This window comes from Amyelois transitella, chromosome 4 (genome assembly GCF_032362555.1).
Source record: "Amyelois transitella isolate CPQ chromosome 4, ilAmyTran1.1, whole genome shotgun sequence".
Classification (NCBI taxonomy): Eukaryota; Metazoa; Arthropoda; class Insecta; order Lepidoptera; family Pyralidae; genus Amyelois; species Amyelois transitella.
This window is the reverse complement of record NC_083507.1, coordinates 12,786,592-12,908,487: the sequence shown is the minus strand read 5'-3', so window position 1 is coordinate 12,908,487 and position 121,896 is coordinate 12,786,592. Positions and strand designations below refer to the sequence as shown.

The 121,896-nt window shown below is 35.2% G+C and overlaps 1 protein-coding gene and 1 non-coding gene across 2 annotated transcripts; one reads left to right on the top strand and one right to left on the bottom strand.

Annotated features, from left to right (window-relative positions):
- Positions 1-1,089: 1,089 nt before the first annotated feature.
- LOC106138999 (uncharacterized) lies at positions 1,090-67,444 on the top strand. The gene is made up of 2 exons (XM_013340327.2): positions 1,090-2,267; positions 65,191-67,444. The coding sequence occupies exons 1-2, from the start codon at positions 1,529-1,531 to the stop codon at positions 66,579-66,581; spliced, it is 2,130 nt and encodes a 709-aa protein (XP_013195781.2). The 5' UTR covers positions 1,090-1,528; the 3' UTR covers positions 66,582-67,444.
- Positions 67,445-70,408: 2,964 nt separating this feature from the next.
- Trnag-ucc (transfer RNA glycine (anticodon UCC)) lies at positions 70,409-70,480 on the bottom strand. Its single transcript has one exon. It is a non-coding gene; the product is annotated as a tRNA-Gly (tRNA).
- Between the last annotated feature and the right edge of the window lie 51,416 nt (positions 70,481-121,896).

Genomic DNA, 121,896 nt, shown 5'->3' with positions numbered 1-121,896 from the left:
AGTTAAAAAATGCAACTTGAAAAAAAAAATTGAAATCAATTTTTGCTACGATTTTTTTGTGAATCGATACATACGATTAGGATCGATTTTAAAAAATCTTTATTTTTCGTAAAGAACGCCGTCCCCAGTGGTACGACGTATTGTTAATTTACTTTATTATTTTACGTTTTTTTGGAAGTCCGTTTTATTTTTGTCTCATCTCTCTGGTAGCCACTGAGTAACAGAGGAGATATTATGAAACTAGTAAGCGCCCGCGACTATGCTCATGTAAACCGAGAAATTACACTAACATCCGTTCATACATAGTGAATTTCAGAATGGAGGAGGTTGAAAGAAGCCAATACCGGTTGAATATGGCTTATGTTGATGACATTTTAGGTACAGGTATTGAATAATTCCCGATATTCCCACGGGTACAAGCGTATCCGACTAAGTCATTGCGCCACAGTCACAGAAGTATTGCGCAGCGAATCGGCAATTGAATGGCTATCGAGTTACGTGCGTGTGCGCAGTAACATTTCGGACAGGCATTGTGTTACAGACAGGTGCTATTGTCTGTCTGTTCTGATGATATCGAGTTGTATATTAATATTTATTATGTATACTGTATTAGTTCCTGCCTTTATATGTTTTGAAAGATTAAAGTACTCGACTATAATGCGCGCTACACTGGTTTATGGCAATCACGTTACTATTACTTTTTACTAAGTTTAAAGTTGTTTTAAAAAAATTGTCTTAGCTTACAAAATAAGAGAAATGTATGAACCAAATCCCGTATTCTGGTAATTTTTACTTTTTCAAAGAAAAACAAAAAAATATTATACATAGGCAATTAAAAAAATTGTTGATAAAATATTTAGTTAAGCAATTGGAATAGTAAGATAATTCTTATTTCTTTGGGTACCTATGTTAACTTATTGAGATATTCTGCGACCATCGCTATTTATAAAGAGGCTTTGTTTATTTACCTAATTGAAGCTTTGTTGTTTCAGAGTGGTCTGCTAACCGTGCCGACATCATCATAAGTTGTATTGGATCATTATATAAATCAAAGCCTGGATCAAGCGGCCTGCTGCGCCCGCGCACGCCGCGCCTCGCCTTGCCGCCATTCCTACGCCGCGAGTCGCCACGAACGCACGCGTCGCGTCTCTCACGACTCTATAAACTAGTTTCGAAAGTATCTTGTATACAAGTGTGAAACAATCAGTTTGTTTAGTGATAACTATTAAAACTCAGTTATTCATTGGATGATTAAATATTATTTTCTTAAAGTTTTCTCCAACTGGACAAGTGCATTGAGTAAGTGTGGAGAAGGCTACATTCCAAACCGGTGTCGTTCTTTAATGGACGAGGTGTGTACTACTCTGTGTGTGTTACAACTAGCCAGGGAAGTGACTGCAGTGTAGTGTTTCAAAACAGTTTCCGTGAACGTACGGCCTCCTTGGAACTGATAGCGAATAAATTTACTAAGGAGCTCGCGAGCCAGAATGTAATAAGTCGACAAAAAGTAGAGTCTATTCAGAGAAAAATGGCTCGCGGAACACTGAGTGAAAACGAGCGCCAGTGCCTAGACACTAATGCAAAAAGTCAATCGGAGCGTCTGCAAGACGCGGAAAAAACAGGTGACTGCAAGACGAACGGACTGCGAGTTCGTTTCCTGGATGAAGAAGGAAAAACTGAAAGAACCGTTAGTACGGACGAAGTCGACTTTTCTGTATCACGAGTTAAGAAAATACATATTCTAAAGAACAGGAGCTCGAGCGAGACGAGCATACTGTTGAGGAACCCCTCGCTTATGAAGCGTCATTCCAGCTCTGAAAGACGTTTTAGCGACGGAAACACCGACAACCTGAATAATAATTCTCTGAACGAGAATCTTAATGGCAGATTGTCTGTCTTAAAGAATTGTGACAAGACTGACGAGACAGATCCAACCAAAGATGGAAACCATTTCAAGAAGCACAGCAATGTTTACAGTGTGAACCAGGCCAAGACCCTGACGCCTGAACGAAAAAGAAATCCCTTGGCAATGCCGAGGTTAGTTGGCCATAAAATGTACGAGAATGGTCAGGGCAGGTCTATACTACCAGCTGAAGTTAGCCTTGCGGACGGAATCAGCGGGAAAGACTTCACAGCCCGCGCGATCGGGCGGCTGTCCAGAGGCATCGGGAAGCTGCTGCGAAGGACCAACAGCGTCCGCATTAGCGATCCAGACCCGGTCTACAAGGTGGCTTACCTTGGCAACGTGCTCACCGGCTGGGCGAGAGGTGAGTCAACTCGGTTACAAAATACTAGTATTATCAAACCATTTAATGGTTGGTAACTACAGATAATATCTGCAAACACAATTATCGTAACTATCTGAATCATAATCATTTAGGAATCTTGGAATTGTCAGATGCGGTTACAATAAGATAAAAAAAAACTGTTATCACTGCTTTTAGGTCATAAAGATACGCCTGCACGATGACCTAAAAGTCAAATAGTGAACAAACTGTCTCTTACCCAACTGGCAAGCTCTTATCGCCGTCATTACGTGAAAATGAACTGCGAGTGTGACTCTTGGCAGTTTTAATGGAGTGGTTTGCTGTTACCTAAATACTTAATTACGACTACTTATTGCAAGTGGTGCTTGCTGTTGCTGCATGACAAGTAATCGAAGAAAAAAATGTCAGAACATGCAATTTGATTTACTTAATTGTTACTCGGTTATTCTTTTGCGATTATAATAGTGAAACCATCATTGAGAAATCATCTTGATTATGAAATCTTGAAGTTGCTTCTACACTACACTGGGTGAAAAAGTTTCAACAAATTAAAATGTTTTCTGTTGTTTTAGATCAACATTAACAATTAAACGTAGTTCTATAATAATGATTTTATTAGTATGTCGAAGATTATAATAGAGAAACTTCTTTTGCTTATAAATTTAATTTATTTTTGACGTCAATAGAATTATAAAAAAAATTACTCCTAAAATGCCACATAATAATAATTAAGCATTACAATTATTCAAGGTAACGTTTTAAACTGATTATGAATTCAATTGTCAACTTCTTTCAATTGTTTCATTATTATTACTGTTTGTCCACAAATTCTTATACAAATATTCATAACCATGGTTAAAAAGTAATTTTCAATCCATTACATTTTAAATATTCTGTATAGATATAATGTCGAGAATCTGATACCAATTTCTGGCGTAGGTGCTTTTAGTATTTGTCTTCTAATTAGTAAATAATTTGAGTAAATTAATGTTTTTGTATTCTTATCTGTAGATAAATAATTGAGTGTAGGTTAAGCTATAAATATTTCGCATTATTATTGCAGTTTTATCAAATCACAGTAATGCTATCATTAATTCATATCACCTTCAGACATCAATATACATAGTTACCTACGTAGTGCGTTATTTCACGATCTTTGGAAATTCGCCAGACTTCATACAGAATTAATCAACATTCCAGCATTGCCGAAACTTTCATTCTGCAATTTTCTCGCTATCGGAATGGACTGAATGTACATTTGTGGAATTGGAGCCATTTATCTTCGGGACAGTTTCTAGACTTTCATGTCTGATGCAGTTCTAGCATTCACGTGTTTTACTCTGCAGTTTTTACACAACTGTTTGTAATCTTATATTTATGTGCTTTTACAATTGCTTATTTTTTATTTATTTTTTCTTCGAAGTCTCATTTTATTTGTGTCTATTTGAAGTGCAATCTCACTTTTCATTCATACATTAACTTTATATTTTCGTCCCATTAAACACAAATCTCTAATATTCTTTAGAGCTAGCTCAATGTTTGATTTGTCACGTTTATATTTATTTTTATTAATTTCTTCTACAAAAATATTATAATATCATAATTTCATTTATAACAAAGTCAATTTGAAACAACGTGAAATGCCACAACAATTAATGCAAGAAAATAGGTCGTGAAATTTAAGGGCTTAGGTCAATATAATGCGATCCTTGCTCTCATGAATATTAACTATGGAAAACTAGATGTTTATCATTTGTACACTGATCTTCGAACCTGCGACCGGCAGGTCGACGGAGTTATTTGAATATAAACACAGACATAACATTAAATCATTAAGTTGTTTTAAATCTAACTTGTCAAGCAATTAGTGACGCATTTAACTTAATAGTGTTTATACAAACGTTTTTGTGTCTAACACGAGTTTAACTCCGGTTTATTTACTAGTTCTTGCCTGGGGCTTCGCCTTTGCGATAATCTTTAATAATCTTTAGCTTTACGTCATTATTACGAGTATAATGGCAAATTTCAACTAAATTTGTTCAACAGTTTCGACTATACTTTTATAGATAAAGTATCATTTTTTCCTTTACTATTTATGAAATTGAAATAAAATTTGTAGTCTGTTATCAGAGTCCGTTGTTTTGAAGGTAATAATATTTCAATAACAATCGACACAAGAACTCTAAAAAGTCTTTAATACAATTACTACTTAATATTGCCGGTTAAATTGCAATAACTATATTTTCAAATTCAATAACGCTCAGTAGTGTCTATCGTACGAGCTATAATGTCGTCGGGCCTCAGCTCGCTTTAATATAGATTCGAAACTTATATACCAACGAAAGTCTCATCATCATCTAAAGCTGTACAAATATTAATAAAGTCAAGTGAATTCGGTAGAAAATACCAGCAGGTAAATTCCCAAGGAGTGGTCCTTCGCAATGCAATAAGCAATTTAATCTCAATTGATGTCAAGCCGGGGTCTGACGTGGCTCGTCTTCGCGAGAGGGAAAGTTGGTGCTGAGCTCTGTGTCGGAATCCTCGAGTACTTTTACTGGTGCCTTGAGGCTTTCTTTGGGTTACATGTAAACAGATACTCTTAATATCATCTCAATGTTAATGTGATTATTATTGATAAAAAGAAGTTTATTTCAATAGAGCTATTGTTTGTCAAATGGGGATGGCATGACTTAGTAAAAAAGTTGTTTACAAAACAATGTTTAAATAAAAAAAATTCTACGTCATTTCATGAGAAACCTGAATTAAAAAAATATTAATTGTATTAACATATTACATATTGTTGTAATATTTGTAATAATTATAACAGTACCATTGTTGAACCAGCTGTGTAAATTCGTAAATTTAAATACGATCATAACCTAACACAACATTTTAATGCGAAATCGATACAAACAGGTAGTGCCGTTAATTTTTTTCAAAAAGAACTATTATGGAAAGGTACAATATAAGAATACACAATGGTGACCGTAGACACTTACCATTAAGAGATACGCCAAGTGTATCTGATAGTATGTAATGTAAAAGTGATTCTAAAGTTACACCAAAAATACTGGCGAAACTAAATAAACAAAAACAAAAGCTAGATGATCATAATCATGATTATAATCATTTATTCCTTGAATATGGTTACAATATAGCTCTTACATATAAATAGATATATATTTGGGTACAATCCTAATAGGAAGCAGTGTAAGTTTATAATTTTATCAATTAAAAAACTATTATTTATCAGATATAAAAGCTTATGACTCGGCGTGTTTCAAATGTGCGGATCATCTCTGACGCGGAGATAAAGTAAGTAATGCACACATTGTTAAGATCAAGGATCATATGCAGTTAGTTGTTTGAGGATTAGCAGATTAATAACGTCAATTTGTTCTCTTAGATAATTATAATTAAGCTTGCTTTTAATTTTGAGTAGGTACGTCAAAACCAGTTTGAAGGTCAAGTTTTAATGGTTGCAAAAAAGTCCCACTAATTGAACGCAGAATACGGTGCGGAAACTGGTATAAATTAACTTTGACGCGGATGGAATTAATGTAGTACTGACGCCGGTCATCGTGTCATGAATTGATTATTTATTCTCTGATTAATATATGTATGTAAGATTATGGTATCAACTTGTAGGTAAGTCATCTTTGGCGCCAATGTTAGGATAAAATACTTACAACAGGATTATGGTCAAAATTTGCACCGTGGACCCCTCTCGTCTCTTCCTTCAGAGAGGTGAGGATGTAAACTGAATTTACGCTAAGAGGAGAAGGGTGTATAAAATTCTTTCAATGTAAATAGTAAAATAGGCTTTGAAGCAGGTGATTTTGAAGTCCAGTAATGTAGTGGATGATTTAAAGATACAGAAACAAAAATTCTGAACAACGTGAGCAGTAGATTATAAATATTGAAAAACATTAACATATCATGAATAAATTATAATGATATTTGCTTTTCTGTAACATATTTTGATAAAATTTTGTTTGTTTGTTTGTAATATCTTTATCGCACAGAAATTTACACAGTTACAAGTAATAGTACATACATACATAGTTATAAAAGAAATAAATCACGGGCAATGGTGGACTTATCCCATGAAGGGATCTCTACCAGTCAACCGGTAAACAATAAACGAAGTAGATAATTAAGTAAGTTGTAAGAGAACGCGGCAAGTCGTTGTTTATTTCTATACGTATAGTCTATTGATTCTCGATAGTATTATAGATTACTCATTAGAAAGACTTATCCCAAATTTTGCATAACAGCAAAGCTCAAGACGAAATCATTATGATAGTAAAATTAGACGTGATCTCGTAAATTTCGGATGGATGATATGACTTAACAACCGTTAGACAGGCCGACTGTTTGCTTGTTCACTCATGTCATAAACTAAAAGAATGTGTAATAAATCCAAAGAAATGTCTGATGTCGTAAACTAAGGTAATCAAACTCCTACTCTTGCAAACAGCGGGCATGACGGCAATGTGATGATTATTATTACATTATTACACAACTGTTATTTTCAACAACCAAATAAAGGTATGTCTTAAAATCTCTTAGTTTTTAATTGCTGTAAGTACTTGGAAAAAAAGCATAAATCAATAAATGACATTAACAACTTTTCGTAGGGGTATATTAGAATAAATGGCTATCTCTTGGATTGACATGTTGACATCTCTTCTTCTTTATCGTCATTTAACGTCAGGTAAGATGGAAGATAAATGCTTTATTCAATATTGAATAAAAGAAAAAGATTTTATGTTTATGAGATAATATTACTCGAATAAAGATGTTTTGTAACTCCGCGATATGACACACATAATTGAAAACACACTATAATTTAGATTTTATGTAAAAGCAAGTCTTCAGAAACATATATTTTAAGTTTGCTTACACAAGTTAGTACAAAAAATTCAAAACCTGTGTTGATTTTATAAGTATGATAATACTTCAACGTTTCCACAGTAATATCAAAGAGAGCCACATAAATTCTTTAACTTTGTACGTTATTTGGTGTGAGTGTCCATTCAAATCACCTGTGTGAACCCTCACCGCCGCGGCGGAAGCGCGCTGGCTGATCAAGCTCTTCCGTCTCCCTCGCACCTACCACCTCTTTAATCGCATTCCGAGCATTGTCTGCTCTCCCTCTCCCATGAACGGTTTCGTTGATCACTAGATAAAGCACTCTATCACCACTGATAACAGTCCTATTTGAGTTCCTTCGCGATTATGATCAGTAAACACGTACATATAGGACTAATTTGTTTATTCCCAATTCCTTTTTGAAATAGAATAGTGTTGATGGTGTTTGGAAATAATTAGGTTCTGTCATATCATTGCTTTATGAAAGAATAAATATAATTAAAAGGTCAGGTCTCTTTGTTTTCAAATAGTAACTTTTACTTGGATAAAATTTTTCTTAAGTTCAAGTTTTTTAACAAGAAAGTTTTAAGTTTGCTAGCCACGTTTTGTTGCTATTATTAACTTTTTCAGACGTTTGAATGACATTGGACATAAGTTCTTGGAGGACTTTAATATGTGTCACGATCATTTCAGTCTATTCTCATATCGTCCTGGTGAAGGGTCAGGTCAAAAGTGCCCGAAACCGCCGAGCTCGCATGAAGAGAGTTATGAATGTGGATGAAGCAAAGGAAGTATGCAGGGATCGTGGCAAGTGGAAAGAGGTAGTCTCTGCCTACCCCTCCGGGAAAGAGGCGTGAGTTTATGTATGTATGTATGTATTCTCATATCAGCCACAAAACTAGAAACTAAAATGAAACTTAATCTTTAACAGCGAACCCAAGTGGAGTAACGTTCATGGTATTGATTCCAGATCGAATATTAACTAGAGTAGCTTTCGTAACGTAATTACAGGTGTCTGCCCGACGGAACGGAACCACGCGCATTTCAAAATTAAAAAAAAAGAAACGATTGCAAAATTTATTCAGAACTGTCCAAATTGGGAATATATGGGCTGGTTTGGAAAGTTGGTATATGAGATTTTTGATCTGTGAAGGTAAATCAGATTTTCAAGTAATATTGGAATAGCGGAAAACAATTATGTAGGTCGCTGGATTTTTGGTAAAGAGAATATTGTGAAAGGAAGAAGCGGGAAGCGGGAGTGCACAACACGTACCTTAATTTCTCGTATATTGGCTTCTTGGGCCCTGGCCAGGGTTCTTCTTGTTTCAAAGATGCGCACTTTTTCTATTTTTATTATATGAGCGGAGCGGTCAATTTGCGGCCATATTTTTTCTTCAATCACTAGTTTTCAAATTTAAATTGAAATGTTCTATGGCTCCATTCGTAAGCCGTCGAGTGTTTTCGAGCTCCGAAGTAACCACATATGCTGTCACGGTCGTATTGTGCGGAATGAAAAGGGATAGGAACAGTAAAATAAAGCGGCGCGTTCATCCTCCGGCGCCTTGAGAAACATCGCTTTCTCAAAAGAAAAATAAAAGGAAATCACTCATAGAGTAGCGTAAATAGTAGTGGATTTTAATATTAACTAAAGCGGAAAAAATAATATAATAACATTCATAAAATAAGAAATTATTAAGAAAATGCGGTATTGTTATTGCGACGGCAATGGACTTAATTTAACGATTGGTCTTTTAAGAAAACCATTTTGAGTTTTAACTAAAGCTACTCTCACAGTACCGTCTGCACCTGGATAAGTCTTTTCAATGATTCCCAATGGCCATCGTAATGGGGGAACATTATCTTCATGTATCAACACTACAGTACCAATTTTGACGTTCGTTACATCTTTCAACCATTTCTGACGAACCTGTAAATTATTCAAGTACTCTAAATGCCATCTTTTCCAATATGAGCGAATCATTTGATCGAGTAGCGATTTACGTGTAACTAGCGGCGTAGAAGAAACAGGTGCGAGTGGCAAGTACTGTAGTGGAGAAGCCATAATAAAGTGCGCGGGAGTTAAAGGCTCAAGATGCGGTTCTTCCTGTAGTACGCAGAGTGGTCGTGAATTCATTATTGTTTCAATCTGTGTTAATACTGTTAAAAGCTCTTCATATGTAAGTAATTGATTGCCAATAATGCGGTACAAATGAGTCTTCAGACTTTTTATATTTGACTCCCAAATTCCTCCAAAATGCGGAGCGCGGGGAGGAGACATATGCCATTCTATGCGGTGATTTACAAGCTCGCTTGAGAGTAAATCATTATAATCTGAAGAAAGTAAAAAATTATAAAGCTCATTCAAATGAGACTTAGCGCCAACGAAATTAGTTCCATTATCGGAATATAGATGAGAAACTGGACCCCTACGGGATATAAATCTCTTAAACGCAGAAAGAAATGTAATAGAAGATAAATCTGAGGCAAGTTCAATATGAACTGCTTTCGTCACTAAACAAATAAATAGGCAAATATATGCCTTTTGACTTCGCTGACCACGACGTCTACAAATAGTGATGTTAATAGGCCCAGCGTAATCCACGCCAGTATGAACGAAAGCCTTTGTCTCTTGAACACGAAATGCGGGTAAATTCGCCATCTTAGGAGTTGGATGCGAAGGAGAATTTTTAAAACAAAAATTACAATTATGTACTCGTTGCCGTATAACAGATCGAGATGATATTATCCAATATTTTTGGCGAATCAAAGAGCTAAGAAGAGCGGCACCAGTATGACAATGTACGCGGTGAAAATAGTCTATAATCAAGTAAGTAACATTATCATGTTTAGGAAGTAAAATAGGATGTTTCGCTTCGAACGGTAAGTTTGAATTAGCTAATCGACCTCCTATTCTGATTAATTTATCTTCCGATATAAATAAGTCTAATTTATTAAGCGGGGCAGAAGGTATATTACCCTTTTTCAAATCATTTATGACATGTGTAAAATGAGCGATTTGAACTGATCGAAGCAAATAGTTTTCAGCGGTAATTATATGAGAGGTCTCTAACCTTTTAGAGCGGGGCAATAATCTTACAAAGCGTAAAATATATACAATTATTCTTAATAGTTTATTCCATGAAGAAACTTTGCACGATAAAGAACAAAGACGAGACAATTCTATACCACGAGAAGCGGTTGCGACAAGCGTTTTACTGTTAAATTCTGGCAAGTCTTCACATTTTTCAGGCTGAAAAGATTCTATCGGCCACTGAGGTACAGGCGTAATTAACCATTCAGGACCGTTCCACCATAATTTGTGCGTAAGTAATTGTTCAGGTAATAAACCTCTCGACAGACAGTCTGCGGGATTTTGAACTCCGGCGACGTGGTAGAAGTTTTTAGGCTCTAGATTCTCGTGACATTTGGCAACACGATTGCTGACAAAAATATTCCACCGATGTGGAGAAGAATGAATCCACGAAAGAGCTATTTTTGAGTCTGAAAAAGCATAAACATTATCTATAGGCGTGCGCGCTGAATAAGTATCGTAGAGTAATTTGGTTAGTTTAGACATTATGACGGCAGCACAGAGCTCCAAGCGGGCAAGTGAAACTACTTTGACTGGCGCAACCTTTGACTTTGCACAAACCAAGCGGACACATATGTTACCAGTAGGATCGGTAACATGTAAGAAAACAACACAGCCATACGCTTTCATACTAGCGTCAGCGAAAGCAACTATATTAACCTTAGAACCCTGAGCTACAGCCAGATGGCGCGGAATTTTTAAATTAGCAAGAAGTGGCAATTGTTCTCTAAATTTAATAAACATAGCGGATATATTTGTCGGAGGTGCTTCATCCCATCCAACCTTCTGAAGCCAAAGTTCTTTAATTAGAAGTTTAGCATAAACAATTACAGGCGCGGCAAAACCTAACACGTCCCATAAGCGGGCGATTGAAGAAAGTATAGAACGTTTGGTACAAGAGCGATCATCGTTATTTATTTTAAAAACAAATGTGTCACTCTCCGGCTGCCATTCCAGCCCTAATATTTTAAGAGAAGCGGATTTATCAAATTCTACTTGTTGTGAAAGTCTTAGCGGTAGCGGAATATTATCAAGTACCATTTTAGAGTTACTCGACCATTTAACTAAATCAAAACCACCTGATTTAAACATTTTAATCAACTGCGTGGAAGCTTCGACAGCATCTGATTCATTTAAAATTGAACTAGTTAATCATCCATATAGAGCTCCTTTTCAGCTATAGCTGCTGCTACAGGAAAATTAGAACGTTCATCATTACAAAGTTGACGTACTGTGCGCATTGCAACAAATGGGCTCGACCTAAGTCCAAACGTCACTCTGTTGAACTTGAACATACGAATCGGTTCAGAAGGGTCAAATCGAAAGAGTATTTTTTGATATTTTTGATGTTCCTCAGTTACAAGTATCTGAAGATACATCTGCCTTATATCTGCAGTTAAAGCTACTGGAAATAAACGAAAATTAAGTAATAATAAAAATAAATCAGCTTGAAGATTGGGTCCAGTGTGTAAAATATCATTGAGAGATACACCATTATGACATTGAGCACTTGCGTCCAAAACAACCCTGACTTTAGTAGTCTGTTTGTCCAATCTGACAACTGGGTGGTGAGGAATTATATAACCTCCATCAGACTCGTCCGATGGTAACACTGGATCTAAGTATTTGTTATTTATGTAATCCATGATAGCGGCGTTATAGCTCACACGTAAATCTGTGTCGCTTAGTCTGCGTTCCAGTGCCAATAAACGGCGATGAGCAACAGTGTACGAGTTCCCTAAGCTACTGGGATCCTTAGCAAATGGTAACACGGTGCAATAGCGACCAGATGAGTCGCGAGAGACTGTAGAAGAGTATATTTGTTCACATTCTTCATCAGTACGACTAAGAAATTTATTCACAGGAACTTCCTCTAATTCCCAGAATTTAGAAAGAGAGGCATCTATACCTTTTTCAAAAGAAGTAAGAAATGAAGCGGAAGATGAAGATGGAATTGCGGTTATATCGCCAATGACTGACGAAGCGGTATTAGCAGCGGCGTCACCCATGAAAACAAATCCAAAAACAGTTTCAATAGCGGGCGGAGCTGGCGGTGCAATGACTTTTCCACTAAGAAGTAAGAATGGGAATAACTTTGCTCCTAGGACAATTTCGATTTCACCAGGAATATGCCAGAATGGATCTGCAAGCGGTATGTTTACCAGATGCCTAACAATAGATGTGTCAATATAATCTATAGGAAGACGATCGGTAATACAATCTATGACTAATGCGGTTAAGTTAAATGTTTGTTTATTATTTTTTGCAGAAATCGTGAAATTAGCATACCCTATAACAGGCCGGGAAGTCAAACCAACACCCTTTAAAGTCGAATTTGACAGCGGAATAATTTTCAAATTAAGTTTTTTGCAACAGTTTAGAGTAATTAAATTATTCTGTGAAGCATTATCAATAAGACATCGAACAGTTTCTTTTATATTCTTATCATTATTATACGCGTAAATACTGGCGGTAGAAAGAAGCACTTCAGATCGGTTATGACAAGTTAACGTGGTACAGGGAAGAACATTCGTTAGGTCAGGTGAGCGAGCGCAAAGCGATACGTGCTCGCGATCTTTGCTAATAACGGGCATCGATGCCGCGGAGGTGGTGGCGCAATTCTCTGTACCAGTTTCAGCCGAAGCAGCGCTGTCTTGTATGGTTGTCCTAGTGAACGAATCTCGAAATGACGCAGAAGGTGAGTTTTTATTTGAGGATGAATCTAAATGTAACAAAGAATGATGACTTTTTCCACATTGTCTACATTTATACTTCGAATTACATTTTGACACGGAATGTGTCAAGCTAAGGCAGTTTACACACCCTACTTTCGATTTAATAAATTCAAGGCGATTTTTCGGTGACAAAGATTGAAATGCGGGGCAAGTATAAAGCTGAAAGTGTTCAGACGTATTACACATTGAACATACAGAGCGGTTGTCGATATTATTATTATTGCGTGTTACGAACGAATGGACTGTATGGCGGGAGCGGTTTAAATTATTAATAATAGCATTGTTATTTTGATTAATGCGGTTGAATGAATTATTATTAGTAGTACGATCTAATATTTTTACTTGACTTTTAATGAATTCAACTAAATCTGAATAACTCGGAATCATTTTATCTCTAGCAGTCATTTCAAACGCCTGAGCGGTACTTGAATCTAATTTGCGGAATGCTAAATTAAATAAAATAAAATCATAAGTATCTTCAATTTTTAATTGATTTAGTGCAGCGGCGGCAGCGTCAAATGTATCTATGAAATTATTTAATGCGACAGAGTTGTTTGAAGCGGCTTTAATATTAAGCAACGTGGAAACATAGTACGAACCTAGGGCTCTCTTATCCTGATATTTCTTTGTCAAACTGTCCCAAATGGACTTATAGTTTTCGCCAGAAGGAATCACGCCTGCTATAATTTTTAATGCATTTCCGGTGAGCCTTCCAACTAAATATTGAATTCTATGAGAATCTGTTAAATCTGGATTACAATGTATATTAGCTTTAAAAGATTCATAGAAAACGGGCCAATTTTCAATTTTTCCGTCAAAGCTAGGAATATTAAGCGGAGCTAGTTTGAAGGGAGCCTTATTCGTTGTTTGCGGAACTGCACTCGAAGAAACGGATTTACCTTTTAGATTTACACGAAACCTTACAACACGAGCATAAATATCTTCAAATGATGAAAGTGACTTATAACTTGGTTGGAATTTGGGATCTAATTCCATGTGTAATAGGTTAATTTCATCCAAAGTTTGCATGAAATCATTACGCAATATGTCTACAGTTTGACTATCGGACATAAAAGTCTCAATCGAGCGCAATTCGGTAGTAGATTGAGACAAATGTTTGCCTACCTCGTATAATTTTGTAAGACGTTCAAATCTTACCTTATTTTTCTCTTGTAACAACTTGAGTTTAGATTCCATGGTAAAAGATGGCGGATAGAGGTATTTTACGAAATAAAACACTTAATACCAAAATCTTATTCAAAATAAGCGGTGAGCGGTGTGAGAGTACTGTGAGCGGACGTTTTTATTTAATTGTGTAGGTAGATTCTACACAGAAGCCGGCCGAATGTCGGCGCAATGCGGTTATGATTTTCTACAGAAAATCGCGGTTTTAAACAAATCTCGTCAATAACAATATGCATGAAGCGGGTTTGAAGCGGGTTTTATCCGGCTCGAAGGACCACAAAATGGAATAGCGGAAAACAATTATGTAGGTCGCTGGATTTTTGGTAAAGAGAATATTGTGAAAGGAAGAAGCGGGAAGCGGGAGTGCACAACACGTACCTTAATTTCTCGTATATTGGCTTCTTGGGCCCTGGCCAGGGTTCTTCTTGTTTCAAAGATGCGCACTTTTTCTATTTTTATTATATGAGCGGAGCGGTCAATTTGCGGCCATATTTTTTCTTCAATCACTAGTTTTCAAATTTAAATTGAAATGTTCTATGGCTCCATTCGTAAGCCGTCGAGTGTTTTCGAGCTCCGAAGTAACCACATATGCTGTCACGGTCGTATTGTGCGGAATGAAAAGGGATAGGAACAGTAAAATAAAGCGGCGCGTTCAAATATCAATATACAGACATGCGAGTATAATTACGTCTTCATCACTTTGGAGGCGTAGACAGAGCCAGCAGTCTTGTAAAGACTGAAAGGCCACGTTCAGATGGATGATGATATTGAGATTCAAATAGTGACAAGTTGCTAGACCATCGCCTAAAAGACGATTCACAAGTTTAATAAGCCTTATGATTTCAATATCTCTATCCGAATTGATATTTTTCTTCTTAATTTAAATAAATAATTCAATATTAATTATGATCAGCTTGTTATTTTTGACTTTGCCATTATTATTTTTATGTGGGATCAGCGGTTTATTATCAATCTATAAGAGTTTTATCCGATCACTAGTCAATAACATTGCTTATCGACACACGTGGATTACATTGTTTATAATATGGATAAGCTATTATCTATTAGTGCATTTTGTTATCACACACACGTGCTTATGTTTAGAATTTCTCAACCAGTTAATTTAGCTTTCAAAACTATCTCATTTAATTCTTTAACGCTGCTCAAGGTAAACGCATCGCCTTGAAATAACTGTGTATACATTTTTTTTTTATTTTAAGTTCTTTTGTAATTAGGCAAATGATGGATGGATGTCGTAATAGGCGACTAGGCGATAGGCTGATGGGCTGATACTATTTGATATCTGATACTATTTGAATTACCTGTTACTATTTGAATCTAAATACCTACTATCATTAAGCCTAACAGCTGAACACCTATCGGTCTTTCAAGACTGCTGGCTCTGTCTACCTCGCAAGGGACTATAACACGTGACTATATATTGTATATATGTATGTAATTAGAACAGCAAATTTTTCAAACCCATCTTGTTTTTATTTATTCATGTTTATATCAATTTATCTTAGCCAGAACTAAACAGTTTGAGTTCATACGAATACACAGAACTTTAAGAATTGAATCTGAACAAATTTCTATTCTAAGAAGCAGTTATCATACATTTTCTTTTGATGAAGGTCGTGAAGGGAATTTCGATTAAGTAAAGTAGTAAATAATGCCCAAACATGAGGCGCCTGCCCTCGAATAATGTCAACAAACCCATTACATTATCTACTTCGTTTTGTGATGTGTACGTTATGAGTGAAGAAAAGATTTACCCGTAACTTTGTTTTGAGATTGATAAAATATACTTGGTAGTACCGGCTGCTTTTTTATAAACCCAGATGTGAATCCATCTCGTTCCTATGGATGTCCTAAAAGGCGACTAAGGGATAGGCTAGCATACTTACATACATATGGTCACGTTTATATCCCTTGCGGGGTAGACAGAGCCAACAGTCTTGAAAAGACTGAATGGCCACGTTCAGCTATTTGGCTTAATGTTAGAATTGAGATTCAAATAGTGACATTGCATCATTGAGCCGGAGAGCCTAACGTGGCCTTTCAGTCTTTGTAAGACTGCATGCTTCTGTCTATCTGGCAAGGGATATATATATGGACTATATGTATGTATTATTATTAATTTATTGTTTACTATTAATTTTCTACACAGATTTTAAGATCAGGTAACAAAAAAGAACAAAAGGTTAAATCTGAGGTCCTATCAAGTGTGTAAGTCTTTTTTTATTATCTATATCTCTTATAGAGCCAACAGTCTCGAAAAGACTGACAGGCCACGTTCAGCTATAACAGCTATATGACTTTATGATGGAAATGAGATTCAAATAGTGACTGTTTGCCAGCCAATCGCCTACAAGAGAAATCCCAAGTTTATAAGCTTGTTTTCCTTATTATTATACCTATGGAATCTGTACTGCGGGTCTATCGTCTCAGTGATCTATGCAGAGACAGTAATTATGATAGCTGACGATGACCTCCGCCCTGCGCTATCTGCAGGTTGATGTGGGGTCGACGCTATCTATTGAAATAAACACACATTTAATGTTAGTGTGTTTGTTGTTGCTGTTCGTTTTACTGTCATATTGTTGTTTGAAGTATTGGAATGTGCAATGCCGGATCCGATGAGTTCAGTTAGATCTTTTGTATTATGTTTATTGTATGTGATTTTACGAAAATGTAAAATGTGTATAGATTCGAAATTTTAAACATACATACATACATATGGTCACGTCTATATCCCTTGCGGGGTAGACAGAGCTAAAAGTCTTGAAAAGGCTGAATGGCCACGTTCAGCTATTTGGCTTAACGATAGAAATTTTAAACTATAAGAATAATCCCTTTTTCTTCGTGAGATGTAAATGAAAAAAGAAAACATTAAATGTATCTAAGTAGTTTTTACTTGAATCATTTTGAATTACATTGATTTCATTTCAAAATCATCTAAGTATGTATATATTATGTATATATGTTAAGGAAAACATAAACATATGAACAAATTCTAAGACAGCCTTTCAACAACACAGCCTTTGACATCACAAAAAGCTTTTCCTAAGCTATCCCAACTTGTAATAACCCAGCACACAGGTTTATATCTCGAACGAAGAAAGTTGAGGTATAATCAGAATCTGATTTCTGAGATTGCGCCGCACGAACACACATGCACGCACCGCGGTCCGCTGCGCCTGCGCCGGGAAAGTGGCGCGAAGGTCGGCCTGACTCGAGATGATAGATAAAGGATTATAGTTGGTACGCCCTAGGTGTTACAGACTAGATTCATTTGCCATTCATTTGCAGTGAACTGTCTGTATTGGATTTAGTCTCTGTTGGGTTAATTTGGAATAAATATGTTTTTATTAGTTGCGTCCCGAGGGAATTCCGGGATACAAGCCTATACCTTGCATATGGGTACCTCACATGTTATTCCAGGTTATATGTCGATCGTGATCTTAAACTAAAAATTTCATCAAAATCCGTCCAGTAGATTTTGCGTGAAAGGGAACCTAAAAACACACATCCTTACAAACTTTCGCATTTGTAATATATGAAGGATAGTACATCAGATATATAGTAATATTGCATTACTAATACATACATACATACATACATAATTTAAAGAAAATCTAATCCCTTTCAGTCAATCTGCATTCAAAAACACATCGCAAAGAAAGTGCTTTTTTATTTTCCTAATTCACGTTTTTTTTCCTTGTATATAAACTAAAGAAATGTCAAACCAATAAGTTAACAAACTTAAGTTCAATTAAGATAGAAAGTAATCTTTTGATGTGTTAAATTATTCAAGGTTTAGTTGTGACATCTACACACCTCAGTATAGCAGTTTAACGCAACATGTTACAGAAATAGTGGAAGATCATGTTAATATGATGACATTTACAGTAACTCCAATCTTTGACGGCTGCTCCGGCACTGCGGTAGTAACTCGTCGTTCAATCATAAAGATACCCGATTCGTTTATTATCAGGACGTCTCGGTCAAATCAAAATTAAACTTTTTCTGATTGGTCTGGATCTAAATTGTTTAAATTTATTAAGTAAAAACTTACTTCTATAATTTTGGGGTTAATCAATCTATGTCATTTACCTCGTACTAGCGACCCGCGCGGCTTCGCACAGGTTGAATTTATAGATATAAACATTCCTCAGAAAACCCTCTTTCCGACATTTCAAACAGGAACAAAATTCGTCCACAACTTTCTGAGATTAACGCAAACATACAGGCAGAGAAATGATAACCTACCCGCCGTTCCATATTATTTTAAAATTGCGATGTCCCATATTGTACCTATGTATAAGCAGTAACTGAAATTCAACTGATGTACTTTATGACATGCAATAAAGATTTTGAATTGAATTGAAAATAGGGTGACTTTTTAATATGTAGGTATGATATATTTATTATATTCATTTTATCAGGATCTAGTCAAAAGGAGAAGTTAATCACGTTAAATTACAGTTCGGTCATGTTACATAAAAAAATAAAGTACAACAGCTTTCTAGGACTTTGATATTTGTAAATGCACCGTGCTAAATGTTATCGATAAAATGGCAATAAAATTTTAAAAAAAGTCACCACCCAGATAACAGTCGACCTTTTGTCTGGGGCAGATAACGTGTTAGACATGAAACGTGTTTTGGTAAGAACACGATTTTTTAAAGTAATAATAATATAAAACAATAGAAAGAATGAACATGCAAGAGTATGTTTGTTCGAAATATCGTTATCGTCGTCATATTTTAATAAACCACATTGTACCACTAGGTGTCCAAAATTATATACGGAATAGTAAGGCTTTTATTTCACATTATTCTAAAACTGTGTGACCACAGAAATCAGACTTATATATTTTTGATAACTTTGTTCACAATTGGATACTCGTATGAGAGTTTGTTTTTAAAACAACTTAAACATTAAATTATAAGAAGATGATTTATTACACTTGTAAAAGAGTCGTCTTAAATTTATGTAAAGTCGTTTATACCAAGGTCGACGACTGGTAAAAGTAGCCCGCACTGAACTGGGCAAAAATTGACCATACCGTGGCCGTATGATACTATATCTAGTAACATACACGCTATAATGTCCAGACGATGTCTAAATAAGGACATGTAGATAATTTCTTGATAAATATGGTGTTGTGTAGATTTTTGGTATTTTCTACTTAATTTTTAATGTACAGATTTAAGTAAATGAATTAAATTTTAATGAAAAAGGTGATTTTTTTTATCATACTGTACTGCAAAAAAGATTGAGCGAGCCCCAAAGTGAGTTTGAAACTTGTGTTACAGAATACTAACACAACGATACTATATTAAATCAAAGACACATGCCTGATAGAAAGAAAACATTGTTTCTCATCATGACTTGACCGGGAATCGAACCCGGGACCTTGTGTCTCAGACAAAGGAAACCCACTACGGTAAAGTAGGTTTTTGTAGGCTTTCCCTTACCGTTTACACTCACCTAGAATATTTGCTTACTTAACCCGCTTACATAAAACCTCTGTACAAAAGGAAATCATCTAAGCATCCATTTTCCAATAATATTACATATATACGTATAATCTATCAACGTCTTTATCCCTTGCGCGGTAGATAGAGCCAACAGTATTGAAAAGACTGATAGGCAACATTCAGCTGTTTGGCTTAATGATAGAATTAAGATTCAAATAGTAACAAGTGAAGTGACAAGTTTATAATATCCCTTACTTGCCTTTTACGACACCCATGGGAATGAGACAGAGTGGTCCTATTCTTTTCTTTTATTGGTGCCGAGAACCTCACGGCACTAATATTAATTAATTTATTTACCAATATAATAAAATATCTTCTCTCATCACAAACAATCCAAAAATACCTCTTTTTATAATACAGGTTGGCGTCACACAATGTGTGGGTGAAAAATATTCTTACAATCGCAGTAATGTGTCTGTCAAAACAACGTCCATAGGAATCACTTACATTTTGCGTCATCTGACGACTACCAGTATTTAAATTAGGTAGGTTTCGTGCCTATTGAAAAATAAACGAAAATTTTTATTTATTTATTTAAATAGAAATATATTATCGTTTTAGTTTACGAAAAAATGGAAATTGGAAAGAACAAATTTTACTCTTGAATGTTGAATATTTTGCAAAATGGATCCTTTAATTGTGAAATGTATACACATTTTGAAATGACAACTGTTATTTAAAAGTTATTTCATATCCCAGTCCTTAATATCTAATTAAGCATGTCATTCGTTCAACAACAGTTTCCAAAGGTCAATAACACTAATTAGTGCTAATTACCATAAAAGTGCCAAGTGCGCGCCGGCATTGAACTTCGGACAATGAAGAAAACTCATTGTTGGCGGGAAAATCCGTGTGAACGTCTGTTTTCACATACCTACTTAACATATGCTTCTTATCGGCTTGATGTATGTTTCCCTGTTTGTTCAGATTTTTTCTTTTTGGATCAGACATTTGGGAATTGATAAATTTTTGATATTTATTTGCCACTAGCTTTTACCTGGTAATTTCTCTCGTAAATTTACAGAAATAAAGGCTATCTTGAAGATTTATTTCTGTGTTTAAATTCAGCAACATAATACTCTTGCAGTTTGGCAAGGCACAAGGCACTTAATTACCTAAAATAAAAAAATCGGTTCCAAAAAACAACTGGAAGGTAAAAAAAAAAATCAAACGAGTCAAAGTATTTGACCTTTTGCCAATAAAAGGAAGACCTCCTTAGTTCAAGCACTCCTCAATACAAAGGTAAAACAGAGGTTATATTTTTTTTGGGATACGTATATCAAACATATTAAAGAGTCACCTGCCAAGAAAAATATTGTAGGTATATGATTTCTATATAAAAACGACAAAATGCCATGAAATTCTTATAATTCGTTTGACATTATAGATACTATTTGCATTAAAATTTTGTAACTACAAAATATACCAATATGTATATTTCTTTTCCAGATTTCGTTTACTACAGTAATAGTATACTGCGAAAGTGCGCCTGTACTCGTATGTCACACAGTCCCGGGTTAGAATCCCGTATTATGCATAATGAACTTTTTCTGATTGGCCTGGATCTTGAATGTTTATTAAAAAATATATTATCGTTGCGTTAGTATCTCGTAACACAAGTTTCGAACTTACTTCAAGGCCAACTCAATCTGTGTAATTTGTCCCGTATATATTTAATTAATTCTGTGAGTTTTCTCGATGTTGAGTTTATGTTTTCATTTTACCTGATCTCTTGCTGTTTAAAATCAGTCAAATATTTTGCAAATGTTATTGAAATTGTTTACCAAAATCAACTAAGAGGGGGAAACAGGAACAATTGGGGTCAAATTAAAGTGTTTTACCAGTAATGTATGTATGAAACCCCAGCCATTCTCGACCGTCGTCAGTTAAAGCCAATTAAGGTCATTTTCCGAGTCTCGGGCCTACATATTTATTTACTCGTATTATCCATTAGCGTGCTCCGACTTTCTACAAATTTGTTTATTATCCGTGGCTGTATACATCGTAAGTAAACGCCAAAAATTATTCATATCCATACATCAATCCATGCTAAAATTGCAAATTATGCAAGAATTAAAAAAAATCACACAAAGGCTGCCTTTGCCTAAAAATTCCAAGTTTAAAAAATAAGGCAAAATCGACACAGGGCTTATTTACAAGAACTCTTTTTGTGATTATATAGTTTAATTTAGTTGGCTTATATATAAATATATATATGCTATGACCATGCTTATACTGAAGGCTTCAAGGTTACACATTAAAAAATTTAAATCAAAGGTAACAAAAAATTATATATTACAAAAAATATTAACAACAACAACTTAATTAGTGGCTTGTGGCAGAATTTACAATAATAGCATTCACTAACGGTTGCATCCATTAAGACACGTTCATCTACTTATTTGACAAAAATCTACAAATTGTAAAACTTTTAGTATTATTTGCACATGTGATTCTATATACACATATTTTTAAATGACAAAAGAAAAAAAAACGAAATTTCTAAAATCGTGATGGCGTTTTCGTGTTGGTTAGTTTTTGTGGTCGGAATTTGGTGAAACCGGTATGTTTACCCAGAACCGGTCATAAAGAAATAAAAAAAAAACATTTTGAATCCGTTGAGATTGATTACAAAATATATTTTGTGTTCATAAAATATGTTCATCTTAAATTAAGTTCTTGAAAAATTTTGATACATATAGTCAGGACTTTATCACTCTCGGGGTAGACAGAGCCAAAAATCTTCAAAAGACTGACAGGCCACGTGCGGCTGTCTGGCTTAATGATAGAATTGAGATTCAAATAGTGACAAGTTGCTAGCTCATCGCTTAAGAAGAATCCCAAGTTTAAAAGCCAATACCTTAGTTGCCTTTTACGACATCCATGGGAAAGAGATAGAGTAGTCTCATTTAGGCGCCTTGTACTTCATCCATTGGGAAGAGAATGCGTGGTGGCGCGAAATGCTATTCTTTTTCTATTTGTGTCGGGAACCACACGGCATTGAAAAACTTACTTTAGAAATACATATATATTTTTATACTTATTTAATAACCTCTTTGGATTTTGTGGTAATTAGTAGACATTATTTGCAACTTTAGTTATCCTCCAAAAATTTACATAATACTTAGCTTGTATTTATCAACTGTAGGCAATACACTTATCTGTTTCTCTAAATATACGAACAATGTAACTATGCCACAATCACATACTGAATTCAGGATATTATCCTTATATTTCGTTGTAAAACAAATTCAACAGTTAGCCTGTCTGCTACTCTCTCATTACTAAACTTCTGACTTTTCGAGTTAAAGCTAGCATATTGACACATAACATAATTATAGCTTTATATAGATGAAATCATTATGTATTGCAATCGATTAACATACTTTTTGAATGTTATTAAACATAAGCCCACGTCCTCAGTCCTACGTGTCATAATCGTAACTGGAACTCTCAATCGGATTCCAATCCGACCACGAAACATTTCAACTCTAACAATTTTTTTAATGTGGTCGTCATCTTTTTGTTCATTTATTTCTAAATAAATATATAAATTTCATTTATTACTAAATATTTATAAATATATTGATATAAAAAAAATCATTCCTACACAACATATCAAGTCTTTATCACTTTATTATTTAACTTGATATATTTATAATATATTGATTAAATTCTAAAATAAACTCCTTTGGGTTTTAGACCTTGCGTCGTATTTTCCAATTTTTCAACAATAAGTAAGTAAATTAAAAGATAACACATTCGAATGTCAAATTGATTATCATTAATTTTTGACGCAGCATTAATTTCTTTTTCTAAAAACGTCAACATTACTCGTAATTAATAAATAAGCCGAAAAAAAAAAACAAAAGGCGCAAGTCCGCAGTGTCAGTGGTGGCAGTGCGGCGTCCTTGCCACGGTCGTCGACACACATGCGGCGCTAAGGCTGGCTAAAACATGCTTACCATCGAAGGCCTAGTTCCAATTACTTAGTAGGTACTCGTTTTTTGCAAATTATGCGCTTTTTTTCCAACGAACTGTTTACGAAGTTAAAGAATTTTCAAATCATATTTGTAGGAAGTGGAAGTTTATTGGCAACAATGGTACTATGGCTACCAATTGTAAATTTTGGGAGATTTTTAGATGATCAACTCTCAAATCATGCATTCTTCTGTAATACATTTAAGTGAGTCATAACATAAAGTGAGTGAGTAGATAACATAAAGAAAATAACTAAAAATGACCCACATTAAGTAGAGCTGTCGTCCTCGGTCCAATAAACAGTAATATACATAAGTATTTCATACCGTGTGGTTCCCGGCACCAATAGGACTACTCCACCTCGTTCCCATGGATGTCGTAAAAGGCGACTAAGGGATAGGCTTATAAACTTGAGATTCTTCTTTTAGGCGATGCGCTAGCAACCTTTCACTATTTGAATCTCAATTCTATCATTAAGCCAAAAAGCTGAATGTGGCCTATCAGACTGTTAGCGCTGTCTACCTCGTGAGGGATATAGACGTGATTATAGGTATGTATTCAATGCTATTCACAGACAAAGATAGATAGTCATAATTAGACTTAAAATCAGTAGTATTAAAGAATGACAAATGTTTTTTAAATAAGGTTAGTCACTTTTACCAACCTTTGTTCTTGTATCAAACATATTAAAAGCGTATCCCTATTATTCACTTACCAAAGTCCGTTTCATGACGTGCGAATGGTGCGGACATCCTTTAGAATTATCACTTTTTGTGCAACGCTTATCAGATGAGTAAGGATTGTTCTAATTCCGCATTCTATTCCTTTGTAGCAATATTTCACCATCATCACGTTAGTTATAATTTATTTGTTAAGGTACTAAAATGAAGGACGTGATTTCATGTTTATACATATAATCACGTCTATATCCCTTGCGAGGTAGACAGAGCCAACAGTTTTAAAAAGACTGATATACCACGTTCAGCTGTTTGGCTTAATGACAGAATTGAGATTCATAATATAGTGGCAGGTTGCTAGTCTGACACCTAAAAGAAGAATCCCAAGTTTATAAGCCTATCCCTTATTCAATCATTTAGCCATACATCTGAACGTTGCCTTTCAGTCTTTTCGAGACAATTTTTTGTCTATAAATTATTGAACATTAAAATATTATAATCATGAGAAGAAAAAAAGCAAAACACAAGACGATTTAATTAAACTTTATTTTAAAAAAAAAAATTAAAACGACATTTCAAGATTGTTTACAGTTACTTAAAAAAATTGGACTATCTATCGTCGTTAATGAAAACAAAAAACTGGAGTGCAGTTCAGTTTGTTCCGCTACTTCTACACATGCACTTAGGTAGCTGTATTAACTTAAGTTTGACGCCAGTAAGTGATACTTTTTATCCAATTCTTGTCCTGAATGTAGGCTTTTCTTCCCCTTATAAATCCAATAGCCGAGCTTGCATGAAGAGAGTTATGAATGTGGATGAAGCGAAGGAGGCATGCAGAGATCGTGGCAAGTGGAAAGATGTTGTCTCTGCCTACCCCTCCGGGAAATAGGCGTGATTTTATGTATGTATTAGACGTATGTTAAAAGCCAATAAGATTTTGCTACATACACCAATATATTATTGTACCTAGTACATACATACGAGTATATCACGTCTTAATTCCTTAAAGATACCTCAGTATTGAAAAGGATAAAAGGGCACATTCAACTGTTAGGCTTTGGAAGCGAGATTCACAAAGTGATCCACTCCAAAGAGTATGTAATCACTATGTGACCAACTGTTCTTGAATTTCCATTTAAAGTTCCATTAGAATAGATTAGATTTATTTTTCAAAATTGGACACTTATTCTCATCACTTAAATCTAATTGTAACTACTACCGCTTCCAAAGCGCATGTGTAGAAGAAGCGGCGGAACAAACTACACTGCAGCATTTTCATCGGACGTCATTTTGTTTAATGTGGTATTTACAGATCTTGCGATGTTTAAGAATGGCCTTAATTATATTCTCTCTTACGTTTGCGTGTTCACGGTTGCACTCTCTACTGCAATTTGAGGGTTAAATTCAACTATATAGCAATAAAAAAATATTATTATTTTACATTCTTTATTTATTTATAAACTAATTTATGTACACAGAAAACATCGCGAATGATAAACACAAGAAACAAAATTACAAAAGTTCTGCTTATCCGTAAAGAAATCTCTTCCAGCAGACCCGAGATAGGAGATTCTTTGCGCGTAAAATTTTATGGTCTTAACTCTTACTTCACTTTTAAAAGCATTACAACATTTTTTCTTATAGTAATTTTTTTTTGCGAATCATTTAGATATAGATACGATTTATCAATAATTTATTGCACGATCCATGATAATCATCGGCCTTGCATGCCCGTAATGATTTGTGTGACGCGTGTTGCTGATTTAGGTTGAGGAATGTGTTTCATTGATTATAATAGTGATTTCGTCATTAAAATATATATATATATATATATAAATGCCGTGTCATTCCCGGCCCAAAGGAATAGGTGGGCTGTATCACTTTTCCATGGACGCGTAAAAGATGACTAAAGGATAAGCTTCTTATTGTAGGCGATGGGCTAGCAACCTGTCACTATGTAGATCTCACTTCCATCTTTAAGCCATTCAACTGAATGAATATTAAAAAAAATATTGTTTATCTTAAAAATAACCGATAGATAGTTAACAATATGAAGGTACAATTATAACTCCTTTATTAATTAAGGAAGTTAAAACAAAATTAACAACAAGTCGTAATCTGCCGTTGAAAGACTTGAGGAAAATTTAACACAAACGCTAACTCCAAATAGTGTGGCTGTGAGAAGCGGAAAATTAACAATGCGCTATAAAATTATTGTAATTTTGATCACACACGTGATATAACATGGTACAGTTAAAAACATAATTAAGTATGCAGAGTTGTAGTGTACATATATTTTTCAGCGAATTAAATATAATATTAACATACAAAGCTAGTGTTTAAATAAGTAATATGTATTTGTATCTCAAATTTCATTGCTTTACAATTGTTAATTAATTTTCGAAAAACACCATATACTTATTTATATTATTGACTGTACCCACAGCGTAATACTTACTTAAAAAATCCTTTAATTAAGTAAGTTTATGTCAGTTAATTTAATGCGTTGGTTTCGGCCGGTTAATTTTATTAAAATAATACTATTGAAGTAGGCAGGTCTATATCACTTGCCGGGTAGACAGAGCCAACACTCTTGAAAATACTAACGGGCTACGTTCAGCTGTATGGCTGCTGTATGTAGGTATAATTAAATTCAAATAGTGACAGGTTGCTAGCCCATCGCCTAAAAGAAGTATACAAGTTTTAAGCCCATCCCTTAGTCGCCTTTTCTGACATCCATGGATACGAGATGGAGTGGTCATATTCTTCAATATAATATTATTTATTTACACGTTTTGGTACTTACTTAATATTATAATATTAAAAATGAGAAAGTTTAGGAGTATGTCAGTAAAGATGTTTCATGTAACTCTTTCACGCAAAAACTACTGAATCGATTACGATGAAAATTGGCATGTAAGTAACTGAAGACCCAGTACAACAAATAGGCTACTTTTTATCCCAGTGTTCCCTCGGGATTAATTGTGTTTCCATGCGGACGAAGTCGCGATCTCAAGTAAAACATAAAATACAGCGAGGACATTCACATTTTGTTATATTAGATAACACTATGTTAGCACTCGGTCACCACATGGCTGCGTTATACAACACACGACCCAATGCGGACAAATAACATAAATATTATATTGTTATGGCTGAACGTAAAAATCGACTGGACATTACGTAAATTGGTTAGATAAGTTGACTGTACGCCGTTGTACAGTTTTTTTTTTAAATTGCACAGTAGTACGTTTAAAATTTAAATTAAAAGAATCTCTTGCCTTTGTCATTTTTTTATGATAACATTTGTAAAAAAAAAGAATCGCTTTCAATCGGTATCCTCCTTTTTTGAAGTCGGTTAAATTCATAAAACCTTCTCCTAAGTGTAACAAACACTTTCCTGAAAACCGCACCAAAAACTGACAGACCACGCTCAGCTATTTGGCTTCATTGTAGAATTGAGATTCAGGTTGCTAGGCCATCGCCTAAAAAAAGAATGCCATGTTTGTAAGCCTATCCCTTAGTCGCCTTTAACGACATCCATAGGAAAGAGATGGAGTGGTCCTATTCTTTTTTGTACTGGTACCGGGAACCACACGGCACTTTCTGTTAAACACAGTTGAATCGACCCGAACCTCTGTCTATCACAGACGACCTCGTCCCTACAAGTTATATCGCCTGATGACCTCGAGTACTGCGAGTTGCGACATTGCATTGTCGATAATGTACCGACCAGCAAGTGGTGACAGGTGATTTGTACGTGATCTGTACCACTTAATGTTACAAATAAATTTTACATTACGATTTTGTTATCTCTGGTGGGTACAGTCAACAAAATAATCAACCTGTTAACTTAGGATTACAAACTCGGGATTCTTTTTTAGACGATGGGCTAGCAACCTGTCACTATTTGAATCTCAATTCTATCATTAAGCCAAAAAACTATAACACGCGGACGAAGTTGCGGGCACAGTTAGTATTAGATAAATTGTTTATAAGTAATGTAATGCAACTCGAAAGTTTATAATCAAGAAGATAAATAATGTACCTATCAGACCAACGAACAACCAAAATTCAACAATATAAACTAGACTCATAAACAAACATACATTTACTCATTGTTATGATTTAATTTCGAAACAATTACAGCTCGTTAGATAAACAAATAAGTTAAATCATAATGTATGTTAGTTATTAATAAATTTATGATAAGTGCTACGAGTATCTGTTATATTTATCTACTTAATACAAATTAAAACTTTTTGATTTCGTTTTTTTATAAAAAAACATTTCTATCGATGTCTTACATAAGAAACAGTTAAATAAAGTAGTCTTATATGTTATAAAGTATAAATTAACAATAATATCGGATTGCAAGAAATCTCTTCTAGATAAGTAATTGTACATATTTTTTAATCATTTATTCAATCTTCTTCCTGAAGTCCGCCTTTCATTATTTTAAACTAATTTGGCAAACCTTTTACTATGTTATCCTGTTATATTCAAAGTTTACAGAAAAATTTTTTTAGGTTTTAGGTTTAGAATAACTTTATTCTCATAAGATTTACATAAAATAAATCACTTACTGAGAAAACAATATTTATATAAAGTATGGGCATGCATTTTATACAAAATAAATATAAATATAAAAAAACCAATAGCCTCGACACAGAGGGTATAGAAGAAGCCTCTTGTTTTAGATTATGATTTATTTTTTTTAAATCATAATCTAAAACAAGAGGCTTCTTTTTAAACTTACACGTGGTCTCTCACAAACTTGTAGGTGGCTAAAGGTTGCTTTTTAAAGTATGTCTAAATGTGGATTACTGAATGAAGTCGATGTTCTGGGAAGACTTATAAATAGGGCCAGGAATGCTTTCCCGTTAGGTAACGGAGGACGCCCAGTATTAAGCGCTTAATCGCCGGGTCTAAAAATAATGAAGCTACAGATAAAAGCCTTGCTTGAACTTCTTGCATCATCGATATTTATTGTGAAATATGGTATATACACAATAAGTCATCCTTATTTGTGACTTTTTGTATGTATTTCTTTTATGTCATTTATATGTTTAATGTATTTTGTTTGTTATGTTTGTTTGTATTTTGCAGTATGCATGTGCACTTTATCGCACCACCAACTTAAAGTTTTTCTGTTTGGTCAGCTGGTAGACTGGCAGAGAATGCCAAACGGCATTAAGTCTGCGTTTTATAATTTTTTTTTGTGCAATAATGTTTTCAATAAATAAATAAGTACACATATACGATTCAAACTTCAATAAAGTTTTTTCAATAAAATCACGTGTTTTTTATCGAGTATAATTGATTGAGGTGAATGATGATTTCAAACTAGCCTTTAACTTTAAATAATGTCTCTTATAAACCCATCATTGAAAAACTTCTGCGTTTCAAATAAATGCGCTTGAGGGCAGGGAACGGACTGCCTACAAGCCTACAATGAGTATGTCTAATTTTATCATCTTGTTTAAAAGTATTCACGGGCAAAGAAAAAAAATTACATGACCTTATAGTTTTAGGAAGCTATATCTCTGGTCCATCGATGTAACCTGACTTCCACTTTTGAACGGAGCTTTAGAGGCAGTAAATGCTAGTAAGCTTGTAAGCTCGAGCTGTTGAAGCTTGTAAGCACACCGTGTTTTATAGTTTCTGCGTATACTTTACTACTTATGATAGGAACGTTGTCGAACATAAATCTTGTGAGATTTTCCACAAGTCATTTAACTAGATCTCTTGTTATAATCTGCTACATTCATTATAGATAGAACAGAAATCATAGAAATGTACAATCAGAAGGCATATTTCATTAAGGGATATCTTCCAATCAAGCGACTAATTGAAAACAAAGTAGGTAGGTACTTAACATTATATGCCATTCTGTATTTTATTTTATTTCATTTGAGAAATTTAGTGTTAGTGTTAATCGCAAAAAATAGCTAAAATTTCTTGGTAATAAATAACTATATTATTAAATTAAATTATTTTTTACAAATTTTATCCTTATTCTGTGTAAATGCGGTTCGCTCTTAAAAATCTTACATTAATATTCCTGTTATTGTTTCAGGTATGTACGAGTATTCGAACAACTTTACGTTATATATCTTTTTTAAGGTAGGAATATACAATAATATATAATCCTAGAACGTACATCGTATGCTTATATAAAAAGTATTAAATAAAAGGGCTTGAGTAGTATAGAATAATTTAGAATAAGACAAAAAAGTAGCAGGTTTTTTAATATTTTCATAATCTTTTCTTAATTCAGCATACATACATACTTATAATCACATCTTTATCCCCTGCGGGGTAGACAGAGACAACAATCTTGTTGTCGTACAGTTTAAGTCTTAATTCAATAAAGAAAACATAATTATATCAAATTGAATCCCTCAGGGCTGGCCACGGGAAGTATTGCAATAATTACTTTAACCCTTTCTTCACCAGTTGACCCCAAGTGAGTCACTTGACCCCAGCCTCATAACCGGTTGTAATTGGCAGGAATTGCAGACAAGGTCTCAATTGAGAGGTCACGGGGGAAATTCGCTCAACTACGCCATTTTGAAAGAGCACGATCAAGATTAAGGATTTCTTTTCCCTCCTTTGGTACGGTCAGCGATTCTAAAACAGTTAACAAGTTTTCAGTGTATAATATTTATGAATAAATCAGGTCATGAATAGGCACCCCAAATCGATTAAAGCGTGTAAAGGTTGAGAAGTCTCTGCTTACACCTTCGTCAAAATAATTTGATTATATGCATGTATTTAATAAATAATCGAATTTTAATATAGTTCGAAGTAATCGAAAATCTATGTCTTACACTTTAAAAAAGAACTTATTATCTTTTAAAATTTTAAAAGTTTATAATTATTAGTAGTGGATACACAAAGCATATTATACATAGAATTAATATTCCATGCTTCACTCCCAACCTGTCTCTACTCACAATATACCCATTGTCAATGCCAACAAAAGAAATCTAACCTACTTCTAAACAAATGAGGTGTGTGAAACGATCGTGTTCATCGTTACTACAAGACACGACATGCAACAGAGTGATAAATGCAGATTAAAATTGCATTTAATAATGAACTAAGTATTTGTATTTTGTTTCTTTTTATAATGTTGACTTTACAGTGTGCCAGTTTTAATGTAAATTGTAAACTCAAACAAAAAAGATTGTCACCTTAGAGGACTCTTCTTTTAGGAGATACGAATACTATTTATTTGAATCTCACTTCCATATCCATCTATTGCGTCTCGTGACTATTGACTCTGTCTACCTGGTAAGGAATAAAGACGTGTCTGTCACAATAAGCTTGGCTGATGTTGGGCATAGTCTACCAGTTTACACTATAAAAATTATAGGAAATTATGACAACAAAATTATTGAGAACTGTTTACATTTTTGTTCGCTTTTGTCACATCTCCTTCTTCGATCTTCCTTGGTCACTACTACGAACTTATAATTATGCCCTTTTGACATTATCACGGCATTAAACCCGCTCTGATTCTATGCGAGCACAGAGCACAGATCACTGTCCAAGCCTAGCCCTTCTTTTCTTTGCTCTGTAAATGACATTTCACTATTTGAATCTCAATTCCATCATTAAGCCATACAGCTGACTGTGGCCTTTCAGTCTTTTATGTCTGTTGGCTCTGTTTACAAGATAAAGACGTATACTTACACGCATGTTTTAAATGCTACAGAGCGCAGACCAACCTCCACGGCCTTCCCTTTTTTGCTCTGTGCACTTAGCACTTAAGCCTATTTTCTCCCGAGTAATGTGCTAAGAACCTCCAGTTCGAATCGTTACAAGGTAATCTCGGTTTGTAGATCATTACAGATCGGATGATAAATTAGTAGTTTCATGATTAGGAAATGTATAATTTTGTTATTAAAATGATGCGTTGCTTTTAGTTTTATTTAGTGTTATTTAGGTTTGATTTCCGTTCATGCGATGTAACTCATAATAAGTTGAATTACTCTTACCGTTTCAAATAATGTAACTTAGATTTTTTGGCCCGAATCTCAATTCTTACATCAAGCCAAAAAGCTGAACGTGGCCTTTCAGTCTTTTCGAGACTGTTGGCTCTGTCTACCCATAAGATATATAGACGTGACTATATGTAGCGTCCACAACTTTCCGAGATTAGCGCACATATACAGTCAGAGAAAATTGGAGGAATTTATACTTAATTATAAAGTGATAATTAGGAGATGAAGTGATATGGTATATTCTAAGCGCGTTGAATTCAGTCACTTATACATATTTAGTATGTTGTTTTAAAGCTTTTTAAAATTAACATATTTTCACACAATGTGACAAAAAAATTAACTTCCCTTACGCTTTATGTTACTAAGGATTCAAAGTTAAAACAGCGTTCTTCTTTAAACTAATTGTTCTCATTAATTCTAGTCAGGACTACACAGCAATTGAATGATCCTTGTAGCTTACAATTAGGCTACTTTTACTCATTAACACACATTATTGTGCAAATTGAAACTTTCTTAGAAAACGTCCTGAATGGCTTAACTTTGCCCTTGAGCTTAGAAAGCTGGCAAGAATCACTTGCTATGCCAAGATCGAATTACATACATATAGTCACGTCTATATCCCTTGTGGGGTAGACAGAGCCAACAGTCTTGAAAATACTTAAAAGCCACGGTCAGCTGTATGGCTAAATGATGGAATTTAAATATAAGTAGGTACTGACAAGTTTAAGAATTAACAGTTATTTAACTTGGAATCGTTCTTTTAGGCGGTGTGCTAGCGTCTGAATCTCAATGGCTTTACAGTCATTTCAAGACAATTGGCTCCGTCTACCCCGTAATGGATAAAGACGTGATTCTAAGTACCTATGTATTCCTCTATATTTTATTGTAATACTTCCTAGTGTATGTTAATTTGATCGATCATCCAGTTTCTTTGACCTGTAAGTTTTAATATGTTTTTAATACCAGCCCGTTGAATACATAAAGCGGTAGTCGACCTAGCACACTTAACTAGCACAGTTATCGATACTCGAAACATCGCGTGCAGCCTAGCAGCACAGAGGTGATCGGAACGGAGACAACGCTGCGATATATACATAGCTTGGAAAATGACTGAGTTTACCGCTAAAGATGAATCCGCGTAGAGCGGTAATGAGTTATATTTTTACTTGCTCTCATACATACATACATATAATCACGTCTATAGCCCTTGCGGGGTAGACAGAGCCAACAGTCTTGTAAAGACTGATAGGCCACGTTCTGATATTTGGCTTTAAGATAGTATTGAGATTCAAATAGTGACAGGTTGCTAGACCATCGCTTAAAAAAGAATCCCAAGTTTGTAAGCCTATTTCTTAATCGCCTTTTACGACATCCATGGGAAAGAGATGGAGTGGTCCTATTCTTTTTTGTATTGGTGCCGGGAACCACACGGCTCACGGCTTGCTCTCACCCGTTGCTTAACTCGCGTTAAATAAAATTCTCTGTTCACCCGTTCCCTCAGAAATTATTGCAAAAATAGGCCAAAAATCTGTTACCAAGGTATAAACTATATTTTTGTTAAGTTTCATCAAACTCGTGGGGTTTAACTGTGAATTGTTACAAACAAACAAACAAAACATACTTTCGCATTTATTAAAGGATTTGGGATGGGATCAGAATACGTTGTGTTAGTCTTAAATTTTTCAACGTTGTACATAGTATTTTAAATGCAGCTTTGGCTCTCTTTGTACCTGCTCTATGCTAGCACTGTAGCACACATTCCTACACAACCAGTATTTTATGCAGCTCCACTGCAGAATAGCAGTCCCAGTATTATCAATGACTTAAAATATCCGTACTCTTTAAACTGACGAGATTGCATGAAGACAGTTATGAATGTGGATAAAGCGAAAAAAGTATGCAGGGATCGTGGAAAGATGTTTCTGCTTACCCCGTAAAGAGGGGTGATTTTATTTATGTATTTAGATTTCGTAGAGAAGGTATCATTGAGCTTAGTATTATTACTTGAGATGTAAGATTCAGTAGGTCAGGTTCGAAACAAAAAAGATTTCTTTCCTCATTCCTAACTTAATCCACGACTAGATTAGGATTTCGGGTTAGGCTAGTAACAACTGCAGTGTAGTTTGTTCCGCCGCTTCTTCTACACATGCGCTTTGGAAGCGGTAGTAGTTATAATTAGATTTAAGCGATGTGACGTCAATAAGTGATAACTTGTATCTAATTTTGAAAATAAATCTATTCTATTGTAACAATTCCTTACTGAGCATTATTTAAGCTGTCAATCATAATTTGCGGTCCTGTCATACGTCACTGTCGTGAGAGAATGAAGTCAAGATATTAGGCTGAGTTCACACAATATAACACAGCTAACCAATTTCAGTTATATGTAAAAAAAATGTAACTAGTTTTCACCCGCGACTCCACCTGTGTAAAATATATCCTACATATATCCCTTTCACTATATGCATAATTTTATAAAGATCTTTTCAGTGGTTATAGCTGTGTAAGTCATTTATACATGAAAAGTAGACATTTTATAAATACAATGTGACCCCAATTTGCTTCTCATTCAGGGGTCACATATAACTTGTTGACATTACGAAGTCAATTAACCACTGTCAGTCATTTTGTCTGCCGGAAGTCACGTCTGAACAAGATGGCCGGCAACTTCCGGCGAGGTTACATTGTCACGATTATAAATCCAGATTTGGATAACTTAAATTTTAACTATTAAAGTAACATTAAAACATTATTTGTTTTGTATTTTGCCTTAGTTAACGAATAAAAAATCTTAAAGGAAACCTGTACTTTATGCAGACAAGATTTTTTTGTACTGACTCTGAACTGAAACGTTAGAAATCAAATCAAAACTTTATTCAGGGAAAATAAGTGATTTTACATATGTATGAGTATGTATATTGTATTTTATGGTTACCGAAATCACTGGTAGTGGATTATATTATCTATGTGATTCAACTGTTGTCTCGTGTAGGAGTGAAAAAGAGCACATGAGTGGGATGGACAATGTTTACAATACAAAGTGTTAATTTGACAAACTTGCTAATTTTGTCACTTTTGGGTTGTATTTACATACATAATTCATACATATAATCACTTCTACATCCCTCACAGGGTAGACAGAGCCAATAGTCTTGTAAAGACTGATAGGCCGCGTTCAGCTGTCTGGGTAAATGATAGAATCGAGATTCAAATACATAGTGTTTGCAAGCCTACAGCCTGAAAGAAGAATCTCAAGTTTGTAAGTCTAGTCTCTCAATCGGATTTTACGACATTCAAAAGAGATGGAATGGTCGTATTCTTCTTTTTTTTTATAAAAAGAACCACTTTACCATGTTGCAAGCAAATAAAGCATGTTTATTAGGTTTGCAATGAGCAACAGTGTTGACAAGGATGACATAATGGCCTGCCTATAAAAAGATGTAATATCCTAGAAGTATTAATGATCTAGCCTTTTAACATGCTTATATAATACAACGTGTCTCCAAATCTTTAAATTTGAAGTTTTTAAGCACCACATTTTTTTTTAAGATCCGTTTTAGCTAAAGATATACTTAGTTCCATATATTTTATATTAACATCCATATATTTGCGAAATATTGCATTTGAATATATTAATTCGAAGAGATTCATAAGATATCTTTTATATTTACAATATCATAACAGTCATCATAATTACGTTAACTATCTTAATCATCATTAGGTACACTAGCTAAAAGAGACCTTCGACTTTTGTGACTATGTCACCCCGTAAGGGATTGAGACGTATTGTGTGTGTGTGTATGAATGTTAGAAAAATGTACACGTATTCAAAGGAAACTATTTATATAAAAAATGTGTTGTTTATATGGGTTTTAGCATGTATTTCATAGCCTTCGTTGGCATGATGTAATGAAAATTGAGGAAATTGTTTGTTCCAAGTAGAAATTACGATGATTGGCCATATTTATAAGATATAAATAAAGTTGATTGGTCAAAATTGATTAAATTATTAGGGAAATAACTGTTTTTTTTTATTGATAACTTAACGAACGGCAACCTGCACTGATTTTTTTGGATCGAATTAAATTTCCAGGTCAACGGAATGCGTGTTGGATCAGCTTAATAATATTCATAACATCTTTAGACTCTTACTTAACATTAAAAAGTATTTATACACACTAATTCCTTACCTCGTTAGAATGTATGTAGGATTGACGTCTGCGCAGGCATCTTGATCGGCGGATCGCTTAATTAAATGGGTCAATTGTATCTTAACGATATCAATATTTACATTAAGAACAGAATTCTGTAGAATTGTATAATCTTTCTGGAATATTTTTTTAAATTTTGTAAGAAAATATTGGCACAACAAGATTTTTAGAAAAAAAATTGTACTGGAATAAACTTTGAATCTCAATTCTATCATCACCAAACAGGTGAAAGTGGCCTATCAGTCTTTTCAAAACTGCTGGCTCTGTCTACCCCGCAAGAGACATGGACATAATTATATGTATGTATACAAAAATAACGCTTAGTCCCCGTCATCTACATAATTTAAGAATCGTAGGTTATTTATTTTTGCTAATATTCCAAAACAAGATAAAAATTATAGTGATGTCATTAAAACGATTAATTCAGAGATACATAGGTATGATAAAATACTCGATCTGTATTCGTAAAACCAGATGAATCTAGTTTGACCAGGAATGTCTTCGACTCGACGTTTTGTGGAGTTCAAGGTGACAGAACTTTCTGGAAAATTTCTAGCAAACATTTTTCCGACTTCGTAGATTTAGTAAGACAAAAGACACAGTGTAGTTATGTTTAGCTGCAAACAGCACAGTTTAAAAACATTAGTTGTCATTTTTACACATTTGCTCTTTGATCCTTCTATTTTTCAGTTTCTTCAAGACTGTTGGCTCTGTCTACCCCGCAAGGGATATAGACTATATTAATGTTATCTAGTTTTAAACTAATCCTAATATTTGTTGCACAATATAATATCGTTATCTGTAACTTAATTATTTTGTACTTTATAATCTTCTACTTCCAATTCTAACAATTTTACTCTTGTGTTTAAAAATGAAAATCTTTTAATTTGTCTCTATGCAAAATTTCTGAAAAATCCCTTCGGTCGTGCGTTAAAAGCAAATGTAAAAATGGAATAATTTTTAAATTTTAACTTTATAGGAATTCAACATCGTGATCCTAAATATTTATTATTTAGTTACAAAAAAAGTCAATGTTTCTTTAAACTATTTTAATTTTGAGACAATCAGACCGACAGTTATATAAAATCTGCAATTTCAATTGGAACTATTGTACATTCTTGGACAGGAGCCAGTAGACAGCAACTGTCGGCGAACGCTTCAGAACTCCTCATCCGCATCGAGTGTTACCAACTCGGTTTCTGTAATTTTAGACGGAGAACAAATACATTTACCATTTGTTTTGTCTGGTTCATGTTTGTTGTGGCGTATTGTGTCTGTGCCGTGTGCCCGTGCTTGCTTAAGGTGTTATGGATAAATATATTAGTTATTTAGTGCCGTGTGGTTCCCGGCACCAATATATAGGAATAGGACCACTCCATCTCGTTCCCATGGATGACGTAAAAGGCGACTAAGGGATATGCTTATAAACTTGGGATTCTTCTTTTAGGCGATGGGCTAGCAACCCGTCACTATTTGAATCTCAATTCTATCATTAAGCCAAACAGCTGAACGTGGCCTATCAGTCTTTTCAAGACTGTTGGCTCTGTCTACCCCGCAAGGGATATAGACGTGATCATATGTATGTATGTATATTAGTTATTTTCGATATTTGATGTGCCACAAGGCCAAAACGCAATCGTAGGAATCTGCTTTTGTGTATATTATAATGCTGTTTTAAGTCTGTGATTACGAATTTTGCAAACCGATCTATACTAATATTATAAAGCTGAAGAGTTTGTTTGTTTGAACGCGCTAATCTCAGGAACAAGTGAAAAATTATTTTTGTGTTGAATAGACCATTTATCAAGGAAGTTTAAGTTTTATTCTTATTTTCCTTGATGTAAATAAATAAATATATTTCAATATTGGGGTCTGCCACCCATCTTGGGAAATTAAAATGACGCTTGACTCCTTCAATCCTACTGTTTTTGTTAATAACGCATAGAAGGAATAAGCATTGTTATCGGCAAGCGCATTTTGATTAGAAAACATCATTTTGATACTATGTTGTCGATGTTTTGTAACAAATTTCAAAACAAGGAAAATATATCTTGCTTTATAGTTGAGACTAGGGAAAACCTATACTGTTATCATAAAGGCTTGAAGCTGTAATAAGTAATGAAATATTTAGACGTTAGCCAGAGACAATATCTGCTTGAAAAATAATGGTATACCTATAGTCACAGACGACCATTTTATGGCTCTAGGTCAAAATCTAAAGAAAATCTAGGTCTAGTCTTTGGGTGTAATGGTTAGGGTGTAAGTTCAACCCTACTAGAACTCTGCGAAATGTTTTTGTATAATTTGGATTATATATGCTTGATTCGCCTTGATTGTGATATTATTGTTAATTTGAAAGTATGTAATCTTAAAATTACATACATAAATATTATCACGTCTATATCCTTTGCGGGGTAGACAGAGCCAACAGTCTTTGAAACACTGGTAGGCCGCATTCAGCTGTTTGGCTTAGTGATAGAATTGAGATTCAAATAATGACAAGTTGCTAGCCCATCGCCCGAAAAATAATCTCAAGTTTATAAGACTATCCCTTTCGCCTTCTACGATATCAATTCGAAAGAGATGGAGTGGTCTTATTCTTTTTGGATAATAGAGTGGTCGTCAAGTGGTGGTCGTCGAGATGGAGTGGTTGTATTGGTGCCGGGAACCACACGGCACAAATTCGTGTTGAAAACTTACCTAATTTAAGAGTTATATAGGTCTTTTCCACTGTAAATGCAATAAAGATTTCTTCAGCAAGGCAAAACCGAACGAATGTTATCATGTTTATTGTATTCTAAACACGCTATTTTCACGCTCGCCGGAACTTTTCCACTGTTTTCGATTCGTTTTCGAGCGGTCGGAATATTTTTCATGCAATTTCAATTTCCATGCGAAATTAACCAGACGTTTACCATAAGGTGAATCATAAGCGTTCAGTAATTTGGTGACTGAAGAAAGATTTATAGTTAAAGAAATTTATTGCCATAAATGAATCTACAAATTCACTTATAATGAGTACTTACTTACAAATCAAGGACGGACGCGTACATAAAATTTGGAAGGTAAACAATTTTAAACGATCAAAATAATACTTACTCATTATTTCAATATATATTTCAATATTTCATTATAAATGTCTTGTCGCAAATATTTGGTTACATAAACAAAGAGAGTGTGGATGGAGTGTGTGGAAAGGTCAAAGTGGGAAGGCCTAGACGAACGTACCTTGATCAAATTAAGGACTTGAAAGATGTAGTCTCTGCCTACCCCTCCGGGAAAAAGGCCTGTTTTTTGTATGTATTTATATGGTTACATTTATAAAAATGTATCTCCCATCACATGTTTTTGTAGTGTTAAAAAGAACACTTATAACATCGCATCCTAAATGCTTTTTATTAACGCTCCCTTTTGGAATTCCTATTTTAATTTAGTTGACTGGAAGATATCCCAATAATAGGAACAAATCTATCATTGTACATATATTTTTATTTTCCGTTTTTTGTACAAGAAAGAGTTTACATACAAACAAACTTCTGTCCCTCGTATATATCACCTTATTATGACAGTAAATACCTATACAAAAAAGACTATTCATAACTTCAATAAAGTATTGGCGATAAGTCTTATTCTCGAGTAAGTATATGTTTATATGTACTTTACAAAAAGCGGTGAAACAGCAAGCAACAGCTAGTATTGTATGTAAATGCCGCGCTTTACGAAATAATCCGGTGTGCGTGCGCGCATCGCGTGCCCGCGGTGGAAACCACGGATCTTGGCCAACAGGATGCGCTCGCGGCTGGAATACCGAATAGGGCTTCCAACTCTTGTATTATGACAACTTCCATACATACTTATCACGTCTTTATCACTCACGGGTGAGATAGAGCCTCGATAAGACTGAAAGACCATGCGCGTGGGTGTCGTGAACACACAAACTTGGGATTCTACTTTTGGGCGATGGGCTAGCAACCTGTCACTATTTGAATCTCAATTTAATCATTGGGCAATACAACTGAACGTGGCCTTTGAATTTTTTCGTGACTCTATCTACCCCGCAAGGGATTAGAAGTGACCGTATGTATGATGGAGAAGAAGCTAGTACGTTTATACTTGTAATATAAATACTAGCTGCTTCACATCCTGTGTAACTTCGCAATCAGCTTCTAAATGGACATATTACATTAAGCTTTGTCTAAACACCAGACTTAGAACACAATAAAATAAGTAAGTACATTTTAGATTCATTAAAAAGAGTACATAGTGCGTAAAAAGATTTATTTAAAAGAGTAGATATATAAATTTTACATATTTTAGACTTCAATTCTTGTTTATATTGTTTTTTTATAAAGATAAAGAAAAAAAAATTAAAGCTATAGTTCGCTGTTCAACAAATACTGGACTCATCCTCCATGTACGAGTAGTATTTACTACACTACCTCATGCCTATAAATAGTGCATTTATGACGAATCATGTCGCCCGCCGTACATCTGTTATCTGATGAATGCGACGTTAACGATGAATGTGGATTAAAAACATATTTTATTGACGTATAGGTACAGATATAGTTTACATTCTTGTGAAGTTATTTTGTTCTCGAAAATTCTTATACAATTGTTGATAATTTTCGAATACGCCGATATTATTTTGAATCTTCTATGAAATGGTATATTTCATAGCGAGCAATAAGGATAGAATAAAATTAACTTACTTTCCTTTCTCCTTAAATTGCCATTATTTTGTAAAATATTAGAATTAGAAATCATTTATGTTTAGTCAAATGCAATTTTCTGATGCCAAACAAGCATTACTATTGCAACATAAGAACATCTTAAACCAGACTTTATACCTATCCGCTAAAAATACTTTATAAATCCTAATAAATGCAAATAAATTATTAATATAATTACTATCGGTCAGACCTGCTCACCTGAGCAGACGATGAGTCCATGTAATTATGTGTATAAATATACATACATACATAAATACACATATAATTATAACATGGTCACGTGGTCAAAGGCGCGTGACTTCATTCACATGTCGAATGCAGTCGTGCACCGGACTACAACATACTATGTAGCTTGATAGCAGTTATTGTTTTAATATGTAATCGGCATGAGATTCCCTCGCGTTAAAATTTTTTCATAAAACGTATCTAGTTTCGCGTTTGTAAGTAAATTGTAGTTTAACAAATAGAATTTCAAGAAGAATTTATGTGTTTCACTTAAGAAACCTATATTTTTTATAGTTTTTTTTTAACTTAAAAAAAATTATTGAAATTAAAAGCACTTTCTTAATTAAAGAGAAGCTACATTACAAAAAATATAAAAAAAAACAAATAATAAGATCGACGACATACTTAAGAGATAACTCTTGAAACTATACCCAACCTTGACAATATACCTAAAGCTATTCCTCTACTTAGTAACCAAAACAAGTCCAGACCTTCCCATGACGTCATTACATTCTGGACAATTCTAAGAAGCACATCGCATGTGCCACATCTGTTATATAGGTACTGTCAGGTTGACTCACTGACGGGCGGAGCATTTGTACCAAGTAGTTGTTATGACTTGTGACTAACGGGTACCACTTTGTATTGTATTATTTACAGGTACATACATTATAATCACGTCTATATCTCTTGCGGGGAAGACAGAGTCAACAGTCTTGACTGATAGGCCACGGTTAGTTGTTTGGCTTAATGATATAATTGAGATTCATAAAGTGTCAGGTTGCTTTGTTGGCTCTGTCTACCCCGTACCCCGTGTGATCAAAGTTATGTTTGTATGTGTGTTCACAACAAACATATGTATGTACATACTCTATTTTGTGTAAAATAAAAGAATTTACTAACTAATACGCAGTTAGACCACATGCAAAAGAAAATGTTCATGACATATAAAATCTTTATAAACTAAAGAATACCAAAACTGTAACATTTATATCTGGACTTTTCAATAACGTGACTGAATCAAGGGCATTAAATGCCATAAAAGAGGCATTATCGCCTTAACAGCTTGCATAACATTCATAAAATTAGCCAAGTGGAGAAGCCTTTCTTAGCGGACGAGTCATTGACTTTTATAGGAAACTTGATTTGCCTCGACTTGCCACGGACTTAGCTCAGATCGTTATAAAAGATACAACATAGATTAAATAGAAGGCTATACCCGAAAATAGATTTCATACTTGCAAATAGTCACGTCTATATCCCTTGCAGAGCAGACAGAGCCAACAGTCTTGATAACTGAAGGGCCACGCTCAGCTGTTTCATAATGTTTTTTGAAACTTTTATACATTATAAAAATTACTTCTCTTTCCCTGAGGGATAGGTAAAGATCTACATTTTGTCACTTGCGACGATATTCTCATATACTTCTGTCACTTATTATGCAAACTCGCCGACTTAGGGTGCTTTTGGCCTGACTGACTGACTTTTCCCCCATTTGATCGAGGTAAGGTCTCCAAGGCATTCCCCATGCCTTTTCAATAGGTAAGAAACTTTGTTGGGATTATTTGAATACTGCATAATTTTTGGCTTAATTTCTTTTCTTATCGCATACATTTTTGAACCAGTGAAAAGTTGTCCAAACAAATATTATATTAGATTCAGAAATAATGACAATACCTAGTTTATAAGCCTTTTTCTATAACTTCTACAAATCTAAGCTGAATAAGAAGCAGCTGGCAGACGCACACAATTTTATTTATATTGAAGGCTCAAAGCTTAAGTTGTTACTAGAATGAAATAGCTAGGTCATACTCGTACAAATCTAACATGTATTTCCAAACAAGGTGCTTCAAAATGTGCGATAGGTAACTTGGAATCACCTATTTAGCCTAATTAGCTACATCGTGCTTGTGAAATCTGAAATCGCCGACTTACTGACTAATTACAAGCCCCGGCGACGCTTCCCTTAACAATTGTCCGTGCGATGCTTTGATTAAACGAGTACACACGACTTCACAACAACCCAGTTTCTATTTAATTATTTATTCTTCATTATAACAATTACAATTTGTACAATAGGCGGACTTGATGCTAATAGCATTAGGTATCTAACAGTCTACCGTTGGAGTTAAGCAGAGAACCTTTGTGTGGGTGATAACAATGTAAAATAAACACACTTTCTGTACTATATTTATTATAAACCTATACTAAATATAAACAAACCTATATATTATTCTAAATATATATTTGCAGCAGATTACATACAAAGACTATTTCCTCTCTCATGACGTGACTGAGTCAGAAATTCAGTCCACGTTTACTTAAAAAGAAACATCTAGACGACTTAAAATTAAGCCTTAAGACTTAGCTTTTCTACAAGACTACTGAATGAGAATTGTGTGGTTTGATCTGTTGTCGACTGTACTTGTTTAGTTAATTGAAGTCAAGTGTTTAATAACTTCAAACTAAATACTTGAAGTGATTTCTTCAGTTAGTCAGACGTTAATTTGTACAAGTAAATATTTCTTAGGAAGGTACCTAATAACAGATCATATGTAAGATATATACTATGTCTATATATGTATATATATATATATATATATATATATATATATATATGTATATATATATATATATATATATATATATATATATATATATATATATATATATATATATATATATATATATATATATATATACATATATAGACATATATATATATACATATATATATGTATATATTTCTTATCCTATTAATAATAATATGTATGTATGCATTACTCATACTTTTTATCCTGAAATTCCAATGGGAGCGAATCCCCGGGGCGCCGCTAGTAATTAATAAATATTGCCGTAAATAAAAATGGCGGATTAACCTGGTATATTCTTACGTCATATGTTGCTGGTCAGTTAATTTCATGGGTTATTTTATAACCGTGAACGGATTATTTTCTTTTGTCACCGTTTACTATGTCTTTTGGTTAACGACTTCGACGTCATAATTTTTTATTTTTTAAATGTATATTTTTGTTTGTTTGTTTGTTTTTCCTTCTATCAATCAGGCAACTGGACTTATCCTGATGCATTCTCATCATCATGGATATAGGCAGGTATACCTATGCAGGGGACCATTTTTTGTGCTCGAAGGGGAAATCCGTTTTACCCGTTTAGGCGGTGTGGTTTCCGGCGCCAATATTAAAAAGAATAGGACCACTCCCCCTCTTTCCCATGGATGTCGTACAAACTAAGGGTTAGGCTTATAAACTTGAGATTTTTCTTTTACACAATGTGCTAGCAATATCACTATTTGCATCTCATTTCTATCAGTAAGCCTATCAGCTCAAAGTGGCCTATCAAGATTGCTGGCTCTGTCTACCCCGCTAGGGATATATAATTAAACTGTTAACAATTAATCTGTATCAGTAAATAGTTACAGTATCTAATGTCCGTTAAGCGTATTTTTGTAACATTTCTTATTAGTAACATTTTTGTTTGAAAACTAATTTTCAATGTCTTTGTTCCAGGTAATTATCAATAAACTATCTACCCGCTTAATTTAAAAAAGTGTAAGTATTTCACAAATGATGTTTTGCTTTCATAAACAATTGAAATGACTGAATATTCTACTTTTTTTTTTAATTCACACTGGTAGGCAATAAATAGCAAACTAGATTTTTTTTAAAATAAATTTGATTTTTTCTCTTTTTCTATTGTTGATTAAAATGTTAATCGAGATGTAAAATCGCTCAAATTATTTTATTTACAAAGGTTACGTCTACCCGGTAAAATAAAAATGTAGGCGCCTACCGGATTCAAATTGGCAAACTTTTGATGACAAGTGAACTTTTGAAAACAGGAAGTGTTTCCGAAAATAAACTCACGTTTTTGAAACAAAAACCTTGATTTCTCCCAAACTGGAGGAAATCTCAAAAAAAAAAATATTTACTCTTAGTCTTAAATGTATCATATCACAAGGCCTGTTAACAATTATTCAACCTTTAATAGACCTTGTAATTGTTAGACTAAGATTTATTTTCGATGTACCTACAAGTAAATAAATCGGCTCCCTTGAAATTTCAGACTTATCACTGAGTAAATAAAGTATATTTTTAATACATTGTATTTTGTAAGCTATTATGTAGATTTATGTAGACTATACAGTGTCTAAATATGGATACCTCGATCGTAATGGCTTGAAAGACTTATGCAGAACCTCGAATGAATAAATTTCTACTAGCTTCCGCACGCGACTTCATATAATATTTTAACCTGTGTTATTCCATCCATCCATATAATCACGTCTACATCCCTTCTGGGGTAGATAGAGCCAGCAGACTTGAAAGACTGACAGGCCACGTATATATGTATACTAGCTGTGACCGCGACTTCGTCCGCGTGGAAGTCGGGGGGACGGTCAGGCGGTCACGCGTATTAGAAAGAACGCTGGTTCGCCGTATTAAATGTTTCGCTGCAAATTTCTTATAACGACTATATCTCAAAACCTATTCGTCTGATTTATATACTGTATTGGCAATTTTAGTCTACATGAAAAGCCGAAAGTAATAAACATATTTATTTGGATAAGGATTAATACTGAATTAAAAAAAATTGGTTTCAAAATAACTTATGTTTATAATGAAAAAATAATCTTAAAAAATGAACATAAAAGTGGTTATTGTAAGTAAACCTTAAGAGATAGATATATGCGCGGACTTTTTTGTGGCATAAAATGAGTACTTCACATCTTTAGTACATTGTTTTACTATATCTTTGTTGGTTTGCGCAGAGTTCGCGTGGAAAGCTCGCAGATGGCCGACTCATTCAACTTTCACCTGCATTGTTGATGTTTCCCGTAGGAATCCGGGATAAAATGTAGCCTATAGCCTTCCTCGATAAATAGACTATCTAACAGTGAAAGAATTATTCAAATCGGTTCAGCAGTTTCTGAGATTAGCGCGTTTAAACAAACAAACAAACAAACAAAACAAACTCTTCAGCTTTATAATATTAGTATAGATATAGATGTAGTATAACGTAGAATAATACGAGTAGTAAGATTTAATGCTTTGTCATTCTTCGAATCAGTATCAGTTCGCATCATGAAAGACTTGGCAAATGGAGAGGTATGGTGAAGTCGGGCCCCGGGCTCCTTTCCAGGGCTCCTTTCATTTTAAACGCTATAATTTCCGCGATAAACGCCAACAGAATAAATAATCTGTATTTTGCATTCAAGTTGAAAACTCGATAATGTCGTGCTAAAAATAAATCAAGTTAATCTTATCTCCGTTTACAATTTGTTATTTTGTGTCAGATAAACAGAAGCGTTGTTTGTTGTTAAGGAAATGTTAAAATCCCTAAAAAAATAAACAAATGTTCACTTCATTATTAGTGTGCCGTGTGGTTCCTCGAACTTTAGAGTAGGGCCACATCACATTTCACCATGAATAAAAGGCACTGTCAACAGCTCGAAAAAGTCGATCAATTTCATCGTTCGACTAAATATATTTTGATACATACATACAAATAGCCACGTCTATATCCCTTGCGGAGACGACAGAGCCAATAGTCTTGAAAAGACTGATAGACCACGTTCAGCTATTTGGCTAAATGATAGAATTGTGATTCAAATAGTGACATGTTGCTAGCCCATCTCCTAAAAAAAGAATCCCAAGTTTGAAAGCCTATCCTTTAGTGGTCCTATTAATTTTTTTGTATTGGTACCGGCATTACCACATGGCAATGGTGCCGGGAACCCCACGGCACATATTTTGATAATGCAAATAATGCAAATAAGTGCGATTAACTCGCTCCTCTCAAGGTTGTGTTATAAAATCACGAATTATCGAAATTGTTGACCAAAAATGAATATTTTTAAATGGCGTTGGACAGGAAGTAGGAAATTAATTTAAGATTAAAAATTTGAATAAAACCCACCTACTAAATGCGTAACAGACAAACGAGTTTACGAATATGCTTTGTTTGTTAGACAAGAAGAACATAAATCGAATACATTACTAACGAATTGACAAACAAAAATATTGAATGTTAACGTTTTGAATTTTTTTTTAATTTTAAGTAAAAAGTTATAAGGTAATTAACAATGAATGTAGTCGATATTTCTGACTGTATATCAGCGAAACATGCAGAATGTTATCAAAGTAACAACGTGAGAAGCTGTTAAATATAGTTGTCAGTAATCATTGACCTCTAGTCTATTATAATGTACTCTGGACTTCATATTATTATTGGTGATGTTTTAAAATTATTTAAGCTGTTTTGCCGCAGATCACGCTTAAATTGGCGAGATTGTGTTGTGAAAAATTATTCGGGCAACCTCCTTGATAGCGTATTTTAGAACATACAGATTTTCCATTGTAAAATATCATAAAAACAAAATTGAAATAAAAGTTTTTTTTTCAATCAACACAACATAACACGGCGGTTATCTGCATTTAATGTCGTTTAAAGTATCTAAAAAAGGGAGCGATTTAAATTAAGGCCAAATTCATTGTTTTTTTTTTTATACAAAATTGCTAATTAATTGAAATTTTCAAAACATAAGTCGCGTAACTGCTTTAGACTTTGTCTGTAACTCTGTAATATCATTCAAATCGGCTAATTCGTTTTAAGTTTACTTAACAACAAATACAATAAAAAAACAAATCTTTCCTCCTTATTTAATTTGAAACAAAAATACAAAAATGCTTCCTCTTTACAATATGAGTTATTTGGTCCAGTGTACTGGTATCATTGACGTCAGTGTCGGTAATGCATAAAATCGTCTCAGTACGAGTGTTACGTTTCGATTACGCAAGGAAACCCAAGTTCCGGCGGTTGTATTACGTAAATGACCACTTTTTGTCGTAACTGTATTGTTTCCGATTTTGATTATATCTCCATTTTAATTTTCACCTGTATTATACATTTATACCTGAATTTAAATAATGATTTAATCGCATTCCTTTATTTGGTGCATCTTATTATAATTAGATTAGGTTGAGAAACGATAACTTAAATACGTAGGACATAATCACAAAATACGAGTAAGATAAATGTGCTGCGAGCCTGGATGATAAAAAATAATGAATGTTGAAGATTATATACCTATCCTATAGTTGCCGTTTGAGACATTCATACATACATCCAATGTATGAATATCTCAAAAGGCGACTATTTGAATCGCAATTCCATTATCAAGCCACACAGCTGAACGTGGCCTTTAGGTCTTTTCAAGACTATGGCTCTGTCTACCCCGCAAAGAATAAAGACGTGGTAAAATGTATGTATTATATGTATAAAAAAAGGATGCAGGGATCATGGCAAGTGGAAAGACGTAGGTTTATCGTACCTTTTCCAAAAAATAACACTTTTAGTCTAAATATTTTATGTTACAATTCTCACGAGGGTAGAAGTGACAGTTCCATATATTAAAACGAAGGATAAAAAGCCATCTTATATTTATAACTAGTTTTTCCCCGGGATTTCGCTCGTGTGGAATTCCCAAAACCTGCACATTTTCCTAAACCAAATGAAGGCAGATTCTCTCATAGAGCCATCTCTTTGATCGTGACTTTCGAGTCTTGTGACTCTCTGTGGGTAGTTCTGTCTACCTTGTAAGGGATAAAGACGCGATAATTGTATGTGTGTATGCCACGGACGCCTACGCTTCTTATAATTATAATACTTACCCTACATCGCTCATTTTTGCATAAAGGAAGCTCAATCTGTATTATCAGTCTCGTTGGAATTTATTTTTATTAAAAATTAATAATTTTTAAATTTTAATAATTATTATTAAGCGTAAAATTGTGCATTCTGATTATGACTTTGATTTGTTGTTTATGCCAAACTAAATCATCTTTTCGTTTTATACTACTAATATACCGGTGACTATACTAGGCGGAAGTTAGGTATACATAGTGATCATATGACTTTATTATGACTTCCGTATTATATCGGTATTTGTTCGGAATAGGAATTGAATACAATAAAAATAATAAAGTACACGTGGAATTCGAATAACGAATCTGCGCGTGCGAGCAATTAATTATCTTGAACAAAGAACAAATAATTTGATAACATACCTACTTGGGAAATACAGGTTTTTAATTGTATGAAATGTTAAAACGTTTGCGGATTTTTTTTTATTCTCCTAAAAGTATTATGTTTGTTTGTTTGTAAACTTTTAATTGCACATGAAAAGAAATATAACAAATTATAATTACATATAACAAATTAAAATAACAGTCATTGGATAAAGAAGAATATGTAAGTAGGTACAATGACGGACTTATCCCAATCGGGATTGCTTCCAGTCTTTTATACTTAACGTGATTTCACGGTAGGATAAGTAGGCTACGTAAATACTTCGCTCGTGGCAATTTAAGACTATCTAAACCACAACTAGCTCTGTTTTGAGACTCCGCTCCAGTAAGAACTAATAATATTATGCTACATTACTATATACTATACTGCGATAGCAGTCATATTTTATAGTTAAATTTTAACTTTTAGAATCGAAAATGAAGTGAAAAGTCGCTCAAAATTTTAATATGCAAATCGCCTTGCCTATACCATAGTTTATAAATAGTAATTTCTCTTCTCGTCATTATTCAGATTACTATGAACAGTGTTAAAGATGACAATCATTTTGGTGTTATAACAGTTCCATTGTCGAACAAACCTGAGAATATTAGGAACGCCACTAAAACACTATTGTGCGAAGTGTTTCAACCTCATTATATTTCTACGCCCTATAATTTATACTATACCATTTACTTCCCTGTAATTTGGGACCACTATCTCTTTCCAACAATAGGTTGTCATAACTTGTCATCTCGCTCAGTTCATTTTTAAAAATGGATTTGTGGGGCGAATCGTGAGACGTATGAAAGTACTGCTATAATAATTGCTGTGTCTATCTATTGTGAAATTAAGTGTACAACACAATTGTGTAAGGTAATGACGATTTACTTTTAATCTCTTTTCTAAGTGGCCAGTTCTTCAAGAACAAGGGAAAACCGTGACTTACAGCTTATGTTTTGAAATTCGTTTGCCATATCACAAAGTTTTTTTTTTAATTTTGTAGGTTAAGATGTAATTTTGAAAGTTCTTATTATTAGTGAGGCTCAACATTAAGTCCCCTAATAATTCAGTATAATGTGATTACTAGTAAGTTGTTGTTACTAAAAACAATCCACATTTATTACTTTATTTATCTTCTTAGATAAGTAAAATACGGCGACCTAATAAATACACAAAAAATTGGATTCTGCGATAACGCGGAAGCCCACAGAGTGCCCTAATAGCGTAATCATCCCCGTGTTTATTTATAAATGAATGAACATTATATTCTAGGCAAGCACGTGTAAACTATATCAAATTTTACGCTTATTGAGTTGGTTTACTTATCATTTGAGTTGCTTCTCTATAACGGACAAAATTTCCGAACCACATACCACAATGAAAAACAAATAACATACATATAATCACGTCTATATCCCTTGAGGGGTAGACAGAGCCAACAGTCTTGCAAAGACTGATAGGCCACGTTCAGCTATTTGGCTTTAAGATAAAATTGAGATTCAAATAGTGACAGGTTGCTAGCCCATCGCCTTTAAAAGAATCCCAAGTTTGTAAGCCTATCCCTTAGTCGCCTTTTACGACATCCATGGGAAAGAGATGGAGCCGGGAACCACACGGCACAAAAACAAATAAAATTATAGCAAAAAATGTAAGTAAGTAAGTAATTTATTTGACGTCAACCAAGTTGTTAAACCATACGACAATTATTAAGCGATATAATAGTATCCTATAATAATGAATAAAAATTTTGAATTTGAATTTGAATTTTGAATTAGTACTTAAAGCAAAGTTTATAAAAAGTTGGAATAGGACAGTTTTATAATTTAAAACTAAAAGTTTAGTGGCCATTGGCTCTGTCTACTGACAGAGAAGGGTAATTCTAATTTTAAATGTTTATATCATTTATTTATCAACAACAGCTGTATATTTCTAAAGGACCATTATCCGTTTAAATTATTCAAAATTTCAATATCGACATGATGTCAAAAATTGTTAACAAGCGTCGATGAGGCAGTCTCTGATTACAGTTACGTTAAACAAAGGAAATTTGATTCTAATCCGGTAATTAGAAACTAATCACTCATTCAAAATTTTCAACTATCTAAATCTGATATTTGAATTTCAAACGCCTATAATGTATTTATGTTTATCATCTGATTACTACATAAGCACGTAAATCTATGATATAATCACCTGACTATTTAACTCATACATACATCCATATAATCACGTCTATATCCCTTGCGGGGTAGACAGAGCCAAAAGTCTGGACAATACTGATAGGCCACGTTCAGCTATTTGGCTTTAAGATGGAATTGAGTTTCAAATAGTGAAAGGTCACTAGCCCATCGCCTAAAAGAAGAATTCCAAGTTTATAAGCCTATCCCTTAGTCGCCTTTTACGAAATCCATGGGGAAGTAATGGAGTTGTCCTATTCTTTTTTCTATTGGTGCCGGGAACCACACGGCTAAATCCAGTTATATTAAAATTCAGTTTGTCTGTAGTTCAAGAGAAAGCGGTGAACAGGCAGTAAATGTAGCCTACTTACTGACAAATCAGCTGTTTGCTCCGTCTTCAGGTCAGCAAAACCTGAATTCAACAGGTCGACTTTAAAGTAAACATAACGCTGATTTTGCTCATACAACGTAATTAACTCTTTCTAAAAGGGGTAGGCAGAGACATGTATTAACTTTGAAGTTGACCTACAGTTATACCTTTGCTCAAAAAATTAAGCAGCATTACCACGATGTATTTATGACAATGCTTTCTGTAAGAGCCCAGAATTTTTTTATTAGACTTTTGATTAGGTATACAAACTTAATAGTTAGTGCCGTGTGGTTCCCAGTAACGACATAAAACCATCTCTTCCCCATGAATGTCGTAAAAAGCGACTAAGGGATATGCTTATAAACTTGGGATTCTTCTTACAGGCGATGGGCTAACAACCTGTCACTATTTGAATCTCGATTCTATAATTAAGCCTAACAGCTGAACGTGGCATGTCAGTCTTTCAAGATTGCTGGCACTGTCTGCCCCGCAAGGGACATAGACGTGATTATATGAATGAATGAACTTAATAGTATTAATGTGTGACGTTCAATTGTTGAATTTAGTGAACTCAAGTATTTTCATTGAGTAGAGAATCCTAAGAGGTGGGTTCTTTTTGAAATACCAACACGAGAATACTCGATTAAAAAGGTATAATATTTTCTCATAAAATCAACATAAAAACGTACCTATAGATAAGGTAATCGGCATATTTATATTGAAACCTGTGTTCACAAAATGTTGTTTACCACAAACACGTGAACGGATCATCTCTACTTTGTTTTTTTTCTTAATTTATAGCGGTGATCAAAATCTTATCATCATTAAGATAACGTCATCTAAATAACATTTTTGAGCTGTTTTAGTTTATAACTTTTTTTTTACCGTTCATTATTTTTAGTCTTTATAAACAAAAATAATTAAATTCAAAGTCATATAAATTACATGTAAATTTTATAGAATAACCATTAAAAAAATCAAATGTTTCGAGAACTTTCAAAATAATAAATTGAAGTGTAAAAAATACATCGGGTAAAAAATAATAATTTTTTTACGATAATTTTGTTACGTTTCGAAGCTAGTCCGAAACAAAACCAGTATTAGATCGAAGCGCGTCCAGTCTCAACATGCAATCACACAGTTCTGGCCCAGACCCAGCTTTCCTCCCTCTCCGAGCTTCCTGATTACGAGCTTTGCATACAGAAAGCTTCCTTCTGCCAAGGCTGCGCTGTGAGGTCGACCGGCTCGGTTATTTTGGACCTACAAAAGGTTGGAAAGACCTTTCCTTGTAGGCTGTAGTTTCTTGTGCGTCATGATATAAAATTACTTGCTCATCACTTCTTTTTGTTCAATGCAATTCTTTTTTTTTGCCTTTTTTTTTCATTGGACTCTTAAGATCGCGATGAACGTGTGCGTCACAGTCCGTCCATTTTGAGCAATAAGTAAACTATAGATTTATTGTCATGCCATACTTAGATAATACGCTCAACGCAGTGGTCATATGATTAAGAAAATGCTAAATACCTCTTGCCTTGTTTATTACATAAGTACTAAAAGAGTATTTAGTTGTTAGTTCATAGGAATTTTTCTCTTCAACAACAAGAAAATTTTCCAAATAATTTTAGGCAATTCTCGATTAAATTAAATAATACAAGAACAACAGTAAGTACTTACGTGCAAAAGCCATTATCGTGCAGAGATAATAAAAATAAGAGGCATTGAGAAAATGAAACAAACATATGAAAAATTCATCGGAGTGCAAATGAGGGCTCCCTCGAGATCTAAGTGTCTCGTGTAGGTTTACAGATATTTTTAGAGTCGGGACATCGAACCTGTGTCCCCGAGGTCGTTATGCTGCCCTGGCCAATTAAAGCCTTCATGTGACTGGTGGGATTTGGAGCTAAGTTTGCCTTTTAGTTCTCTCTTGTCGATGGTCTCCACTTCTCTGTGTCTCTGATCTTTTTTGCACAGGGCTTATTTTTTTTGAGGAAAGCCGACATAAACCTTTTAGGAAGTCTGAATAAGAATAAGACTGGATTCTCCGCTGGTCGTTTGGCATATAAAAGATTCGACGATAATTCTCTGGCGTTTAGACAACAGGAGTTTCAAATTCGAATCATTCGTCGACAGAATTAAGTCGTCATTTTTTTCGTCAAATGAAGACAATGATCTTCTTTATTACCACTTTCTTCTTCCTGGCTGGGAGAGGAGCCCGGGGTAAGCTCTTGATCATGAATACTGGATAGAGTAAGTCAGGTTTTTACGACTTTATTATCACCTTTGCTTCACTTACATATCTCAAATGTGTAAGTATATTAAAAGAAACTTAAACGACCTTTTTGTCAGCCAAATACAAACGTGGGTAAAAACAAAAAATATAGATACATACATAAAGGATTTATCCCTAACGAAATAGACAGAGCCAACAGTTTCAAAAAGGATGAAAATAGCTTACTGATAGAATTGACAATCAGAAAGTGACAGGTTGCTAGCGTGAAAGAAAAATCCCAACATTAACTCAAAATCACGATTGATTAATCATTAATAGATTAATTATTGATTGATGATCAAGATATGCCTGATTATTCATAACATCGACGTAACATACGCGTAATATCATAATCAAGTAAACATTACTTAGCCACGTGAGACGATAAAGTTAGCAAATGTTTTTGGCGCGGAGCGACGGACGCCATTTTGATTGATATCTTGTTAATTTATCGGTGTTTGATGAACGACGACATATTTCGTGATAAATATTTGAACATGAAATAATAATGCGTATATAAGTTAGATTAGTTAAATGTTAGGGGTAGTAATATGAATCGACCTTGTTATTTGAATTTTCTTTTAATATCTGTTTGTAAGTATATCCCTTAATCGCCTTTGACGACATCCATGGGAAAGAGATGTAGTGGTCCTATTCTTTTTTGTATTGGTGCCGGGTACCACACGGCAAAATAATAATTGGCATAATAATTTATTAAGCTGCGTTAAAAATATGTAGAAACTGCCTTAGATTTGTCCCGTGTGTATCCCGGCTCTATAAATATAATAGAACCACTCCCTCTCTTACTCAAGGATGTCTTAAAAGGCGACTAAGGGAATGGCTAATAAATTCGGGATTCTTTTTATAGTTCAAAGCTGTTAGCACTTAAATTAAATCTAAAATATTCACTCTTGATATAAAATAATAAAAAAAATTATAGCGGCCATTAAAATCAAAAGATGTTAGGTCGGCGACCTTAGTTTTGTTCATTCGTGGCAAAGCGATTTGTAGTGACATTGTTGATTGTATTATTGAATACGTATTGATGGAGGCAAATGACTTTTTGTTACGCAGAAAACTCCAAAAGGATGATAAAGTTAAGACATCTATCATTGGAGGATTAATTTGTGGGAATTCTTTGATAAACATTTGATCATTTTGCTTTGATAAATAATTCTCTTTTGTCAAAACTTTTTAGTTCAATGTCTGAAGAGTTAAATCGTCTTGCTTTTCACTTGTATAGCTTTTTTATAGATTAACGGCCTCTGGGCCCAGCGGTTGTGCGCTTGTCTGTGACACCGGAGGTCCCGGGTTCGAATCCCGGCCAGGGCATGATGAGAAACGATCTTTCTCTGATTGACCTAGGTCTTGGATGTTTATATCTATATAAGTATTTATTATAAAATATAGTACCGTTGAGTTAGTATCTCGTAACACAAGATTCGAACTTACTTCGAGGCTAACTCAATCTGTGTAATTTGTCCCGTATATAGCTTTAGAAGGTATTATTGTTTGAGTACATATTTATGCAAATAAATGATTTAATAAAAAATAATAATAATATATTGATATGTAATAACGTCTTTATCCCTTGCAGAGTGGACAGAGCCAACAGCCGGCAAAGGCCACGTTCAGCTGTATGGCTCAATGATAGATTCGAGATTGATATAGTGACAGGTCGTCTACAAGAAGAATCTTGAGTTTATTAGCCTTTCCCTTTGTTGTTTTTTACCATATCCATATGAAAGTAAATGGAATGGTATTATTCTATAGTGCCGGGAACCACACGGCACAAGAATGGAGCCTCCAAAGTAACGTAATACCACAATCTGCGCCTGCGCGGTTGTTGACCGCGTCTCAGTGAAAGTGGTCGCGTTTGGGTGACTGGCGCGTCAATCATTCACGTCTGTCGGTTACGGCTCGACAGAGTCTTAGGTCGTAGGGACTTGTCATTGGCAATAACAAATATTCGTGCGGGGTAGACAGAGCCAGCAGTCTTGATAGACTGATAGGCCTTGTTAAGCTGTTAAACTTAATGATAGAATTGAGAATTAAATTGTGACAGGTTGCTAGCCCATCGCCTAAAAGAAGAATCCCAAGTGTATAAGCCTTTCTCTTAGTCGCCTTTTACGACATCCGTGGGTAACAGATGGAGTAGTCCTAGTATTTTTTCTAATGGTGCCGGGAACCACACGGCACAAACACACAACGATATAATAATATTATTATTTAGAAAAAGCTTATCCCTTAGTCGAATGAATTTAAAAACAACGAAACTACTGAATTACATTAAATTTAAATTTATAAAGATGTTAGGTGGATGAAGTTGCGGGCAGCAGTAAGTTGTGTAATAAATTCAAATGTACCAAATAAGGTCACGAATATGAGGTGATTGGCCGATTCAAGATCACTAACTCATTACTAACAATTAATTAGTTTCTAGATCTTTGCTAATGGAAGGAAATACATACATATATAAATATAATCACGTTGTACGACTGTTTGCTTTGTCTACATCTTGCGGGGTAGACAGAGCAAACAGTCTTGAAAAGACTGATACTGTTCAGCTGTTCAGTTTGGCTTAATGATAGAATTGATTCAGCTGTTCAATTTGGCTTAATGATAGAATTGATTGATTCAAGTAGTGACAGGTTGCTAGCCCATCGCTTACTACAAGAAGAATCCTAAGTTTCTAAGCCTATCCCTAAGTAGCCTTTTACGTCATCCATGGGAATGAGATGGAGTGGTCCTATTCTTTTTTTTATTTTATTTTTTTATTTTTTGAAAGGAAATGATTGGAGTTTTTTTTTTATTTCAAGACTAGCTTAGTGCCCGTGACTTCATACGCGTTGACGTTCGTGAAGGCGATGGGCTAGCAACCCGTCACTATTTGAATTTCAATTCCATCAGTAAGCCATATATTTAAACGTGGGATTTCAGTCTTTCCAAGATTGCTGGCTCTGTCTACCCCGCAATGGATAAAGACGGGATTACATGTATATTATTTTAACTGCGGTGATACTTGTATCATAAAATGCTAATTTTAATCGGTAAAATACTTTGCCGTGAGAAAAAAAATATCTTGGATCAAACTTCCTAGGAAGAACATTAACAGGTTTTGAAGAATAAATAAATATCCGTCATCTCATATTCGAGCTATCAAAGAAACTTTTATTACAAAACCTAAATATAACACAGGATATTATTGGCGTATTTTGAGTTATCTATCATAACTTAAATCCGCGGCTTCGTTTGCGTACACAGTCGTAAAGAAGCCTAATACCTTTTACATACATACATACATATACTCACGTCTATATCCCAGACAGAGCCAATAGTCCAGAAAAGACTGAATGGCCACGTTCAGCTGCTCGGCTCAGTGATTTAATTGAGATCCTGAGAGATTAATACCTTTTATTTTAATAAAAACTAGCTTTCCGCCCGCGGCTTCGCCCACGTGTAATTCGGTTATATATAGCGTTTTTTAATGATCTCGACAGGGCTTTTTCTTCCACAGGCTGAAATCTTGTTACAACTGGAATTAAATATAGCCTGTGTTACTCAGGGATGATGTAGCCTCGTGATAGTTAATAGAAAATAAAATTCGGGTGTTTTATTTATGCATACCGATTACGCCGAGATTTATGGACCGATTTACGTGATTCTTTTTTTGATCGGTAGAGTATACTTTCAAGTTGGTCCCGTTGTTACCTAGTCAGGATCTGATGATGGTATTCCAGGGAAATCAAGGGCAAACGTCAAATTTACAGGCAATTACGTTTTTGACAATTTCATAGATCTGTTTAAGTATTTGCGTCTGATAGTCATCATCCCATGTGAATGAGCTGATGATGGAAGGTACAACTCCTCAACGGTTAGGAGTTGAAAGAAAATTCTTACGAAGTTATACGTACATGTAAGGCTATTAGGTTGACCTGATAATAAAAAGTAAATCTCATTAACGTTAAGAATTTAGGTGAAAATGGATGCGGACAAATTTCGTCTCTTAACTTGTTTCCTTTTAGCTGTTTGTATGGGTAGTGTTAACACAAAATAGGGATTTAAAGGCGTGATGTTATTAATGTTATGCATGTATTTACATAATTATGTATGTTATTATGTATGTTAAAGAGACGACTGAAAGTTGTCATACAAAGTCTTTTTTTTTTAAGGATGGGAAATCATCAAATGACCTCTCCCGCTCTGGGTGGAACGGAAGGGAGTGTCAGACTTTTACTGACTAAAACCCATCTCGTTCCTTCAGTTGCCCTTTGCGTTCCGGGTCCACGGTATCTCGTTAGAACTTTCCCGCAGCCCCGGCTCAGTTTATCCCGTTTCCCCCCCTTGGGGGTTGACATTTCAAAAATCCCTTCTTAGTGCTCACTTATGTTACTAAAGGAACCTCTGTTCAAAATCTCAGACTCCTATACCGAGCGGTTTCGGCTGTGCGTTAATAAATCAGTCACCCAATCGCACCCCCTAAATCACGATTGGAGGGTAGTTTGAAAAAACTTATAATGTCAAACATATTTACTTGCCTATGTACGTGTTCATGCCAAGTTTCAAGTTTATAAACCCAAGGAATAAGATTTTTCATAGAAACGTTTTTACCCCTTTTCCCCCCCTTGGGGGTTGAATTTCCAAAAATCCTTTCTTAGTGCTCCCCTACATATCCCAAGGAACCTACATTCCAAATTTCAGCTGTCTACGACCAGTAGTTTCGACTGTGCGTTGTCTGTCAGTCAGTCACTCAGTAACGGAAGAGTTTATAGATTTAGAAAGGGCAGGCATCATGCCGAAATTAACTTTTCGATGGCTACAATGTTAAGTATAAAGAATAAGTAACTAAAAAGTCAGTCACAGAAGAAATTCCAATGATCGACCACATAACATAAAGCTGATTACACAATATCCTGACCTCAGTCAAGTAGGTCGCAATGAGTGGACGCTTGTGTAACTACACCCTTACCGCAAATGTTTTTTTAGGCTTCTTAGTAAGCACTCGGATATAGTGAATAATAATGACAAATAATGATGACATAGTGAATATTAGTTTTTTTTTAATGCTAATGTGTTTACATACGACATACATAAAATCACGCCTCTTTCCCGGAGGGGTAGGCAGAGACTACCTCTTTCCACTTGCCACGATCTCTGCATACTTTCTCCGCTTCATCCACACTAATGTGTTTTGTTGACAAAATTTACCATGATAAGGTTTTCTAGATATTAGTGTAGAAAGAGTTGCGGCGATGGTTACCTGTTATTTGATACAGACATGTAGTGATAGTTTGTATTCCATGTCTTTCTCATGGATGCCGTAAAAGGCGACTAAGGGATATGCTTATGAACAAGGGATTATTTTAGGCGATGGTCTAGCAACCTGTCACTATTTGAATCTCAATTCTATCGTTGAGCCAAACAGCTGAACGTGGTTAGCTATGGATGTCAGAAAATTAAAAACATGAGGAATTTTACACGAATAAAAAAAAACATTGTTTGTTCTTCTTCTTCTTCGTCCTTACCTTTTCCCACTTTCTACGCGGGGTCGGCACAGTATGTTAGTTTTTTCCAATTACTTCTGTCAATAGCCATCTCACTGGTCACTCCCTTTCTCCTCATTCTATCCTTTACGCCGTCCATCCATCTCTTTTTAATTTCCATCTGTTTGTTAATGAACGTTATTACAAAACTCTTTCGTTCATATAAATGTGAAAGTTTGTAAAGATGTGTGGATGTTTGTTACTCTTTCACGCAAAATCTACTGGATACCGTTTTTGATTTGGGATAACCTGAAATAATGATAGTAATGCATGTATTTGGCAGTATGTATGTGCACTTTATCGCCCCATCATCTTAAAGTTTTTCTGTTTAGTCAGCTGGTAGAGAATGCCAAACGGCATTATGTCCGCTCTTTGTAAATTTTTTTTGTCCAATAATGTTTTAATAAATAAATAAATAACACATAAAATACTTTTATACCAAAATTACCACGAAACGAAACCCCCCGGCGGATCTAGTATTTAATTAATATACATATTCAAGTATCAATACAAATTTGCAAGTAAAATCCTATCAAATAAAGAAGCAATCGTTTCCTAATATCAGCGTTGCTAATTGGCCAACTGTTGCGATTTTATCGCGTAACAATTTAGGATGTGCGAAGACCTGTTCATTTGCAGGACGCGACGATTACTGACTCAAACAGGAAAACAGATAGCATCCAAGATTCAAGATTGTACAGTTTGCAGGAGTTGGAAAATATCAATAAAGTTACATCAAATAAACTTATGGTTGTTATACCCACGTATTAATTCGTAAGAAAGAAACATAGGTACGTTTATAATCACGTCGTTATAACTTACGGGTAGTCAGAGCCAACAATGTTGACCACGTTCTTAATGATGGAAAATTAAATAATCCCTACTTATATTATCAATTCTATCATAAGCATTAACAAGCCAAATAGCTGAACGTGGCCTGAATGGCATTTTCAAGACTGTTGGCTCTGTCTACCCCGCAAGGGATATAGACGTGACCACATGTACGTATGTACGTATGTTATAAGTATTATAAATGCGAAAGTAACTGTCTGACTGTTACGCTTTCACGCCTAAATCACTGGACCGATTTTGATGAAATTTAGTACAGAGAACACATAAGCTAGTTTTGATTGCGAAAAAAGAGGGAGAAGGGGTTAAAAAAGGGGATCAATGTTTGTATGAACACCATGTGGACGTAGTCGTAGAAAGTCAGTTTTCAGTCTTTTAAGGCAGAGTCAAAATTCACAAGACTCGAAGGTCAACGATAGCTTTGATTAAGTATTAAGTGATTAATAGTGATTTATTTAATAATTTTTTTAACTAGCTTTTAAGACTAAAAGCAGAATTTTTTATACGACTAACGTAAAAGTGGCTGTTTCCAGGGGAACGAGCAATGAATTCACTCTGGCGGAAAGCCATTCAGTTCTAAGATCTGACGATAAACATAACACCTTCTCGTCACAACTTGGCTATAAAACCGGCTATCTTGCTGACAAGACATGTTACAACATGTCGAAAATCTAATCAAAATATCTCCATCATTAAATTTCATCTTTTCATCCATGGGAATCATCGCAATAAAATAAAATAAAATAAAAAAAACATTCTTTTATCCAGAAAAAAACTGTTTTCCCGTCATTTATTACAATAATATTTAATACAATGTATAGTTGCCGTGTGGTTCCCGGCACCAACACAAAAAAGACAAGGACCATTCCATCTCTTTTCCATGGATGTCATGCAAGGCGACTGAGGAAAAGGCTTATAAATTATATAACTAGCAACCTGTCACTATTTGAATCTCAATTCTATCATTAAGCCTAACAGCTGAACGTGGCCTATCAGTCGTTTCAAGACTCAACAGTCTTAGACATGTCAGAAACTAATATATGTATGTAGTTTTTCTATCCAAAGAAACTAAGAAGTCAGTGTATTTGTAATAACACCGACGGCAAAGTTGTCACGGCCTTTACAAAGTCAGGAGTATAGCCCATAAACTGGTCCATTGCTCGTAATTGGAGGTATCTATCGTGCCTCAAAAGTACGTCATAAACGGACAAATTAGAAGGAAAGATCGTTCAGTATTCTTGTGAAACAACAGAGCTTTAATGCTTAAACTAGCTTTTATTAGTACTTATAATTCAAATGGAAAATACACTCGTACAACATAAAAATCAGTAAAAATGCCTTATAGCACCAACTTGTATTTAAAAGAATTAATATACATACATACATACAAATTCTCACGTCTATAACCTTTGCGGAGTAGACAGAGCCTACAGTCTTGTAAAGACTGAACTGAAGGCCTTGTTCATTGTGAATTTAGATTCAAATAAATAATATAAATCACATAAATGAGACGCAATATGTACTTAGTATGACAACTTTCAATTGATTTTATTTATTTATGTACACAAATTTATATACAGGAGCATTTAATACAGTAATTGTAGTACAATGATGCTACTTATTTCAATAGAAATCTCTTCAAGTAGACCATTGGGAAGTGAGATGAATTTTGGAGCGGTATGGCGTGTGCATAAATATCATTTAACATATTTGACTAAACATACATGCTGAGTTGTATATTTACCAGTACTCGTGACTTTTATAGTCTTACGTTTTTTAAAATTCTATAGCGATGACTGAAAATTTAACATTACACAGATCTAAACCGGAATTTTCAATGCAAACAAAACTGAAATAAACGCCTTTTTTGGATCAGTTACGAAATAACGCCCCCGGTGTCTGATCAAACGATTTTCAAGTAAATATTTATAATACTTTGAGATTATTTGAAGGAAATGTAGATCAAGGTTTGCTTCCATCGTCAATAGAAGCCATGGTATGACCTAAAAATAACTTTAGTAAAATGAGAACCGCCTCCAATCGATATATTCCTTTTTTGAAGTTCCGGTTGAACATCTCCGAAGTGTTACAAACACTTTAATGAAAACCGCATTAAAATCGGTTCATCGAAACGCGAGATAATCGCGGTAAAACATACATACATATCAAAATACGTAACTCCATCCATACAGGTCGAACTGAGAACCATCTATTTTTAAGGCGGTTAAAAATGTATCAGCTGTCTCCTACTGTTATAATTGAATGTAAAAGTGAACTGTTTGTACGTCTTTCATGTTAAATCAAAATAAAAATTTAAGACAGACAAATAAATCTTTTAATTTTCATGAGTCGAGGTTAAAAATCGACAAGTCACTCGCGTATAATCGTCACGAATCGTGATCTTCCCAACATGGCGAATTTGATATTGTCATTAACATTGGTGAATATCCTTATTTAGACCGTCGATGCAATTTAACTTGATAATTATTCCTTAAGGGATAGGCTTACAAACTTGGGATTCTTTTTTAGGCGATTTGTTAGCAACCTGTCACTATTTGAATCTCAATTCTATCATTGAGCCAAATAGCTGAACGTGGCCATTCAGTCTTTTCAAGACTGTTGGCTCTGTCTACCCCGCAAGGGATATAGACGTGACCATATGTATGTATTATTCTTTTAGATATTTTCGCACTGTCCCAGGAGTTGTTACATGCAGAGATCAAATTCAGTCAGTGAAGATTATTAAAGTACCCGAAACCGCCGAGCTTGCATGAAGAGAGTTATGAATGTGGATGAAGCGAAGGAAGTATGCATAGATCATGGCAAGTGGAAAGAGGTAGTCTCTGCCTACCCCTCTGGGAAGGAGGCGTGATTTTATGTATGTATGTATGTATGTACGAGAACCGCCCCATTTTGAAGTAGGTTAAACACATTCAATCAATTCAGTAAATTGACTGTCGGTGTATAGAAAATCAATAAATCAATTAGCGTAGCACACTTTATGTAACTCTGACACGTTTTTATTATTGTTGAAAAACGTATTACTGTTTGTTGTGACCACGTAACACTAGCATTAAATTTTATTATCATTGTTGGCTACATGTGGGACAAAAAAGAAAAAAATATCTAAAAAAGGATTGGCTATCTTATACTTTATTATCGCGCGAATGACTATCGGTCTTTGATATAAATAAAAAGAATAGAACCACTCCGTCTCGTTCCCATGGATGTCGTAAAAGGCGAGTAATAGATAGACTTATAAACTTGAGATTCTTTCAGGCAATGGGCTAGCCAACCTGTCACTATTTGAATCTTGAAAACAGCTGAACGTGACCTATCAGTCTTTAGAAGACTGCTGGCTCTATCGACCTCAGAAGGAATATAGACGTGACTATATGTATGTATGTAAAGACTATCGCTATCCCGTTTCACGCGCGATAAACACGGGCGTGCCAGGAATCCAGGAAAAAACAACGGACTATCACAAAATATGTAATCCATACAACTCCTCATTAAGATAATTCCCGATAGAAATCAGGAGTGAATTCCGGGAATCACTCCGGGTTATTGGCCTGGGATCCCCGTTCTGGTCCAGTGAGCCGTGAAAGGCAGGCAAAGACAAGTTGCCAGCCAAAACGTACTTAAAATTAAAATTATTTTCGAGCAATAAATTTATACACAGATTAACTCGGAATGTATTTTCATTTATAATACTTTGATGTTCATTCAAGCTAGTTAGTTAGCGAAAATACATTTTAATAAGCAACTGAGTATCTTAAAAAATTAATCTACCACATAAATAGTGTTAATTTCCAAAACCTACACTAAAGATATATTAAATTCAGATCAGACACCTTACAATCTCTCAAGAGACTTGTTCAATGTTTAGAATAGAGATAATATCAATTTAGTAGCTCGCCTTGACTCCACCGACGCAGTTTGAATAAGTTAACTTTAAGGATGAAACTGAACAGGAAATATTCCCATTTTCTATCGTCAAGTGCACATTAACATGCATATTTCCTTATCTAGGGCTATAAGGTTTCGTTAAATAAAAAAATAGTTAACTTACGAATACAACTTAAACTAAAAACTAAGAAAAAGTCTTTAAATCTGACACTATTTTGTATTGTAGGTTGGCTGATCAATGAAATAAAATATAATTGAGTAACTACATCAATATTTCTGACTACTGTAGCATAAATACTACTTTTAAAAGTATAACACCTAATTATATAATACTCTTAAAATATATGTTTATAATTTGTAAAACTTTTCAACGAATCATTTATTTTCACATTTTTAGGCAAGATAATAATTTCCCAGATACTCAACTGTTTTCTCTCATGTTTCCAGGTGAGAGCTGCATAGAGAAGCCGTTGGCGACCCTCTGGCGCAACTACCAGCAGTCCACCAAGCCCGACGTGGTGATGAAGCTCTCCGTCACCAACTCCGGCCTCAAGGGCTTCACCAAAGAACACGGCCTCACCGAGTACTGGTCCCATCGCATCACGTACTGCGCCAGTCCCCCCCACTACCCCAAACTCTTCTGCTGGGTCTACCGCCACGAGGGCAAGAAACTCAAGCACGAACTCAGATGCCATGCCGTTCTCTGCACCAAAGAAAACATATCAAAGAAAATAACAGAAGAACTACAGGTCAAACTGAAACAAGCGTTAGTCGAATTCAAAAAGGACAGAATATCCAAACAGAATGCCAGGCTAAGCCTCGCCAATAGTATTTATGACAACCCGAGCATGCCGAGGAGAAAAATCCTTTTGAGCGTCGGCTCAACTAACTATCGACCGCCTCTAGAACGGTCCAAATCTGCACCTAAGCTCGGTGCTATTGAAGAGCTCTGCTCTGAAGAGGACGAAGAAGAAGCAGAAATGAACTCGAAACAAAATGGCGAGTCTTGGACGAGGAAAACGAGCGAGGGCAGCATGGGCGATGTGTTTTACAACAATCATGCCCTCGACAGGCGAAGGCCAGAGATAAAATCCCCGCGCAAACTGTCTTGTCCAGAAGGTGTCATGGGCAGGACACGAACAGTTTCCGAAGGCAGTTCAGAAACTGACACTGACAAGCTGATCCAACTCCTCGTTCAAGAAAGCGAAAAGAACAAACACGAAAACGAAACTAGTCACGAGAATCTGGAATATAGATTGGAAGCCATCGCGGAGACGAATGAACTGACCGAAGCGGCAGAGAAGAATTTGCAATTGATATCTCAAAGTAACTTCCTCGTCACGGACAGCGACGATGGATCAGTTTCTTCGGGCTGCGAGACCGCCAGCACGGTCACCTCCGACACCGAGCCATCTTCGCTTCCCTCTAACTTCCCGCAGGAAGAACAGAAGGATCAGTCCGAGAGTGAAGACGACGCGCCCGTCTTCAGCAGGCTACAGAGTTTTGAGCGCACTCCCATCAGAGGCAGCAGCAGGAGTTGCTTGAATGGAAATGATGGTAGCATTTCTACTGCTGAGGAAGTGAATCATGTGCCAATCGGTGAGAAAAATGGTTTCCGCCGAAGATCCACGTATCCGCCTCTGCGAGCGGATCCCAGTATTCTCAACTTCGAACCTATCGACAATTTGACTGATGTCGACAGCTTAAACTCTAGCACGGAGACCGAGGTCTTCAAAGGGACCGGAGATAATGACAGCGCTTGCAGCGACGAATCTGGCTACTCTGAGCTGATCGACAGCGGGAAAGAGAGTATTATAGGCAACACTATAATGGTCTAGATACTATTTAACTATTTCGCAGTCTCGAAAGCAATTGCCGAATTATCTCCCAATCTTGGAAACAAAGTTTGTAGCAATCTTAATACGTGTCTATTGTAAATGTAGATAATATGGACTAATATATAAAAGGCACAGTGTGTAGCTTAAAATATAAGTCCATTACTAAATTGTAAATAACAGGGTACATGTTGTACTTCATCCAGTTAACGTATTATTATCATAGGTGTTTGTATATAATGTAGTTTTAGCAACGTAAAGAAATTTGATAGAGATTTTATTGTACATTACGGTTGCTGTATTCGGTATACCGTTATATTAGTTGGTTAACTATTAAATTTATGTAAAAAAGGAGATATAAGAATTAGTAAATCATACATGTGTGTATAAGGTGAAAAAGATCATGATGAAAATGGCAAAATGTTTGTAATTAATGATAAATTTAGTCATCATTTAGGGACTCCGTCAGTTAAATATGAAATTTGTCAAATGTAATGTTCTTTTCTTCAAATATTGATGTAACTAGTTGAACCTGTATCTGTGGCTTAGTAATTATGATAAATTTTTACGACATCCAAATGATAAATAATTGAAGGTAACCTATCCTATATTTTACATTAGCCTAAATTATAGATGTATGTGTAAGTTTAAAATCGGTTCAGTTGTTTCGGGGTTTATCAGTGACATACATCGTGACACGAGGTTTTTATATGCTATAGATATCAGTCAGTCAGATTTTGTTGCGGTCACTATTATTATTCTTCTCTCGGTATTTATTAGCTGTTCAGTCGGTACTTACATTCCCTTGCTTCATCAGCCTCACCAATGTTGTAAAACAATATTTTTCAATAAAATATAGAATCATACATATTGTTTCATTTCCCTCAAAATCCATTATTAGATGAATATAATACCTATATCCAGCTTTTCATCTTTATCGGCCTAGTAAATGATGATGTAGATAAAATTTGGCGGCGGCAGGTAGACTGTAAAGGAGATATCTGCTGGGAAACATTTTTGTAAATTCCAGCGGAAACAGGAGATAACATGATTTTTACACGAAGCGACTCCCGTGTCAACTCCGCCACCTTTGCAGGGGAACCTGACCCATACACTTCAGATACCCGTCATCAATTTGTTGGAATAAAATTCCATCTCCGATAAGATATCATATATAGTTTTGAATTTTAAAGCTAAGCTAAAATTATATTTATTACATACATATCGCCGCGTCCACATCCCCTGCGGGGTAGACAGAGCCAACAGCCTTGAAAAGACGTTTAGCTATTTGGCTCAATGATAAATTTTGAGACTCGAACAGTAACAGGTTGCCAGTCCATCGCCCATAAAAGAATCCCAAGTTTGTAAGCCTATCCCTTAGTCGCCTTTTACGACATCGATGGAAAAGAGATGGAGTGGTCCTATTCTTTTTTTTATTGGTGCCGTGAACCACACGGTACATTTATATATACGGTATATTTATTGAGTGTTTAAAAATTCTCAGGCTCCTCTCCAGAGAGGTGAGAATGTAAGTGGGACTTATACCAAGAGAATAAAGATTAAATCAGATATAAGTAGGTATTTATTTTAGGAATTTGAAGGTTGAAAATTCAATGAACGACAAAACACGTGACAATATATACTTTAAATAAGAAATTGAATTCGCAAAGCACATTTATTAAAAAAAAAGTAAAATTTAGTCAAAATGGTAAATAAAAAATATTTAAACGAAATTCCATTGTGATTTTATTTATCTCTTAATGAAAGACGTGTGATAATTAATTGAATAAACAATTTATTACGATGAAGAAATAGTGACCGAGAATGAATTTGAAAAAAAAAACGTCTGTCTGTTTGTTTGTGAAATTGTTTGACCTCTTGGTCGTTCTGTTTTCTCATTGCACAACTACTCAAATGAGCGAAATGAATTGAGTGAATGAAAAATACAAGTCATTCAAAATAATACCTATTAACTATAGCAAGTTTTATAAATATTATTTTTTAAAAACTTAACTTGGCGAATCAAGAAATCACGCGTTGCAGAAAAATACATATAGGTAATTATTATGTTCGAAGTGATGGAGACACGAGATTTCTTACGTAGATACCCAGAATAACGATGTTTTTACTCATAGTACATAAAATACCTAGGTAGCACATAAGTAAGTAGTAGTGATGTCTAATTTGTAGTGTCCGACCGAAGCTTCGGCTTCGGCTTCGGCTTCGGCCACCTTCGGCCAAAAAATCCACCTTCGGCGAAACATTCGGCTTCGGCCCAAAATCCGGCCGAAGCCGAAGGTTTCGCCGAAGGTCCGAGCGACCGTCGAGATTGAACGAACTGTTACGAAAGTCATGAGGCGGCGGGGAGTCACTGTCAAAATATCACATTGCTGATTGCATGCATTAAAACAAGTCCGTACGTGTATTTAAACGAGTGTTTTTGTAAGAAATCAAATCATTATTTTTACCAGTAGGTAAATCACAAACTTTTATCTATACATAAGTATAATAAAACAGTAAAAATATTTTGTCTGTACATTTAGTATTTTCGACTGAAATGGATAGAGGGACACTTAGAATGAATAATAGAAAGCAAAAATATTTTTTTTTAATTTCTTGTCTGTCTGTCTGTATGTATGATCACGATTATCTCCGAAAGTACTAAACCGATTTACTTCAAACTTTCACCAATTGCTTTTTAACTCAGAATAACATTTAAAGTTTGTTTCATCAAAATCGGTTCACAAAAAAAAAAGTTATCGACATTTGAATGAACTCAAGGCATCAGTATGCCGGCAAATAAGTTACGAAATTAAAAATTCAAAGTCATTTATCATTATACGACGACATTATACCTATAACATATAAATATAAGTGAAAGGCGACTAAGGGATGGGCTTACAAACTTGGGATTCTTTTTTAGGCGATGGGCGAGCAACCTATCACTTTTTGAATCTCAATTCTATCATTAAGTCAAATAGCTGAACGTGGCCATTCAGTCTTTTTAAGTCGGTTGGCTCTGTCTACCCCGCAAGGGATAAAGACGTGACCATATGTATGTAGTCTACTTTAATTTCGACACCAACGCAACGGCTTCGATGGTCCAGTGGTTAGCCCGTGAGACTGTGAAGTTGGCGGTCCAAGTTCGAATCCCAACATTTACAAGATATTTTTTATTATTAAAAATATATTTTTTTTGTATTGTTTGAGTATTTTATGTAAAAAAACTGAAAATCAAAATACTACATATAATAAAACGGTAAAAATATTTTTTCTGTACATTTAATATTTTGACTGAAACGGATAGAGAATTTTTTTTTACATTTTTTGTTTGTCTGTATCTGACTGTATGATTAAAATTCAACTCGAAATTTACGCGGACGAAGTCGCGGGCAACAGCTAGTTTATCTCTAAACCAACCACCTCTTTGATATATCATCAACTTCTATATGAGACAGTCAATATATAAACCTTCAATATTGAGGTTTTGAAATGATTTTAATATTAATTGTAGCTTGTAGACAATATTGAACAAAATTAATTACTGAGTGCTGAGAGAATATAAACCTTCGGCTTCGGCTTCGGCTTCGGCCGAAGGTTGTGGCGATAGCCGATTAATCGGCTTCGGCTTCGGCTTCGGCCAAAAATAGACCTTCGGTCGGACACTACTAATTTGAAAAACACTTTTTAAAAAAAACTTCAATATTTGTTGAATTGTTATTAAACATTTGAATTATTTTGTAATTGTAAATGTATAGAAATTTAATCATTGTCATTTATAAATAAAATATTATGAATAAAAAAAAAACATTCAAAAATAAAAAAAAGTGTGCGATGGCCGGGAATCGAACCCGGATCAACTGCTTGGAAGGCAACTATGCTGACCATTACACCACCATCGCTTGTGCGATAATGTCGAAAATATCGATAAAATAAATTTATACCCATTACAGTCACAGAGAACTGAATTGCGATGGTTTTTAATCAATTTAAAAAGTTAAAATTAATTTCCCTTACTTATCGATAGATCGAATACTCGTAACAACACATCGCAAAAAATTATCCTCAAAATTAGTTCACAATTAACTAAGTAATCACTTAATTGAATTGTTTATCTACATAGGTACCTATATTATATCACGTCTTTATTCATTACGGGGTAGACAGAGCTAAAAATCTCCAGACTCTTAGGTCGAAAAGTAACTCATATTTAAATATTCAAATTTATAAGTGCCAGAGTCGAGGGGTCAAACGGACTTACCGTATGTTCCCGAGATCGTCGTGCATGACAAACACACACCTGTCGAAGGGGCGCCATGTCACTACAAGTGGTGGGAGAATCCGATCTTAACTAAAAGTATAGTATAAACGCGTCCGCTTAGGTTTTTTGTTACCTTTTCAGTTAAATCACTGGAGTAATCTTATTGAAATGTTGTACATATATACGAGTATAATCACGTTTTTATAAAGTTTGACAAACTACGTCTGAAAAAGTCTGAAAGGCCACGTTAGAATCTAGATTTAAATAGTGACAGATTGCTAGCCCATAGTCTACAAAAAGAATTCCGAGCTAATAAACTTAGTTGCCTTTTACGACATCCATGAAAGAGATATGGAATGGTCTAATTCCAAAGCGCCGAGAACCACACGGCGTTACATGTAAGTAAGACATACCTAATATACACTTATAGTGCAGAGTACGGCAAAGACTTACCTCTGTTCGTAGGTAGGCAAAAGTTATATTTATTTAAGGAATTGCTTTCGAAAATTCCATCCAAGTCGGTCTAGCCGCGACATTGGTCTAAGACTGGTTGTTTAAGTTTATTATTTTACTATGAGAAAGACTTCTTTGGTTTGCCGTTAGGCGCTAGTGTCCATGTAAACAATAATTGTAAAAGGTATAACTAGATGGCGTTAAAATATTTTGAGTTTGTTTTGAAACGCGATATGGTTTACCTTATAATTTGTTATATATGTTTGTGGCTTTCAAGCCTCGTGGCTTCACGATCAGCCCATACGGATTAGGATATTAAACATTGGTCCTATCGTATCCGGATATTTTGGCGCTAACGGCGCATTGGAACCAGCGCACCTATGGGCAGTGGATCGCTGTTCGGGGCGCACTTTATCGGGTGACAGGTGCAGGTGTACTTGTCAAGACCTGAAGGCGGCGGGGCGAGGTGGATCTTCCCTGGCGAGGCAGAGGTGACCCAGAGGCGAGACACAGGAAGACTTCGAGGCGAGGCCGAGGTGGTCTTGCTTGAAGTAGTGAAGTGAAATTGCAGTGAGTGAGTGATTCAATCAATCAATTGGATTCAACTGTGAGTACTTTGAAGTCATAAGTAGTCAAGCAAAAGTAACCCTTAAATTGTAGAAGATTTGAACTTTAACTTTTAGTGCTAGAAATTAGGACTTAGAATAGTTTTCCCAACTCTGTTGAGACGGGGAACCTATGTCCAATTTCACCCAGGATTTATTTGTAAAAACACTTGTAAAATTTTCACGATTTGGTGTGAACTTAGAAAAATAATTTCAATTTTATTTGGACTTTGAAATATTCGACAAGAAACAAAAGCTAGTGAACATTTATTGAACTTATAATATTTTCAATAAGTTGTATCGTTTCATCTTTGTATTCAAAAAGTGTGTTAAGTATATTTATCATTCAAAATGGAAACTTTACTATGTAAACAGGATGATCTTAAAGAAAGAATAGAAAAGTCATTCATAAATTATAAGAAGTCCCCTAAGGAAAGAATTAAAGAAGCTTATGTTGAAACTAGGTTAGAAAATCTTGAAACGCTTTGGCTTGAATTCACAACTAATCATAAAAAGATTGTAGGTGTCAAAGAATACAAGCAAAGCACTTATTGTAAACAAGACATGTACGATAGTACAGAGGATATTTACATTGATTATAAATCTGAATTGAAGTCTGTTATGTCACAATTTAAAGAACCAAAGAAATGTGAACAATCTACTTCTAATTACAATGAGTGCAGTACACAATCACAAGTTCGTTTACCTAAAATAACAATACCTAAATTTTCAGGAGATTATCTGGATTGGCCTAGTTTTAAAGATATGTTTACTTCGCTCATTCATAAAAATCTGTCTATTGATAAAGTACAAAAACTTCATTACTTAAAAGGTTGTTTATCTGGAGAAGCCGAACAAATTGTAAAACATATTTCTGTGTCTGAGTTAAACTATGAACGTTGTTGGAATCTATTAGAGTCTAGATACAATAATAAAAGATATTTGTCACATTGTATTCTAAAACGGTTGTTAAGTCAAAAGAATATTGTTACTGAATCGGCTAGTGGTTTAAAAAGTTTGTTAGATACTACGATCGAATGTTTGGAAGCTTTGTCTAATTTACAAATACCAGTTGAGACATGGGATATCATTATTGTTCATTTGATGTCATTAAAGTTAGATTCTGAATCTAAAAGACAATGGGAGTTAGATGTTTCTAACATCAATGGTACAGATGAATTACCTACATTTTATCAATTTAAGGAATTTATTGGGAACAGATATCGAGCGTTAGAATTTATTGAAGGTAAAAAATCTCAAGGTAACTTTTCTAAACCTAAAGTACTTCACGCTTTGACAAATGAAAGTTGTTGTTTTTGTAATGAAAGTCATCGCATAATTTTTTGTAAGAAATTCGGAAAACAAGACGTTGATAGTCGTCGTGAATTTGCTAAAACAAATAAGTTGTGTTTTAAATGTTTGGGTGCAAGTCATTCAGCTAAATTTTGTACTAGCAAAAATAATTGTCGTATATGTAAACGTTCACATCACTCTCTTTTACATTCCAGTGTCGGAAGTACATCTGGGACAGGTATTTCTGAGGCCAATAGCGTTCAGAATACTGATGTTAAACCACTCATCGAAAATAAAGCGGTTGCCAAGGATTCTGGTAACTCAGTGGGAGAGTCCTCAGTCGTGTCATGTTTTTCGGCAGATCGCTCTATTAAAGAAGTATTGTTAGCTACAGCTTTGGTAAGTGTAGATACACAAAAGGGTATGCAAACAATCAGGACAATTCTTGACCAAGGCTCACAGGCGTCTTTTATCACAGAGGCAACTGTGCAGTTTTTAGGATTGAAGAAAATACCAATTAAAGGTTTTGTTTCAGGAATTGGTGAAAATTCTCAATTATGTGCTAAGTCAATTGTTGACATAAAATTACACTCTGTCTTTGATAAAAATGTCGTTATCACGGTAAAGGCGTATGTTTTAAATTCAATAACGAGCTTTTTGCCATCGAAGACAGTGGCCCTTGAATGGGAGGAATTTAAAGATTTGCAACTAGCTGATCCTCAATTCCATACACCTAATAGAATTAATATTCTATTGGGAGCCGAGGTATACGGCATGGTTTTGCGTGATGGAATAAGAAGGGCTTCTAGCGGCACACCAGTTGCCCAGGCGACATCGTTGGGATGGATCGTCTCCGGTGCTGTAAAAGAAACATCTTCAGCCTCGAGTAACATCGTGGTTATGCATGCGCATATTGATGACAATGAGATGTTGAAAAAATTTTGGGAGCTTGAGTCTGACGCAGGGTTGAAGCAGGATCGTATTCTGACAGTAGAAGAACAGAAGTGCGAAACAATTTTCACAGAAACTACTCGACGGGATTCAGAAGGTAGATATATAGTAAAATTTCCATTACGAGATTCTGAAAATATGTTACCTTCAAATTCACGAGAGATTGCTGAGAAAAGGCTGCTGTTGTTGGAAGCAAGACTCAAGAAAAATGAAGACCTGAAAAAAGAATATAAAAAAGTTATCGATGAATATATAGAGCTGGGCCATATGGAGTTGGTTCCTGACTCAGAGAAGAATAAAGTAAGTGCTGTTTACTTACCACATCATGCGGTAGTAAATTTACAAAGAGATACAACCAAAGTGAGAGTTGTTTTCGATGCATCCTGCAAGGGAAAAAATGGTAAATCATTAAATGATGCACTAATGTTAGGACCTACCTTGCAACCGGAACTTCGGCATTTAATAATCAAATGGAGAACTTACCCAATCACACTGTCAGCAGATATTGTAAAAATGTACAGACAGGTGAAAGTTGATGAAGAACACGTAGATTTACAGAGAATTCTGTGGCGTGATAATGAATGTTCTGAAATAAAAGATTATCGATTATTAAGAGTCACATTTGGTACAGCATCTGCTCCTTACCTGGCAGTTCGAGCACTCCAACAGGTAGCACATGATGAGGGTGGCGTCTATCCAACTGCATCTGAAAGAGTAAAGAATGATTATTATGTTGATGATCTTATGTCAGGTGTAGAAACAGAGGCTGAAGGAATTAAATTGTATGAGGAAATGAACAAGTTACTTGGAAAAGGTGGATTTACGTTACAAAAGTGGACAAGTAATAATGATGAATTGATAGAAAAACTTAAGGAAATAGGAAGGAAAAAAGATGAAAAAGGAACTAATGTAAAGGAAGTTCTAAATTTAAAAATGGATTCTACAATAAAAATACTTGGACTTACCTGGTGTCGCGAAGAAGACTCGTTCAAGTATGTGGTGAAGTTAATGCCACCGAAGATACCTGCAACTAAAAGAAGTATTATATCTGATATTTCTCGTCTATTCGATCCTTTAGGTTGGGTCGCTCCCAGCATTATTATAGCAAAAATAATAATACAAAAAATGTGGTTGGCTGGAGTAGATTGGGATGAGGAAGTACCAGATAATATAGTTCAAGAATGGTTTAAATATCGAGAAGAATTGTTAAAATTAAATGAAATTAACTTACCTCGATGGTACGGCACACGCAAAACTGATGAAGTTGTAGAATTACATGGCTTTAGTGATGCGTCAAAGTTGGCATACGCTGCTGTGGTGTATATTCGCATCATAGACAAGGATGGTAAAATACATGTCGCTTTAATCTCAGCTAAGACTAAGGTGGCTCCAGTTAAGCAAATTTCCATACCGCGCCTGGAACTTTGTGGAGCAGTTCTGGTAACAAGGCTGTTAATTGAAATTGCGGATGTTCTTAATGTGGAGAAATGTAACCTCCACGCTTGGACGGACTCAACTGTAGTGTTAGCATGGATTAATAATCATCCTAGTCGCTGGCAAACGTTTGTGGCAAATCGTGTGTCTGAGATTGTCACGACATTAGAACCACAACAGTGGTCGCATATAAGCACTAAACATAATCCAGCAGATTGTGCTTCACGGGGAACACAACCTGCTCAATTGGTAGAAACACCAATATGGTTTTTTGGTCCTGAATTTCTTCATGAATCTTCTATTACCTATACTAAACTTAAAACTGTTACAACAGATTTGGAACTGGCAAAAGTTCATTGTAGCACGGTAGAGTATTCAATAATAGAAAGGTTTTCTTCTCTCACTAGACTTATACGAGTAACAGCATATTGTCGACGTTTTTTGAAGATGAAGTCCCCTCGACAGGCTGTTTCTTATTACTTAACTAGTGAAGAATTGTCTTTAGTTTTTGATTGTTTAATAAAAATTATTCAAAACGAACACTTTGAAAAAGAAATAAATAATATAAAATTAAAAATTGATATAAATAAAAAAAGTAAAATTCATAATTTAAATCCATTTATTGATAATAAAAACCTATTGAGAGTTGGTGGTAGACTAGAGTTTTCATGTTTACTTGAATCTCAAAAACATCCAATTTTACTACCCAAATGTCATTTAACTTCATTAATCATTGCACACGCTCATCAAACCACAATGCATGGTGGTTATCAACTAATGTTGAGTTTTTTGAGGTCCAAATATTGGATTCTTGGCATGAAGCAATTGATTAAAGGACACATAAGAAAATGTGTCAGGTGTATAAGATTTGCAAAGGCCCCTCCAACACCATTAATGGGACAGTTACCAACGGTTAGAGTGACTCCAAGCAGACCGTTTGCGAACAGTGGAGTTGACTTTGCCGGACCGATCAACATGCGATCAGCTCGAGGACGTGGACATCACTCCTACAAAGGTTATATCTGTTTATTTGTTTGTATGTCCACCAAGGCTGTACATACAGAGGCTGTTAGTGACTTAACAACTAATGGTTTCTTGCAGGCATTTAAAAGGTTTGTTGCTCGTCGTGGTCCTTGTCACAATATGTACAGTGACAATGGAACTAATTTTTTAGGAGCATCCAGAGAACTCGAGCGTATGTTCCAGTCTGAAAAAAGGGATATTTCTCGAGAGGTAGCAGAGTTTTTGGCAACTAATGGAACCAGTTGGCACTTTATACCTCCTCGAGCTCCTAATTTTGGAGGCTTATGGGAGGCCGGAGTAAAGTCGGTTAAAGGTCATTTAAATCGTGTAATTGGCGATACGACACTCACTTACGAAGAAATGTCTACGGTTTTGGCTCAAGTTGAAGCTTGTCTAAACTCGAGACCTATGTCGCGTTTAGATAAGGAAAATGATATAGGCATGATTTTAACTCCGGGACATTTTATTACAGGAGATACGTTGGTTACTGCGCCAGATTATAACTTTCAATCTTCTAATGTTTCTTCATTACGAAGATGGCAGCATACCCAAAAAATGCTACAGGATTTTTGGCGTTGTTGGTCAAAGGAATACCTGGCTCAGTATTATTGTAGATATCGGTGGTCAGTACACACCCCTGAACCTGGTATAGGGGAGGTAGTTTTGGTTAAAGAGGATGGCTTGCCCCCAAGCCGTTGGTTATACGGTGTTATTGTTAAAAAACATCCGGGAAGAGATGGTGTCACCCGGGTAGTTACCTTGAGAATTAAAAATTCTCATATCAAGCGGCCAGTCTCAAAAATCATTGTACTTCCCGTTACTTCATAAGAAGTTATTGTTTTGTTTTTGAATACAGTCCATTGCTTTGTTTTTTGTTTGTATAAGTTAATTGATAACTTTTGGTTTACCCACTAATGATAAATCAGGGATCCCCTCATGGTGGGCGGATATAAATTGAAGGACAACCCTGGGTTTGTCCTTGGTGGGCGGTTATGTTTAAGTTTATTATTTTACTATGAGAAAGACTTCTTTGGTTTGCCGTTAGGCGCTAGTGTCCATGTAAACAATAATTGTAAAAGGTATAACTAGATGGCGTTAAAATATTTTGAGTTTGTTTTGAAACGCGATATGGTTTACCTTATAATTTGTTATATATGTTTGTGGCTTTCAAGCCTCGTGGCTTCACGATCAGCCCATACGGATTAGGATATTAAACATTGGTATTGAAGAAAAATCATAGTGCGTACTACCTGCAGATCTTTCAACATTAAAAGTTTATAGAATTATGTTAAGTTGTAGAAAGATATATGTTGTCTTATTTCTCCTGGCGTTTGGAAGGAGAGAACAAAAAAAAATAGTTAGTAGGTATTATCAACAACATGCTTCGTCAAATGCCAACAGGAAAGGCATCAGCTACACGCTTCTTAAATATATTTCATATTTTATGTAATTTTTTTAACGAAGCGTGTAGCTTATACGGCGGGACAGATTACACAGATTGTGTTAGCTTCGAAGTACCTAAGTTCGAAACTTGTATAACGAGATACTAACTCATCGATACTATATTTTATAATAAATACTATAGATAAACACCCACAACATGTTTCGTCAAAATTGCACAAAGAAATTTACAAGTGAAATCCTGAGTTTATTATTCTCATTATTCAATGTAGAACAATCATTAACCCCGGCCATTAAGAAACGGTAAAATCAATGGTTCGTGTACTGGGATTTCCTTGGCCGGGTTCGAACGGGTCGTAGTCATGGCGACAGACGACACAACAACTGAGCCACTGTGAAATATGCATGAATGAAATCTTAACTTCAATGGGTTAATTAAGTTTTTGCCGCGCATTCGCCTTAGAATACATAAAATCACGCTTTCTTTCTCGGAGGGGTAGGCAGAGACTACTCCTTTCCCCTTGCCACGATCTCTGCATACTTGTTTCGCTTCATCCATATTCATAACTCTCTTCATGCAAGCTGGGCGGTTTGACCTGACCTGGCCCTTTGCTATGAATCAAGAAAAAGAATCCCAAGTTTATGTTATACCCTTGACCGACTTTTACAATCTAAATGGAAGAGCAACAAAAGCACAATGCTTATTCTTCGCTATTAGGCCAGCATCAAAGTTTATTTCAATAAATGTTGAGTTTAACATCATGAGTTTATCAATAAACCTATGATTATGGAAACTGACAAATAGATAATAATGTCAATATACAAATCATGTCTATATACCTGACGAGGTAGACAGAGCCAGATAGTCTGAGACGTACCTAAAGGAAACATTTTTATGGCTGAATGATGAAATTGAGGTTTGATATTGACAGAATGATAGGACAAAGCCTAACATAAAATGCATTGCAGCTTTGCATTAGATACATCTGCTTATTCCTTTAGTCGCTTTTAACGGCTTACACGGAAAATAGATGGAGTGATCCTAAAACTTTACCCTGTGTGTAAACCACACGGAAACTGTAATTTTAAAACTGCCTTTAAAAAATTCATGAAGATATTTTCAACAGAAAAGGAGAATCTCAATCCTATCTCTATGTTAAATTATTATCGTTAAGAGGATGTAAGGGACAATTAGTAAAAAATAATTCTACGGCATTAGGTCGGTGAGACTAAAAATCTCTGGACAATAATTATTACATTGCTATTATTATCAAACCAACTTTTAAATATCATCAGTCATATTTTGAACAAAAGATTCGCGAAATGTTTCAGCAAAGTATAACAGGAAGCACGCTTGCAGTGTTGCGGATTAGGGTTTTTTGTTCATCAAATCTGATCATCAGATTAATGTAAAATGATGTCAGGATACATTTAGGAACGAATTGTGTCATTTTTCTGAGGTCATTAGCACATGGGAATTAAATTTGCAATTGTCTGGGCAATTTTAAACAGTAAGAGCTGTAAACTCATTGATAAGCCATCCAGTTGAACGCTTTTGAGTGCTTACGAAACGGCTGGCTCTGTCTACCCTGTAGATTTGCGGTTCTAACGGTTTTTAAAAGATTAACACGCTGTGATGCTCAGAAGAAATCATCAAGCCACAGAGATGAAGATCTGGTTAATTTTGTTTCAGTAAGAATGTACCAAATGTATAAAACAGCGGTACAAACGTTTTTCCAAACTTTTCTCAATAATCTGTCATCATTATCTTTTAGACTTTTCTGAAAGATAATGATGACAGATTATTGAGAAGTCGCAACCAGGTATCTTTATACCTGGTTGCGACTTCCCCCTTTTGGAGATGAGCCCGGGCTCTGCCTGTAACACATGGTTCTCATAAATCTGTATAATCATCTACCATACCTAGGTATACAATTTCTTGTAAGCCAAATCGCAGAAAGTCATATCCCATAGATACCTTCTTTCTTCGTTAATAAGGTCTTCATCATCTTTGCATTTGGTTATTTCTAATGTCTACTAGTAACGCCATCTATTGCTTATTTTTTACACTAATAAGTCGATTAGCGACATCTAGTAGATATTGTAATAAACAAGATGTTACGTAGTTATTTAATCTCCTAGATGGCGCTATCAAACTTTTTAGTGTAGCTTTGAATAAATAGAGGGCGCTCTGTTGCAAAGAAAATGTATTCTTTGGTCTTTCATTTGTAAATGTGAAGTACTTTAATAAGGTAAGTTAATGACAAATTTTAAAGTTTCAACGATATGTAGAGTAAAATACATACATACTTTTAAACCTTATTCATTTGTTCTCCAATTGTCTATAGTAAAAATTAAATACAGCGCCATCTTATGATTATGATGCAAAACAATTCAAACCTAAAAAGTACTAATGTATCTAACAGTACATATAGTTTTGGTAGTTTTACATAGATGGCACTAAGTACACCGATGTCAAAAAAAAGAATACCTACGCACTTTTTCTCATTTTATCACACTATTTCTTACCAATTACGTATTCGCATTATGATACACTAGCTGTGCCCGTGACTTCGTCATCATTGAATTCTTCCTCGATAATGGTCTGTTTAACACAAAAAGAATTTTTCAATTCGAACCAGTAGTTCCTGAGATTAGCGCATTCAAACAAACAAACAAACTCTTCAGCTTTATAATAGTTATTACTATAGATTGTAAACAGCAATGTGATGACATCTTTGAATGGAATCGGAATATTAAAAACATGAATTGTTAAATTTACCGCAATTTATGATCTCATGCGCATGTGCTGTATGGTTCCCGGTCACTTCAGAATAGAACCACTCCAAACCTTTTCCATGGATGTCCTAAAAACGACTAAGGGATAGGCTTTTAAATGTGGAATTCTTCTTACAGGCGATAGGCTAGCAACCTGACTATTCAATCATTAAGCCAAACAGCTGAACGAGGCCTTTCACTGTTTTCGAGATTCTTGACTCCGTCTACCCCGCGAGGGGTATAGGCGTGATTGTTGACTTATTGACTGTATGTGTGATTTTCATGTCATCATTGTTGCGGATGTAACAATAACCGATCATGTAGCTATGTTTCTAATTTGGAACCGGGATTAAAACCGGGATAAAATGAATCAGGAACGTTGAACAAGTTAACATCACATCTGATATAAATTGGTACATATTATTGACTAGGTAGACTATATGACAAGGATTGACTTTATGACTGTGACTATATATATATATATATACATTGTTAAATTTGATTTTGTTGAGCAAATTACGAAGGGCCTTGATGTACTTCTTAAGCGTGAAAAACACAAAAGAGGAACAGGTACCTAATTCATTTAAACAGTAGCGTATCAAGACAATAAATGACAATAATGAAATAAAGAACGCTATAGTCATACAGGTATGTCAATAGCTAAAAAACTTCGCTAAAAGCACCCCACTGAGTACGTACAAAGCTTTCAAACAATACTAAACCAAAATATTTACCGTCGCTACCGGCGTTACACAAAATTGAAATAAAAGATTGTTATTCCTTTTTTTTCAAGTGAATTTGACTTTTGTTATATTCACTTGTTTTCAGTACATTCAAAGCTTTTAATTTTTTTCATAACCATTTTGTGATTGTACAATAAGATCGAGAGACAGTAGCACCTTGCGTTCTTGGAAGCTTTTAAAGGTGAGCGTGAAATTAAGAGCTTTTATGTTGATTAGAACAATGATTTTTGGATATCTGACATTGTCGCTCAAAGGTGTAAAGAAACTTCTAGATAGTTCGTGATTTCATGAAAATAATTTTTGTAGCTTATTGGGATTCTGATGAGTAGAAAAAGATGCAATTAGGATAACCATCCTGGATTAAGAAAGTCAGGTTTTTTAACACGAATGCCTTTTTGGATCCAGACGTTTTGCTACTAAGGCGTTAAGCAATCTCGACTATTAAGTAACTATCGTATTTTTAAATTAACACATTTATGTGATATTCAGCCATTTTACAATGTAGGTATTCTGATAGATACCCTCACCTTCAACCTTAAGGAGGCCCACCTTGGTCCTGAGGGCTTAGTGCCAGTTTTACTCGGTCAAACGCGTCGAGCAAGTAATCACGAATTTTTATGGAATTGCATTAGTGCCATCGCGTTACCATCAGGTGGCGCTGATCAAATCACATACAAATTCGCGTTTAATTGCTCGACGCGTTTGATCGAATAAAACTCGCACTTACCCATCTGGGTGACAAGGGCGGCCAGTAAGTTGCTGGCCACCCAAAGGTACTACTCATGATTCTCGATAATGTCACGCCGGGGAGCCATTAGGCATTGTGGTTAAATACATAGTCGATTCCATGATGCCTTCAAAATGGCAGGAAGGCAGCGCCGGAGAGGTTTAAGTATGGTATCCTGGATCATTCGGTGCCAGGAGTCTCACACTCCGTCCGTAAAAAGGATTTCCCCATCGATATAAGAAAAAATATAAAAAATCTTGAGATTCTTCTTATAGACGATCGGCTAACAACCTGTCACTATTTGAATATCAATTCTATGATAAAGGCTAACAGCTGAACATGACCTGTCAGTCTTTCAAGTCTGCTGGCACTGTCTACCCAGCAAGGGATATAGACGTTATTACATAATGGATGGATATAAAAATAAAGGTATTTTACACGAAACAACTCCCTTCTGATCCCAACAACCTAACGCATACAATGACTACACACTTCCTGAATGTATGAATGAAAATTAGGAAAATTTTGTAACTTACTCAAATTAAGATACAAATTGAAAATTAAATACAATTAAATCACACAAGAGTACCCGAAACCGCCGAGCTTGCTTGAAGAGAGTTATGAATGCGGATGAAGCGGAGGAAGTGTGCAGAGATCGTGGCAAGTGGAAAGAGGTAGTCTCTGCCTATCCCTCCGGGAAGGAGCGTGATTTTATGTATGTATGAGACCATCTCAGGCGCACACCGGCCCGTTGAATGTGCTATTTCCGACGTAAAGGCTACGTGACAGACACACAATGTGCAGCCACGCTTAGCCCCCGACAAGTGTGTCTAATTGTGCCTCCCACGCACTGCGTGGCGTCTCCGAGTGGGACTTCAAAGTTGCACAAATGAATTCTTTTTATATGAATAACTTTTTACCGTGCCTTTTTATTAGAAGAATTGTCCGATTAGTTTTCCCTTTTTTACACTAGGTGGCGTGTACCATATCAAAACGTAACGCGTTTTATATTTTTATACATATGTATGCGATTTTAATCTTTTAATATAGGTAGTTTTTGGCAATTTTTATAACCGACTGTCTATAATACAGATCACTTCTTATTTCGTGTTTTATTTTTGGACTAGATGAAGCGAAAGAAGTATGCAGAGATCGTGGCAAGTGGAAAGATGTAGTCTCTGCCTACCCCTCCGGGAAAGAGGCGTGATTTTATGTATGTATGTATGTATGGTGATATCATCTGACAAGCTGCAGGAGTCAGTGTGGGGCGACAGCCTCCTGACTGAGGTCTTCAAGTTATTTTCTAACAGTTTTATTTAAATAGTTTTGTAATAAAAAAACGTTGTATGAATCAAACTGAAGCTTATTATTTGCCAATTATCGTTAAGACTTCAGCTGAACGAGGTCAAACCGTTTGACAGACTGTCGGCTCTGTCTACCCCGCAAGGGATATAAACGTGACTATTATCCTACTACTATTATAAAGGCGAAAGTTTGTATGGATGTTTGTTACTCTTTCACGCAAAAACTACTGAACCGATTACCATGAAATTTGGTATGTAGGTAGCTGAAGACCCAGAATAACACATAGGCTACTTTTTATCCCAGAGTTCCCGCGGGATTGATAGGGTTTCCATGCGGACGAAGTCGCGGGCGGCCTCTAGTTTAGTATATATGTATTTCTACCAAAACTCAACCAATATGTTTGGAAACACATCATAGAATTCAGTACATAATGACTAAAACACCAAATGACAATATAACCGTGACCTTCGTAGTGGGGGGGTCACCAGTAAAGTAAGGGGGGGAGGAGAGGGGGGGAAGACCTTTCTTTTCCTCAGATAATGGATGCCGCGCTCCGCTTCGTCGCAACCGAATGTCGCGCTCTCGATTTCAGTGAGCTTAGAACGTGGGGGAGGCACATTGAGAGAAATACGAAACGAATAGAGTACAAACATGAGTGCCGTGTGGTTCCCGGCACCAATAGAAAAAACGAATAGGACTACTCCAACTCGGTCCCATGGATGTCGTAAAAGGCGACTGAGGTATTGGCTTATATCTTCTTTTAAGCGATGGGCTAGCAACCTGTCACTATTTTAATCTCAACTTTATGATAAGCCAAACAGCTGAACGTAGCCTCTTCAAGACTGTCGGCTCTGTCTAGCCCGCAAGGAATATAGATTGAGAGGAAGAGATTGCATTAGCGTTAAGTCCGCCTTTGTACCATCTCTGTCTGTTTTGTGCTATTTTGTATGTTTTACTCTTATGGTGCAATAAAGAATTTTGTCTGTCTATCTGTTTGTCTGTCTGTCTATGTATCGGTACCAGTGTGCCCCAGCCTTTAGCCTCCGAATCGCAGAAACGGTGTCGCCCGCTCCACTTGCATTTTGGGTTACGAGTCGAGCGACCAAATGACGCACTACTTGTTTCATTTTCAAGTATTTTTGCGAATTAATCCTACATAATTATAAACTTGGGATTCGTCTTTTAGGCGATGGGCTAGCAACCTGTCACTATTTGAATCTCAATTCCATCTTAAAACCAAACAGCTGTCGTGGCCTATCAGTCTTTACAAGACTGTTCGCTCTGTCTACCCCGCAAGGGTTATAGACGTGATTATTATGTATGTATGTATGTAATCCTACATTCTGGTAAAGTGTTGCTTTTGTAACTGTTTTCTATCATGTGGGGTGTCTGTTTGCCTATTTAAATACTAAAAAGTTTTTATATTAGTAACTTGCTTATAAATAATACACAATCATAAACACATGTTACAAAACATACCTAACAGAAGCCAATGCCTTTCTTTACAATTTCCTGTCGCAGGCCAACTTTTTTACATTTCTCTAGAAATAAGTAGTGCCCTTGTACTGAATTTCTCTTTAGTTAAAGTTCTATTCTTATTGTCTTTCCTTGATGTACATAAATATAAAAATAAATAAATGAATTAACTTCATTTTTATTTTGAACTTCACTATTCAGTATTTGAATATATCAGTTTCATCATTAAGCCAAACAGCTGAACATGGCTTTTCAGTCTTTTCAAGACTGTTGGCTCTGTCTATCACGCAAGGGTTATAGACGTGATTATTTGTATGTATGTATAAACTTAACATATTATAACAAAACAACATTCCACGAGAGGTATAGTCTTAATTTCGAAGACAGAAGATTTAAATGCTGGCTTAATAAAACGAATCTATAGATCGGTCAAGCAAGAACAGTTAATCTAACTTCGAAGCTGATACCAAAACCCGATATTTAATGCAAACTGTTAGACTAATATATGTAAATCTATCAATTAAGTTTTTTTCATTAACGAAGTTATGTTTGAATTAAAATAAGACTTATTTAACGTATAAGTTATTAATGCCATTTGTTTAGACACAGATATTGTATATCACGTTTTATATCTTACGGAGTAGACAGAGCCAACAGTAATAAAATTCGAAAGAAATACTTTTAAATTCAATTTCTCTTCCGGGAATAATAGACAAAGTTTTATACACAAATTACAGGTTACCTGGAAGAGATCGCCATTTGCTGCTGTTTTGAATACATGATTGTATATTTGTTGTAATTTATTTTGGTGCAATAAAGAGTTATTGTATTGTATTGTAAAAAGTATGTTTAAGTGACAAATAATATATTATTGTTTTAGCTTTTAACAATTGTAAACACACTGTGGCCAGTATACTGAAAATAATAGAAAAAAAATAATGTTCCTTTTTTAACACACGTGTCAAACCGAGAATTGAGATGTAATGGCGCATGAACACATTCAGGGCTGAACATTTAAAAAACGAATTGTATAAAAAAATACTATAATTGCTAATTGTATGTTGAAACGAAACGATTATGTTTTGTGTAAAGAAAGTCTTTCTTTAAAATAAGTTGCGACATGTGTTGCTTTGTTTGATGTTATTGTGTTGTTAAACAAAAATAAATTAAAAATAAACTACTTTTATTATGAATGACCAGATGAGGCCGCAAATTCGTCCGCGTGGAATAGTTATTTTGGGCATCATTGAAGCCCTCAAGGATGAATAATTTTCTCCGTTTTTTTTTCACATACATATTCCATTATTTCTTTGCTCCTTGTAGTTGCATCGTGATGTTATATACCTAGTCTTAAGTTTTTCTCGATAAATGGTCTATTCAATGCAAAAAGAATTTTTTTTATTTGAACCAGTAGTTCCTGAGATAAGCGCCTTCAAACAAACAAACTCTTCAGCTTTATAATATTAGTATAGATGATACGAGTACTTTTAGGCGATGGGCAAGCAACCTGTCATTATTTGAAACTCAATTCTATCATTAAGCCAAAGAGCTGAACGTGGCCTATCAGTCTTTTCAAGACTGTTGGCTCTGTTTATCCCGCAAGGGATATAGATGTGATTATAAATGCGTATGTATGAATGATTATACGCTTAAATTTTTCCAATCTACACTAATATACTTGGGATTCTACTTTTAGGCGATGGGCTAGCAACCTGTCATTATTTGAATCTCAATTCTATCATTTAGCCAAAAAACTGAACGCAGCCTTTCAGTCTTTCCGGGACCCTTATTAACTCCGTCTACCCCGTAGTACCTACAAAAAATACAGGCATCTACCCACGCATTGTCGATGTTTTGAAACCTATGTTAAAAAAATATTCGTGTTAAAATTATAAAAATTCTTAATACATGTAGATGCATTTATGTATCGAATAGTTTTCGACATGAATCAAAGCGTAACAGACGACAACATACCGCGGACGCCGTCGACCGAGTATTGGGAATTATAATGCGGAGTCGCATGCGCACGATGCGCGCGCGCAGATTGGGCTTGAAAGATTAGCTTTTAATAATACATATATTCTCGTACATACATCTAATCACGTTTATATCCCTTGCGGGGTAGACAGAGCCTACAGCCTTGAAAAAACTAAAAGTACATTCAGTCAGAAAAGTATCGGGAATGGATTATTTATTTATGGTTCCAAATTCAAATTTTTGTTTTTTTTGTTGTTGTTAGATTGGCACAACTGTTTTCCATTTTGACGCGGAGTTTGAGTTGCATCTGTTGTTTACATTAAATACAGTGCTATTTTTAGTTATATCATATCTAGTGTGTATTGCTAATTTCATAATGGATAAAAACATCGAACAAAGAGTTTGTCTTAAATTTTGCATTGCCAATGGAATATCGTGTTCGGAGTCACTGAAAATGTTACAGAAGGCTTACGGTGAATCGACTTTATCAAAAACTCGTGCTTATGAGTGGTACAAAGCGTTCAAAAGCGGTCGAGATGTGATGGAAGATTTGCCTCGCTCTGGTAGGCCATCAACGTCTGCAACTGAAGTTAACATCGCAAAAGTGAAGGAAATAGTGACTGAAAATCCTCATTCAACTTTGAGAGAGATAGCCACCGAACTTTCTGTATCTCACGAGTCGATCCGTACCATTTTAACTAATAATTTGGGTATGAAACATGTTGCCGCTCGGCTAGTCCCAAAAGACCTGAATTTTTTTCAAAAACTCAATCGCATGAGAGTCGCTGAGGACATGCTAGAACGAGTCAATTCCGACCCAACATTCATGAAACGCATTGTTACTGGTGACGAGACGTGGGTTTACGAGTTTGACATGAAAACTAGTCAACAAGCTTCGGAGTGGCGCCTTCCAACTGAACCGAAACCGAAAAAACCACGCCAAAGTCGTTCAAAAGTCAAAGTCATGTTGACTGTTTTCTTTGACTATCGCGGTGTTGTGCACTCGGAATTCTTGCCGGAAGGTCAAACGGTAAATAAGGAATATTATTTGAGTGTTATGCGGCGTTTAAGAGAGCAAATCCGACGAAAAAGGCCAGATTTGTGGAAAGAAAATTCTTGGATTTTGCACCATGATAATGCACCTTCGCACAAGGCCATCATTGTGAACGAATTTTTAACCAAACACTCAACAAATACCATCGAGCAACCACCATATTCACCAGATATGGCTCCAGCCGACTTTTTTCTTTTTCCTAAACTCAAATTACCACTTCGTGGCACCCGTTTTCAATCGGTAGAAGACATAAAAGAGAATTCGCGGCGAGAACTGACCTCAATTCCGGAAACAGCGTTTAAAAAATGTTTTGATGATTGGATTATTCGTTGGCGTAAGTGTATCGTTTCTAAAGGAGCATATTTTGAAGGTGATAAAATAAATTTGGATGAATAACAAACAGTTTGTGTATTATTGATCTTTTCCCGCTACTTTCTTGACAGAGTAGTACAAGCGGTCAGTTGTACGGTTTTATGATGGAATTGAGATTCAAATAGTGACAGATTGCCAGTCCATCGCCAACGACAAGAATAACAAAGTTTGTTGCTTTTTCCTTAGTTGCCTTTTACGATATCCATGGGAAAGATATGGAGTGGCCCAATTCTAAAGTGCCGGCAACCACACGGCACTAATACAACAGCTTCAGTGTATGTTAACTTATTCACGCAAAAACTACTAAACTAATTTTGAGGAGTCTGTTAACTGAGACCACTTTGAACTGGACCCTCGGGTACAGTCACTGGATTTTTTTTATTTAAAATATTTTCTTCCGGTGACTCGGACCGCTCATAAATAAAAAACAAATCTATTGTCCAAATTGTACAGTCAAACGCAATTTGTATTTAACAATTTCAAGCATCAAGTCATTTTGATTCATATAATGACATACAATTTTACATACATACATATGGTCACGTCTTTATCCCTTGCGGGATAGACAGAGCCAACAGTCTTGAAAAGACTGAATGGCCACGTTGAGTACTATTTGGTTTAATGATAGAATTGAGATTCGAATAGTGACAGGTTGCTAACCCATCGCCTAAAAAGAATCCCAAGTTTGTAAGCCTATCCCTTAGTCGCCTTTTACGACATCCATGGGAGAGAGATGGAGTGGTCTTATTCCTTTTTTGTATTGGTGCCGGGAACCACACGGCACATACAATTTTACATGAATTATAAACAATCAACACAAGTAATTTCCACAAAAAGATTCCACTTTTAATCGCTACCCGCCCTCGATCTCTTCGCTCTTCTGATAACCTTCTTCATGCCACTTCTGCCCGCCTGGGATTCATGTCGAATTCATCCCAAGTGCAAGCCATCAGACTGTGGAATTATCTACCCGAATCTATTTTGAGGGTGTCCATTAGATTTTCATATAACAGCCCTGAATTTCCGATGTGGGCTAAAAAAATTGTAAGAATAAATGAACATACTCTTACTCGTATTCTTTTCCACTTCGTCCGAACGCCTCGCGGCAACTTTTTGTTCCCCGCCACAAATGAAGGGTGTAGCAAAACAAACGCTATGTGCACTTACCTGATTTCTATTGTAAGATATTGTAAATTTTTATTGCACCGTACGCTACATCTTAGTTATGGTAAGCCTCTGTTTAAGGTTTTATTTTAGCAGTCGGCTCTTTGAAGTTGGGTGGTGTATGTTCGGGTAATTAATAAAAGTATAAAATTAAAAAAAGGGAAACGTTACAATGGTAGAATTCGAAAGATAATTATGCCCCGTTATGTTTTACTAGCTGTGCCCGCGACTTCGTCCGCGTGGAATAGTTATTTTGGGCATCATTGAAGCCTTCAAGGATGATAATTTCCCCCGTTTTTTTTCACATTTTCCATTATTTCTTTGCTCCTTATGATTGCAGTGTGAAGTTATATAGCCTGAAGCCTTCCTCGATAACAAGTCTATTCAACGAAAAAAGAATTTTTAAATTCGTACCAGTAGTTCATGAGATTAGCGTATTCAAACAAACAAACAAACTCTTCAGCTTTATAACATTAGTATAGATTTAAAACTGGACTTTTTCAACTTTTACCGTCTAAATCTTGTTTATTTTTATTTATTACGCACACAATCAGATGGCCATTTCCTCCATTTCTATATAGGCCAACTTGAAAACACTGAAAGGCCACTTTCAGTCTGGCTTTATGATAGAATTGAGATTCGAATAGTGAATAGTTACAGCAGATGTCATGTTAACTTGTTCAACGTTCCTCGGTACTATTGTAACCAGAAACAAAGCAACATGATCGGTTATTGTTACAATGATGAGACGAAAATCATACGCATAGTCACGCCTATACCCCTCGCGGGGAAGACAGAGTCAATAGTCTCGAAAACACTGAAAGGCCACGTTCAGCTGTATGGCTTAATGATGGAATTGAGATTCAAATAGTGACAGGTTGCTAGCCTATCGCCTAAAAGAAGAATCCAAAGATTATAAGACTATCCCGTAGTCGCCTTTTACGACATCCATGGGAAATCGATGGAGTGGTCCTATTCTTTCTTGTATTGGTGCCGGGAACCACACGGCATTATTTATATAGTTAATTATCATCACGATATATTTTATTATATCAAATAAATATGGATAAAAAAAAAATACTTGCAACAGATTCAATATACCATTATCGATAATTTTACAACGTTCTGTTCCAATTTTTGATGTCAAACTGATAACTTACTTTTATTAAGTAGGTTAAAAAGTAACCAATACATCAATATGCTCAAGTTCGCCATATTATGTTAATTTTATACGAAAGATAATAAATATAGCTACTGATTGAGATGACTGTCATAGCTGATACGATTCTCTCAGAATTTTATATTTATTACAACTATAAAAATGTCGGTCTCAATTTATAGATTATGTAGATACCATTTCATTTATAAACATATTTATTTTTATAGCAGAAAGTAGAACAGTGGTTCGCAAAAGTTTATAATATACAAATTTAAAATAATTTATTGCATTAATACGAGTTTAAAAATTTAAGGGCCTTTTCAGTACCTAACTTATCTTTTAAAAAAAATCAAGAAGTCATGGTAATTTAGGTGGCCTATCAATCTTTATGGGACTGTTGGCTCTGTCTACTCTGCAAGGGATATGGACGTGATAATATGTATTTATGTATGTATGTCACAGTAATTTCCAAATTTTAAAACAAGTTTTCTGATTGTTTTGTTTGTGTACCCCGCAAGGGAGATAGACGTGATTAGGTTATGATGGTATGGGGTAGCAAAAATGTCAAAATATAGGGCAATAATTCACATTTTTCGTAGTAATTTAACAATGACGTGCCATCCCTAATTATACATACATACATATAATCACGTCTATATCCCTTGCGGGTAGACAGAGCCAACAGTCTTGAAAAGACTGATAAGCCACGTTCAGCTATTTGGCTTTAAGATAGAATGGACATTCAAATAGTGACAGGTTGCTAGCCCATCGCCTTAAAGAAGAATCCCAAGTTTATAAGCCTATCCCTAAGTCGCCTTTTACGACATCCATGGGAAAGAGAAGGAGTGGTCCGACACCAATAGAAAAAATAATAGGACCTCCTATTATTTTTTCTATTGGTGTCGTGAGCCACACGGCACTATTGGTGCCGGGAACCTAATTATTGTTTCATTAACTAATTAAGACGAGTGAAAAGTGTTAATGAAAGTACTTCATCCATTTGGCTTTTTTAATTAATTCATTACGTCTGAATTTAGCAGTGTAATAAGCGTTTAAATTAAGAAGCGACGCGTTGAGATCTTTCACAAGAAAGACGAGCGCGTCGTCGAATGTAACTCTTGCGCACGTGACAGTATCCATGTTTTAACACCTTAGTTGTATTTATACGAAAACTGTATAACGTGCATACTTTATGCAGAAATTTAGTTAATGAATCCAGTAAGTTTATATATTTTTGGTTAGATTTGATTGTTAATAGATAATTTTTTTTATTTGTTTATTTTTTTTTCTTTCCCATGGATGTTGTAAAAGGCGACTAAGGAATATTATAAACTTGGGATTCTTCCTTTAGGCGATGAGCTTGCAACGTAGCAACCTTTCACTATTTAAATTTCGATTCTATCATTAGGCCAAACAAATTAACGGGGCCTGTCAGTCTTTCAAGACTGCTGGCTCTGTCTACCTCGCAAATGATATAGACGTGATTGTTAGGATGGATGGATATTTTTAAAAGCAACATATTTCGGATAGATATGTATTTTATTTTCTTAAAGTTATCACAATAAATCCTGCAAATATTATTTCAACGTCATTAAAAGTTTATAAACTTGGATTGTGTTATTTTAGGCGATGAGCTAAATAGCAACCTATACTATTTAAAAAGGCCTACCAGTTACTTTACTTTTTGAGACTTTTGGCTCTGCCTATCCCGTAAGGGATAAAGACGTAATCATATTATGGATGTACCTATGTATAGATAATGAAAAGCGTGACCTTGTTCAAAATACATGTTCAAATTAGCACTGAAAATCTTGTAAACTATAAAAAATTTACATTTCGCATCGCTCGTAAAATCCTCAAAACATATCAATCGGCACCCACAATTAAGTTAGCACAATTAACATTTACCTGTCGGGAAGTGGGTTAATAATAAACTACATAGCCGGATTCTCGGAGTTGGTAGCGACCCATTGGGGCTGAAGGTGTCTCGGCCCACTAGCACAGAATTGATGGTAACTACGTTTAGAACGGACATTCGTCTACTGATTCATACATATAGTCATGTCTATAGCCCTAAAGGGAAGACAGAGCTTGAAAATACTGATAGGCCACGTTCAGCTTTTTGGTTAGATGATAGAATTGAGATTCAAATAGTTACAGTTTGCTAACCCATCGCCTAAAAGAAGAATCCTAAGTTTATAAGCCTTCCCTTAGTCGTTTTTGACGACATCCATTGGAAAGAGAAGTGGAGTTGTCCTATTCCACACGGTTGACTGATTCAAATGTCATAAATAGTAATATTATAAAGAAGTGAAGTGTTACTTTGATCGTTTGTTTGTTTGTTTGTTAAAGCTGAGCTTGTGAAATACCAAATATATTTAAAAAAAATCTTCACCGATCAAAGCTAATTATATTATTTCTGGATGTTCATCAGATATATATATATATTTATTTTGACGGCCTCTGTGGCTCAGCGGTAGTACGCTTGTCTGTGACACCGGAGGTCCCGGGTTCGAATCCCGGCCAGGGCATGATGAGAAAAGAACTTTTTCTGATTGGCCTGGGTCTTGGATGTTTATCTATATAAGTATTTATTATAAAATATAGTATCGTTGAGTTAGTATCTCGTAACACAAGTCTCGAACTTACTTCGAGGCTAACTCAATCAGTGTAATTTGTCCCGTATATATTTATATTTATTTATTTATATATATGTATATACTACTGACAAAGCCATGGCGGGCCGGTAGACACTAGGAATTAGAGAAAATAAAAATGATAATTTTTTCAAAAATAATTTTATTCACAGGCGGCGATAACTTCTCTTTCTCTCTCCCTCTCTCTCTCTCTCCCTCTCTCTCTCAATTTTGAGAATTTTCATGTCATGTTAACACTTAAAAAAATGATTCAATACTTTTTAAATTAATTCGTTGAAGACACAAGAGGAACAGGCGGCGTCGTAAAATTGGCATTCGCAAAAACTTTACACCGTTATCGAAACGGCGTCATCCCCACCCGCCAACGCCCCCCACTCCTCGACCTTAAACTTGACTTTTTATTACTCACGATTAATACGTCACGATGAAACCTTCCTTATTTTTTATACATGTGTAATTCGATAGACTATGGTATGCAAGGATTAGTTAGAGTAGAAAATTGTTGTTGTAATTTAGACAGATGGAAATAAGCGCCTGGAACCTCACGGCATACAATACAGAGGTTCTGGCGTGGCACATAACCCACTGTGATCCCTGTCCGAAAAGAGGCCTGATCCTAATTTTTAAGTAATTTTAACATTGAATTTATTTACTAAAATAATATATAAATTTAAAACTTTTACCTTATTTTTTTGCCTATTTGTGAGGTAGTGGAAGATTAATTAAATGTCATCTAGGTACGCTATAAAAGTGGCCAGCGATATCGTAATGCAAGACCTTAAATCTACCAACCCAATTTGTATAATTGGAATTATTTTCACCGAGATAAGGCTTATATAATTGAGATTCCTCTTTTAGACGATGGGCTAGCAACCCGTCACTATTTGAGTCTCAATTCTATTATGAAGCCAAACAACTGAGCGTGGCCTGTCAGTCTTTCAAAGCTGCTGGCTCTGTCTACCCCGCAGGGGATGTGGATGTGATTATATGTTATGTTACCCAATTTTTATTTTATACATACATACATACACGTCTCAATCACACATCTCAATTCTATCATTAAGCCAAATAGCTGAACGTGGCCATTCAGTCTTTTCAAGACTGTTGGCTCTGTCTACCCCGCAAGGGACATAGACGTGACTATATGTATGTATTACATACACGTCTATGTCAGAAAACTAAATTGGCAATGGGCAGGCCACATTTCGCGAAGAGTTGATGGCTGATGGGACCAAGAAGTCTTCGAATGGAGTCCTACGTCGTCCTACGCTGCGCTGTCCACGCGAGATGGACTGATGATCTGGTGAAGTCCGCGGGGAACGGGGATGCAGGTCGCCTGACAGAGAGGTGGAACTCATTGGGGAGGTCTACGTTCAGCAGCGGACGTCCTACGGCTGATGTGATGATGATGAATCAAGTTTATATTAAACTAGCTGTGCCCGCAGCTTTGTCCGCGTGGAACAGTTATAATGGGCATCATTGAAGCCCTCAAGGATTAATAATTTTCGCCGTTATTTTCACATTTTCCATTATTTCTTTGCTCCTTATTGTTGCAGCGTGATGTTATATAGCCTAAAGCCGTCCTTGATGAATGATCTATTCAACGCAAAAGAAATTATTCAATTCGAACAAAAAAATGACGAAGTTCCATACAAACTTGCACCCCCTATTTCATCCCCAACGTTTATTTGCTCTTCACAATAATGTTCTTACTAACTAGTTAACAATAATGTGTTTAATCTATAAATGACATTGAATTCCTGCGAAGAGGAACTAAGTTCCTGAAAAAGGTCAAGGTGGACCTGTGCTACAGGTTCCTTGCGGGGTAGACAGAGCCTTTAGGTACAGTATTGGAAAGACTGAAAGGCCACGTTCAGCTATATGGCTCACTCGTGCACTTGAAATTCAAATAGCGACAGGTTTCTTGCCCATCGCCTACAAGATGAATCTCAACCTTATTTAGACCTTCCCTTGGTTTAATTTAAAAAAAAAAGGGTTATTTATCTGTCCCTTTCATGACTTCAGGCCTATCCATTCAATTTTTATATTACTCGAGCCGTTTATTTTTCTCAACAATTCGAACGGTTTCATCCTAAATTTTGAGATCAAGATTATTTCTAAGTAAGAAAGTCTTACATCATATTTGTCCAATTTAAAAAAATAAACGGGACCTTACCCACCTACCACCTGTAATTCGTGTCAGAGACTAACTGTACTCCGAGACACGAATGGACGTGATCAAGACTATGTCATCATCGACTTTGGGAGATGACGACTGTATACAACAATACTCAATGATTACAGTTATGGGTAACAAGCGGTATTGTATATATGTAAATGGTGTATTCTACAACATATAGATACATAAATACATATAATCACGTCTTATCCCTTACGGGGTAGACGGAGTCGACAGTATTGAAGACTGAAAGGCCACCATATCGTTAAATGATGGAGTGACCGGATGCTAGTCCATTGCCTACAAGAAGGATAGTCAGTTTGTTAGCTTTTCCCTTAGTCGTTTTTTGCGTCATCCGTGAGAAATATATAAAGCGGCCCCATGCAGAAGCGCTGGGAACCACACGGCCAATTTATCCAGGAACCAAACATAAGTACCTACAGGGTAGACAGAGCCAACAGTCTTGAAAAGACTGAATGGCCACGTTCAGCTATTTGGCTTAATGATAGAATTGAGATTCAAATAGTGACAGGTTGCTAGCCCATCGCCTTAAGAATATTCTCAAGTTTGTCAGCTTATCCCTCAGTCGCCTTTTACGACATCCATGGGAAAGAGATAGAGTGGTCCTATTCTGGAACCACACGGCACACATAAGTACCTCTTTGATACTATTGGTACTACCTTGACACATAACCCACTGAGGTAATAACAATAAAACATTGTGCAATAAAATCGGGTAAGTAACTCGTGAACAGTTATCATTTCGAGCATCATTAGGTCTGTCCGTTTGTCCGTCACGAGTGGGACAATGGAAATATGAAAGAAAGGCGTGTGCGACCTCTATTTTTAAAGTTTGCAGGTTTCCGTGAAGCGTATACATTTGAATGTTAACAAAATTTATATGTCGTTCACATATATTAAATACTCCATTTTTTGATCTATATTATATATTTATACTAATATTATAAAGCTGAAGAGTTTGTTTACTTGTTTGTTTGTTTGAACGCGCTAATCTCAGGAACTACTGGTTCGAATTGAAAAATTATTTTTGCGTTGAATAGACCATTTATCGAGGAAGGCTTAAAGCTATATTGTATCACGCTTCAACTATAAGAAGCGAAGAAATAATGGAAAAAAAACGGTGAAAATTATTCATCCTTCAGGGCTTCAATAATGCCCAAAATAACTATTTCACGCGAACGTAGTCGCGGGCACAGCTAGTAATAATCATAAATTTTCAGAAGTAATAAGCACTTTCTTCAAGTCTGCTTAGAGATAACTGTTATGCCCGACCAGCCCATATTTGTACCTATTGTAATATTGTAATAATAAATACCTATTGTAATAATTTTTGTCACGCTGTTATTTTATAGAATGCAATAAATGTTTGAGTATTGAGATTTCATTTAAACTAAGGCTAAACTTTGTCAGTACCTTTTCCCACTTTCTACGTGGGGTCGGCGCAGTATATTAGTTTTTTTTTCAATTACTTGCCATCTCATTGGTCACTCCCTTTCTACTCGTACTATCCTTTACGCTGTCCATCCATCTCTTTTTCAGTCTTTCCCTATTTCTTAAACCTTCGGCTTACATATTTAAGGCTCCTTCTTCTCTTCTCATGATCATAATACATACTTACATATAATCACGTCTATATCCCTTGCGGGGTAGTCAGAACCAGGTCTTAAAAACGACTGACAGGTCACGTACAGCTGTTTGGCATAATGATAGAATTGAGCTTCAAATAGTGACAGGTTGCTAGCCTGTCACCTAAAAGAAGAATCCCACGTTCATAAGCCTATCCCTTAGTCGCCTTTTACGACATCCATGGAAAAGAGATGGAGTGGTTCTATTCTTTTTATAAAGGTGCCGGGAACCACACGTCATGGCGTTATCATAATAAGACTTTATTATTTAAACTAAGGCGAATCTTTGAAAGAAATAGAAGAAAATGGATGTGACTACTTAAATTAACTGCTTATATAATGAAGTTCGACCGTAATTTCGCTAACCAAATAACGGGTAATTTCTCGCCAAAATACCAGTCAAAATAAACGAATTCTTAGATAGCATCTACTACCGAAGTTATAACAAGGTATAACAAAGCAATCGCACAGAATCATATTAGCACTATGCTTCCTATTATACTTGTAAGAATATCTCTCATCTTTCAACGATTGTTATTGAACGAGGCTTTTTGGAGTTAAGTCGGCTATTCGCGAAAGATTTTTAGCAATTTCGGCAGTGATTTTATTTCTCTGTTGTTTTATTTTATGTTTAGGGTCAATGATTATAGTTCTAGGCTAGTGTCGTGGGTGTCGGGACTCAGGATTCTCCAGATTGATGTAGACACTTTATTCTCCCGAGACGTATTTTTTATCTATACTAATATTATAAAGCTGAACAGTTTGTTTGTTTGAACGCGCTAATCTTAGGAAGTACTGGTTCGAATTGAAAAAAATATTGTGTGTCAAATATTCCATTTATCTAGGAAGGCTTTAGGCTATATAACATCACGCTGCAACTATAAGGAACAAAGAAATAATGGAAAATGTGAAAAAAAAAACGAGGAAAACTATTCATCCTCGAGGGCTTCAATAATGCCCAAAATAACTATTCCACGCTGGCGAAGTTGTGGGCACAGCTAGTATGTCTTATATATAGTATTCATTTCTGCTTGAAATGTTGGAAAGATGGTTTTCTGAGGTTCAATATAGATAATAAATGCTACACGTGCGAAATTGGGCCAGATCTTTAGTTTTTCATATAGTGTTCTTTGCCTCTTAACTCTCTAAACAATTAAATAATTCATTGAGAATGAGTTTTTAAATTTGATCTGAATAGAAGAGGGCAGACGGAGAAATAAATCAAAATTAAAACAATATGACAGAGACGGCGATAACAGAATTATGTCAGGAGGTCAGTTAGTGATGCCGAATTGTAACTGGCTTTTAGAATGAGACTACGGTAAGGAGCGGAAGTGGTTTCTGTAGACATTTTTTCAGAGAGTACACAAATCTGCGATTGGTTATTTTAGCTAGACTCAGTCTGTAACTTTAAGTTAGTCAGAAAATGTCAGTTAAGTACCTTTTTATTATAGGCAATGCTTATGATATTTTCTATCGTTACCATTAACAGTCTCTATAGTAAAATGGTAATGTTACATGACTTTTAAGTAAGAATATAATTCAAGAGTATCATTGGCTGTCATAAAAAATCTTTTAATGAGATTTTACGATAATTTTTTTAATAAAAAAATTGCTAACTGGACAATTACTTAAAAAAGCAATAAATTTTCAAACAATTTGCCCCAAAAAGACAATTTATTATTTGTCAATTTTAAACCAGCAAAGATTCGTTTAAATAAATTCATTCACAATTTCATGCCTCAATCTCTTTACACTATGTTCACACCCGAACATTAACAAGAAATGTGCGCGGGCATCAATCTTGACACTAGTAGTTATCAGATATATTACCATTTGTCATGTCCGGTCATTACAGTGTAATTAATCATTGAATATATTATAAAAAAAACTATCTGAATCTGACAATTAGCAATCCGATTCCCATGTCTATCTATATATATCTATATCTATGTCTATGTTATGTTACCTAAATTGAGTTCTAATTGGCATCATCATGTTTCAGGCCAGAATCCTCAGAGTGTCTTTGGTTGCTGGGACTTTAGAATGGGACCACTCCATCTCTTTCGCATGGATATCATTAAAGGCGACTAAGGGAATAGGCATTCATCTAGTACAGCTTTAGCTTTAATTTATATCGGTGAGGTTCCCGTGCAAAAGTTACAGAGATATGATGGGAGTCGCTTCGTGTCAAAACTTTCACTATTCAAATCACAATCCTATCATAGACAGATAGATAAACTCTTGATTGCACCATAAGAAAAAGAAAAACAGAAAAAAAAACACAGGTACAAAGGCGGAGTTATCGCTAAAGCAATCTCTTCCAGTCAACCTTAGGGTGGGAAGATACTAAACAGTAGAAATGCGATCATAAGGTCATACAGCAGAACATGTTAAAAAAATTGATCGAAACTTTTAACAATTATGTAAAAATGAAATCTACTAACTAACAATTGACCTTAAATAAAAAATAATAATATAGTGATATTTGTCTATTTAAGACAAATAATTAATATGGATATTGCAAAAGGCAACTAAGGGATGATTCTTCTTTAAGGGCTGGTAACCTGTCACTATTTGAATCTCAATTCTATCATTAATGATATTATGATATGATATGATTGTCTTAAGCCAAATAGCTGCGCGTGGCCTTTCAGTTTATCGAGACTCGATGTCGTAAAAGGTGACTAAGGGAGAGGCATATACATTTGGGAGTCCCTTGTAGGCTAGCAACCTGTAACTATTGAAATCTCAATTCCATCATGATCCAGAAATCTGCACGAGTTCGTTCGAGTCGACCTTTCAGTCTTTTCGAGACTGTTGCCTTTGTCTACCCCGCAAAGAATATAGATGTGAATATATGTATTACGAACTCCTCAATAGCTTCATTATCATTACTATTACTCAGGCCAGGCTCCACCTATCACAAATCCAGTAGTTATTTAGTCATGTCATCATTCATACATACTCTAGTCAGTCTTCCTAAATAGTCATCATGACCTACAAAGTCGCCGATAACTCATTGTTTCCTTCACACTAAATACACGGAACAAGACCCCATCAATCCATTTCTTATCACCACGGCCAAGGTTCGTCCGCACCTTAAATGAGTTCACTTACCATACGCCATTAAGGCTTATTTAAAGCTCGCAATGACCTTAAGATACAACCTAAACCAAGACCTTGTAGGGCCGAGCCCCGAAGACAGCCATTGGATGACCCACTTACCACCTGACTACCGCCGCTGAGGAAACAAACAAACATACGAATTTAACTTTTAATGCGATGGCCGTAGAAATGGTTATTGGAGAAAGTCCAATTCTAGGTCTGTAGGCCTGGTTTGAGTGTGCGCGTGAGTTGCGCCCGCCGGAGTGTGCGTGTACGCACGGTGATAGCAGCCGCCAGGGCCGGTCAACTTTAAGTGAAATGCGCCGCATTATTTTTAAATTTAAATATTTGATTTTTTTTTGTGAATGCTTGGTTTATATCAATTGTAAAGACGATTAACAAATTATTGCCATATCCATCCATCCATATAATTACGTCTATACTTACACCCTTGCGACGTAGACAGAGCCAGCAGCAGTCTTTAAAGATTGACAGGCCACGTTCAGCTCTTTGGCTTAGTGATGGAATTGAGATTAAAATAATGCCATTTCATTTAAACAATAAATATAATTATCTTTTTTCACATTCTGATGTGTATTATTAGAAAACTATCATAGGTTGAGGAGGATCTGCTTAAACTGTTCTTTTACAATTTTTTCTAGATAACTTAAAATTGTGTTAGACATTTAAACTGCACTAATTCCTGAATATAGGCCTTCACCAAAGATGTCACATTATAACATATCAATTTTATCGAAAACGACGTATTCGTAACTTATACTAAAAAGCTCTAGATAAAAACTTATCATGTATTATTTCGCTAACAAAATTACTTAAAACATAAAACGATAAACAAGCAATATATTATATATATTTTTCAGTACGAATACAAACTGTAAACGCACGACAACATTACAGCCGCCTACACACCTCGTAGCGTCGTAGAACCGTAGCGGGCCGCAGTTTGCCCGCCCTCCTCGGTGGTAGAAAATTTTTGGTGGGAAGTGAGTGGGGTGCGCCCGCGCAGCAGTCAGTCTTCGACACGCGCGGATCGCGTCCGCATCGGACCGCAGTGAGTGAAGTGAAATTCCAACCGGTTCGGACTTGCCGGCGAGACAACCCTACAGTGACGCTCAAAGTGTACGTTGCAAAAAAAAAAAAGAAAAAAAAATATACAGCACAACTTTGTTCCATTTTCAAAATCGGAGCAAACGGTGTGTTTGGGAAATGTAATTGGCATTTATAAAGTGACGTGACAGTGCCGGATTGTGGACCAGTGGATTATTGGACGCCAGTTATTTTGTTTTTTTTTTCTATTATTTTTATAATTTTCGTAATTTTTTTTTCTATCCTCCTTGTAAATATTCAGCAGAATATTTGTTTTAAATCTTTTATTTATGCCAATCACACTTGTCCCTTTTTTTCTTTTTCTTTTCTTTATTATTAACGTGTTTTTTTTATGTACTAACCGCATGACTAGTCTTATTATACACCAGATTATTATCAAAATTTAAAAGTCTTTAATTCCAAGAGTAGCAATAAATTGGGAGGTTAGTTTGGAAAACTCTATATTTCCTCGCTCGGATTTTGGCCTTCGAGGTCGCGCGACTAGTTTTTTTACAGTTTTAACGGCGTTCCGTTCGGCGACACCAATTATTCACATTTCTTTGTTTTCACGCAATATCTCATAAAATTTCACGGCAACCGTTTAATTTACAAATAATTAATCACTTTATTGTCGAGTCAAATTTATTAATTGCATTGCAAAATAGATATTGCCGACATTGTGATGATTGAGTTAAAAGGATTGATTCTTTTTCAAATATATCAATCAATAGTTTCATTATAATTCATTCAAATTTCATTAATTTTTAATTCGGAAGTATTGGATGATACTAGAAATTTCTCAGAATAAGGTGCTTAAGTGAAGACTACGCTACCTCAAAACAATTTAGTACAAGTTAATTAATATTCAATACGCATCAATAATTACGTCCGTTAATTGCACGAGGTACAATTTTAGGTCATTAATTTTATAATTTGTTCGCATTGGCTTTATTCATTAATCAAATTGGATAAAAATTGCTTAAATTATGTTAAAAAGAGTCTTCAAGTAGTTAAAGCGAAGTAATAAACTAATGACATTCCACAATAAAGGGACGTAATTTTATTCAATAAAATATTAAATTAAAAAATATTATTTGACAAATAGGTCGAAGTTAGAGAATACAGGTCAACTTTGTAGGTCATACGTCTTTTTTTAATATATACTAAATAAATAAGGAGCTCATAGAAATTTCATTTACCTAAATTTGAAACAATTATGACTTTTACAAATTGTAAAATAAAAGAAATAATTAACTGAATAGAATTTTAAAAAATATTAAATTTTTCAATATTAACGTAAAATAAATTGTAACTAAATTTTCGGTATAAAATTTTTTGTATACATAATTTCATAAAAAAAAATTACTAAAAAATTTTTATTAATTAATAATACAAAAATAATAATAGACTATTTCCCACTATAGTAGGTCTATCTAGCAAGGTCTATCTGTTTTCTAGTCCCCCCTTGCATCGCCCCGGTACCCTGTTTTGGCAGGCGCAGAAATATAATGTTATGCCGGATTTGACGACTGAACACAGCTGCTTTAGATCTCGCCACAGATTTATCAGGTAAGGAAACTATTCAATGGATATGGAATTTAAATCTCACTACTAATTTTACGGTTTATATTTATGGGTAAAGGTTACCTTCTAAGTTAATCCTTATAAAGCTTTAAAAGATCATTAGGCTACTTTATGTAGTATATTAGACTTCTGAGATACACTGATAGTATACTTCCGATATAGTTTTCACTGTATTTATAAAAAAAATAGGTAATTTCTTTTTACTTAATCGTAACTGAAATTAACTTAATTATATATTAATAAAAAAAAGTTTCTCATTTTAAGAGTATTATAAACTAATTTATAACATTATGGAAAAAGATTAATAAAAATTATTTTGTTGAAATCAACTGATAAACGTTTTATTATGTAAGCTTATGTAAAAATATACATATTAATAGAAAAGTCGAAAGAAAATCCTATTAAAAATACGCGGTAATACTAATATTTACATATAACATAATTATCGTTAGTACAATGACTTCTAAACAAAAGTTGATATCAAGTTATCTTTTTGCTACACTACAATCAAAACATTATCCATATTCATCCGACTAGTTTTTGCTGCATAACCGCGGAACGACAAACGAATTTGTAATCTTTAAGAGAGAGAAAATCTTTTAGAGAAAATAAAGATTTTTATTATTTTTTATTATTTATTAATCTTTGTCAGTAACGCCCATCATTGTAATTTCCAATCAAAAGTTGATAACTGTCAATAGTCAACAGGTCTAGTTACTTTTAAACTTTTTTCCTGTAATAAATGTTTTATTTAGAGTACGCTGTTCAAAGTCTCAACAGTAGAAAAAAAAAATTGAACAATGAATGAAGTCTGAGAAATGTTTTTATTGTTATATTGATTTCAGTATTCTTTTCTTTACCGAAAACTTGAGTCAGTTCAGTTTTGGGAACCATTATTTTCTTAGAAATTATCCCAACACAGGATCTTCATCATCCCGCTTTGCACGCACGCAAATTTTGTGCACAGCTGATGTATAAAAATTACTCGACTATGATATAGTTGTATCTGAAAAGAGTAACGTAAAATTTCGCATTCTATTACAATGCCGTGTGGTTCCCGGTACCAATATAAAATAGAATAGGACCACTCCATCTTTTCGTGATTACATTGTATTATACGTGAATATATGTATGAACTATTATAATGGTACTAGCTAATACCGGCTTCGCTCGACCTAATTTAGGGCCACCTTTAATATAAAGCAGATTTTTTCGCAAAACCTACAGTTTAAACCTGGATGAAAGGTACCTATATTTTCCTGACTCCTAATCAAGTATACGCAAAATAAAAAATAAATGGTTTTCAGAAGATAATACGTGAAGAGGTAACACACAAACATAGGTACCTACTTTCGCATTTATAAAATTAGTTTGTGATTTGCATCAATTTGTTGACTTAAAAATAGATACTCGTTTCCTCATTGCCTTAACATTACTTAACTAGTGAGTCACCCGGCTTGCGTCGCAGCCTTCGCCTCCCGATCTCGGTGACACATCTCCGAATCAGCTGGCCTACTTCAACAGCCTTCTAGATTCGGTCATTTGAATATTCGGTTAAATTATGTGACGAACAAAAAAAAATCTGTTCTAGGAACTCATAATTTTGGGTGACATAGATACATATTAATTTTTATTTAAGTTTTAAAAACGAAAAATTTTTAAACTATGAATCTATACACACATATAATCACGTCTATATCCTTTGCGGGGTAGCCAGATCCTTCACTTGAAGAGACTGACGTCCACGTTCAGCTATGTACGGCTATGATGGAATTGAGATTCAATTAGTGATAGCTATTTACTATTTGAATCTGAATTCTATCATTAAGCCAAACAGCTGAACGTTGTCTATCAGCCTTTCATGACTGTTAGCTCTGTCTACCCCGCAAGTGATACCGAAGTGACTACGTATGTATGTATGTATAGTGATAGTTAGCTCATTGCCTAAAAGAAGAATCCCAAGTTAATCTGCTTTGCCCTTAATTACCTTTTACAATTTCATGGGAAGAGAAACAGCTGGCAAGCCCTATGCTTTTCCTTGGTTACCAGACTAGCATGTAACAAATAAGTACATCTTACTTTATCTAAGTACCAATACTTAGACAAAAGTTTGCATGAAAAAATGTTAATTTCTGCCGAAACATAAAAACATTCCATCACGCCTGATTCCTATTGGGGTAGGCAGAGATTATAATTATGCTATATATCTCCCAAAAACCCCTACAAATACAGTTACGCTACCGTCTAGGAAAAAAGTAAGACACGCAAATTACTTATATGATGATTTGATATGATTATTAGGCGTATAGCCAACTGATTCCGGTATCAATACGTGGGCTGTTATCGCGTTTCAGGTAATAACAGGCCAATTAATGAGTGATTGTTAGATTTTGTATGTATATGCCTTGCGAGGTAGACAGAGCCAACTGTCTTGTAAGGTCTGATAAGCCACGTTTTTAGCTGTTTGGCTTAGATAGAATTGAGATTCAAACAGTGACAAGTTGCTAGCCCATCGCATAAAAGAAGACTTCCAAGATTATAAGCTTATCCCTTAGTCGATTTTTACGGAATCCAAGAAATGAAGCGGTCTTATTATTTTTGCTATTGGTGTCTGGTACCACACGGCATACTAGAAGTACATACATACTTAAAACCGCGTCCCTTCCCGAATGAAAAGTAAAGATTAAGTCTTTCCACTTGCCATTCATTCGAGACTTCCACATTTATCAATTTTTATAAACGACCTTGTTTATAGGTTTAGGTCTCTTTATATGAACTTTTATCAGAGCTTCCCAAATTTAGTAAATTTAGTAATATTTAATGAAAAACATCTTTCAGGGTATTTCAACTTTCTTCGGATTGCACCTCTTGTGTCGTTAATGCAATTGTTTTTTTATAAAACAGAACTTTTTTCATAGTCCCGTTATAATATCCTGCGATAAAAAGTTCCTACAAAGAATATTTATCATCGTGACGAAACTTCTTCTAAGCTTGGTCAAGTTGTTAGACCATTATCGTAGCGTAATGTCACGTTCTTCCTACTTCTGAGTCTTGGTCACAGACTACAGACACTAGAACGAACTATGGGTATTATCATAAATTATTATACTTATAATTTACTATGAAAAGGAAAAAGTAACTACAAGGAAATGATAAACTTAACGTAGGTACTAACAACGTAAACGAGTCGATCAAAACGCGTTGTAAATTAGAAATCGCATGCACTTGACATTAAACTTCGCGTCGCTTGGTCATTGCCGCGATCTAGCGTGCGCGGGCGCACCGCGGGCCATCTCCGCCGCGCAGTGAAAGTTCCCCCCCTCTTGCGGTGCGCCCTCCCCCCGTCCCCGCACCCCCCCGCGGCCCCGCTATATGTGTCACTGATAGACCTTCAGCAAAGAACTTTCTTTTTTGCGATTTGTGATGTGTATGTTTCTATTGACACGTGGTTTTTGTTGTAACATTAATATTAGAAAATTGTTTATGTTATCCAGCTGAACGTAAACTTTCAGTCTTTTCGAGACTTGACTAGGTATATATAACTCGTAAATGATGAAGACGTGTTAAAATATAGCTTACGACGGGATTTTTTTTAAATTCTTCGTAATATTTATTTATTTTCCTCTTAGGTTCAGAAGTTAGGCTTAAGGCTAGGCTTATGACGAACTTCGCAGTAACTTGTATTGTACTGAATAACGAATTTCACTTAGAAATATATAAATATAAATGATATCGAAATATTCAATACTTCACTTTTTACCAATATTTACGTTCAACACAGTAGGCGATGTATACGAAGTTGCATAAATATGACTCAGAATAATGTCGAAAGTGTACACCGGACCTTGTCTCTCATTTATGAGCTGGGAAGACCTATTACAGAATAAATGATACTAATAAGTCAATGAAATGTATGATCAATAGTTGCATATCCTGTTCGTTAAGAACGCCTTGTAAAAATTTATAAAATACAATGCTACAGACAAGTGAATTAAAGAATATTTATTTAAATTAATGCAATGTGAACGAGTAACGAATCTATAGGTAATAACTAATTAATCCTAATTATAAACCTAATTTCATAAACATAATTTTATCTAGATACCTGATTAAACACATATATAATCATGTCTTGCGGGGTGGAAGAGCCAACAATCTCTAAAAGACCAATAGGTCACGTACAGCTGTTTGGCTTAACGATGGAATCGAGATTCAAACAGTCATAGGTGGCCTAATTAAATTAGGGATATATAACCTGAGTTTATAAGAATTTAATCAAATTTACTTAAAGTTCATTCTTTGTTGACGCTATATGTTAGTCTAAATATATAAATGATTTGTTAGGTACACTCTCCGTAACAACATTTAGCCGAAAGACTACCAATTTACAAAGCATAAATCATTTATTTTTTTCAATGTTGCCTTACCCTCTTAAATCTTATAAAAATAAATTTGTTAACAGTTAACTAATGCTATTTTGCAAACTTACAATAGTTGTACTGTTGTAGTTAAAGTATATTAAATACTGCTTATTTCCATACATGCATACATACATATGGTCACGTCTATATCCCTTGCGGGGTAGACAGAGCCAACAGTCTTGAAAAGACTGAATGGCCACGTTCAGCTATTTGGCTTCATGATAGAATTGAGATTTAAATAGTGACAGGTTTCTGGCCCATCGCCTGTAAGAAAAATCCCATGTTGATCAGCTATGCCCTGAGTCGCTTTTTACGACATCCACGGGTCAGAGATGGGGTGGTCTTAATCTATCAAAGTGACGGGAACCAGACGGCACTACTCTTATTTATAAAGGATACTGTCAAGAAAATAGTACTTAGAATTAATTTTCCCCATAAAATCTAGGCTACACGAAAGCGCTAAAGTGCAATGACCCGTCACGTTAACAATTTCCCTTCATTAACAATAACATACGGGTATATGCGAATAACCTGCCGATTTAAATCGTTGCACGGGCAATACAGTCGCGAATGAATGCCGACCTACCTCATTTGGATGGTGTGCACGGCCGGACATTGAACGGGGAGAAAGCGGACAGGATCAGCTGATAGCTGCGCGTACGCAAACTACAGTAACATCCTTGATGTTTACGATGTATATAATAGATGAAGGCTGTTAGAAAAATTGTTTTGGGAATTTTTAAAAGAGCGATTTCGATTTATTTAATTTGGGAAGATATCAATACGTACATATATAAAATCACGCGTCTTTCCTGGAGAGGTAGGCATAGACTACTTTTTTAAATTTGCCACAATCCTTGCATACTTCTTTCGCTTCATCCGCATTCATAACTCCCTTTATGTAAGATGGTTGGTTTAGGTAACTCAGAATATATAATGTAAATAAAAATATGGAAAGGGATTGGTTGACATTATCTTGTAATAATTTTAATATATAAATATCTTTTACGAGTGGTCGACTGACAGACATCGTACAGCCTTAATTTCTAGAAATACAGGTCTAGAAATTTCAAATTTGGCGTGTAGGTTCCTGATTTAGTCTAGGGGTGCACTAAGATAGGATTTCTCGAAATTCCCGCGATATCAGATTTTTCGTTTTACAATAAAGCGGCGACCGTCAATCATAGCGAAGAAATTAACGCGCTCAGCCAATAGCAGCAAAGCTTCTAAATCGCGATTACAAAGATTTCACGGATTGGAGCGTAATTTTACAACCTCTGACTCAACATCGTCGGAGCCGCGGTACTCCAGGCATCACACCTAGCGCGGCGGAAGATCTGTTCCTTATGACGGTTAAACCCGAACTATCTCTCCCGCTTCTGACTTATAAAAAAAGGAGGTTGTTGTATTGTGACAATGGTTGTAAAACTTAAGGTGCATTTTTTTATTATAAACAAAAGAACTTTACATGTTTATTAGTGTATAGTTGTTTTGCAAAATAAGATAATAGTATTTTGTTTGGGCTTTTAACTTCGTACTAAGGATGTAGAAAAGCCTAATAAAATTTAAATAAATAAATAATCTAAAAAGATAAGATTAAAATTGAACAAATTATGATTTTATTATTGCAATAATTTTTGGGATGAACATTACCAAACTGACTGAACTTATTAAAAGTTAGAAAATTAACAACTGTCTTCGAAGTCATTGATAACAAATTCTCCTACAACTTTCAAATTTATTTTAGTCAATTATCTTTGTAAAATCAACTATTTATTCGTTCACTAGCTTCTGTCCTAGGGCTGGTATTTGTCGCAAATCAGTGGTTTTATTTTTCGAGATGAAAGGTGTAAAGGTTTCCTTCTCAGTATTAACGGGTTTTATGCGGGAGGTATCTCCTTTTAGGCGATAGTCTATCTACTACTTACTAGCTAAATCTGAATTTCATCATTAACCTATACAGCTGGGCTCTTGACGACCTCGTAAAGAATAAAGTAATATTTAAGTAAAATTACACACAACAATACTGGCAAATCACACACATTTTTTTCTCAATAACAACATCTCAATCCGCCTCGTTCTAAATTCAAACATGTAGACTGCAGAATCGCATAGAAGCATCTCCGGCGCGCCGCAGAGAAAGCGCTCGATAATGGCGGCGACCGGTCGGCGAAACTAGTCGGGCCTAGACCTACTTCTGAACTAGACACGTGACCTATTTGTGAGTTGCTAGTATACAAATTACTAAAAAGAGGATCATTATCGTGAGATCAACTTTTTTTTAAACGATACTCTTTTCTTTTATTGTTAAAAAAACAATTAAGTCGATTTTATTGTTTTAAATTAGGAGTGATTGGAGTTTTAAACTGCAATGAAATTATCATAGTCATGATCACAGATTTTAGGACTAGTAAAAAAAAAAACAAATTATTTTAATTTTAAAGGTATTTTTTTATTTGACTGCGAAGGCGAATTTATATTAACTAATTGTTATTTTTTTCATTTATGTGTAAACTAGTCTTAGAAATCGAATTCTGCGAAACAAATTTTAATAAAAAATCTTTGCTTATTTCGAAAGGAGACGTTTATGTCTTTTGTATGGCAAAAAATGTAAGGCGGCGGTAGTGTAATGAATTTAAGCTAAGTGGTTTTACTAATACTAAGTGTTACTTAAAAAATGAAGGAAGTCATTGAGATACTCAGTGTGAACTTCATTATTGAAAAAAAAATCTCACCGTATTTAAATTTCGAATTAAAAAAATAACAAAAGTAAAAGAGTTTCGACGCTAGAGGCGGCCAAGCAACAGTAAGTAGACAATAAAAATAATAACACCTTCGGTATTTTTAAATTTGGAAGCACATGTGTACCAACAATAAGGTTCGACAGTTGCCGAAAATACAGCGACTTTCTCGTTGCGTGGGCCTTTCTATAGACAGCAGATGCCAACCCTTCAATCAGTCAATATTTGAATTCAAATTTGGAACGCCAGGTAGGATTACAAAAAAGGAACATGTGCACCGTGTGGGAACTTATTTGTAATGAAAATAAATAGGTTGATGATGGTTGAGACAATGGTGCTTTCTGAGCATATTTTCATGGCAACTTCAGCATTATTATGGCAACTTTATTTCCTTTTTTGAATGTCGAATTAAAGTTTATATATCGTGCTCACAAAGCCGTAGGATAAGACCAGAATTGTACTATTGATAAAGTTTCCACCAAGCTATTAAGAACTGGAACTATTCCCAATATTTTGAGTGTTTCAAGAGTTAATAGTCTCAGTACTTTGTGAGAAGGCTTATTATAGGACTGATGATTACCTTAATGATAAAAACATCTGGCTCGAGCTTGGCACAGGAACCTCGTAATTAATTGTAGTTTAATTGAACTTAAATCAAAATTTCAGTACACTCTGTACACAAATCTTTTTAAAATTGGCAATCCATAAAATATAATATATATTATATATATATTATATATAATATATATTTATAATATATATATATTTTTCTTTTTTCAATATTAAATCTCATAAATATATAAATCTGAACAATGTATTCTCCCGTCCACATTCTATTCTAAGTATAATTTAATATTGTGAAGTTGACGTTGTTGAAGAAAATGCTGCAGTGCAGTTTGTTACCGCTTCTTCTGCACTGACGCCTTGGAAGCGGCAGTAAACTTAGTTTTTAAGTAATTTATTTGACGTCAACCAATGTTGTTAAACCATACGACAATTATTAAGCGATATATAGTATCCTATAATAATGAATAAAAATTTTGAATTTGAATTTGAATCTATGTAATCTCCTTGAGGTCATTGTGCAGATGTAAAACTCAAATGTCCAATAGTAGATACCTTTATTCTTATATTCACGTCATTATGTGATACCTTGTATCCAAATTTGCAAATTAATCTATTTCTAATTATAAGCTGAAGATAAAAAAAAGAAACTGATATCCAAACTATATAATGAGCAAAACTTCTTTTAGTAATAATTAAGGTCAACTTTTTTAGTTTATTGTGTATAGGTTCAGTGGTTTTCACCACATTCCTATTTTTAGTAGAGGTCTATTGTACTTGAATGCTTAAGAAAAAATCAGGCTCTGTCTCCCCCGTCGCCTCGTTGCGCCACACGACCGCAACTATCAGTCCGTCGGTCTGTCACGCTTATTATCTATATAAAAACATGTTGCTCAAAGCATGCTTTTTGTACACATTATTATTATTTTTTGACCTTATTAATCGAAAATGGTCCTAAATTTAAATTGATTTTTATGTAACATTATGTGTATGTTTTGTTATTAAAATGTCATTCACTTGTATAAAGTAATGACGAAACTGCATTATTTGCAATTAAAAAATAATAGTAAGAATTAATTATGATAGATATTATAATTTTTTTTGATACCATAATCTGAAAGATGCTCATTAAGACATACCGAACTTTCAGGTTAGGAACCACACGGCACTTTATTTCTTTATACATACAAACATACATATAGTCAGGTCTATATACCTTACGGGGTAGACAGAGCTAATAGTGCGAAAAGACTGAATGGCCATGTTCAGCTGCTCGGCTTAATGATGGAATTGAGATCCAAATAGTGACAGGTTGCTAGCCCATCGCCTAAAAAAAGGATCGCAATTTTATAAGCCTATCCCTTAGTCGCCTTTTACGACATCCATGGGAAAGAGATGGAGTGGTCCTATTCTATTTTGTATTGGTGCCGGGAACCACACGGCTTTCTTCATATATTCTTCTTTATATATGTTCAGCTATATACAATATAAAACATATAGGTATACAGTCCATAAGTACGCTTTTAATTTATTTTATTACGATAATAAAAATAAATAAACTACTGAACACAATTATAATTTAAAACTATATGTGCTGGTTAAGCATAATTTATAACATTAAAACAAAAAAAATACTTTATTGATATTCTTCTTCAAAGAATAATAAACCGTGACAGAACCCTATTCAGATATCAATTTACACCGACCCACATTTCTGTTTGCCCCGGGACGGAATCGAACCCATTACCCTACACCTGAACATCCGTTTATCAAACCGATTTCCGGTTCATCCGGGCAAATACAATGGATCAAGGATGTTGGTGAATGGAGCTTTTTATGAGATAAAAAGCTTTAAATATGAACGGAACAGGTATTTACGTTGTCATTATATGTTTTTTCTGCGTTTAAAAAAAGAATATAGTTGACCTTTTTGACTGGGTCATGTGACATATCACTATAATAATAAATAATACGAGAGAAATTACACAGATTGAGTTAGCCTCGAAGTAAGTTTGAGACTTGTGTTACGAGATACTAACTCAACGATACTATATTTTATAATAAATACGTATATAGATAAACATCCAAGACCCAGCCCAATCAGAAAAAGTTCTTTTCTTGGCCTCTGTGGCGCAGCGGTAGTGCGCTTGTCTGTGACACCGGAGGTCCCGGGTTCGAATCCCGGCCAGGGCATGATGAGAAAAGAACTTTCTCTGATTGGCCTGGGTCTTGGATGTTTATCTATATACGTATTTATTATAAAACTAGCTTTTACCCGCAGCTTCGCCCGCGTTGCATCCGGAAACAGTTTTTTCTCCATATTAGAATGGGATTGGAATAATTTGTTATGAGAGTATAAAATTGGTTGTTCCGTGTGGTTCCCGGCACCAATACAAAAAAGAATAGGACCACTCCATCTCTTTCCTATGGATGTCGTAAAAGGTGACTAAGGGATAGGTTTATAAACTTGGGATTATTTTTTAGGCGATGGGCTAGCAACTCCAGCTTTGATGGCCACGTTCAGCTTAATAGCTGAACGTGGCCATTCAATCTTTTCAAGACTATTGGCTCTGTCTACCTCGCAAGGGATATAGACGTGACCATATGTACCTATGTACGATGTATGTATGTAAATTGAGAATTATTTTAGTACGCTGCTATACACAACATTGTTTGTTCTTCCATTTGGTGCCAAAATAAACAAATTTTGTGGATTGATACACGCGAACAGGCGACATATACATGGGCAGCCATGGGAAAAACATGGCTTTTCCAGATGCACTCCCGCAACTTGCAATGTATGCCCTTGGGCTTTGTTAATTGTTATGGCAAAACTTAGGTTTATGGGAAACTGTACCCATTTAAATTGAAAAGGAAAATCAGTGGGGATTATTGAAATTCGAGGTATCATTACACTTTCCCCTTTACCTACACCTGTTAAAATAGTAGCGCCAATTATATTTTGCCCTAATTGAATTACCCTAAGCCTAGTTCCATTGCATAAACGGGGAGCATCTAAATTTCGCATCAGCATGATAGGTACACCTACCATTAAATTTATCTTATGCGATGGAACACCTGAAAGTTCAAGCGAGTTCAAAAACTCAGCTGGGTACGAAGTGCTCTGTTCTGGTTCGATGATTGTGTCAATGGACAAAAGTAGTTTTGATTCACTTTGAATCTCATTTAAAATATTGACATTGACTATGTTCACAGTGTCGTAAATTCTGTTGCAGATCCGGATAAACTTTGACAATGAGCTCCTCCACATTTTCTACCAAATTGCAGAAATCCTGAGTGAGCAAAATGTAACCTTCACTATCTGTATGCATGAGTCCATCGCCAATTTTTATTAGATTACCTACATAATGTCTCGCATCTGCGTCATTATAGAGGTGTATCTCATATTCGTTGTAAGACTAAATTTTTAACTGCTGGCCATAATCTGGACGATTTTAGATAGGCTTTGTTTTCTTCTGCCGATGTACCCCTTTGGATCACTGGCAAAGTCTGCCTTAATCACCTGCAAGCAAAACTACCATTCCTCTATAATATCTGTACTGTCTCTTAAATCCTGAAGAGTCCTGTTTAAGGCCTCTACAGCTTTTTTGTTAGCCATCGTGCTTTCATCCCACACTAAAAGCATACATTGTTTCAGCATTATACCGCGTGAGCTGTATTTGCTGAAATTGTAGATAGGGGATTCTTCCTGTGAAATTTTAATACAGAATGTGCAGTGCGGCCGCCATTAAGTAATGTGGCGTCGATGCCAGAAGAAGCAACAGCAACAGCAATTTTTTGGTCTTTTCTAATGGACGCTAATAAAAGATTTAATAAAAAGGTTTTTCCAGTGCCTCCTGGAGCATCGAAAAAAAAGAGTGCACCATTTCCTGATTCGATTTGATTAAACACTCGTTGATAAATTTGACTCTGTTCTGGAAGTAGTTGAGGAACTAACTCGTTGACTTGCTGTTGTAATACTGTAATATCATAGTTCCCTCTACTGTAATATCGTAATTCCCGAACTATATCGTCGTCTAAGTCATTTTCATATACTCTTTGTGGGCTTACCATTCCAAAATCTTGTAGTTTCTTTCCCGACATTGCTATAACCTTGTTTTCAATTTTAATCAGTGCTTCATTATAAATGTGGTCATTAAAACTGATATCTGTATGTGTCTGCTGTAATCGTCGTAAAGCAGGCGCCATCTATTGATTATGTTGCAAAGTCATAATCTGACATTCTGCCAAATTGTATCTCCATTGATTCAAAATTCACTCCGCGCATTTAGCGCCATCTAGTGATTATGTTGCAAAGTTATAAATTCTTAGCAGACGTCTCCAAATCATATTCTGACATTCTGCCAAATTGTATCTCCATTGATTCAAAATTCACTCCGCGCATTTAGCGCCATCTAGTGATTATGTTGCAAAGTTATAAATTCTTAGCAGACGTCTCCAAGTCGTAATCTGACATTCTGCCAAATTGTATCTCCATTGATTCAAAATTCACTCCGCGCATTTAGCGCCACCTATGTAAGAGAGCACAGGTTTCTCGCTAATCCCACGGGAACGATAGTTTATTTCAGAATAAAAGGTGCCCTATGTCCTTCTCCATACTCTGAACTATATATATCCGAAATTTCAAGAAGATTGGTTGTGTAGATAACGCGTGAAAAGAAAACAAACAAACAAACAAACAAACTTACTTTCGCATTTATAATATTATAGTATGATATGATAGTATGATATAGTATCGTTGAGTTAGTATCTCGTAACACAAGTTTCGAACTTACATCGAGGCTAACTCAATCTGTGTAATTTGTCCCGTATATATTTATTTATTTATTTATTTTCTCATCATGACCTGGCCGGGATTCGAACCCGGGACCTCCGGTGTCACAAACGTAGACACATAGGTACATACAATAAATCACGCCTTTTTCCTGATGGGGTAGGCAGAAACTACATCCTTCCACTTGCCACGATCTCTGCATACTTCCTTCGCCTCATCCACATTCATAACTCTCTTCATGCAAGCTCGGCGGTTTCGGGTACTCTACACTGGTAGATAGTTTCTTTTAATATAATAGATATTTATCAATCACCATTTAACCTGAAGACAAGATAAAATCTCCCATACAAAATATCCAAACGATCATACAATAAAAACCCTCTGATCGTACAAAGGCTTTCAAAGTGAACGGGACGGCGCTATACGCTCGAGCGGGACGGCGAGCGGGCAACGTCCTGATTTGTCAATAAACTTGACCCACATTTTATTGAGATCGAAGCTCGCAGGAATCTTCGTAAAGTTGCGGTCACATGTTGTGCAATATGTTGAACATGTTGCATTCAATTTATGCTATATGTCAGTCATAGATTTACACAGTAGAAAAAGATACTATGATATAAACAGGTGATTATTTTTATCATATCATTTCATCTTTATTGTTTGTTTGTTTACGCAAAATAATGTCGAACTTACACGAAAAACTTTTATAAAATAAGACCTATCTTAAATATATATATAATTTAAGATTTTTAGTCATATTTTTTTCTGTCGTTCGTTAAACCCATCGCCCTTATGACCGCAGCCTAACGATATCCTCGACCAACGTAACGGTGCCTCAATTCGGGCTTCGCCCCCGGACTGCGACCGCTGTCCTGAGAACTGTATGTATGTATGTACTTCGCCTTATCAAAGCGTATTACCAATTTGAGAATCTCAGCTGTTTATTTATTTAAGTTTATTGCATGCAATCTGAGACTGCGGTACAAAAGGTGTAACTCAATTAACTTACACATACGTGGAATATGGCTTTTGTTATATAATATGCTCACAAAATTTCATGAGAATCTGTCAAGCTGTTTCGGAGGAGTACGGGAACGAACATTGTGACACGAGAATTTTATATATAAGATATAAAAAATATATAGGTACTTATTCAAGTTAAGCTTTATTTTCCCTGGACGCCGTATTTCTGTGAATTATAGGCGGGGTATTATAGTTCTTGTTAAAAAATTTACTTTCCTCCTTGTATATGATACTAGTAGTCTTAAAACTGGGCTGCGTCACGAGTGATGTGAGTTGAGTAGGTCCTGCGAGTAACGGTGCCTCGTTTCGGACTCTTGCGCATGCCTGCTCCGGTTGCTCCTTTATGTTCAACTCGTTTTAACTTGCTTTATAGAAGTATATCTGTACTTAAATTAATATTATCACGATATCGTATTGGTATCGTAATTAAATAAATAAAAAATGACTTAAAAATGTGTCGTCTAATATTTTAGGTGTTACAGTTTTAAGTTTAGACTTGAATAACTTTTTTAAGGAAACATTTAAGAGTCCTGATAACTTGTAGAAACTAAAAGTACTTAGTCCACTCTTCTGTAATCAATTTCTGTGAGTTTTAATTAATAGGTATATTAAAAAGTTGACATAATTTTTATTGTGTCATTAACATCGAAGTTATCAGTACACAGAATAAAGCTAATTTAAATATAACTCGAAAAGAAATGACCTTTTTTATATTAGTCGATCACTCACCTAAAGTAAAATACCAGTATTAACAGTTAAAATTCAATACCTATAATAAAAAAAAAACAAGCTAATTCGCTTTTGTTTACATTAGCCGATCACTCACCCAGTGTCGTCACGGTGTAGCCGCGTCCAGTACAGTTAGTGACGTCGGCTAACTGCCACCACGCTCCGCTGGCAACGAGGCTGACCACGTGCGAGACTGTACCAATGTGAACATGTCGATATTTTGAAATTGGAATGCTTTCCGTCACAAAATGTTCGACCAAAATCTGAATTGGTGTATTTCAAAAGTGGAATAGAATGTTTTCTTTTAATAGTTTTTTTAAAACACGAGCGTAAAGGCGATACATATGTTCAACCACGGTCATGCCCAAATAATTCTTTTTGAGTTAGTAAATTTGATTGCTAACCTATGTCCCTACAGTGAGGGGAAACCTGAACATCATGCACTGAATGTATGTATAACGATGACCCAAAAATAAGGTCGCATCGTCTATAAATCTAACTTACTCACTGCCTTCTGACTGTGGTCCATCTATGGCCACAATCCTCTCCACAGAGGTTACTACGCTGCCAGACTAACTAACGAGAATGATGATGGTACAGTTAGTGATAATACAGTCGGCTAACTGCCTCCACGGTCCGGCGGCAACAAGGACGCTGCCCACGTGCGAAGTGATTGTAGGTACACACGGCTCAGGAGATACCCGGGCCAACTCCCGTACAGCGAGGTGGCTCCGCTTTGTCCTAGGCCCACTGTACCATTGTGATCACACGTCCATATTTTGAAATTAGAATAATTCCTATTCTAAACTCTATTTTGAGATTGATAAAGATTTGTTTCATTCGGAACAAATTGTGATTAAAATAGACATATGACAGGAATAGGTTCTATTAATGAAATATAATCTGTATTTATATTAATGTGAGAAATATCGACTTATGCGTCCACGGCATATAATCTTCATATTGAAATTTTGTAAACTGAAAACATGATTTTTGCAGAAAAAAATGCTAAAAGTTTGTCCTTAACATTTTCTTATTACCTTTTTATTTATTTATGATTAGGTATACATACATATGTGCTATACAATGCAGTGGTCATTAAGAGTAAAATAAACGTGTACCATAACACACACACATATCTTCCTACCCTATTCATAAGCGAATAATTATTTTCCATCAAGTTCATATGAATGTGTATGAATATAATTAAACTGAGTTACAAGAGCGTCGGTGCCGAATCGGTAAGGTGCCCAGTTTTAATGCGTCATGCGCAGAAAGGCACAGGTTCAAATCCCACTTCGGCCATGATAGTATATAGATAATGACTATTTTCAAAGGTTTTTACAAAAATTTGAAAATAGTAGTAGTAGTAAACTAGTTTGAATACTGACCGACCGTGAGGAAACCTGCACATTCAGGTAACTGGATGTGTAACCATGGATCCAATACGGGTTAGGTGTACCTGCAAAGGTTGCGGAGGTCAAATGGGAGTCGCTTCGTGTAAAAACCAATCCATGGTCAAAGGCATACCCCCGGCTACTCTCCAGAGAGGTGAGGATGCAACCGGGACTAAACCCAGTTGGAAGAAGATAATTAAAGGTAAAGGTAGCATGTAGAAATGATAAGTTGCCATCAGAAGCACGCTCGATCGCCTTATCTGGGGAAAGTGGACACAGGAGTTATTACGGTATTTACATAAAAACCGGGTGAAGCCGATGCCGGCCAGTTGTTTAGCTAAATAGCTGTATTTTCACAGTGAACAGTTTGGGAAATGACAGTTCTTGCGACTTTCGGTAACTAAGACTAGGTTTTTTACTGGGCGTAAGTGGGGCAATGATTTAGACGTTTCTTTTTAAATATCTGTTATAAATAAGACCGAGATATAAGTGATCTCTTAAAATATAACCGAATTTTATTAAAATTTTAGTCGAGTGCCTTCTCAAAATTTCTCTAGTCGAAATTTGCAGTTTTATATGAATGTATTGTCTTTGATGAAAAGCTTTCTATCAAAACTTCCCAAGGACCAATACCCCGACCTTAAAAACTAACAGTGACCATTTCTTCATAGAGACCTTCAAACAAACTTATCTCACAAACTTCCTACAGATTTGTACAACATTTCATCACCAAAGCCACTTAGAACTATGTACTTGACTTTGAAATAAGGTTTCGCGGTCACGGGAGACTGAGGAGGAGGGAGGGGGGGGGGGGGGGGCAGGTTCGTCTCAAAAAGTGAAATGCTTACCGTATAGAAGTGAATCAGTAATGGATTTGCGATGCATGACTGTGCGTCTGCGCACGGATTATTTGGTTGGCCCAGTTAGAGAATATTAGGTTATGTATTGATGAGAAAGTATTTTGATTTATGTTTTAGTTCACTTTTTTTTTATAGTCCGGTAGCGAAGAAAAGTATGTGCTACTTTAGTTAATCAAAGAAGAAACTTATGAACTTCGGATTTATATTTATATATTTTAGGCGATGCTTGTCTCTAACTGAATCTTAATTCCATTGATAAATCTATCCACCTGATCGTGACCTACAAATATTTTCGATGCTATTTAAATTTTTTCAACGGCGCAGTGTTGCCCTCATTTGAAATAAATCATTGTATCTAAAACAAAGACAATGTTTATAAATGTTCTACATTAAATTACTAGATAATATTACAAGCAATTTAATTGGTAGGTAGTACAACTGGGTTTATTATGTAGTTAGCAGTTGAAAAATGTAAATTGGCTCTTAAGTTTAGTTACGAGTTGAATTTGGGGAAAGATATTTATTTAGGGTGAAGCTGTTTAAATGCAGAAATAAAATGCAATAAACAATGCGTGATTGCAAATAACTATATCTCGTTTTTATAATGGCCATCATTGTCTCAAAATAGAAGTTATTCTAATATTTAAAATTCATAAGCGACATGGTTCTTTTGAAAAAGAAAAAACTGCACAAGGTCATTATTATGCTTTCTTTTGTGTTAGTATGTTTTAATCATGTTGTTCAAAATTAACAAAATATGTGAGGTCCTCAAATGTCAGCAAAACAACAAGAGAATTTATAAGGCATCTAGATCCGGGTATAACTTTCTCGCGTGACGTCACTTCTCTGGGGTAAAGATGCAAAACAAACCTCCCGGATCTCATTAGCTATAAGGCTTCATTGAAAAATTTGGTTAATAAAGAATTTGACTTACTTATAAATTCATCATATAACTAGTTAAGTTACAAGTGATAATAACAACTTAATCAAACCGAAAATGAATATTGTCAAGTAGCATTAAATCCGCCAATTGGCTATACATTGTATTTTGTACAATAAAGTTTAAATCTATACTAATATTATAAAGCTGAAAAGTTTGTTTGTTTGTTTGAACGCGCTTATCTCAGGAACTACTACTTCCAATGGTACTACTAGTACCATTTATCGAGGAAGGCTTTAGGCTATATAACATCACGCTGCAACTATTAGGAGCGAAGAAATAATGGAAAATGTTAAAAAAAAACGGGGAAATGATTCATCTTTGAGGGCTTCGTTGATGCCCAAAATAACTATTCCACGCGGACGAAGTCGCGGGAACAGCTAGTAAATAACTATTCTTTGCCTGGGTTATAGCTGGTTTAAATCGGTGACTATAGTATGAAAAATTAAATGTTGCGACACAAATAATACTTGACTGGACAGATTGTTTTTATCACAATACAACCTTTTACCTGTAGTTGGCACGCGCGAATTTACCGCCACCTACAAAAGGATACCTACAGGTTGTTCACAAACCCTACAGAAACTTTATTTTTACCGGGATGAACAGTTTCAAATTCAAATTCAAACTTTTATTTGCATAATATGAGTACAACAAGGTCTTAAATATAATGTATAACAGATCTTCATATTTACCCTTTCGGATGTTGCAAACATTTTTTATGTATTAGTAGACATACAAACTTATACATAGAGGTACCTACTTAGTATCACATTATAATTTTAAATCTAATTAGAATTGTTTAAACCTAGTATTGCACAATTTATATTTATCTGTTAATAGGTGCTTATTTATTATTATTCACAAGAACCCTTCGTGAGTGAGACCGACTAGCACTAGGCTGGTTATTTTTTTAATGTATTGATAGATGAATATGAATTAATATATTAATTTTCATATTCTTGTTTCAGGTATAACATCGCTACAACATTACAAAAACAAAGAAATTGTCGTCGGTTAAATGAAAATTAGAAGGTGAGTATTGATTTACTGGAATAAATGTTCCATATTGTTTATACTATATGTTAGCACAGAACATAACATATAATTACGTCTATATCCCCTGCGGGAAGACAGAGCCAACGGTCATCCAAAGACTGAAAGGCCACGCTCAGCTGCTTCGCTTAATGATAGAATTGAGATTCATATAGTGACAGGTTGCTAGACCATCGCCTAAAAGAGGAATCCCAAGTATATAAGCATATCCCTTAGTCGACTTTTACGACATCCATGAGAAAGATATGGATTATTTTTTATTGGTGCCGGGAACCACACGGCACAAGTTAGAACAACGAACATATTGTTCTATTATGCCTATAGGTATAACCTCG

Coding starts and splice junctions, on each gene's coding strand:
- LOC106138999 (XM_013340327.2), top strand. CDS start 1,529: ATGGCTCGCGGAACACTGAGTGAAAACGAGCGCCAGTGCCTAGACACT. Junction 2,268..65,190: donor GCTCACCGGCTGGGCGAGAG/GTGAGTCAACTC, acceptor TCATGTTTCCAG/GTGAGAGCTGCATAGAGAAG.